Below are 121896 nucleotides of genomic sequence, written 5' to 3' on the forward strand. Positions count from 1 at the left end.
TTACTACATCCAAGATCAAATGAAACATCCAAGACCAAATCATCGCGCTAACTCTGAGCTCGCTATTCCGGTTCCCCGAACACACCTGTTGTTGACGATTAGTATAGCTGGATGAAGCAATGTGAGATCACTGGGTGGCCCAACAGGGGCTACGCATCGATAGTAGAAACATTGATCGGCAACCCTTTGATTGGTCGGCGAAAATGTCGAAGGAGCGCGCTCGGTATTTTTCGGCAGCAGAGCAAGAACTCTTGAGTGAGGGATTTCAGGAGTTTCAGAGTTTAATTAAAACGCAAGGGAACACTGCAAAGGCTGCAAAAGCAAGGAGAGAGGGCTGGCAGAAAGTTGCTGACAAATCAAACTCGTAAGTAATTCAATAATAACAATAATAATGGAGTGGATTTATATAGCGCTTTTCAAGGCACCCAAAGCGCTTTACAATGCCACTATTCAGTCACTCTCACATTCACACACTGGTGGAGGCAGCTACGGTTGTAGCCACAGCTGCCCTGGGGCAGACTGACAGAAGCCAGGCTGCCATATTGCGCCATCGGCCCCTCTGGCCAACACCAGTAGGCGGTAGGGTAGATTTATCATATCACACCATATTATCCAATATTATATTACATTATATTATATTATAATATGTTATATTATATCCCCTTTCACATTAGAGCCACAACAGGACCCACTAGAACATGGGAACAAGTAAAAGTGAAATATAAGAATATTCTACAGAATGGTAATATTTATCACTTATATTGCTTGTCGTCTCTTGGAAAGAGACCCTGGAATACTCTGTTTGTTTGTTCATAACAGCAACCAAGAAAAGGGCAGAGCAAAAAAAAAAGACAGGTGGTGGTCCTGCACCCCCTCGTCAACAAGTTGGTTAAGTGAATAATACCCTCACGGGAAAATCGATATCTCTCTATGAGCACACTGTCGCGCTGAGCTAAAGGATCCTGTCTGTCCCGCAATATACGCTGAATTCTGAGGACTCTCCTTATCAATCTTGCACCTTCCGCAATGGGTGGCTCGCGTAAACGGACAGGATATGACTGCGACAGACTTCCCAAATCCACCTTCGCTTTTATAGCCGTGGTCTCTCATCTTGATTACACGAAGTAATTTACAATTACTACTCTGAAATATGAATTACATCTGTAATAATCACATACATGTAATAGAATGTTAATAGTACATTTCCCTTTTTTAGGGAATGACCTGTATGTATCTGTGTGACATCAATAAAAGGATCAAGTGCTGCATTATCTTCAGTTACATTGATGTTATTTATTTATGGTGAAACAGTGGTGGAATATCGCTGTTGCTTTCGTATGAATGACGCGGACATACCTGCGTGGCCGCGATCTAATCCTGTTTACATAAAGTAAACCTGCTCCCCAGCAGGTTTACGCTTACGGCTCTGTTGCTATGACAGCAAGTCCCGGATGGGCTTCGGGGAACCGAACGATCCAGGATCACGCGAAATCGTCAACAATCTCATCCAGCTAACTCACTTAGCGCGGTACGAAGAACAGGCCCCTGACCTCTATTCTTAGCTGCAATGCAATGTATACAAGGTCCTTTAAGTATTGATTCAATGGACAATTAGATTGGACACACCACAGAATTTCTTAAAGCTAAAGCTGACATGTTGTCAACTTTGATTGATTTAGTTTAACAAAGCCTTAGCTGAGTCTCGTCTGCTACACTAGGGGCTTTTCAGAGAGCGCCATTTTAAAAAATGAACATATCAGATTCTTTAAGTTGGTGGTTAGTGTCTTTTCAAGATTGTCAGGAATGCTGGTTTACTCTGGTAATAATCAGTTTTGTGCTTTTTTCTAGTTTAAATGTTCCTAACGCCAGCTGTATTTGTTAGGAAGGCTTATTCTGCAACAGAGATGAAAAAAGAGACCCTTGGTATATCATTCTGTGCATGAACTGTGGGTGAGTGAATTGTGTACAAGTGCATTCTTTCCTTGTCATTCTTGCAGGGCACATAAAATGTTATCAAGGGCTGCCAGTGGCTCATCGGCCGTACTTTAAAAAACCATGGCACTAGAATGTCATGAGCATGAATTACTGCTACTGTTGCTTTGGTATGTGTGTGTGTGTGTGTGTATGTTATAAAACATCAATATATTTTGTGTTTACGAAGCGCATAGCAGCAAAGGAGGGAGAAAAAAGACAATATTTTTTTCTTTAGGAAAAATGCATAAATGTCACTTTTATTTTTATTGCTCTATTTACATAAGTTGATTCATTTCGTTACGGGAGGCAGCTCATGTGCCGAGCCAGCTGAAGAATGCAAATCCAATAATCAGTCTTCTGCTGCAGTTTACTAACTTCTGATGGAAATATTTGTCTAATTAGCTGGTAGATGTTTTACTGTATTTACTAGGGGAGATATTGGCAAAGCTGAATCAATTAGAGTTATTGGTTGGCATTTGTCCAGTCCTTGCCTGGGTGGCTGGGGACAACGCAATGTACTCAAGAAGAGAAACTGCTCGTAATTATGTTATTAACTATTTTATAATATTCTTATTTTTTCTGAAGTTCTAGCAATCATAAGGGACAGCTGATATTTTTCAACACTGCTGTAATAATAATAGTTTGAGAGGTTTAGATTTATCCTGTTTTTCACTGAAGAAAGCTGCCTGCTATGTCCAGAAACAAGGTTGATGAGTGTAAACTGAATGAAACTAACAAAGTTACAAACCATAAAATCAACACAGCTTAAAGGACACCACATTTCTCCATAAAGGCACGTAAACTAAAGGTCAGGTGTTCCAGTTATCTTACCCGTGAAGTTATCGATATCAAAATAAATGGGTCAGTTGTAACTAGTTAGTTATTTAAACATTTCACACTAATGTGTACAATTTAAAGTTGGTTCTCTCGTGCAGCGACGTGACTGTTGTTTTAATCATTACGCTCCATTTGTCCTTGTTGACAGCCCCAGGATTTCTATCCAACCCAGACTGATTCATGTCCCGCGTCTCCATACCCCACACGTCATCCACAATCATCACGGAGAATCTATTTGTAGATAATACACAGTAAATATAATAAATATGGCACAGCACGCACCTATAAATCTTTGTCATTAGAAGCCTCGGGATTTCATTTTCAGCAAGATAATGATCAGCGCCTGTGAGCAAAAATACAAATGCACAGAGGAGCGAGGCCGTAAATACTAACTTTTATCAGCGGCTGAATTTTTCCCTTTGCGAGACCTCTGCTGCAGTCTGCAGAGTCGAGCGTTTTTACATTCAGACAGAACCGCAGAATCAGATCTGCGGCCCGGTAATTGATTGTAATCAAAATGTAAAGTAAGCCTGAGCTGTCCCACTAATGGATTTTACAGTTTATTTGACTAGAAAGGTGAATCAATCTTAAAATATTGACTACAGGATCCTGAAGGATTACGGATGGGCCGAGAGGTCGCGGGGCAGACCGGTGTGGGTGCTGCGAGAAGACTAGCGCTTGGATAAAGTCCTGGGTTCTAAGCAGTTTAGCATATTGAATGGAAATTAACCTTCCTCCGAGGGAGAGCCCAGGACAGGCAAATCCTCTTTCATTTGTTAATTCATTCATTAGCACAAGGATGACAGGACTGCTAAAGAGGCTGCGATGCTCAGTTTGCAATAGTTTGCCAAAGACAAAATTCTGTCACGGTCCTCAGTCGGATCGAACTGCATTTTGAGTTCTTTATGCTTTGTTTTATTTTTGAATGATGGATTGTTCTTTGTTTCTCTGGTGCTTTGTTGATTTTTATTATGAATCTGTGTTTCAGTTATTCTGGTATGTTTTTGCATTATGACTAAGGTTCAGGTTGTATTTTGTTATTATTGCCGGTTTAGTTCAGCGTCTAGTCTGTCTTACTCTGTCGAGTTTCCTGTTTTACTTTGAAGGTTCATGTTCCTGTCTTTGTCAGTGTTTCTAGCTTTGTTCCCCCTGTCTCGTTAGGGCTTATTCTTCCCAGCTGTGTTCCCCTTCCTTGATGACTCCCTCGGTGTATTTAAGCCCAGTGTGTCTTTGTGTCAGTGTCGCGTTGTTAATGTCTGTTCATCCTCATATCACCCTGTGTGTTCTGTTTGCCTGCCTGCTAGTTTATTTGCATTCCAGTCTAGTTAGTTCTTTGTTCAGTCTGCATTCCCACAATAAAGCCGAGGGTTTTGAGTTCACCTGTGCCTCCGTGAGTCCTGCTCTTTGGTCCACCTTTCCTGCCTGCCTTCACACAGCCATGACAAATTCTTCCATTACATGGACCTATTTGCCACATGGTGCCAGGCAGAAATTGGTTAGATTTCATTTTGAAATGCAAACATGAAAATTAAAACATTTTGTGGTCGCAGTGTGACTGAATAAACGTCTTGTCATTAAAAACTATGTGTGCCATCTCTGTTGCCAGGTTTCCCTGTGAAGATATTCCCCTGTGAGGATAATACAGTATCGAGTGCTCGCGATATTGATTTGGTAAGTATGGCATCAGGAGTACACACATAAACAGCATCCACCATTGCAGCTAGTGTTAGAGCCAATCAGTGGCACGGTAAATTAAAAAAAAAAATAGATTATAAATGCTCTTAGTCTTCATCTCACATCCACGGGTAAATATGCATGCGGCATATTTTCTCAGTAAATGGCGATAAACCACCAACCTATCTATTTACGTGCTGTTGATACTGGCACCCGAGCATGCAATCAACACAGAGCACTCGCTTCAGTTTGCAGAATTAGAAGTGAAATTTTTGATTGTCCCATTAAAGAGGTCCCTCATTATGACTTGGCAAGGACAATTTGCATGCTCTATTCCACAGAATTTGAATGAGGCTCCAATCAATTATACTCATTATCCAAGCAGCTGATTGGTATGTGGTCAGACGTGCACCCTGTCAAGGTAGCGCCGCTGGTAGGCTCACGGCACATGCGCACGCAAAGACAGACAGCAAAAATCGGAACGAAAGCAGCTGGTCATTTTCCTCACGTGTTTGGAAGCATATTTTACAACTAACACACAGTACAAAGAAATAATGCATGTAAGATTCATTCATTTGCTGCTTAAAAGTTTCCCTTACCCCTTACCATTTATTAAAACCTGTGCTCCATTCCAGCTTTTAACTGGTACAGGAAGATTGAAATCAGGGTCTCTGAGGGGACCAAGCCATCTGTTTCAGCAATTCATGTTCTTGTCACCAAAGGTAGTTCTCCACAGAATCAATCCAAGGCCAGTCAGACGCCTCCTCCCTATTAGCTGATGGATGAATCTCTAAACCACAAATGTGCCCAATGCTTGTCTTTTATAGTCTTGGGGTGATTTTTCATGCTAAAAAATCCAACCATTCTCTTTCAAAATAAGGATTTGCTTTTTGTCTTTGTTTTATACTCGGGTCTTGCCATATTTACTACTGATTAGATTTACAAAAACAAAAGAGTAAAGTTGTTGCCTAGGATTGTGGGAAACTGTAATTGACGTTTTGGTTGATAGATGGGTTTACAGATCAGAAAGAGTCGGGAATATATACTGTATTTTTTGGGCTATAAGGCGCACTTAAAATCCTTTTATTTTCTCAAAAATTGTCAGTGCGCCTTATGTATGAATTCTGGTTGTGCTTACCGATCTTGAACTGATTTTATGTGGTACACGGTGCTCAAAAATCTGTCAAAAAATGTTTTAGTACGACTTTGGTAAGCTTGTCAGAGCATTACAATTACCATAGTCAGGAGTCTTGTGGCGTAGTCTGGTTCCAAACTCCGCTTCAGGACCCAAAGTCAAATGAACACTGTGACATCACTGAGAGTTAAAAACTGTCTAAATTCTTTCATCTTTAATAAAATGATCAGTATTGCTGCTTTACCAGGTGTAACAATTAAGTTTAACATGCTGGCATCCATGAAAACAGAATTTATTAAAGGAGTTAGAAGTTAGCAGGAAGTTAGCTCGCTAGTTTCCACCTAAACATGATATAGCATTTTCTGACTGAGAGATTTGTTAAAAAATTTAAACGTACAGCTCTGGTATCACTTCCAACATAAATGAAGACAGAAAACCAAACAGCAGTGACGTTTGCAGGGTAACTAAAGTTTAACTAGCTGCTATATAATGATGTGCTACGTGATCGCTAGCGACACAGCTATGTTAGCATAACATAAGCAGTGACGCTGTAATATGAACGCTAACTTTGTAGGTTACCGATGGTTAGGGACAAATGCAATCGCATGGCAGGATGCTGTAAAAGGACCAAACTTCAGCCAGGAGAACAACTGAGATAATCCATCCACAATACGAGGTTAGTTATTAATATACTGCAACAACATGGGAATAGAGCAGCTGCGAGAGAATTCAACATTAATGAATCAATGGTACAGAAGTGGAGGAAGCAAGAAGAATGAGTTGAGTAAAGTTTGACTTATCTGACTGTTTTGTTTCACTTAATGCGCCTTTTAATCCGGTGCGCCTTATGTATGAAAACAGACCCGTCCATTGACAGTGCGCCTTATGGTCCGAAAAATACGGTAATAGGAGTTCTGAGATTTAACAGTGACACTTTTGCTTTGATAACTACCATCAGTTGAACGTTGCATAAGCCCAACATAGTTTGTGCCACGGTGCCTTTAATTGAAACTAACGGCCTTGTTCAATGCAATATTGAACTTGTCTGGCTGGTATGAAAACACTTTGAAACAGTGAAAGATCTACATGCTGTGCTGGCAAGACAATATAATATCTTTGTAGTTTCAACTATCTACCACATGAGAACAAAAGTTCAGCTGAATGAATGGTAATGTCAATAACAGCTAGCTTAGACAGCTTTAAGTTAGCTGTTGTATAAGTCAATATTATTTTCAGTCGTGGGCTTATCTGGAAATCTCTTACCCAAAGCAAACTCTAGCTGTTGGCAGATGTTAAAAAAGTGACTCCCACCTACACACAGAATCTGTGCTGTGCTGTAGATGAGAGAATCCTCACCTACCACAAAAAAAGTTTAAATATTTATAAGAATATAAGCAACCAGAGTTTTGAAGCTCGAGGGTACTCCCCCGGCGGGCCTCCCCTAACAGCCACGAGAAGTGTTTGCGAACATAGCGGCCACCGACACTTCGCCAACTTGAGGCATGCTTGGCAGTTATTTGATAAGGCTTCCTGCCTGTTGTGGTAGCAACCAGACTGCTTCTCTGCCACCGGCTCAGTTAGACTGTGGGGCAATATTTGCTCTCATGAGTTTTTCCAAGATCAAGCTGCTATTGGCAGGTTAAACGACTGGACAACAGCCAAACGTACGATGGCATGCCGCAAATCAGCTCGCCCCTCTGGCAAATATGCTTGTGAAGTGAGCCACGGTTGAGGATGGAAGCTGCCTTTTGGTGGGGTTTTTTTTTGGGAGGGTAAGAGAAAGAAAGAAAGAAAACACACAGTACCCTCAGTAATCAATGCTGGATTAACCTCTCTCATCAGACAGATATTTGCAGCTGAAATTTAAGCAACCCGATGCTCATGTTTTGTGCATTAAACCACAAATACCATGATTGCTTCGCCCATTTGTGCTCGTCTATAGAGTTCTTCTTGTTGACAGAGCTATTAGTCTGAGCGATACCACAAAATTCATCATAGTCACCCTGCGGTTGTTTCGCAAATTCATCATTTCATTACTTTTCCACAGAGGGTGGCACTGGGGAAGGTGGTGGGGGGTTTGGCGGTGGGGGCGGGGGGAGGCGATCTATCAGAGACACCGTGCTCATGATAACATCAGAGTCCCCGCAGAAAAACAAACACGGCGGTGCTGTTTGGGTGTTGTGTTGGAATATAATCTCCAGTAAGTGCCTAAACAAGAGCAGAAATTAATATGCAAATTTATGAGTGCTTTGGTTAGAGGACCTAAAAAGGTTTTCATTATATCTTGATCAGAAAGTCATTTATCTCAAGGCTCTCAATAAGTCTGGCCCCCTAATCTGTCGGACAGATAATTAATATCTGCTTATTGAGTAAATGAAAGTCATTATCTTGATTTCCTTCAGATAATTTATCTGTCTGTGATTCACACTGAGGACATTTTATGGTGTGGGCCACATCATTACCTCCATAGGTATTGATTATACTCTTAGTGTATGCTCTTGGACTTGTTTTTTGGGGGTTGGAGGGTATAATCAGCTATGAGGTCAAGGTGTTCTTTGACAATGAAAGAAGATCACGCAAACATAATTAAAACTGTACAGTTGAACCTGTTAAGATCTGCAAAGATTAAAGAAAACCCCTAACTCGGGAGCAATTTCTTCTCTTGCCGTGAACAAGCGTCACAATCAAAAGACTTCTCTTTCCTCCCATTACGAAGTCTGTGCATCACTAGAAAGCCCACTCTCAAATGTAGATCACCACTCACAGCACACATCAGGATCAGAAACCATGGCAACCGACATACATACATTGATTGGTACATTCACTACCTATCTATGGCCTGATTTTAAAAAAAAATTATCCTGAACACAAACATGTTAAAGATGCTTAATTTTCAAAATGGGTTTCATAATTTTATGTCGTAATTCTTGGTTTAAATATGATTTACATGATGAATGCAGGTATCACGATCTAGATGTCACACACTCGTTTGATGTTTGCAACAATTCTTTTTCAAGCTGTTTTGAAGCTGATGTTCAAAAGAAACCTCGTCTTATAAATTTATCTGGACAGTTCAGATAGATTTCAATACAATCCCGAAAAACCGAATCGGATGTTTGGAAAATGTGGGAAGGTTTTAAACTTGATCCTTCAAATCAAGCCAGAGAGTTTTCTCAAGTCAGTGGGTTTAATGTAAGGTTTTTTTTTTTAAAGAAAGGAAAAACTGATATCATCTCTAAACAAAAATATATTCAAAGCACAACTGAGGCATTTTGCAGTATTTCAGATGTTCACTGGTCTACTGGTTTAGGCCTAAAAGCAGCTATATTTACACACCAAACATTGCCTGTGATAGTTTGAATATGGAACACTGTATCTCTTTAACATATATTTGTAATTTTATTCCCTCTCCCTCTTGCTTGTGGGATTTGGCTCAACCGAGCAGAACAGCAGCGACTCGGTATCCACATCCTGCTGTGAGCCCTGAAGGGTGAGTGGAGTCTGTGGTGCTTATCACCCAGGTGGACTTCCAGCCAGAGAAGATGCCTCAGCCTGGACCAAGCACCCCCGCTGGCAAGCCTCTGGCCGGGTGCCTTGGCACGGCTGCTCCCTGTCGTCTGGCTCGGTGGGTGGGATGCAGTCAGTGCTCACTGTCAGCGGTTGTCCCTCTGCCCAGCGGAAGAGAGGGTAGAAATAAAAGCGGTGTGACTCCTATTCTAATGGGCCGAGACATTACCATGAGATTGTGCAACTGATGGTGTTGTTCACACTTGTGCGCAAAGCTAAGCAAACATGCAGCTCATGGCTGTCAGGGTTGCGTGGGATGTTCTCGCCTCGGGCTTAATTTTAAATCCACTGTACAGTAGTATTGTAGCTGTCCTCATTTATCTTGCATTAAAGACTCTCAGCTGCCAGACCGGTATGTATAATTTACAACTACTGAAATGAGTGGCAAACTCTGTTTTTTATCTTTGAAATGCATCAGTGTGATTGAGAAGATTAGGCTAAAGGTTAAACCAGTTAAAAACAAAATTCTTCAATTTTTTATATTTTTTTCTAGTTTGCTTTTTTTTTACGTCACTTTTTCTCTGCGTTGATCCTGATTCCAACTGTTTGATTAGACAATAGTATTATCAACGAGGCTGATAAAGCTGCTTTTGGAGGGCGTTCTATTATAGGATCTAATGACAGTATCAATCAGAGAGTTGATGTTGTGTTCTCGTGCATGATTTTTCTTTTTTCTTTCTTTTTATGTTTTTTTTTTCACCTACGAAGCTATGAACACAAAAATCATATCCCATATCAACCCAGAGAAAATAGAATAAGAAAGTAGAATTGGCAGACTGATAGGTGTATTTCTAAACATAGCATCTGTGATCAGTTGAAAATAGCATGCATGTGATATTAAAGGTTTTTTAAAGTATTTAATTGATTGTAAAATTAACAATACATCTCTGTCCACTAGCTGTTTCTGCCAGACTTCACTCTTAAGATATGTTTGCATTTTATGAAGCAGGTGGTATCTAATCTAGCTCATCATAAACAAATTTATTGTTCCAATGTCAAGTAAAAATTAGCAACTTTGCCAATAGACTTGAAACGCCTACCAACAGCTAATTACTCTATATATTTTTATATATTCACATAACACAGAAATTTAAAGCCAAAAAATGTAACATAATAAATATAAAAGTTTAAATATTTTATTTGGTTTATTTAAAGGCGGACTAGCTAGCTGCTAAGTTAAGCTTCAGTTAGCCTAGCTTAGACCCAAGAGACATAAAACTATAAGAACAAAATGTTTCCACAATTTTTAATGCAGTAACCATAGTGCCATATATAAATGGTTACTGGCTGTATAATTTATCAGGATTAACATCATCAACATTAAATGTAATTCAAAAGACCCAGAGTCCAGAAACCTTGCCTAGATCAGGGATATGGAACCACCCTGGAGCCAGACCTGGCTCAAGCCTGGCAGCACAATAGTCTATCCTCCTGTGGGCTCCCCATGTACAGGCATACATGTAGGGGTAGCTTTGTGGACTGGGCAGCAGTCAAACTCTGAGATCTCAGTGGTCCAATCCACATCTTAAACTGGCCACCATACCCAGAACATGCTGGAGAGATTATCACTTGCGGCTGGGTTGTGAGAACCTCAGAGTCCTGCATACTCAGAAGAAATATAACCAAATTAAAAAGAAGAATTTCTTTTTAAAGTGCTGATTTCACCTATGGGTGGGCCTGCCATTAACAGATCATCTCTTCTTTCTCCCCAGAAGAAACTATAGGCCTGCAATTTCCCAAAGTGCCAAATCATTCCTTTAAAAAATGCCCAGACAATAATAGGAACCTTTAGTAAAACTGATCCCTTTGACAAAAATGCTAAATCCTGGGGCATTTTCTGTCAATCTCTGCCCTGTCTGCAGAAGTCAAAAACCTAAAACAAAACGAAATATCCCAGTAATTCCATCTTTTTGTTGAAAAGAATCAGTCAGACTGAAAGAGTAAAAGGGATAAAACAGAGTAAAGATACCCATGGCTTTTTGTAAAGCAGATGTTTGGCTTGTCTAATGTTGAGGAGCTATGATATTTAGGATCTCCACCATCCTGTCTACAAGGCCCCTCAGGGATAAAGGATGGTGGGGGCTGATAGCGATGGTGGGCAACACTTGCTGCAGACTGACAGGAAGCTTTATCTCGACATATCTGTCAGTCACCCGCATTAGACCTTCCCTCTAAGTTCGGAGAGCTGTCATGCCACAGTTTGCCGCTCGGCTCCTCTGTTCCCCCTCTGCCACCCCCCGGTTACATAACCTGCCACCTCTATCACAAAGACCCATCACAAACCCAAGGCCTTACACACACATGCACACACTGCACAGTCAATGAGATCTGACTGGTATGGATGCACGCAGTTAATGCAGCTATAGAATATGTAGCCGAATGAGGTCCATTGCGACGATAATACTGATCATACAGTGCTGGAGTCCAAAGCAATTTCCTGCTCTCTCCCCGGTACCCCCATCTCTGTATCGGACATAACATCCTGAGACAGCGGAGATTGGTGGCCAGGATCCTGAATTTTTCATGAGGCAGGAAAGGTTAGATAAGATCCTCCCACATTCTGGAGATAGTGCACTTAAAGATCTGTCTTTGCAGCCAGATGGTAAAAAATACATTTGCATGGCTCACATTAGTTCAAAAGTAGATTCAGAGATTAAATATGTCTTGAGTTAGAGAGTACGGATATTGAAATGGTACAAATGAGACACGATGGTTTCTACCTTGCTTGCTTAGGTTTGTGACATAATGAAATTGTCTGCATTCACGTCATGGAAATAACCAAACTGACAGCCTGAACGAAGCCAGTCCCAGGCACGCCGAATGTCTCCAAATAAAGCCATAAAGTAAAAAAGGGCACAGATAACCGCCTCTGGTACTTACATTTAAAAGCTTAGATTTTCTCTGCGTACAAATTGCAATTGCCAATTAGAACAATTATATAGCATAAAGGAAACCTGCCTTTTCAGCTTAAAAACACCAGTTGTAGCCATTCACTGTAAAAAGGAGACAGAGATCTAATCTTTGTGATTGTTACACTAATTTCTCATTCTGTACAGAGGAGGTAAGAAAATAAAAACAATTATTATAAAAGGTGTAACAAAAAGAGCTCACTGTGATTGAAAATGGGATTCTTTTGAATAACGAGTAAAAGGCTTCATTCTGAATGTATTTATAGGTTTAGTTTTAGTTTAAAAAGTCGTGCATTTAATTTAACGGAATTAGCGTCCAAGGATTTGATCTTGTGATTCATAACAAAAAGCTTTTTTAACATGTTTCCTGTGGAGCACCTGATAGATCTTCCTTAAAAGCCGAAACATCCCCACGCTGATACTTCTGTCTTACTCAAAATGGTTTGAGGGAGAGAAGATTACAGGCTGAGAAACGACCACAAAGCTAGGAGGAATCCAATACAGAAATGGGAGTTGGATAGAGGGAAGGCTTGATGGTACGCCTCGTAAATGCTCCCCTGGGCTTTCTCCAGGCAGAGACATCTACAAATATTTCCATAATCACTGAAAAGCCCAGTGACTGCCAGGCCTAAAGCCCAGATGTAGCAGACAACGTGTTTGAGCTCTTAGTCGGAAAGGTCAGTAGCTGCTTTTCAAACATGGATAAAAAGCCGAGCTGCCATTTCCAGTCGCATTCTCAACCACAGGTTGCAGTTTTTTCTTGACAAGAACAAGCTTCTTTCTTCCTCCCATGCAAGACAAGATAACATCAGAAGGCCAGAGGGGCTGTAAATCTGTTTTTCACTCAAACTTCCCAGCAGTGTATAGATCTGTTTTTACTTGGCAGTAATTTGATGCAATTTGCAGAGTTTGTTTTGGCCCTCATCAGAGTTTCTGCCTGTGCGTGCATCCAAAATAATTATCTTGTGTGTGTTGAATGTCATATTAAACCACCTCTTTTCCTTGTCGATGTACCGTAGCCCACCTAATAAGCTCAGTCTCAGCTCAATCTCTCAGTGCCTCACCGGAGGCCCTCCAGTTGAGGACATGTTTTGACACACAGGTTAGCACTAAATTAAGCTCGCATGACACTAGCAGTAGTCAAGAAATGGCATTCCATTTGTGTTAAACTCCACTTGTTGAGCTGACCATTAACTGAATATGACTCACCACTTGTTTGGCAGCCACAGTGACGTGTGCCAACTCTATAGCAAATAATGATTAAAGAACTTTTATTGGAGTTGAGCTTTTCATGTTGCGGGATAAAAATGACCTTTGAGTGCTTTTCAGAGTTGAAGAGTTGTCAAAGCATAATGTGGGAGGGCGAGTTGATGGGTATAATTTATGGGAACGCTGTGAATTTGTTTTCACATTGGTGCTGGCAAAAAAAGTGTCTGTAAATCCTTAACTTTATGAAAGCCATTCTTTACATGAAATGTGCTTTCTCAGAGGCTGTCTGAAAGCAGCAACTGTAACATTTTTAATCATTTTGTACAACAATGTATGACTGGTGTCAGTTCAGTGCACAGAGCTTGTTACCTCAGCTCATTATACCATAGTAAGGATCCCTTTGATAATGGCTGGATCTGCCATATCAAGGACTGGTAAATATTCCAGGAGTGCAGGTATTCACCTCATTTGACACTCAAGGACGTATTTGTTATAAGCGGCCAAGGTAGCTGGGTATGAGTCCACGCAATTCACTTGATGACCCCTACAAATGTGCTTTGATAAATATGTATGTGTTGGTAGTGTCTGGTGCAGTGGGACAAGGTTACCTTACAAAGGTGAGCATTTGTAAATGTAGAACGGACACAGGTCATGTTGTTTCATGCAGCGATTAGACAGTTTTTCCCCCACGCTGAATAAAGTGACCTCTGAGAGGCTTAACTCCTTTGTCACAACCAAGGAAGCATGAGGGTATACAGTGGGGCAAAAAAGTATTTAGTCAGCCACCGATTGTGCAAGTTCCCCCACTTAAAATGATGACAGAGGTCAGTAATTTGCACCAGAGGTACACTTCAACTGTGAGAGACAGAATGTGAAAAAAAAAATCCATGAATCCACATGGTAGGATTTGTAAAGAATTTATTCGTAAATTAGGGTGGAAAATAAGTATTTGGTCACCTCAAACAAGGAAAATCTCTGGCTCTCACAGACCTGTAACGTCTTCTGTAAGAAGCTTTTCTGTCCCCCACTCGTTACCTGTATGAATGGCACCTGTTTGAACTCATCATCTGTATAAAAGACACCTGTCCACAGCCTCAAACAGTCAGACTCCAAACTCCGCCATGGCCAAGACCAAAGAGCTTTCGAAGGACACCAGGAAAAGTATTGTAGACCTGCACCAGACTGGGAAGAGTGAATCTACAATAGGCAAGCAGCTTGGTGTGAAAAAATCAACTGTGGGAGCAATCATCAGAAAATGGAAGACATACAAGACCACTGATAATCTCCCTCGATCTGGGGCTCCACGTGAGATCTCATCCCGTGGGGTCAAAATGATCATGAGAACGGTGAGCAAAGATCCCAGAACCACACGGGGGGACCTGGTGAATGACCTGCAGAGAGCTGGGACCAAAGTAACAAAGGTCACCATCAGTAACACACTACAACGGCAGGGAATCAAATCCCGCAGTGCCAGACGTGTTCCGCTGCTGAAGCCAGTGCATGTCCAGGCCCGTCTGAAGTTTGCCAGAGAGCACATGGATGATACAGCAGAGGATTGGGAGAATGTCATGTGGTCAGATGAAACCAAAGTAGAACTTTTGGTATAAACTCAACTCGTCGTGTTTGGAGGAAGAAGAATACTGAGTTGCATCCCAAGAACACCATACCTACTGTGAAGCATGGGGGTGGAAACATCATGCTATGGGGCTGTTTTTCTGCCAAGGGGACAGGACGACTGATCCGTGTTAAGGACAGAATGAATGGGGCCATGTATCGTGAGATTTTGAGCCAAAACCTCCTTCCATCAGTGAGAACTTTGAAGATGAAACGAGGCTGGGTCTTCCAACATGACAATGATCCAAAACACACCGCCCGGGCAACAAAGGAGTGGCTCCGTAAGAAGCATTTGAAAGTCCTGGAGTGGCCTAGCCAGTCTCCAGACCTCAACCCCATAGAAAATCTGTGGCGGGAGTTGAAAGTCCGTGTTGCTCGGCGACAGCCCCAAAACATCACTGCTCTCGAGAAGATCTGCATGGAGGAATGGGCCAAAATACCAGCTGCTGTGTGTGCAAACCTGGTAAAGACCTATAGTAAACGTTTGACCTCTGTTATTGCCAACAAAGGTTATGTTACAAAGTATTGAGTTGTATTTTGTTATTGACCAAATACTTATTTTCCACCCTGATTTACGAATAAATTCTTTACAAATCCTACCATGTGGATTCATGGATTTATTTTTCACATTCTGTCTCTCACAGTTGAAGTGTACCTCTGGTGCAAATTACTGACCTCTGTCATCATTTTAGGTGGGGGAACTTGCACAATCGGTGGCTGACTAAATACTTTTTTGCCCCACTGTAGATGGGCTGCACGTTAAATGAGGCATCATAAATCATTCACTGGTTTGTGGATTTGGAGCAGTTATATGCATTGCTTTTAGCATAGCATAAGACATTGCTGATTACTATTATGATTTTATGAGTGTCTGTTTTTTAACCACTGCATTTATATCTTGGGTTACATATTACTTACCAGACAAACATTTATGTTATATATTTAGAATGCATGAATAAATAAAATAGTAAGTACATTTCAAATACTTCCCGTTTGGCAACCAGTTTGAAGATGGCATAATATCAACTTTACTGAAATGTTTTTCTTTTCTCTATGACTGATGATTGTCCTTTCTATCCACCGATCATAACCCAACTTAGTTAAAAATATATAGGTTTGTAGAAGCCGCCATGTTGCCTTTCTATCTTAAATAAAGTGGCCACGATGGACATTGTAGTTCCGCGTAATTTCTTTTTTTTAATATGTGGCTACCAACCAGCCACATATTTAGGATGCCTTAGAAGTGCAGACAGCTCAAAACGAGTCGGCTAAACAACAATAACAGTTAGTTAGAAGCTAATGTTATGCAAGCTAATACCAGGCTAATATCAGAGTTCAGTGTCTGAGTACAACGATGTTAGCTTGACTTCAAAACTGTTTAACTGTAACAGTAAGAGTGACAAAAACAGCAGCACTTAACAACAGAAAAGTTCAGGATATCTTCAACAAGTCACCTCAGTACTGATATAACTGGACAGAAGTGAGCTTCACGTAATCATCGAGTCATATTGGAGTGCTTTCACAAATTAAGGGGAACAAGTTGAGATGCTAGCAAAAGCATCTTTGGAAGTTACAAGCACTAGCTTATTGTAGCTAGTGTTAGCAAGTTTTGTTTTACTACACAAGCCTGTAAAAATAGAATCACTATCTTATCATCTATTCACATGAAGAGTTAATAAAATTGGCCATTTACTAATGATCATTTGGAAATTACACTAGAAATAAATAAAAATTAATATGTGAGGATCATCTGCAATCCGCTGGTGTTAGCAGAGGAGAAGAGAGAAATAAGGAGTTTGCTGATTACACTTTGCTTGATAGGTGGTAGTGTGATCAATCTGACAGACACCAAACAAAATATGATTCCAGAGTACAACTATTGACAAGCTGACGCTGCCAAATATGCTCTATAAAATGCTAATTTTTCTGAAATAGTAAGCTAATGCTCGTTAATGTCTCATTATGTACATAGCGACATCAACTAATTTAGAAGTTATTAAACATTAAAAAAGTAGACTTATAGCACACAGTTTGCCTGAATCTCTTACTCATCACTGAGCATTGTGTTCACCAGCATCTGTACTCCTGATAGTGAAGCCCAGTAGGAATTGCACCAGCTATCTATATTACATAACCCTGACTTTCATATCCATCCAGAACTCCAACACGTCTCCAGGAATGGTAAGAATTTAGATCTGCAGTAAATCAACAGCTTTGCTTTCTCATTCAGCAGATTCATGAAAACTGGTAGTGCGTCCACATCACTCCAGTCCATATGTCAGCATCTTACTCCCACCTTCCTTTCCCGTGAACAAAACCCCAAGGTGCTTAACCTCCACTTGGGTCGACCCAGAGTGGGCACTCCACCCATTTCCAACTGAGAACCATGGCCTCAGACGTGGAGGTACTAATAATCAATCATAATTGCATGCGAACCACCCCAGTGTAAGCTAAAAGGTACTGCCTGAAGAAGCCAGAAGAACCACATAATCCTCAGAGAGCATAAAGGGGCAGCAGTGAGGGGAGAGGCCCTGTAGGAGGTAATTAACAGTTAGTATATGTTGGGGGAAAAGCATTTTTCATGTGAATTTTATCATTTTACTCTCATGAAAAGTTTAAAATTCTGTATTAACTTTTCAAAGGTTTATTTCTGGGAAATATGAATTTAAAGGATATTTTAACCTGAAATTGCTTGTTAATGGCCGGCCTTATTATGTTCCAACTTACTTTTTTTTTTTTTACACCATTTGCAAAAATCGGAGGCAAAGTGAACTTTTTGGGCACCAATGGTGGTGCAGTGATTAACACTGTTGCCTCACAGCAAGAAGGCCTGGAGTTTGAATCCACCATCCATCTGCCTGGGGACCCGCCGATTTCCTCTCAAAGTCCAAAAACATGCAGTTAGAAGGGTTAGATTAACTAATAATTGCAAATTACCCATAGGTGCGAATGGTTGTCTATCTTTGTGACAGGCTGGCAACCTATCTAGTGTGTGTCCCACCTTTTCCTTTAAGGTAACTGGAGTAGGGTCCAGCCCACCACCCCTCACCCCAACCCCCCTGCGCAACCCTAAATTGGGTAAGCGAAAGAGAATAGCAACAAAAATGCTTTGGATGATGTTATATGTTATGTATTAGATTAGATTAGATAGAACTTTATTAATCCCTCGGGTGGGTTCCTCTGGGAAATTCGATTTCCAAAAAAGCACAGCACCGACAGAAGTTACAGAGTTATACACACACACATATATATAAATACAGAGACAATATAAATAAAATATACGAAGGGGATAAATAGAATAAATAGGAATAAAAATAAAAATACAAGTGAATTGCACATTTCAAGTATTGAGTCTATTGCACCGTTGACTATTTACAAAAGTATTGCACAAAAGTATATATATATATAAACAGATACTGTATATAACACATGTTCTCTAAGCTGTATGCTTTGAGAGGAGTGGAGTAAACTATACTGTTAACTGTCTGTTAACATATGAGTGTTTTTACCAGTGTTAATTAAACACATTTTGTTACTATATTGTTACAAAATGTCATCCAGTAATAATTATGAGACCTCAAAAATTTCAAAAACCAATTTGAATTATTGGTATTATACATAACAGAATAAAATTTCAAGGCTTTTAACTTTATACATTTGGCTCTAAAACTGCAGTGATTGGAATAAGAAGCTTGCCAATAGTAGTTTTTGCAAAAGCAATTAGACTAAACCATATTAGCAATTCTGCTTTCTCAGCTAACAAAGGATGAGTATGCATGTTTTCTCTGACTGCTGCAAAAAGTGTTTGAAACTTTAAGAAACTTATTCCAAAATCTTTAAGAAAACCTGGTCTTAGTGAGTAGCATTTGCATGGTTATCGTAGCAATTCTACAGTACAAAATGCTAAACTAGCCATGTGAAATCTGGCGAGTCATCATTTCAGTGATGAGGATTATTATCTGTGATGTTAACGTTATAGTGTTTGTCACACTTATGACAACACTAGTGGCATTTAACATTAGTATAATATTATTTGTGGCATCGATAGTAATGCTGAGAAACAAGAACATTTCTCACTGCTTCCTATCAAAAATGAAAGAGAAAATACAAGAGGTCATAGATGCGAGGAAGAAACAGGCCAAAATGTGGCTTAAGCTGTGATGTCAGTAAAATAATAATTACAAGATGCATCAGCAATATGTTGAAAGAACATTTAATGTATATTTATAGACCTTTATACACAAGTGCCACGGCTCTCTGGTGTTAAAATGCCATCAGGTTGAAGTGCACTATATGGACAACAGTACAGGTCCAAATACACATTACAGCAGGGGTCAGCCATGCCGACTGCATGGATAGTTGCCTAATTTTATACACCTGTGACAAGGCCAATGAAAACACCTGAATTCAAAGATTCAGCGTGAGGCCCCACTTTTGTCCATATAGGGTATCTTTTTTCTTTTGCTTTGAAAAAACCTAAATGAAACCAAATCCAAATATTCGTTTAATCCTTTTTAAATGATGATCAGAAGTTAGAACCAACTAGAAATGACCTTTTCACCATGCAGTCGCAAAATCTGTAGTGAAAGCCTAACACCTGACTCACTGCTACATCTGCGTCCAGACGCACATAAATAAATTAGTTGTGTTGACGTTAGGCCTTTCACACACCCACCGAAAACCAGTACTAAGTAACTGAATCAATAAGGAATTGGACCAATAAGCAGAATCAATAATGGGACTGGTGTCAATAAAATCTTATCAATTCTCATTATGGTGTGCTTAATTGTTTCTGACCCCGCTTATCATTACTGTGTATCCTCCCTGTGAATTAAATGTGACATCAGTTGCTGTTATATTGCTGGTGTAATTTAATGCACTGTATGTTTTCTGACATAATAAACAACACATGCTATCTATGTAGATAATGTGCTTCTATCAGCTTTACGCTGTGTAAAGAAAATAATAAATGCCATCACCAGGTTAAACTCCCTTAACATGTTATCTCAGAATTAATTAATGTGTATAATATTTATAGTTTCCTGAGGAGTCTAATACATAGTTATTTATTATTTGTGGACGGAAGAGTCGCATTTTCAGTCACGATGACTATACATGGCCTTCTCAAATCCCAAGGGGGTAATCACTACATTTCCCAGTGATGCTTGCTTGGCTAAGCAGTTTTAATACACAAATCAATTTTGCATTACCCCCTTCTGGCTGTGAGTGCTCATAGTGTGAGAGCCATGAAAAATTGATGGGCCTTAGCATGCAGATTGCAACCCTAGTGTATCTTAAATTTGTCCGGGGCCTTTTCTTTCTTTCTTTTCTTTTTTTTTACCCAGACAGTGTCAAAGGGGTGGGGTGGCTGTTTGTTTTGCTGCTTTTTCTTTTCTTTTTCTTTTTTATACTTTAGTTGAAAAGAGAGACAGCTGCTCCAGCGGAGAAACAATGTTGATAGGCACAGTGTGAGAAAGTATGATGTGTGAGGGGATGTGGAGAAAACAGAGACTCAGAAACATTCCAGTAACCCAAGATGACATTCACACAGGACCCAGACAATATTCCTCCCACTTCTCTATTCTAAAATATCATAAATATAATGCCCAACATCTCATCGAGCATTTGTTTTTGCCACGGCGATTAGGTTGTGTCATTTGGTGAGCCGCTCTGTATTTGACCAGCTGATGACTTGACTGCTGAAAGAAATTATAGCTTCCATAATTAGCTTTCGCTATGAAATGAAGCTATCATAGGAGAGAATGAGGAAATTTCACACCTTGTAAATTAGATTTTGCAAGGTGCTGTGTCGATGTCCTTGAGTATAGACACATCAAAAAGCCTTTTTTGTTCAGTCCTTTCTTTGACAAATGCAGACAAAAATCTGCAATGAACTGCAAATTGAACACTGTGAGCCACTTTGAGGATCTAACAGCTAAATTTGTTCATGTCATGATTTCTTTCAGTAATACCACAGATCTCCTCATTTATTTTGTCCCTGTTGGTAATCGCAGTTAACTTTTTTCCAAGGATGACTTTGACATTTTTATTGTGTACAATTTCACGGCATTGCATCAACATTACACTGAAAATGCTTTGCATCTTATAAACACAATAGAGTTCAGTTATGTACATTCCTAACTAAACTTCCTTCTACATTTGTCAGCACAAGTCCATGAATGCTACGCTACATGTGCACTGTGTCACCGCGCTCGTTTCAGTTTGATTCGAAGAGTGCTAAAGCATAACGCGAGTCACTCCATTTGAACGTCGCACAAACAAAATGAAGATGACATCAGCATTTACAATTTGATGCCAGCACATGTCAGAAAGTTGGGACAAGGGGCACGGTTGCCGGTGTCTTGCATCAACTCTGCTTTTAACCACACTCTGTAAGCATTTCATTTCACAATGCGTCAAATGTTTGGCTGACAGGTCTGTCAGGCCAGTTTAGCAGCTGGACATTTTTGAAATATTTGGCTGTAAAGTGAGCAGAATGCAGTCTGGGATTGCCTTGATGAAGTAGGCAAAACCTTAAGACTCTTAAAAATCTCATCTGGATGGCAGAATACGTTGCTGTGTATCGTTCACCTTTAAAGGTGCCTTCACAGATATGCGCTAATGCACCACAGTATATAAAATGCAACAGCCATTATTTCATAAAAATGTTTTGTTTTTTGTTGACTCAGTCAGGCAGACCTTGAGACCAGTTGGTAATGAAGCACCACTTGCTAGGAAGAAATGTGTATTCCCTGATTGGTTGGGGAGTGGTTGCGAGAGATTGCTTGCTATCAGCAGGTGACATTAATTCTAAAAGGGTTAGTGCTGCTCTAAAAAACACACCTTGTGATTGCTTTGGTTGGTTGCAGATTGCAATGGTCACTGTAGCCTGCTCTGCAGATGCTGACTTGTCTGCAAGTGCTTGGCAAGTACTCGCTAAGCAGTAGTGATACAGTGAAGAGGGTGATGCAACCCAAAAATGGAGATCATTTGCCTTCAAAGTAAAAGTTGTGCCTTTTGAAATATGTTAGTTGCCGCAGAAAAGCACAACTTTTTCTGAATTTGGGAGTAGTCATTTCTGAATTGCATCCAACTCAGATAGTTGGATAGTTACCAAGTGTTTGCAGTCAAACGCAGTGTCTTCCATAGAAATTACAGGCGATCATATGGAGGTTTTTGGTATAGTATCCTCTTTATGAAGAATTTCCCCCAGGCAGCCTTCTACAACCACTTGCATTGTTGGGGAATGCAATTTTTTGTCTAGGAACTGGAGTTTGCCAGGTGGTTGCTGACCGGTCTCTAGGTCTGTGCGACTGAGACCTGATTTGAGCTCAGTCCCAGACGAGGTTTTGGACAACAATGAAGTTTGTTCACTGAAAAGGCCGTGCAGCAATTTCCTCTTTGGATTAGTTCAAGCACAGTGCCACCTGAAGACCTGAAGCCATCTGCCATTCAATACTGGTTTTAGTTTCAATGCGATTATTATTCTTAAACTGCCAAGCTAAGTTTCAGTGACATCTCTATTCATTGCTTTCTGTTTCTTTTCTTTGTTTGTTTTTAATTTACATGTTGGAAGAAAAGACGCACACATGTATGTGTGTGTAACATTTAGTATGGTTGATGCTAAGATATTTACCTGTAGAGTTATTTTGTAGTTCTCCAAGTTTGTTTGGTTCCCCTTAAATCCTCAGGAAGTTCTTATGTGGTAAAAGTCATAATCTGGAATAGATCTTTAGCTCTTTAGTCTCTGTATGTCCGCCTGTTGACTTAGATATTGTGCAGATGAATGTTTTAGGGCCACAGTACATTTTTTTGATCTTCTTCTCCATGACGAGCCGTCAAAGATCTCTCAGGTCATCCAGGGTAGTTCTGCTTGTAGTGTCCTCACACGTGAGATCGAGAAGCAGAATTACTTTTTTATTTTCCACATATCTGGAACAAACTTGCAGAAAACTGCCAGGTTTGGTCTGACTCTTTTCTTTTCTTTCAAAACATTCTGTTTACTATTGGATTTTATTAAGTTAACTTTAAGGCCATTCATTAATGTCTTGCACCAATTCTCCTGACAGCGTTCTTCAGTGATTTCATTTTTTTAAACCTTTTAAAATCTAGTCACGTGTGCTTTATTATAGTGTCTCTTTCATGCATTCTCTTAGAGGCTTTTATATGTTATGCAAAGCATTTTGTATTGCTTTGTTGAAAGGTGCTATACAAATAAACTTGCCTTGCCTTACCCTTTCTCTATGGAGAAAGGAGTTTGTTGCCATGACAATCGTAATGTCACTTCAGCGGCAGAGATGGTAAGATGGCGGGTGTGTTGCCTTTCATATGCAGGTGCTATGCACAGAGGAGAAGTGATACAGATAATGGAATCAATTTCCTGTGATTTCTGAAGCAGAGAGGTTGCTGAGAAATAATAAAGGAATTAAATGAGCTCGTGCTAAACATCATCCATCGGTTAGCGATGGCTGTTTGACTTCAGATTGCTACTTACTCGCTAGAATTGAAAAAAGCCAGACTTTATTTGCTGTAATTTCTTATGAGCTCCTTTTTTTGCCATAGGAGCAAAATGCACAAGGGGCTGGAGCCTCTCTTTTCAAATGCTGCAGAAAGTGCAGGTATCAGGGACAAGCAATGATGTGTGCAGGGGTGGGGGGACTGGAAGAATGAGGAGAAAGGCCTTCAAGACAAGAAACAAAACCACCTTAAACCCCCTGAGCCAAAGCAACGATCCATAATTGACTCCACAATAGTGATAATGTTTCCCATTTAATGCACGGCTAAGTCGCAGGTCTTATTATTGCACATACAGTCGCATGTAATCTGATAGGTTCGGTGCTGTATTTGGCTATCTGATAGTTTGTTGCAGGTCAATAACAACGATTTTTTTCTAACCATCTGCCTGCTCAATACTAACATGCTTATCTTGTACTTTTGACCTGCACGGCCTTGTGAGCAGCAATGTCCCCAGTAAAACAAGCATCTGTCACGGGTTTAATTTTCCGGGAAAAAACGGGGGAAAAACTCTCTAAAGGCTCAGTTGTATGCACTTCTTATTGAATCGGCTGTCAAGTCTGGGAGGTCAAAACATGAGGTATAGAAATAATCGTCGAAATCTTTGGGATAGACAAAACTAGACAAAGTACATACTTATCAAACTGATTAGTATGATGGTGGACTTGTTTGTTGGGGGGCTGTGGGAGAGGGGGGGCTGTACTTTCCCATATTTTCCTCTCATGCAGCATCTGTGCTTCACTGCACACCAGCATCCACCTGGATCTGTCTTTAAATGTCAGGCTGCATGCTTGTTGTTGTGGAGAGCTGTCCCAATTGGATTTCTGCGTTCTTGAGCTAAACCAAAGACCATGTCCACCGGATGCTTTCTGTAGTAATATATAGTGAGATAAAACCACTCTTCACTGGCAAAAACAGTTGTACAAAGTTAACAACTTACTGCTTAGCAAAGCGAATATTGAATTTAAATAGATAAAAAGGCTGTTTTTGGTGCTTTTCTTGAAGCTCTATCCTTCTGATAGAAACCCAAGCTGTTGGCATTAGTTTTACTACAGTAGAACAGTCAGTAATAAAACCTCTGTACTTGAATTAATAAGTATTTGTATCGCTGCTTATTCTGACTTCTGGAGTCATGTAAAATGTCATGTATGATACAATGACTTTTACCTTTACTCAACAGATTTTGGTCCCATTCAGGTAGACAGTCTACCTGGAGAACAGCACATCGTAGATCTTAATGCATAGATAGATAGATAGATAGAAAGATAGATCACTTTTCTACAACAACCACGTTACTATTGGTGATTTTCAATTTTAAATCTTTTAATTTCTGAGTTTTGCAGATTGATCACAGTTAATCGCAGGGTTTAAACAGTTTGCATGTAATTGCCAACTCAACTCCATTCAATCCCAGACTAATGGCAGACTGACTCAATTTCATTGCTGTTTTACTGCTGTTTTGATGCACCAAAGTCTTTAGAGACAAGTACATCGGTGCCTGCAAGTGGTTGTCAGTCTGCAATGTACAAATGTTATGTTCACAGCTTCTTAAGCTGCCATCTAATAGCTGAAAATATCAATGAATGCACTTTCAAAAGAAATTTGACAGTTACGGTGATTGCGGGTGATATATGAGGAACAAATGAGACGTTTGCTTTTAATGATCAGCACATTCAGTGTATGTCTTAAAGGATAAGTTATACATATGCAGACATGAGCATTCATCCTCATTGGTTCAGTGAATTGTTTTTGTTAAATGTTTTCTCGTTTTTCTCGTTAATCTAAACCTTTTGTTTCCAGAAAATACTGAATGTTTTAGCATCTTTGTGTTTGCACATTTTCCAGCCTTTTCAGTGAACCTCTCAGTTCTTCATTAGCCCAATATACTTAAATCTGTTGTGTTTTCTCGTTGCCAGCATTTTCAATTGTGCCCGCGCTGTTTGTTTGTAGCTGAGTGAAAGCTATCTGCTTCATCCGTCTCTCAGACTAAAACATGCAAAGACCAAAATCGGGTGCCGTAATACATTTAGCTAACCATTATGAAACACCGACCCAAGGTGGCCCGGTCTCCAATCGCTCGACAATCCCATTGATTGATTCCTCCTCTGAACATAATTTTAGACATGTTGAAAGGGACATTAGCTGTCTGTGCAAGCTGTTCCAGGGAATATTGGCCCCCTCTGCATCAGCTCAAAGAGGCTGGGCAGCTGGGCAATTTTCTCTTCCTGTGCAGTGACAGTGAGCCACATTACAGTAACTTAACGTATGACGGTTGCTATGTTTACTGCATACCCACACATGTCACATCAGTGAGTGACTGGTGTGCCAATTAAGCAGCTGACACTAAATGTCGCCGTTGTATGAAGTGCTTTCTTCATGAATATTTTTACTGTTTGCCGCATGAATTATCTAAATTAAATTTATGAGAGGCAAAGTGGGAGGTTTTCAGTTGGAAAGCTCCTCTTGCCTTTCCTTGATCATCCATCAGATTTTGTGTTTACTGCATCAGTCAAAGAACATGAAATATTTAAAAATCCATGTTGTATCAATTGATTTCTGCATCTGGCCATATCCGCCTGTAGAATCTATAATGGGCTTATAGTGTGCTTCATAACATCGCCTCACTCAGTAAGCCGGGGATTATCTTCTGCGGCGTCATATATAGGCTGCTGAAATGTATATGTGAAGAAGATGTCCATTAGCAACACACTTTTTGGTAATGTTAGTATGACCATAACCCTAAACTAAAACCACAGAAGAAAAATGTACAAAAAATGTAGAAAAATGCAAGTTAGAACAAATTTATACATTTCTAGTAGCAGCAAAAAACTGCTATTGTGCACCGGAATAGTACATTACAGCAGCTGCTGTACTGTAAATTGCACGTAGTTGAAACAAGCTTCTGATTTAGACTAAGTTATCTGCAGCAAAATGACCTTTATGGTATAATCATGTACTCAGACGTTTTTACTGCAAATAGAAAGAGAGAAAAACTAGTGGTTTGTTATTCTCTGCAAAAACTGAATGTGGTGATTCACCCGTCAACCACACCCCAGATTAGAGTTAATATAACATTTTCTCGTGGTTTTTTTCTCATGACATTTCTGTACATGATAGACAACAACAATAGCAATAAAAATAATAATAATAATAATGATCATAATAACAATAATAATAGTAATAATAGGGATGTGGATGAATATCACTGTTTGCTATTAATGGCTTTTTAATGTTTTGTTCTTGCTTGAAAATCCTTGGTATTGTGACATTAGACATATTTTAGGTTTATTCTTTTAAGCTCCTTCTGCATGCTATATCCTATCCTACCACACTTAACTACTTTCACACAGACAAAACCTCAAGCAAACTCGAAGTCAACCAAAATGCATCACATCAGAATATTCTGACCACTTCCATTTCTGGAGCAACAAAAATAAATACAGGAAGACTGTGAAGTGTTTGCTAGTAACATTCATATTTATCTATCTTTCACAGTTTGTGCACATGTGTGGTACACTTTGGCTTCCCATAATGCAAAGCACACCTGGCTACAGTAAGGCATTTAGCCATAATTAAGCCAAAACAAACTAAAAAGTGTCTGATTGTTATATTTGCAACAATATCCACCACATTTATATTTTTTTATAGTTGCCCCACCTGTCGGATCTGCCGTCAGGAAGATGCATTATTTCCCTGCTTTTCATAAACTTTAAGCCTTATTCATTATTTGGATCTGTTTGGATTAGTTTTCACAAAGTGGCTGCTATTCTTCCAAAGGGAATATAAAATGGTAATAAAAATAAACATCACTGTAAAATGATCCAGAACCAATTGGCCCTCGAAGATCTTTTACACATGGAAAACACATTCCTCTCAGTTAGAACAAGGCAGTCAACGCTACAGTGCAGCTGAGCGCCAGGAGGTAGAATGGGTGTCTGACTAATCGGATGAACGCTGGGTATTTGGATCCAATATCAAGTACTTACTTGGCCAGTATTGCCGATACCAATACCAGCAATATTATTAGATATCTTTTATAGTGCATGTTTTAGGTGTATGTTTTCTTTTCCCAAAACGTTATTTGACACAATACAGTGGACTACATCCTGAACTTTGAGGTTAGAAACAAAGTATTGATCCTATCTTGTTAGTATTGATCTGATACCGATACCAGTGTTGGTATCAATACTAACAATGTTGGGCTTGATCCGCCAACCCCTACAAGTAGGCTGACCTCTTGCTCTTCCGGTTTGCATGCTCAAGTATCTTTTGACAAGTTGCCTCCACATTATCCAGTGGAGTATGTGTGAGGATCTTGCACAAAGTATCTTAAAGGCATAGAATAAAAGTGCTGTATGAATGCGTGTGTAAGCGCTTTGAGTGTTCAGCTAGAGTAGAAATGCATTAAATAAGTGCGAGTCTATTTACCATCTCACAAAAATAAACTCAGAGTCAGTCCAATATCAGGGTACCAATGCCACGTCTTTGTCGATGACTATTCTGCTGCTTCTAGCTGGTGTCATTCATGAACTAATGATGTACTTCCCAGCAGAAGCTCAGCAGTTCTTTACTTTTAAGTAATCTTGAGGTAATGAAGCGTTCTCAATAACAACTCACTGAGATGCACTGCTTTAGAAAACGGGACACACACAAGAAAAGAAGCTCGAAACTACTGTGCAGAAGAACTAGTGATAAATCACTTGCAGTTTAGCAGCTGGTTCAAAATAATTGGGGAAAATTCATTACGAGGTTATTCACCATTTACTTGTAAGAAATAATTAGACAAAACATTAGACATTGCTTTGTTAATGTGGTATCTAACAGTCTGTTCTAGGAGTTATTTGCTGTAGTTTTTGATTTAAAAGTTACTTGTTAACCATCCGTCAGTTAGCAGCGAGTTCCCATTCATGCAGATTTTGAATACCTCACTGCAAAAAAAGTTACCTGATCATATCTGACATAAACCATTCCTTGAAATAATCTCAGAACATCTAAGTCAGTGAGAGGGATAACGCCTGCTTGTGCACGCGCTATATTTCCGCGTTTGTGTGCGTTAGCAGGGAAAAGGGGAAGGGAAAAATGGTGAAGGAGAATAGGAGAGATGTGAGTGGCCCATCTATGAAAGCGCCATTAAATTGTCAGTTATGATGGATGTTCCGCCTTTTCTGCATTAACTGGTACATTAGAAGTCATTAATTCTTCAGGATGTGCACTGGAGATCAGAGCCTCCCGGGGGTCTCACTGCCTTGATAAAGCAGGGAGAGGGAAAGAGAGAGAGGGGAATGGAAGTAGAGATAAAGAGGGTGGAGTGCACCAGCTGAAAGAAGAAAGAACGGGAGAGGCACGCTTGCAGTGGCGGTGACCACTTTCTGGTTCTGATGTCTGCTCGGTTTGTTTCTGTGGCCTTGAGCAGAGACACTAGTGCGATGGTGATTCTTTAATGGACATGTGGGAAGCTGCCTTTTGTCTCGTCAAGAGGAGGCAATAAACACAATTAGCACCGTTTACAGCACTTTTCAACCGACGAGAGATAGCTTTCATTTTGCCTCGAAGAGCTGAAGGATGCTTTAAAGATCGCGTTGTATCCTTGCCCTTTGTTTTGTCGGTTGCACCTACAAATTAAACTTCGAAAGATGGTAAATAACAATGCTGCATTTTTCTCATGAAGCAGTCTTCAATTACGCAGCGGTCCTCTCAGGAATTATGTTTTATTATAAAGCAATACGTTTTCAGAAAACAGCAATTAACTCAGAGAGATTTTCATAAGCATTAGAGGTGGATGCAGTGAAATCGGCGGCGGCGGCGGCGGTACTTCCCTCCTGACATCCTTTGTAAATTGTCAAACCAGAAAACAACATTTCACTGCCAATTAAACAACAATTACTGGACACGGCACACTTTGATGGGCGACTCGGAATTGCTCACAACATTGCTAATGTGTGTGTGTGTCTCTGTCTCTCCCACATGCAGGCCACCAGCAAAGACAGCCAAGATCAAACACCACAAAAAGCAATAAGAAGAAGCAAACGAATAGAGATTGAGCATTTCTCTTGCCCACCTCCGTGCACAAACGGAAAGCTAAATAATATAACACCCTCAGGATTCGAAATTGTTCTCTGGCTCCTTGAGACTTTATTTTTGTGACCTGCTTCGAACAAAGGCAACCCTGCCATCTGTTGTGTTTAAATGCAGCAAATATGTTGAATTAGGGGTCAATGGGGACAAATAGGGGAAGTTAGCCAAGAAGACACAAAGCTCCCATCCGTTTCCCACAGTCTCCCAGTTCTGTTCCAGCAGACCAAAAACCACCGTCAGGTATTTATCATGCTGTGACAGGAGGTCACAGGACAGGCAAGTGTCACAACTATTGTTACTATTCTCTGAATGAGGTGTCACACTCTCTGGGCCAAAGCCACACTTGCTTTTTGGATTAATGTACCATCTCATGGGGGAAGAAATGGGGGGGGGGAAGCAGTGCAAAAATTGCTGCAACATTCATAATGATGAAAACTCCAGGAAAAAGTAAAATGCAAAGTATTCTAATGCATTTATTGCCTTAAATAAATCAAACACTCGCTGTACGTTAGGTACACCTTGCTAGTACTTGGCCTGACCCCTTTAGAACAGCCTTAATTCTCTCCTCGAAGGGAGGATGTGATTGGCTTGTTTGTTTTGTTGCCTGGTTGTTAGCAATCTGACAAATCTTTTTTTTTGAAAATCTTTTTATTGAAAAAAGAAAACAGTACTTGCAGTTACCGAAATACAATCAACCTTTCTTAATTTTCCTAAGTAAATTAACATATATATATATATATATATATATATATATATGAAAAAAACAACAAAAAAACAAAACACAACGATGTTAGACGCCAATAACCCCTCGAGTTGATTTTATTTTAGTGAATATCGCTTCAAGGTCACACAAAATGTGAAAATCACTAAAAACTTTACCCACAAATTTTATGGATCATCTTGAAACTTCACAGCAATATACTAGCCCTTGGGGGACCAGGTTGGCTAAACATTAGACTTTAACCTTCACTGTTAGCACCCAAGGTCAAACCCAACCTTGAAAAACAGTTTAGTTTTTCAGTACGACTCCCTATGACATCACAGTGACCCCATAGCACGCTGATGGCATAATAACAACAAGCTGACTTTAGCGTATTGTAATAAAAACATTATAAAACATCAAAGTTTTAGTACAGACTTTACTTTTATTTACACTAAATTCTGATCCTACCATCCAGTTGTTACAGCAGAACTTTGAGACTCTCAGACAGGGGCGGCTCCAGAATTTTTCACAGGGGTGGCCATATGGGGGCCACTAAAAGTATTGGGGTGGAACTCCAAAAACACAATTTCCAGTTTTATTATGCTGCTGTAAAATATAGGTTACTTGAAAAATATGTCAAAAAAGAAAATAATTATATGCCTAGTTAATTTTCTGCTCTTAAAGTTGATATCAGTGAAAATAGGTACAGATGAAAATCAATTATAGATTTTGAAATCCATAATAATCTGTTTTAAGCAAGAATAAATAACAAGTTAATGTTTCAACTCATTGTAGGGGGTCTTCCTCTTCAGTCCTCGTGTTTATCAGAATTATTACCAACATAGGACAAGGGGGGTGGCACCAATGGGGGTGCAAATTTTGGGGGGGTGACCAGTGCCTCCTGGCCCCCCCTTGATGGCGCCCCCACTCTCAGACAAAGCAACATTTTCAAACATTCTTGTCCTTTCTCGCTCCTCTCACCCCAACTGGTCATGTGATGTGGCCGCCCCTCCCTGAACTTGGTTCTGCTGGAGGTTTCTTCCTGTTAAAAGGGAGTTTTTCCTTCCCGCTTTCTTCTGACCATCTGCTTCAAGGTTCAACATGTTATTCAGAGCTGCTCTGAGGTCTAGCTGTTCTTCTCTGAACTCTGGCACCAACAAGGCATATTCACCCACTGCTACTCACTGAATATTTTCTCAAGTCAAGTCAATTAAATCACTTTTCTTTCACACTTTAATGTTCAGTTTGAACTCAAGCAACTTATCTTGACCGTGTCTACATTCATGCTTAAATGCATTTCTGCCATGTCACTGGCTTATTAGATATTTGAAATGAGCAATTAAACAGGGCTACTTAATACAGTCTCAAATGACATACATCATTACTGTATGACCATCCAAAATCTAAAAGATACTATATTTCATTGTTGTCAACAACAACAACAACTCCATATTAAGTAAAAAACACATAAATTCTACATAGAGCAGAATATAAAGTCTAAATTGACATTAACACAAACTTTATTTACCTGAACTTCATCTTGCGTTCTATAAATCTTATCTATGCTCCCTCTTATTAACCACTTCTCCAATCCATCCCAAATCCAGAAAAGGGTTTTGAGCCTAGTTCCTAATTTGACTCCTGTTTTAAACCGTCTTGTATTTAAGTTCTCAATTTAGAACTCCAAACATGACTCGCTGAGAATCGCGTTCTCCACAAATCGTCTGCTCTTTGAAAGCCTATGCTAATTTCCATATTCATCACAGAAGAAACCGCATGATTCAGATCCTTGAAACACGACTGCACGGCTCTCTTTGTAAATCTATTATACTTTTCCCTTTCGTTATCCTTTGTCTGCTTTAGCTTGTTGTTTTTCCAATTTGTAATTCTGTACACCGTTGACACCTTCTCTGTCAGACCTTGGTACGGTGCTATGTTTTCGTCTGTTTTTTCCTCTCTTTACATTTGCTTTTATTCAAATAAGTACTTTGATTGTTGTTGGACTTTTCAAATTGTCAGTCGTGTGGAAAAATGACAGAGTTTAATGAAAAAAATAGCTCAGATGTTTAAAATGTTTCTAATCCAAGTTTGATTTCCATCAGAGGATTGGTTATTATAAAAAAATAAAAATAAACGGAGACCGAACATAAGTCCGTCTCGTTCGCAGTCATTCTCTGATAATGTCAGAGCACGTTCATGCATTCGAGTGCGAGCGCTGCTTTTCTCAACTCATACAAAGTGTGCATGTACAGTGACTCTGCTCCTTTGCCATTCCTGTGGAGGCGACCGTAAAATGTTCCATTTTTATAAACAATGTGACGCGTCAGACAACTACGCCCCATCACGATCGCTCGTCTCCACCAGTCATATCGGCCTCGCTGTGTCACATCTTCCTCTGCTTTCATTGGTAGAAAGCCATATGGTGGAGAGCGAGATGTTCCCACCTATTAAAATGTGTCAGAAACAGTTCTTATCTATTACGCAAGCAGAATGAAAAAGTTATCTGCCGCGCCGACTTCGACTGCTCACCGTATGTGGATTTTCTTTCCTCGTCCTCATCTGACATATTTATTCTGTCATATCTATGATGTAGAAGCAGCGTGCAAAAAATAAGGAAAGCCCTCCCAGTGATCGTGAGTGTGTGTGTATTTTTTTTTCCTTTATGGATCTTGTCTGATGATGATCGTGGTTGACCTCGGGGGGCGTTAAGCATGCCGAACCTTCGCTCCATTACTCCACTTCAATGCAGCCCACACAATCCGAGTGCAGAGTTGAATGGAGAGGGGCTCTCTCGGCGCTGAACCCTCCACTGAGCTGGCTGACCTGTGGCACATTTCTCTCATCTCCCAAGACCTTGCTGGAATAAACACTGGGCTTGACTAATTACTCTTAAAAACAAGTGGGATGTGGGTGGTTTGTAATTGGCAAGTGTCAGCATCCAGTGAAAGATCGCTCGTCTTGAGGGCATACGTGTCTGAGCCTCCCATTCATGCAGTCTCTCCTCAGCCGGCTGATTTCTGTGCTGCTGCTGCTGCTTCGCTCCCCCACTGTTTTATTCTGCACACTTTAAATTTATTTAAAATATACTATTGTTGCAAAATTATCCAGCGATTCTGAGGAGTGCAACTGCAGAAAGAAAAAAAAGCTTTACTTTTTTGGTAATATTTACAACCTGTTTGCACGGTTACTTGAACTTTATAGCTGCAAATTGGCCATCTAGCAGTGTAGAAAACATTAAGCTGCACTGTGATCTCGAAGGAAGTGGGTGGGATGCCACACATTACAAGTGGCATATCCACTGACAGGAGGTATAACAGGGCCACTCTGTTTCCATTTATAATGCAGCAGTGGCCACAAAGCTAGCAATTACATGGACCGTGTTAAGAAAATGTTCTTTTATTATTTTAACTCACAATGACTGTTAAATATTTTGTTATTGACAGTGAGGAATTCACCTGAAGCTATCCGAGCTGTAGCTAGAATTCCACAACACGGCTCCTTTGGGAACGTCTTTGTTTGCTCTGGGTTTGAATTGAAGCTGTTTTACTTGCTATGACAAGAACACGTATTGACGTTCACTGAAGCCTCCTGCCTGAAAAGGCATCCATAGATAATGTGAAATCCGTTTCCTCCTTGCACCACGAGGCAGGAGCCGAGGCCCGCCGCTTAAGTCGGTGTTCATCTGTTAATCATTCTCCAAAGCCGAGCGTCCGATCCCCTTTTTGGGAGGGGGGAGTGTAATTACTGTGAATTCAAGGTTATTATGCGAGGCCTTGGGATGGCAGGCGTATATTAAAGGAGATTTCACTTTGGCTGTGACATGTCATGCTGCTGAATGACAAAGGAAAACATAAAGTATATTTCAATAGACATATATGAGATATGCTGGATACATCAAAAGCGACCTTAAACTTTTAAAGGAAAAGATATTGGAAATGGAATTATGAACTGTCACGGGCAAATCTAGTAAGTCATTTCCTTTCCCCCCCGTGGCCATTCGTGGCCTTTGCAACGGCTCTAATATTAGAAAATATTACTGCAAGAATTATTTTCTGACATTCAAATGTTATTGCTACCTCCAGAACGCGTGCTGGTGCTCCCTCGTTCATTTGGATACTTGACAAGTATGACAGGTAGAAAAAGCGAAGCCTTAGCTGGACTTTTCTGTTGTTGTTGGGGGTTTTTAGCCAGTAACCTCACACTGTCCTACTGGCCTAACTCCCTGAAGGTTCTTGGACAGACCATAAACGTATCAATAATTGAGTGTCTCACTAAAAAGGTGGGGTGTGGGGGCATTAAAAATTTTATGGCTTGTCATTATTCCCCTCCTGTAACACCTGCATCACCACACCAAGGCTCCTACTCCCCCCCACCTTGCTGTGTCTCTCTTCCTTTCCAGCAGGAAGCAGCGTGACATGGGGCCGGCTCTCAGGAGCTAAGTACCACTGCCATGCCCCCAGTCAACTGCATCAGCTTCACGGGAGCTTTTAGGGAAGTACTAGCTAATGAACTCTCGTGGAAAACCAGGAGGAAATGTGGAAGTCGTTTTTGGGGGTTTGGCTTTGCTTGATTTGCATTTCTGTGAAGCACACCTATGAATGGATTAATATTTGATCAGCGTTATTAAAACATGAATGTAATGTGGAAAAACTATGTGGTCGCTCATCTCAGCTGTGAGTGACCGCGGTCGTCTTAGGATACATTTCAGGATACATAAGTAGAATTTTCATGTCTCAGTATTTTAATTGAGTATTTGTTTTTCTGACAACTTTTTGCTTCTACATTTTACTCTATTTTCTACTCCTTACATTTTCAAAACAGACTTAAACCCTTAGGTTAGACACATTTTAGGAAAGTTTCTATTTCCCAGCATCCTGTGCTTCCAAACATCAAACTGATTTGAGCCTAAATGACGGGAACAATGATAGATCAAAGACAATCCTATTGGTGTATCCATCACCAGTGCTTAGACCTCTCTGCATTTATCATGCCTGTTGTTAATCTCTCTTTTATAGCATGTCTTTTATCCTGGCTTCCTTCTCTCACCCCAACCGGTTGCAGCAGATGGCCCCGCCCCTCCCTGAGCCTGGTTCTGCTGCAGGTTTCTTCCTGTTAAAAGGGAGTTTTTCCTTCCCACTGTCGCCAAAGTGCTTGCTCATAGGGGGTCATATGAATGTTGTGTTTTTCTCTGTATGTATTATTGTAGGGTCTACCTTACAATATAAAGCACCTTGAGGCGACTGTTGTTGTGATTTGGCGCTGTATAAATAAAATTGAATTGAATACAAAAAGCAACCACACATGTTTGTAAGCCACTCTGCATTTAATCATTAGTCATTATTAATCTCTGTCTCTCTTCCACAGCGGTCTTCATCTTGTCTCCCTCCCTTTACCGCAAACTGCTTGCTGCAGAAATTATTTCATAATTATGAAATTATGTGAGCTCTGATTCTCTTCAGAAAGTTAGACCTTGCCTAAAACAGTTTGTTAGTCTACCAATGTTTGTATTTTCTAGGGGGGGGGGGGTTATAAGACCAAAGGTAAAACCCGAACATGCCACCAGTTCGATAGTAGTCATACTGTATTTTTTGACTTATGAACTAGTAAAAAAGCTGAATAACTGAGAAAGACATACTAAATATGTCCCTACAAAAACCCTACATAAAATCAGTTGCTTTCTAAGTGTTCACCAAGCTGAGCTAATTATGTAAATACTTGACTGCTGGTGAGCCAACTAGTCAAGCGTAACACAATGTTGTGTCTAGACATGGCATTTTGGTGGTTTTTCTCCCTCTGTTATCTTAGAGGGGGGTTTAGTCGGGCAGACGTTTAATAATTTATAGCTGCTTTCCCATTTCCCCCCGTCTTGCCATTCCTGGCAAAGAATCCGTGCCAAAAGTCCTTTCCGTGTACGTGTTATCTTCAGCTTTTATTGTGCTAGAGAACTGTGTGAAAACACCTTGCTGGTATTAAAAAAAAAAAAAAAAAGCATACAGCTATGACTCACTTCCATGTTGTCCACGCCGCTGAAATTAGGTTGTGAATCGATGTGTTCATCTGCCATAATTGCTAATGGTACTAAATGTTCCACGTGTACTCGGATTACTGAGCTCCATCCTGTTTTCAGTTGTTTGAGGTGGGACAGGAAAGCTTGTGGCCAGTCTCTTCCCACTGACCTGCCTTGACAGGAGGCCATTTTGTTTCCTCTCGGTATGTGTCAAATCTTTCTTTCTTTTTCTTTTTTTTGCGTCTGTGTGTGCGTGGACACTGTGACATGGTGGTCCTTGCATGTTCACCGGAGCGAAACATTCTGTCGTTAGAGACAGCAGGACTTTGGCACAGTACCTGGTGTTTGACAGCCTCTCACACTGTCTCTGCATTTGATGATAGCACTTTCGTGCCAGCCGCTGGTTTTTGGTCTTTCACCGTGCATACAGATTGTGACTGTGTGCCTCTTAGCAGGGGTTAGTAGGACACCCCCTCCCTTCCTGGGAAAACTGTCAAATGTGGAGTTTTGTGAGGTGCGAGGTGCGATTTGCAAACTCCCACCATCTCCGGGACTGTGTGCATATATATATCTACACACATATATACCCATATATATATATGCGGTGGCTCTATGGCTCTATACATATTGGAGGAGGAGGATTCCCGTGTATTCATTCTCTCCAAACTCACACTGGGTTTTGTTGTTCCGAACTGAGGGGGCGATGCCTAGCTGAGCCTGCTCAGCACTTCCAATCCCCTCCAGAAAGAGGCCTGCGAGTGCATCACTTGGGTCAGGGGGGATTCACCCAGCAGCCTGTCATGCCACAGCTTGCAATTACTTGTCTTCACCCAACCAGCCCTGCACTGAAGCTTTGTTTTACCAGGACCTGAAACATAACCGAGCAACACCGAGCCTGTCAGTGGATGGGTTTTCAGGAGCCCACTTTCCTCTTTCTGCTCCTCTCTTGTAACTTTCCTCCCCCTCTGCCTCGTTCCCAGATTCCTCCCCTCTGCCTTCACTGCCTGCGTGTCATCCTTCTGTTCTAATGAGAGGCAGGGATCAGCGACCCCAGAGTTTGACAGAGGTACCTGTTGTGCCCCCATATTTCTTCCTCTATAGCTCCCCCTCTCTGTTTCCTTGTCTCGCTCTCTCCCTCCCTAAACACCAGAGCTGTCGACTCCTGGCAGTTTGATTCTAAACTGTTCCCCCACGTCGGCAGTAGCTGCCATGACAGAGAATAAAACGAGTGAAATGTAGAGTTTGTAGTGAACAACGCGAGCATTGGTTTTCTCTCTACATGGCGTGTGAAAGGCCAGAGTATTCTTTTTTTTTCATTCAGTCTAGGAGGGATTCTTTCCATTTTGTTGATTTCAGAAGAAGAAAATGGTGCATTTTTATTTGCTTTCCTTCTAAGTGTAAGCTGAGAAGATTTTTGTCAAACTTAAACTGATCAGGCATAGCATTGTGACCACCTAATATTGTGTCTTTCCCCCTTTTGCTACCACATAAGCCCTGACTGATGGAGTTATGGACTCCATAGCCTCCATGGATTGGAGTTGTTGGTCCTCGATTGGATTGACATCTGATGAATTCAGAGGCCAAGTCAACAACTCAAACCGTTCCTGAACCCTGCTTTGTGGCATTATCCTGCTGAAAGAGGCCACACCATCGGGGAGCGCTGTTTCCATGAAAGCGTGTACATGGTCTGCAACTTTAGGTTGGTGTTACATGTCAAAGTAACATCCACATGGATGGCAGAGGTAAATGTTTCCCAGCAGAACATTGCCCAAATCATCACACTGCCTCCACCAGCTTGGCTTCTTCCCATAGCGCATCCTGGAAAATGTGATTCAGCAGGTTATTATTGGTACTTTCAGCAGTAGAGGTGGTGATGGTGGTGGTCACCCTGACCCATGTGTGGTTATGCAGTCTCAGTGGTCATAGTGTTATTTTTGATTGAATATCTGTGTATTATGTACAGCGCTAAAGCTATGCTTAGTAAAAGAAAGAGGGAAATAGCTAAACAACTTTTTATCATTGGGATATTCATTATGATACTTTTAGAATCTAGCTCCTGTTTTTATATAATTATGCATGTTTGAGTTTTGTTTCCTCTGCCCGTTTGTTAGTTTGCTTGTCTTTACAGGAGTCTGCTAGTACTGCCAGGGATTAATATGCAATATTTGTTGTCAATAAGCAGATCAGTCTTCAAAGATTTAAACAATATATAACACCCCCAACTGCGTAATTTTCTTTTTCTTTCCAGCTTTCAAGCTACTTTCATAGTTGAGATTGCTTCCTAGTTTGGTTTGTGGTGTTTTCTTGTTTGTTTGTTTGTTTGTTTGTTTGTTTGTTTGTTTGTTTGTTTGTTTGTTTGTTTGTTTGTTTTGGGGGGGGGGTTGTTGTCTTCCTAGTGTACATGAATCCCTTATGTTCATAGTTATATCTTTATGAATGTCCTTTCTGGCCATTATCGTCTTGTTTTTTGGAACTGTATTTAGATGAAAGTAGCTAAGCAAATAGCTACCACTACTGCTGCCTAGCTAGCTTGGTTAGGATTAGTAATCAAAAGCTGAAAAAGCTAAGCTCACAAGTGAAAGCAGCCCTGTTTTTGGCATTTTAATGATTTTAAACCTTAATGTAATTCAAGCAGGAGAGAATGAATTATTGTCTCTCATTTTATGTATATGAATTGAGAGCGACCTTTTATTTACCACAAGCTAACAGTTTCAGCCTGCAGAATTCATGCTAAGCTAGGCTAAACAAACATTTACCTGAAAGATTTCCGTTTGAACTGCTGCCCTTGAGCAGAAATTTTAGGACATGAACAACAAGAAAATAAAAAATAGCTTTTATCAGGAAGGACAATCAAAGGCATTCTGGTTATGTGTTTCTGCTGTCTTGCAGAACAATGGTATATACTGCTATAGCATGGATTGCCATATTCTTGCCTTGGTGTTAAACCTGGCACTTCTTCAGGATGCTTTACTGCATCTATCACCACAAACAAATAAATATAAATACAAGCTGCTTTTAACAAGAGAATGGGTATGGCATGTGAAATTTGTGAGAATGATATTTTTCTTCGTAAAGCCAAAACCAAACAGATACAGTTTTTGAACTTCTCACTGCGTTTATAAAAAACAAAACAAATGATCCCACTGTTCTTTTACCTGCGATACCAAACAGAAATAACAAATTTGTTTTAATTAGAGTGTTGAAAACAGATTAGAGGGAAGAAAAGTTGCAGATTAGCTGCAAAACAAAAGGAAAAGGAAAAAAAATCGGTGTTATGTAAAATTTATCTGTTGGATCTGGCTCGTGTGAAATTCATAAATGTCACCACTGCAGTGAGAGTTCCCAAAGTAGCATGAAACGCAAACAATCTGTAGGATTTAACACCCACTGCCTCGACACTTTTTCGCTCACACATCCCAGAGATCGAGAAATCGCTCTGCAAACTGTGTCACGCGTGTTCATTTGTTCTTCAAGATATCCAGGTATAGGCCGCCTGAAAAACAAAAAACAAAAAGAGAGGCAAAACTTTAACTTTATTCCTTCACATTTTCAGCTGAACTCGTATTTAATGGGGCTTTTAGCCTTACCAGCAGTTACCATGGCAGCCATATATTGAGTGACAGCAAAGACTGGATGCTTCCCCTATTAATGTTGGTCTATCTCAGGTCAAGTCAGATTATCTTTTTTATTTAAAGTGTGACGCCAAAAACTGTGTTAAACTTTCTAGTCTTTATAATCACATGCATATCATTATCGTTTTAACAGTAAAGAGGTTTTTTTCAGTGGTTAACTTTGCTTTCTTTTCCTCGTAGTCAGTGATATTGTCTAATTTGACTCCTAAATGAACAAAACGAGAGCTGTGATATTTAATTAGGCTCGTGAGATTTGATTTCCAGTTAAATTAAAATGCCACTTTGTCCTTTGTGTTCGCCAGCCTCTTTATTCTGCCTTCTTCCTGTTGCTTCAGTGCACGCTGCGATTCGCGCGATGCAAAAACGGCCAAGGGGAGGAAGCGAGGAAGAGGAGACAGCGAGAGGGGAAAGAGACAGACACTGACTTCTCAAGCTCTCACTGTTCGGCTCACCACTGTCAAGTAGGTCAATGCGACAGGCTTGACTGAGTTCTCCTCTGTAGCGTTGTTGTTCAGGCTGGCGCTGAGTAGGTGCCACGCTGGATTCACCTGTTTAAAAAAGCTCGCACAAATGCAGAGTGAACGGCGTGTCTGATCCTGTGTGGCTGGACCTCTGTGGGCGTCCTGTGGCCAAAGAAATAGATCACTCGTTGACCTAAACAAGCGAAAGAAGCAGCAAATAAGAAAAAACAATCATATTTATACAGATATATAAACTTTTTTTTAAAAAAAGACTGTAATGAAGTTCATCGAAAGTTCGTCAAATGCCACTGGTCATGTGATGCTCTTTAAGCTTGGTTGGGTTTTTTTTTTTTTAAAGGGAAGATAATCTCCATGGGGACCAGATGAGCTATTCTCATTGAAGTCATCTTCCCTCACAATTGGAAAATGTTGAGCATAATAACTTGCACCCTCCACTTCACAGGCTCCTCTTCCTGCACACTCAGCTGCTTCAAAAAGACCACATCTGACTCATAATAGACCTCATTAGACTTGTATTGAATAAGCTCTGAGCCGGCGTAACTTAGCTTCACTGTTAGTTGCTTTTTCGCCTCAGTGTGTATTCTCCATTAGAGAATTAAAGATTAATTGCCAAATTTTTTCCAGTTTAAAGCATTGATTAATTGCAGTGAGAATCACTGGTGGATCCAGAAGATTAATGTCGTGAGATTGCCCCCCACCACCACCACCACTACCACCACCCACCCCCCCCTCTTCTTTAGATAGCTATTGATTTTGATTTGCTCAAAAATGCCTGTCTTGTCTTCCCAGGAGGGCAGAAGCTGAATGAAGCACAAGCAGCATGCCGGGCTGCTCTAAATTGCATTTTGTGAGACACGGCCTAAAACACGAGCGGCGTGAACTAACATTCACTTAATTGGGCAGCAAGTGATTGCGCTAAAGAGGTTACCGATTGAGAAGGAGAATCAAACGCGGCAATAAATAAAATTGTCACTTCAAGTTAAGAGATTAGCGAGGCGCTGAAAGATAAATGTACCTTTTAGACGTCGAGGAACTCTTCCTGTTTGTTTGCTGTTTCAAAGCAGCCAAACGTGAGTACAGGGACAGGGTGGAGCAACAGTTTGACAACCCTCGGAGTATGTGGCAGGGACTAAACACGATCACAGACTTTAGAGGGAAAACCAGCACACCGCAGACCACGGCCTCCCTGTGTGAGGATCTAAACGTATTCTACGCTAGATTCGACACAGCGAACACCATGAGACCGGACAGTGTGCGCACCGCGGATGACGTCAGTGCGCACACTGTGTCTGAGGAGGATGTGCGGAAGTGCTTCAGGAAGGTGAACGCACGCAAAGCTACTGGTCCGGACGGGATTCCCGGCCGCGTCCTCAGGTCATGCGCGGCTCAGCTGGCTGGAGTGTTCACGCACATCTTCAACCTTTCCCTCTCTCTGTCTGTAGTCCCAGCCTGCTTCAAAATGGCCACCGTCGTCTCTGTACCCAAATCCTCCACCATCTCCTCATTGAACGACTGGCGACCTGTAGCCCTGACCCCCATCGTAAGCAAATGCTTCGAGAAGCTGGTCAGGGACTTCATCTGCTCTGCACTACCCGACTCACTGGACCCTCTACAGTTCGCATACCGCCACAACAGGTCCACTGATGATGCCATAGCCCTGACACTACACACTGCCCTGTCACACCTGGAGAAGAGAGACACGTATGTGAGGATGCTGTTTGTAGATTACAGCTCAGCATTCAATACCATCGTTCCCTCGAAGCTGGACAGGAAACTGCAGGATCTAGGACTGAGCAGCTCCCTCTGCAGCTGGATCCTTAGCTTCCTGTCTGACAGACGCCAGGTGGTCAGACTGGGCAGCATCACCTCATCCCCCATCACACTGAACACTGGTGCTCCACAGGGGTGTGTACTGAGCCCTCTCCTATACTCACTCTACACCTACGACTGCACAGCCACTAACAACTCCAACATCATTGTGAAGTTTGCGGACGACACTACAGTGGTGGGTCTTATCACCAACAGTGATGAGACGGCTTACAGGGAGGAGGTCAGCGCCCTGACCCACTGGTGTCAAGACAACCATCTCACCCTCAACGTCGCAAAGACAAAGGAGTTGATAGTGGACTTCCGGAGGTGCAGAGAAGTACACACCCCCATCACCATCAACGGCGCTGCTGTGGAGAGAGTGAGCAGCTTCCGGTTCCTTGGAGTACATCTGGCTGAGGATCTTACGTGGTCAGTACACACAAACAAAACAGTGAAGAAGGCGCAGCAGCGCCTCTTCTTTCTCAGGAGACTGAAAAGATTCGGCATGAGCCCCCGCATCCTCAGGACCTTCTATCACTGTGCCATTGAGAGCATCTTCACTGGATGCATCACCACCTGGTATGGCAACAGCACCGCCTACAACCGCAAAGCTCTCCAGCGAGTAGTGCGGTGCTCTGAACGGATAATTGGAGGTGAGCTTCCCTCCCTCCAAGACATCTACAGGAAGCGCTGCCTGAGGAAAGCGGGGAGGATCATCAAGGACTCCAGTCACCCCAGCCATAAACTGTTCAGACTACTTCCATCAGGAAGGAGGTTCTGCAGCATCCGGTCCCGTACCAGCAGACTGAGAGACAGCTTTTTCCACCAGGCCATCAGACTGCTGAACACGTCATAGACACCTCAGCTTCACTACTGGAACTTCAACATTATGCACTCCACACTGTATATAAATGCCACTTGTTTTGCACATATTCAACTCTGTATATTTTATATATTTTATCATTATTATTATTATTATTATTATTATTATTATTATTATTTATTTTTTTATTTTTATTTTTTTTTAACTATTTAATTTGTAAAAATGTGCATACACACACACACCACACACACACACACACGTAGGAAAATATTTAGTATACACATCCAGGAATGCATACACTATTATATATTGTACATATATTTATTAGTTTCAGGTTGGCCATTCTTGTATTTTGCTCGTTTGTGTTGTTGTGTTTGCACATCTCTGTTGCTTGTGGGGCTCGCACACAAGAATTTCACTCGCATGTGCTGTGCCAGTGTGCCTGCACATGTGATGTGACAATAAAAAGTGATTTGATTTGATTTGATTTGTTGTTGTTTTTCTTGTTTTTTTTTAAATCAAGATGCTCTCTAGTCTGTGCAAAATTTCTATTTCAAGACTCCAGTCTGTCCCCTTTCCAACTTCAGCTTATGCTGTCTCCTGTTGCCCACGAGCGATGCACAGTGTACAGTAGCTCAGGCAAAGACGAAAACAATTGTCTTTTTCTGGTTGTCACATTTTTTTTTACAATCTCAGCCTCAGTCACAACAAATCAGAGCGACTCGAGCGTTCGGTTCGTCGCGGACACGGGGCTCTTTATCACTTTGCGCGCCGCTGTGAGGTAGTCTTCTAAACGCAGGATTACGCCCATTGTGATCTGCCTAAGCGCACCATATTAGCGTGGTATTCTCATGAAAACACATGAAAGCCACTTTGAAACGTAGGATGCCTCTGATATGCCCTGCGTCAGGGGGAACGTGCAACCGTATCAGGGAACGCGTGATCTCCGATTCAATTACGGTTCCGTTTTAAATGAGACGCCGACGGTGTAAAACGCCTGATTGTAGCGCTAGGAGAGGGAGTCATTCACGAGACCTCTGTGTATGATCTGCATAGAAAGTGTTGCATCAAATGGATTTTCGATGCCGGTCTCTGCAGAGCATTCATCCTCTTTTCGCTACAAGAGCAGGTGTATTTAACATTGCATGAGAACGGGGGATAGATATGAGAGCATACATGAGACTGTATGAGACCTCAAGTGTAAAATCAGTGGGAAAACCTGTATTTGGAGGCCTCGGATTTGGGTTTTCAGCTGACTGAAGATGGCTACGTGCTTTAAACCTGTAAGAAATATCTCGATTCTCTCAGTTTTATTACTTCAGCGCTTGACTGTAATTCCGCAGTGACAACAAAGCTGTCTTCTCCTTTTCTTCTGCAAGGCCCGCCTTCCCAAACCTGTTGAACTCAATCAGTGGAGCTAAGATGCACCATTGGTTGCAGGTCACGTAAGCTATGTTGGGGAAATGTTTGTCTCTGTGATTGAACTGTCCCCCGCGCCTACGTTAATTGAGCTCCCTGTAATCACACGCAGGCCCATATGATCAGTGTCTGCAGCCCTGCAGAGGGCTGGTTGAGATTATCCACTTGCCTGGATGTTCCATTTTGAGACTGTAATCGAAATGGATTTTTGTCCTCTTCTTCCACATCCTGCCTCAGCGGACAAGCTTGGATATGACATATTTGCATACACTAGCAGCTAAGCTCCTGGGAAGGCTGCATCCGTCAGGAAGTCTGTCATTTTAGTTTTGACTGAAATATCTTAAGAAATAAATGAAACAAATGGATATATGAAATATTGCGCAGATGCTCAGTGTCCCGCTGGAATTAATCGTAACAGCTCTGGTGATTGCTTGCCTTTTTATTTAGAACCTCCTCCACGCCAAAGCTCTCGATCCCTGTTCCCGACATAGTGAATAAATAGATATGAATGTTTTAGAGGACTCACCTTAGCCCATTCCTCTGATTTTTCCTGTAGCGTCACATTAGTTTTAGTGAAATATTGCAAAGGTTGATGTGTGTCGTGATGCATTCTCAATAATCCAGGTAAGGAAATCCAAGAAAGTTGATTCAGTTCACTTTTTCAGTGTGAGAAATGTTTCATGACTCATCCAAGTGACTTCCTCAGCTGATGCATGCGTTACCATCAGCTCCTGGCTGGATGAAATGATGAGGTAATGAGATGAGGAATACTTTATTTATCCCATGTTTAGGGAGATCTTTTGTTAAAACAGTTAAAATGATGATTAAATACTAATAAAACAAATATCAGGCAGATCTCTCTCCAATCAGATAAATTATTCTATATAGGGTAAAAGCATGTGGTATGGCAGCCTGATAGGGAAGGTGATCTACTGCCTGTTCAGTAACTGGTGCTCAGGGTGGTCAGGTGGTCCACGATGAATAACAGTTTGATGACCATCAGCCAATCACAGATCCAGCCTTCCTGATCACTTTATTCAGTGTGTTGGTGTCATCAGCTCTGATGATGCTCCCCCAGCAGATCACAGCAAAGTCACTGTACTCGCCACAACTGACAAAATATCTCCATCATTCTGCTTTTCTATACAGCCTCAGTGTTTGTCTTCCAGTTCAGCCTGTGGTTGATCTGAGGATAGACACAGGTAATGTAGCATTTAGAAACAGATCATTCCTCCTAGACCACTACACAAAATCATCTACTAGTGCTCTGTATTTATCCTCCTGCCCGTCACCTACACAACCATAAATTCAACCAGTGCAAAACTGTTTGACTTTTTTCCCCAACCCATTTTAAATCTGTTCCATTTCTGCCAACTTTGTATGAAGTCGAGGCCAAAGGCTGAACTTTCCACAGGACAGCCTTGGTAGTGCCCCAGGGCCCAAAATATAGGAGGGTCCCTGTGGACATGCCTTCAAACACACCTCTCTCTCACTGTACAGATATTTCCCCTATAGCAGCGGTCGCCAACCTTTTTTGCGCCACGGACCGATTTGTGCCCAACAATATTTTCACGGACCGGCCTTAAAGGTGTCGCGGATAAATGCAACAAAATAAAACTAGTACCGGTACCGAAAAAAAGAAGATTTATTCATAACACACCTGAAAAGACTCAGGAAAACCGAGTTAACGATAAAAACGATAACAAAATAACGCTGAAAACCGATAAAAACCCTGAAAACCATACATTTCACACCTGAGCCTCCATTCTCGCGGACCGGTACCAAACGACTCATGGACCAGTACCGGTCCGAGGCCCGGGGGTTGGGGACCGCTGCTCTATAGTATATGTTTAAGTCATGATTGTGAACCAAAGCCTAACTCTCTTTATGCAGTACACATTTTCCTTATAAATCAAATTCTGGCTGCAAGTACTGTATTTCCTATCATTTTGCACATCCATTGATTAAATATCAATAGGCGTGCAAAACATTAACACAAAATATTAGTTGTACATTCTGACCTTGCTATTAATCATTTCTGATAGATGCTTGCAAACCCGTTGATCCAAACTTAGCACCAATTAGTTCATAATTTATAATATAGCGCAGTGGAATACCACTGTGCTATATTATAAATTATGCTAAGCGAGCCAAAGCACAAAAAAAGGAAATTAAGTAAATGGTGCTCAAAAGAGGACAGAAAGCAGGATGAGTAAACCTCCAGGACTTTGGCAGTGTAAATGACTGTGCTTGTTTCGCACAGTGACCCCATCCAGTCAGTTTGTGAGGGGTAAATGGGCTTTTCTCTTGTTGGTCCACGCTTACAGACATTACAAGATGATGTAGCAAGACTGAACCTGTGCTGGGCTTATGCTAGCCTAGTAGAAGATCATGATGTGAGTTTATAGAACAAGCTTACATAAATGTGCCCGAACCTCAAACTGTAGTTGTTGCCAAAAGTTGGGAGGATGATATGATATTATTGATTAATGTCTATGATTATAGATGTGTGTTTATGTGTGTGTGAGAGAGCGATATCAAGAGAGAGACTATGTCAATGCCATGTTACTGGGATAAAGTTAGTTTTCGTTGTTTTCTATTAAAATAAATACAACTAAACTGGACAAATATGAATTGAGTGAGAAAAGGTTTTTCTTTGAGTTTAATATCTTTCGCAGTCTCCTCTTTCTACCCTACTCTTCTATCGTGATCGTGAATGAATGAATATAAATAAATAGTCCACGCTTCATGAGATCTTTGACCAAAGCAGCACTAGAAAAGAAAGCAAGTCCTCTTTGTCCTCTATGAATGTGTTTCCAATCACATCCCAGTAAATCCCTTTGCAATAATGAATGCGATACACGCTCAATTCATCTTCCCGAAAAAGCCGGGGCTGTCTAATTTGTACAAATATTTCTTTGGGTGGAAGCAATTAACAGCCGTGATGCACTAAGGTGACACTGCTGAGCTGAATCATACCTCAAATGGTGAACCAAAATAAGAACCAACGTGTTTCTCTTTAGTTAAATTCATTAGGGTGGAGAAGCCATTATCTCAGTAAACTGCCCTGGCTGAATAATTAATCATCCCATCACTTGTTTGTTTGGTCTAAATGTATAACATTTATTCCTCGCTCCTTCCAGCCTAATGAAATCCTTACATTGAGATGAGAAAAATGTTGGTTCTTCATGCTCAGCCCAACAAAGTCGTGGTGGAGGCTTGATTTGGTTAATGCATAATAAATTAAAGTTATTATGCACTTTTGATATAGAAGGTCAGAAAAACCTTGAGGCCTTTTGGAAGTAAGAACTAAAAGTACAATTCTTCATCTAAAACACACATATCAGGAGTAACTGTAAGTTTATTGTTAAGTTGTGCTTTTTAGCGTAGTGTAGTTTTAGTGTAGTGTACTATTGACACGATCCTGCTTCTGTCATGTGACTTATTAGTTAAATAAAAGTAGCAACACTGCAATGTTAATGTTGCATTAAAGGTAATATTAAAAGGAAATTTTACGTGGGTAAAAGGCCAGATATGGAAATTGTTGGCAATGTATTTGAAATGAGTACTCATGCTTAGTGACTGTTACACTATGCAGCATACAATGTAACAAAAAGAATCAGATGAATAGACTACTTGCACTAGGGCATGTGACGTATTTCCGTTTCCAAATAGTACCGCTTGTGCGTTTCCGGTACGTTTGCTTATCTATCGGTAGCTATGCTAATGTCGCTTCAGAATGAGTATAAAAAGGAAAGTATTTAAAACAGAACATTTTCAAAAACAGGAGAAGAAATACTCCGAGCATTGCTGTGTCCCACTTTGTTCAGCTTCAGCCAAATTTAACGGCATACTAAGTTTTCATGCCTTTCCGACCCATTCCGACTTGAGAAGACAATGGCTGGTAAATATACGCCGGGATCATTTCACGATTACCTCTCACACCAGGGTCTGCTGCAGACACTTTGCCAGTGATCAACTCATAGAGCCAACAACCCTCGATGGTCGAAGGCGGCTTATTAAAGGTGCTGTACCAACACTTTTTGAGTGGAATGGCTATAAAGTTGAACCACCGCGGCGTAGTGTTTGGGAGAGAACGGAGCGACGCCCTGAACTAGTTCCTCCTGACGATCAAGAAGAGCACAGTCTTACAAGAGATCATGACTACTGCTCAGCCCCTGAGCCATCTGCATTGGACATATCTGCATCAGCTGCAGAAGACCTGTCCGAAGACGTGGAGACTCTGAGGAAGGAAATACAGGAGTTACGTGTCCAGCGAGAATTTGGGTTACAGCGTTTTGCTGGCTCCGACACTGACATCCGATTCTATACCAGGTACATCTAAGTTCTATTCAAGCTAACTGTTTAAAATATACCAAGGTCACCATCAGTTAAATTTCGAAAGTTTTTCCAGTCTTAATGAAAACAAAATAGAAATTTACTTTTTCTCTGCTGATTGTATGTTTTATGTAGATGCTTTAGTATTTAAACAATATCCTAATGCTACAGGTAAAATACAACACCAAATACTCTTAATCAGACTATTTTATACAGCATTCCATTAGCATATTTGTCACAGTTCACATTATTTTTATGTCAGTGTGTAATGTTAATTAATGATTGACATGATGTATGTCTCTCTCGTGAATAGATTTCCAAGCTATGATCATTTGATGGCATTCTGGGTTTTGATTGAGCCTTGCATCTATAAAATGATCCGGGTTTCAAGAGCCAAGTCAGCTGCCAATCGGAACGAAGAAGTGTTGACACCTGCACGCACATCAACAGTAGGTTATGGGTTTGTTGGTAGTTAGAACTAGAGGTGTAATGTTATTGTATTTATGTACAATAACATTACATTATGTACAGTAGCATACATACACAGGTGTATGTATGCTAGACTCAGTATCCTTTACATACATACACCTGTGCACTACAGCACCTCATTGTTTACCCCATGGTACAGTATGGTATGCCTAACCATTACAAAACATTTAGCCAAGAAAAGAATAATTTTACTAGTTCATAGCTTAAGGAGGAACATTTTCCCTTTTGTTTTCACCTTCCAGAGGCAGCTGCTACAGCCAATTGATGAGTTTTTTCTTTTCCTGGTTTTCCTGTCAGTTGGTTTGAAGGAGAGGGACCTGGCACACCGATTTAACATACACCAGTCCACAGTGAGCCGCATTATTGCAACATGGACAAATTTTCTTGCCACTGCACTGGGGTCTCAGTGCATCTGGCTTACACGTGAAGAAGTGCAAGCTTACCTCCCTGAGGAATTCAAAGATTTCTCAGACACCCAGATGATCCTTGACTGTACAGAGCTGAGGTGTCAGACACCATCCTCACCACTTCTCCAAAGTGAAATGTACTCTTCGTACAAATCCCACTGTACGATGAAAGCCCTGGTTGGCATAGCTCCACATGGTCCAGTGACATTCATCTCTAATCTGTATGCTGGTTCGGTTAGTGACAAGGAACTATTCAAACAATCAGGCATTGCTGAGAAGTTGACTGAAGACATGGCAGTGATGGTAGATAAGGGCTTCCTAATCACTGATTGTTGTAAATGCAAAGTGTACTGCCCACCTTTTCTATCTAAGCAGAAGCAGATGCCAGCATACCAGGTTAAGGAGACGCAGGCCATAGCCAGACTCAGGGTACATGTGGAGCGAGTCATTAGGAGGATCAAACAGAACAAACTTTTTGATAGCATCATTACCATGTCACATGTTTATAATATCAACCAACTGTTTGCAGTGGCATGTATGCTGTCAAATTACCAGAACACAGCATTAGTTAAAAAATGGGTTAAGTGAGACAAGATGGATTTTTCCCAAGACACCAGTGCCAGTACAAGTAACTTATGGAAAATGACCTGCAGCTGAGGCCACTACAGTTGAATTTCTTCCTTCTCAGCTGACAATACTTGATTACAGAACTGGTACTTGAGTGCCGATAGTTGAGTTTCAGTTATTGATAATTCAAATTCATTGCAAATGTTTAATGTTAATAATACTGTTTAATTATACTACTATTATTACTATTCAGATTCAACAAAACTATTTATCAAAATTATAAAGTAAATCACTAAATCGTTTTAAAACCATAAGTGACATTGAACTTTTGTAACATCAAAAATACCATTTGTCATTTTCTACAGTTCAGTTATTGTCTAAATGTATATCAGTATGCTAGGCATGGAGTTTTAAATACTTACCATGTAAATAAGTTCTGCACAAATTCAATGTTTTAATGTGTGTTTTTAAAAATCAAATTGATGCCATTGCTTAAATAACAGTTTATTGATGTCACATAAAGGTAACATGTAACAACAAAAGAATTCATGAAATATATTGAAAATAAAACATCAGTTATTTTGTTCCAGCCAGCCTGAAGGATCTGTTTTTCTTTTTGCTGTTTTCACTGTTCATTTTTTCAAACACAGGTATCTTGGCATATATATGTAAAAAAAGAAATAGTCTGCCTTTTCTCTGATTGCATTGTGCACATCTATATCCATGTATATTCTTTGCACTAGGTAGTCCTCTTGTGCCCACACAACAAAGTCACACCACTGCATCCCACTGATGAGCAGTTGTCCTTGCACTTGCCAGTAATATGCGTGGCTCTTTTTTAGTTTAGGGGTACCACATTCCATCTGCACATATTTGCAGTCAATAAAGTTTTGTACATTGGGACATTTGAATTCGACGAAGCCAAACTGGGGGTATTCATTGGGGTCAAAAACAACACCATCAGGAGATGCAGCAAGCCAGGGGGCAATGGGGTGAATGACCAGACCACAGGGTGAGTAGTTAACATTCATTAGCCTACTATACTCTGCTGCTATTGCAGGCTCCATCTCAGTTCCTCTCCTCATGTCTGCTGTCTGCCTTGTTCCCTTCAATATACGCTCTGCTAGTGACTCGGCCGAGCTCTGGCCTCTGACGTGACACACCTCCCGAAACCTAGAGGCAGTCACTCTGGGCCTGCGGAGCTGATGCCACTCAGATGAAGAGCTTTGCTCACGTGTAGCTTCCTCTATTTTGTGAGCCATTTCCAGAGTTACAGACAAGCTTTTCAGATGCAGAAGCTCTTCTTCTGAGCACACAAACACACAATCTGATGGCAAGATGTCATACTCCTCCAGAGGCAAGTGCGGTGTTGGTGGTGCATCGCGGTGTAGTGTGATGTACCGGGTTGTCAAAACCGGCTGCTGATATGACAGAACACTGCCCTCCTGCACCAGCCCAAAGGCACTTTCCACAAGGGGCTTGTCAGGTCTCATGTTCATTGTGGTCACAAGTGGCCTGTCCTCAATATTAAATTTTGCATATGCCTCCGTTATTCTGAACAAGCAGGGATCTGGTAACGGACCCACCATGCCTCTGTAGAAGCCACTCCTAAAGAAAACATCAATGACAATAATGTAAGGAAGAAGGTTATTATACTGAACAACAACTAAACTAAAAACTAAAAGGTGTAAAACAGTGGTGCATAAGTTAGAGACTGGGATGTACATGACTGAGTTAGCCGTCTTCAGAAAGTGTAATGTTGTATGTAAATTAATACCTATTCTGACACATGTATGTATGAAAAAAATAGCAACATACATTTGTAACACATGAAACCAAATTTTACAAATGTAATTACCGTACTCCAGTCTGGGCCATCCTATTTGGTACCGGCTTAGTGAAGATCATGGAGTTGATGGGTCCTGGCCTCACACCCTAACAGAAGACACATTTACTATGGATGGTGTTGCTGTTCATATGTAAACATGGACTAATTCAAAAACTTTAACCTCATTTAAATTACCACTGTCCGTGGCTTGTGCCATTGCTGTTCAGATTCCGTGCAGCTATGCACAGGGGGGACAACCGGCACTCTGAGTTGTGAGTAGTGTGCTGTTTGGAAGAGCAGTGCCACTGTGTGATTGCACATAACAGCGCCTGCCACACAGGAGCACTGGCTATGTGTCAGTATCACCGGCGATGAATCCAGAAGCTTAATCTAAGAAGAAAGAACGAAAATTAAAAATGTAACATCTTCATGGAAGAGCCGAACAGGAACATAGTTCAGTGTTATGGTTACGCACCCTCCTGAATGCTTAGTGTTTCCTTCTCTCCCTATTAAAGCAACTTAACCATGCTTGATAACTGTAATAACTTAGATTGTGTATATTTGCAGTATTAACTTGTTGTCAAATGTTTCTGATCACCCAAACACACGTTGATTTAACTATCTGACTAGTCAAATTAGGAGTGATAAAGCAGGGAGACAAGGAAAACATTCAAGTTGATGGGCCTTTAGGAATGAACTTAACTAATGCTTAAATGAACTGAACCCCACAGAACGGGGATTAACAACTTTACACAGCTTCCTGCCTACACTTAGTCTGTGTGGTGCCTCACTCTTCCTCATCGACCTGTAGCACAGGGCTCTCACACCGACCTCCCCTGACAACCTGTCTTTATTGGACACTGAATAAAGATACAAGTACCATTAGCATTATTTCTGTATTACTCATTTCAGCATGTCTTAAACATATATATTTTACACTTAGCAAGAGTAGCATTAGGTAGTTAACTACCTCCATAGTTAGCCAACTACCTAACGCTAATATAACAGTGTCTAACAACAAAAGTGACATTAGTTAAGAAAACCTCAACTACAGTTTAGGACGACATAAAACACCGTTTAAGAAAACATGTAATGTAGAGAACTGACATCAAATGAAGGACATAGCGGAGTAACGTAGTGTTTGCATTTGACGTTAGCTAGCGTTTCTTTGTCGGTTAATTTACGTTTTCTTACCTTCGTAGTTGTGTATATAAGATGCAGCATATAACTTAAATCCTTTATCTAATTTGCTGGCGGGGGTAGTCGTCACTCTGCAAATCCGATGAACATCGGTGATGTTCAATTTTGGGAGCTCTTGTAGGCATCGAGTGTAGAACGTCGCCATGGTTTAACCGCACCGGAAGCACTGGAGCAGGACTACATAGAACGCGGAAGTGTTAGTGCAAGTAGTCCATTCAAAGTGCTTCATTCTGCAGCTGCTCGGTCGGAATGCGTACCGTTAGAAAACACGGATTCGTGAGTTTGGTTCCAGGTACGTAGCATAAGGACAGCAGTGCTTTCAAAAGTGTGGTTATACTGTGGTGTGGACGTGTACAGTGCGTCTGTTGAGGGACACATTGAGCATTAGTGAAAATTGTACGTTTTGTGTGTAAAACATAATATTCAACCATTTTTAAAGTTTCCATATCCGTTACTTTAAAAAAAAGTATCGCCTCTTGATATTGGATGGTGCTCTTTTCATTATAATTATTCTTACTCATGCAATTTATTGTTGACCTGTTTTGTATTTTTTGATAGAGTGCAAGACATTTATTATTGTCTGATTTTGCTCAGCTAGTAGCGACACAATGGAAAAGTAACTATATACACCAGTTCTTGTAGAGCACCTTTCTACTCAACCTGAGCACTCAAAGCCTTTTATACAGCATGTCTCATTCACCCATTCATAAAAGCACTATTTTTTTCCATGCTTACATGCTCTCTGTCTAGTATTCACCGACAGTCACACTGTGATGGATGCATCAGAGAGCAACTTGGGCTGAGTATGTTGTTCGAGCATATTTGGCGTACGGGCTGGAGCACCCAGGGATCAAACCACCAACCTCCAGATTAGCAGACGAGCTGCTCGCCATCGGCCACCACCAACTAATGTCTCAGTCATAGTAGATTTAAAATACGATGACAACCTCATTGCTATAATCAGTGCTTGCCAAGTGATTACAATGAATCTTTTTCCTCATTCATCAATTGATTCCAAGTAAGGGGAGTGACCAACTAGCTACCTAGAGGTGGAGTATGCAACAACTTATGATCGCAAGGCAATTACAATGGTCACCTGGTGGGAGACAACGTGTCTCCAAACAATCATGGTATCTGGCAACTGCAGTCATTCTCAGTCAGACTGTCCAAGGTTTACAAATAATTGCCACCAAACTTACAACCAGGACAAATTGCCGCCATATTGCAATCAGTCTGAGGCACTCTGCACTGATTGCAATGCAACAGGGGATTTGACTCAACTGGTTACCAAGTAGTGGTATTCCAGAGAAACAAGCAAGGTTGCTCATCACCTGTCATTTTGCAATTAAATTACTGACTATGTCACTATTTGTGGAGGGATTTCTAAATTTCTTTGTGGTGTTTCTGGCTTGACTCTGGATGTAAGTAGTTAATGCGAATGTTTCTTTAATTATATAAATTAACTTGTTTTTATGCAGATGGCAACAGAATTCTGACTTTTGCCAATTTATCACAAACAGCTTGATCCTGTTCAGTAGTAGACCAGCTCCATGTCATTCCCATTTTATTTCCTTCTTGATACACCAAAGTCACTTTGAAGACAGACTGACTGAGTGGCAAGAGATCTGGTCCCTGTCTTTGAAGCAGCTATTTCAAAGGTAACAAGATCGCAAGCTCATTGCTCGAAGATGCAATAATTTTGGTTGTGCCGCAGCCTCCAAACACTGTTTTCCCTCGAGGAACTATAGAAAAGCCTCTGTTACTAGCACAGGATTATCATATTTGTACTTTTAGGCTATTCAGTTTACTGCAATACAATACCAGGACTAGTAGGCTGCCTGCATTTGAAAAACTGGAGCCACGTAACAGCCCACAGTTTTTGCTTGCAAATCAATGAATTGATTACTCACTGACTAATCACTGAATCTCAAATGTCAATTACTGTATGATATAAACGCATGATATCTTTTGCATGTATATATTTGAAGCAGCTGTATTTAGCGACGCACGCCATCTGAAACAAAGTGAAAAAGTACACATTTGGTGAACACACTGAAACGTGTAAGGAAACTAGAAACATCCCGTAATTCTGTCTAAGTGCATTATTTGAGAAACTGTATTTATTCTCCACCTCTGGGTTCTTTCAGAAATACTTGGACTCATTTATTGCATTTGCAGTATTAAAAACAGACCTTTTTTGTATTTGTTTGTTTGTGAAAAGCTGACATTTTGAAGCTGCAGTCCAAGGCTTTCACATGGCAACGGCCAAAAGACCACAACAATAGCACGCGAAGGTTAAAATAGATTTTGGCAAACAACACCCACGACTAATCATGCGTGTGCCTGCACTACAATGGGGGTTTTCATGCTTCTAAGCCCTAATAAAGTCAAAGTGAAACACCCTCTGTGCTCCGATGTGTCCCTCATTTTCCTAGATTGATTTTTCTTCTTATTGTAATTGATTGGTGGGTAAAATGATACAAGCGCTGGCTGTGCAGTATGTGACAAACAAACACGAGTTTTAAAAACGCAGATTGTAAATTGACCTGGGTTTTTGTTAGCCAGGTTGGCAGCTGCGAGCAAATAGCCTTTTAAGGGACTGTGCTATTCATTAGAGTGTTGACCAAGAATTGTTTAAAGAGCTTAAAGAAATGCACTGATCTGAAATATATTTGCTCATAATTAGCTTTCCACCGACCCCTGTGTCTTCAGTGTGAGTGCGCTATGATGCTCTCGATGAAGCAACACAAGCCAGTGTCATCAATTAAGGCAACAATGTGCTAAAGCTTTACTGTTCCACCGGTATTATAATGAGCACGCACTATAGAAAGCTAAATAATTCCTGGGGACACAGAGAGCTCCTCAAAGGGCTTATTTTCACCGAAGTCAGTGTCTGCCTCGTGCAAAGGCCGAGGCTGAAGGCACACACAATTGGCATTCAATCAGACAAGAGCTCAGAAACTCCTTTTTCTTCTCCAACATGTGGATTTAAAGCTCAAATTGCACTTAACGGGAAAAGTGTGAGCAGTCCAGAGTCACTGTTTAATGATGCCCTGTGTTTGTTTTCTGGGAAATTCACTTTTTAATCTCCTGGACTCTGTGAAGGCTTGCCAGGGTAGTGGTGCCACATAAAACCCCCTTGATTTCTTATTTTATCTGTGGACAACCAAATCAATCGTTGTCTCCCCTGCACCTGCTCACCTCCCTCCTCCACAGCCCCCCAAAAGAGATAGGCCCACGCTGCCCGTCCCACTCTCCAATCAGGCTGTTTAGACCAGGCTATTTCAGGCAGAGAATGAGGCACCGGGTGGTCAAGCACTCCTCAGTGTCTCAGAGAGACGAGTGCATGTAAAAAAAAAGAAGAAGAAGAAGAAGAAGAAAAAGCATTGAAATTTCCCAGGATCTTGACATGTCTAATTGAGATTTCATGCCCTATTTTCTCAAAGATCCGAATCCTCGCTCTGTTCTACTGCAAGCAGTATTTCCCTGAGGATTGAGATGAAAGAAATTGTTTTCAGGTTTTATTTGGTTTTTGTTCCTTTAAGGGTTGTTTTTTTTTCATCGTGCTAGAGCAGCTTTTCAATAAAAGTCCGCCCCCCTTCTTTCTTTTTCTTTCTTTCTCTCTTTCTTTTTTAGATAAAGTGACTGCGGTTGATTTGGTTTGTCTGACAGGTAGCGAAAAAATGAAATCCAATAAAGTTTCGGTTTCTTCCATCAGAATAATTCATTTGACTACATGCATAGATTTGTCATGATTTTTGCAAAAAAAGAAAAAGAAAGAATGACAAAAAGAAGTAGTCTTATATTTTGCTTCGACAATGAAAAACAGCTGCAGAGATTTATTATTGACACATGTGCAAACATAGAAACACAAAACATAAGACAAAAATGGAGTTTGTACACACAGCCTGAAATCTCGTAGGCAGGATTGCTGTGATTGCTTTAAGTAGTTCACCACTGGCTGAAATGCAGCCCCAAATCACGACAGAGCCTCCACCGTGTTATACAGGGGTGGCTGTAGCTCAGGTGGCAGAGCAGGTCAGCCACTAATCAGAAGGTCGGTGGTTCGATCCCAGGCTGCATCCTGGCTGCATGCCAAATATCCTTGGGCAAGATACTAACCCCGTGTTTGCCTACTGGTGGTGGTCAGAGGGCCCGGTGGCGCCAGTGTCCGGCAGCCTCGCCTCTGTCAGTGCGCCCCAGGGCAGCTGTGGCTACAATGTAGCTTGCTATCGCCAGTGTGTGAATGTGTGTGTGAATGGGTGGATGACTGAATGTAGTGTAAAGCGCTTTGGGGTCCTATGGACTAGAAAAGCGCTATACAAATGCAGGCCATTTACCATTTACCATACAGATGGCTGTAGATGCTCACTGTGACCTCTCTCTCGATGGTCCTTAACTCATCAGCAGGACCGGTATCTGCTCCTTCGTGTAAGGACGAGCAGGATGAACACTGTGAGGTCACTGTGTGAATGTCCCTGACTAAACAATCAGAAACAGATTTCATGAGGGTGGCCTGAGGGCCCGATGTCCTCTAGTGGGCCCTGCAATCACTGCCCGGCAGCTGGGAGCCCAAATGGCATTTACCTTAGAATACCAGAACTGACAGGTCCACCGCTGATGCCCTGTGCTTTTCACAGATGAGAGCACCCTGAGCATATCTGACAGATGTGAAGGGGTCTGGAGGGGTGAAGGGATGCACAGACTACTACCAGCTAGGCATTGGCACCCTGACTGCCATCAGGCATTAGAGTGAAATCCTTGGAGCCATGTCAGACGTTAAGCTGGTGCAGTGGGTCCTGGGTTCCTCCTGGTGCATAACAATGCTCAGAGTCATGTGGTCAGAGTATGCAGGCAGTTCCTGGAGAATGAAGGAATTGATATCATTGATTGACCCCCATGCTGGCCTGACCTAAATCCAAGAGAACAGCTCTGGGACATTATGTTTTCAACGCTGCCAGGTTGTACCTCAGACTATCCTGGAGCTCAGTGATGCCCTGCTCCAGATCCCCCAGAACACCTTCTGTCATCTCATTAGGAGCATGCAAGCACATCTTCATTTAATATTTTGGCATAAAACCACAGTAACACAATAAGATGCATCAAATAATGCATATTCAATACATCTGTTTTTCCCCCATATCCCATGTCTGTTTATCTTGCTGCTTCATGCACCACTATGTCACTCTACCACTCTGCTCCCTGTGCTCTCACAATGACATCACCCATTCTTACATTACACATCCCTAACAGTCACAGTGGGAGCACCAGCTTCCCAGCAGGCCCCACATTAGATGGTCTACAATCAGTGACATCATGCACAAGCATCAAGCTCAATACCACGGGGAAATACACAAGAAGTGGGAGTGATCTCAGAGCCCCCAGGGCTTTTATTTATTTGTATCTTTTTTCATCTGGTATAAAGCAGGTTACATGACAGAAAGATATTAGCATCACATAAGGGAGTGACATTAAGTGATCTTGAGGATGTAAAAATGCTGTATTTCGTTTTTTTCCATCTGCTGTCACTTCTAACATAAAAATATCAGGTTACATTAAATGAGACATTTCTGTAGCCACGGATGATCAAGGCTATATCAAAGAAGACAATGCCTAAATGTGTCTACTGAAGCTTTTCCATTACATACACCATTCTCAGTGTTGCTTTTGTTAAATATATTTATATTTTGTTTATCAAGATATGCTGTATGTACCTTGATGATCCAAGGCAGCTTGTTGAAGCTTGACCTCTCTTGACACAGATAGTTTTTTTCTTTTTTGGAAAGGTTGCTCCCACTTGAAGGTATTTAAATAGATTCAAAAGCTTGTTTGAAGATCTTCAAAGCAATGCACCAAACCATCGTAAACAAGCGGCTTACACCAAAGCATAAATCTTGGGTTTTTCTGCTCAGAAAAAAAGTGCACTTTACCCAAGCTGGCTAAACAATGTAACCCCCTTTCATGGTCACCAAAAGTTGTTAACGGTTTCTATCAGTTTTGTTTTATCCACGTGATGGAGGTAACACAGTTGCTGCCAGTTTTAAAGGTTATTAAAAAGCTTGCAGCTGCAGTTGGTTTGACGTCTGGAAAGTCCAAACCATGTTTCAGCTTGAGGTTTCCACCTATTTTGTGATCTTTTCCCATCTAAACTGTATTAAACCTATAGGTGGCACAATGCTCCACAGAGTTATTAGAGTCCTCAGCGCTCGTAGTCCTTTGCATGACAGTCTCTTCCCTCTTGGGGTGGCTGTAGCTCAGGTTATAGATCAACTAATAGCCTTTCGCTAATCAGAAGGTTGGTCATTCGACCCTTAGCTGCTCCAGTATCCAGGATGCAAGTCTAAGTATCCTTGGGCAAAATACTAAACCCCAAGTTGCTCTCCAGTGACTTCATCACAGAGCAACTTGGGGTTGTAAATGTTTGAAGCAGTGTTGTAGAAAAAAGTGCTTGTGTGAATGTGGCATGAGTGAGTGCTGAGGTAGAGTAGAAAAGTGCTAGTATTCCTGATATGATATCAGAGCTCTTGTCTGTTACCTGTGTATATGTTTCATTCTTCTTTTATCTGCAGGTTTGGTTTCACACCACATTTCTTCATTCACAAATTGTATTGCTGTATTATTCTGTGGTTGTGCGTGCATCTGAGCTCTGAAGTCCTCTTGTTAGTGATACTATTTTTGGAGATGCATTACTCCATTTATCTAGAATCTACTTTAAAGCTTTTCATTAAAAAAAACTTGTATTATGTATCTGAAAACCTGTCTTTTTAACTTGACCTTTGTGAATTCTCTCTAAAAGCTGGAAATCACATATAGGGAATCTTTGTTGTTTGTAATACCGAGCATGGTGCAGAATTTAAAGCTTCTTTATGCACTAAAGAACTCCTCTAACATATTCAAAGAAATAATTAAGCTGTGGTTTCGCTCCCAAAGGAATCCTCTGCAATAATATTCCTGACATTCCAGTTCATTTAGCGCTTGGCATCTGCACTTCTTTCTGATCATAGCAATCTCTGAGCTCAAGGAAGAAAAGTCGCATTCAAAGAAATCTTTTATGGCAGTTTTGCTTATTACCCTCCTTTACAGCCTTTCAGGAAGCTCGTCTCGACACCTTTTTGTCCACTCCCAGCAGGGAGCATTAATAATCACCTCCATGCAACACTGGGACCATTGTCACAGAAGCAGCTCCAGCAAAGGGACCGTTAATGTCTCAAAGGAACCACTATTGACATCTTAGTGCTTTTGGAAGGATCTATTGGAGAGACAAAAATGCCTGTCTGTGAAAAAAATGCTCATCCTTGCAGGTTGCCAGTAAGTGTGCTGGGATGTCAAGATCCCTCACCTTTGGAGGTGGACCAGTGGATTAGTCAGTGGATTCAAATGGGAAGGAGGCTGAAGTGGGAATATTTGAGCTGAGTAAGTTTCAAATATAAATAACAATCGTGCACTTTTTATCCCCTTAACCATTGAATGGGGGTTTGGTATTATTAAGTATCTGACAGAGGGTGGTAAATTACATGAGGCTGGGGGAAAATACTACATTTCACAAGCGCTGTACTACAGTTTAATAAGGAGAGATTCTTTGGAAGAATTAAACATGATTCATTGATAGAATTCAAAATTCAGTTATTTGGCAATTAGACTCAGATGACCCATCATAGCAGAGCAGAATCCAGCACTAGGCATTAGGACAGGACACCCAGAAGTCTAGATGCTGGTGGTTGGTGGTGAAGATGAAGATGGAGGCTCGGCTGGAGCTTAAGAAATCACAGTCTGGAAAGGAGAATGACGTAAGAGCACTGAAATTTAACATACGCAGAGTGGAGGCTGATTGGCTCAAAGAAGGTGGGCAAGAGGGTGATTGGACTAGAGGAATGATGTCAGCACTGAGTTTGACAGCGTGGCAAACAGGAAGTGATATAAAGCATAAGGTTCATGTAAAAAAAATCACAAAAGTCCAGAACCGGTAAAATTTTAGCCAATGACAACATTTATAGCCCACATTCATTTATTATACCTATCACAGTATAGGCCCTTGAAATACACATGCACCACAGGTCACACTGTGAGACGTACAATACAGACAATCAATAAGAACTGAAAATTCAAACTGATCTCTCTTCACAAACTCATCTGAAGTTTAAAACAACCCCTGTTTGGGTGCTGCAGGTGTAGCAGATGCAGCACACTGGGCTGAATGCACTCCTTAATGAATGAATTTCAATGACTAGCTACAGCCCACAGTGACGCTTTGCAACAGAAAGGGGCGCCCCCTGCTGTAAGGAGTCAGCGCCTCAATTAGCGACCCAGAGGTTTCCTTCTTTACTGTCCAGTTGATGTGGGACCTTATTGCTCCACATTTCAGAGATGGATTAGGTTAATGGACCCCGCATTGACCCGCCTTCCCTCTGAGGGGTGCAGATATTACACAGCTGCTCCTTTTTTGGGGCCCTTAAATATAGATGGCTCCGCTTGCACTTTCTCTCAATTAAAGCTATATTGTTTTACAATAAAGAGTCCCCCGAGAAACCAAATTTGCTAGTTTTCAGCCAAAGGTCATTAAATACTATAATACCTGGCGTAATCATGGCTGCATGAATATTGGGTTCATAATCTCTTGATATTGATTATCCTTCACTGTAACACTTGTGTCAGGCAGGGGACTTTGCATGCAGTTTATTTTTGCTTGGATATTTTTATATCTTTATATTACTTTAAGTTGTTGAGGTTAAGAATTAACATGATGATAAATGGAGCATTTGGAGGTTTTGATTTTTTTTTTCCATCAGTGTCCCTTTATGGCCACGCCCTCTGCACAGTCAGCAAATTGTTTGCCACAGCCACAGGTTTCTCTGTAATATCAGAACAGGAAGTCCAATTTAGACAAGCAATGGTAGACAGCACGAAACTCTTAAAACAGTCTGTAAAAAATATAATGCAAACCAGGGGTAAGAGGTGTGGATGAGTAGTAGTAATCTGAATGTGCCACAGGAAAAGAAGAAGAAGAAGAAGAAGAAGAAGTTGTTAGCCTGTCAAAATACTTTGCTTTCTTGTGTGCTAAGTTCAAATGATTCATTGGTGCTTTTACCCTAAAGCTACAGGTGCAGGTTTTTAGCATCTTTCATGCAGTCCTTAAAAAAGCCAAATGTGTGAAAGAATACATTGTGCTGGGTTTGTCTTCCTGCTCTCTGGGTAAGGTGTAGCTGACCAGAAGCAGGAGGACAGTGCTGGACCAAAGCTACAGGAGTCTGGTAAGATTTGCTAATGATTGTTGCCTCGACTGCCACATGGGAAGCAGGTAATGTTTAAGTTCAGCAAGTATTTATTTGTTCAGCCCCTCAGCCAAAACCAGCAACCGGTGGACTGCAGTAATGGGATATTTAACTTGATGGATTTGAGAGTAAGCTTGGCTGTACCTGAAGTGAAAGAGCTGATTTATTTAGTTTGTTCAAACGACAGGAGAGAGTGTGTGTGTGTGCTTGTGTGTGGGGGTGGGGTCCTAAGCACCCCCTCTTATTAGGTGGTTATTTGCTGCCTTCATGTTCTTACTGTCCAATTCTGTTACTAGCACTAAGATGCTGACAGCCTTATGCCTCCAGCCTGATTTATCCTGATATATTGACCCTTTCTTGTGTCTGATCTTTAAAATATAATCTACCTAGTGGAGAAAGTCTTCCTGACATTCATTTGGGACACACCTTTACAAATCACCATTAAAAACAGGGCCAACGGGTCCATGTTCTCTTTCATTTTACGAATTCGTATGTGCTATCTAAATGCTAATGAGCTAATTGATATTTGAAGGCATGAATGACGTCCCCCTCCCCAAAAAAGCCAGAAACTACAGTCTGCTGTCATCAAGATGTAAAGCCTGGAAACATTGTTGAGAGGATCGATTTGGAAGGGGTCTTTTTTAAAAAAAAAAAAAAAAAAGAAGAAGCTTAAAATGTTGGAGGGGGGGCATCAAAACAAGTCTTTCAAATGTTGTTTCCAGGATTTACACACTGATGACATTGAAGTTATGCTAATTATAAGTAGCCTCAGCCAGAAAACTGGAGCTACATCAAACTAAGCGATTTCCAGTGCTGCACGCCAACGTTACAGCCCAGGAAATGTTGTTTTCCAAAACAAAAAAAATGTATGTTCAGTAGCCCAGTGCTTGTTTAAGCATCATTAAAGGTGCTTTGTTGTTGTAGGTCCACATAAAGGAAAACTGACATTGTTCTGTGCTTGCAGGAAATGAAGCCTGGCGCGCACCGGCGGACGTCATTCACATCCTGACTGCTTACAGCTGTTTCTAATATGGAGTAATCTGCTCTCTAAAATATTTATTTGTTTTCTTTCAGTTCAGAGCCGTCACTGAAGCTGTCAGACCACCGGCGGATATCTCCCAATCTATTTTCCAGCTGTGAGGATTTCTTCCTGGAGCTGTACGCCAAAAGGCAAATTCATTTGCTCTTCCCACTGACACTCTGAGATTTTCTATCATCGGCATCACTCGGGTCACTCATCCATTTTTTTTTTCTTTACAGTCCAGCCATGTTTTGTTTTTTTTGGGCTACACATGTTTCCCAATTTGTGAATTCACCCTGAGAACAGATCATACATTCGACACATAGAAGCAGCAACATGCTGAAATTTGAGCGACCCGACTTCAATTTTTAATTCGTGAAATCCTTTTTATGTGGTTGATTCCCTAGTATGATGCCAAAAATGAAGATGCTGGAAAATGTTCACTAAGCCTCATGACTTTTTTTTTTTTTTTTTAAAGAAAATGTAAAAGCACTTGTGTGGTTGAAGGCTTGCTTGTTTATTTTTTTTATTTTTATAGATTTGAAGACATTAGAAGTGAATCCAGTTTGTTACAGTGGGTCCTCAGTCACAACTGGGGCTGGAGTGGTTGATGCAAAGTTCTCATGTTATTTCCTGTGTCTAACAACAAATAATACAAATTTGGAGAGATGCTATATTCTGAAGGCTGCCTTTTTTTTTCATAGGAGTTTGTGCATCCCTCTTTATTTGTTTTTGAGGTGAGGACAGTGATGTAGGTACCATCAATTATGATAAAATGTCTGTTGTCACAGCTGATGACACACACATGACTAACACTAACATGTGTTTGAGTTTTTTACATCCTATTAAGAGACTACACTAAGCTCCATTTATTATCTGGCATCTACTGGACATACACATAAAGCAAAATGCCCTGGTATGCATGTACATCTGTGTGTCAGGTCCTCTTGTGTTTTGCTAGGAGTTACATTATATACTGTGCCTGTTTGAAACTGTCTGACCGCCTAAAAGAACCGATCTCCCCTCTGATTGCATTTACGTTAGCCTAACTGTTGCTCCACCCTCTGAAAGTCGACAAAGAAGGTATGAGATAACTCCTGCTGTAGAGTGTGCTTCACTAGTGCACATCCAGTAAGGTAAAAATTACGGTAATATCAGTATGTCTTTAAAATAAAATAAAATATGAAAAAGTGCCGGGGGAGCCCCAATTAACGCCCACATCTGTTTCTAACCTGTAGGTCGAGGGTTGAGGGCTGACCGTTGACTGGAGGGCTCCGAGTCAGACGGCATATAGGCTGCCTTTACAGTCACTGTGTTAGAGCAGTGCGCTGTCCGCGGTGCTGAAACCTGCTGATGAACGCGGGGATTCGCTTTCAGCACCAGTGCAAACGGGGAAATGGCGCAGACAGTAGCAGGGTGAGAACGAGTGCGGCTGGCCTGCTAGAGAGTGGAGGGGAAAGGCGTTTCGGAGTAGTTTTATTGTGTCTGCGAGGGCTGGAGTGGAATAAAGAAAAGAGAGAGGAAAAAAAACGAGCCGTTTGCAACACGTGAAAGCAGCACACGTCTCTTACATGACTTCAGTAAGGTCGCTGATTCTTAGATGATGGTGACAGTGTGGTGATCTGCTGTTAAACAAATTTCTCAGGTTTCTTTCTTTGCTTTTTGTTCTTCCTTTTCTTTTTTTTTTGTTAAGGGGGGGCAAAAGAGCGGACTATGCTACTCTCGAGTCGTGGTGTTATTCCCGCCCGCTCCACAGACCCATACCACGGCAAAAAGGCGATGTTTGACTTCAAATGCCATATTTAGGAAAAATGCTCGGTCGCTTTGAGTGACTGGGGCGAGGACGAATGGCGTCTTGTGATCTGGGAAGAGACGCTCGAGCTCAGTGAGGAACGCCTCGGAGCCAATAGCATTGGAGGGCTTGTGCACGCATAAGCGGTGGATGGAGCTTCTCCGGGTATACTTCCGCGTCCAATGCATGTTCATGTGTAGGTTGAATGGATGAAACGGGGAGTGCGGAGAGGTATAGGCATGCTGTGATACGGCCCTATATATTTGCCGGCAGGACTATCTTCCTTTTAAAGAGAACCTCCTCCGTGCATTGGCTTCCACTCAGTGATGTCGCGTATTTGTGTGGCGCACCTGTAAAGAGCGAGACAGGCAGAAGCCGGCTTTTTTAATTATTTGATTCCTTTTCTTTCTTCTGTTATCTTTTTTTCCCTTTTGTTTCATGCATTTGCTGAAAGGAACTCATTTCTGTGTTTTGATTTAATAAATATTTCATTTCCCTCATTTTATCTTGTTTGTGTTGGCTTTTTATGTTCCCAAGTTTGAACTAAAGAGAGCGGAATTCGTCATTTTACACGCTATTGGCCAGGTGTTTTCATTCAGAGATTGTTTGCCTAAGGACGTCCCTAACTTTCATTTGTAGAAACGGTAAGATATTTTTTACACATTTGCTCATTCACCTGAAACATGTGAAATCGATTTCTTCTTCTTTTTTATTATTATTACTAAGCCTGTTTCTGTTCGCTGAGGACAGTGTGTAGAGCAGATCATGCATTCACTGTAGTCTCAGGCTGTCTTATTGCATGCAGACGCGATGGGGAAAGTCGCCGTGATGCATTCATGTTTCCCCACTCAGGGCTGATTTTCAACTCTTGAATCGCGGTGGCTTGGCATATAGGAGAGACTTACAACAGGCTTTCTCCGCACATGTGCTCAATTTTTTTTCTCTCCTTCCCCCCCCCCCCCCCACCCCTCGACATGCATGGACGCACTATTGCTCTAGTGTGCAGAAATACAGGCCTTGTAGAGAGCTGAAACGTGGGATCCGCATAGTAGTCGTTACACTGTATCCAAAGGTAGAAATGTGGGGTGTATTAGACTGATGTTACATATAGAAATTAATATTACTGGATACATGATGGAGCCAGTAAACAAACTAACAAAATTTAAGCTGTTTGATCTTAGACTTGAGCTCTTTCATTAATATAAAAACTTGCGATTTTATTTAAGCTCTAAATTATAAAAGAGAAAAAAGCGGGTCCAAATACAAATGAGATTTAAAATTAATGAGTGGTGGCTTTATTTTTTTTCTGTCTTTCTAATTTAATCGTAAGATGGTCTGTAAGGTTTAAGATGCAGCGTAACTGCAAAAAGACCAATGCTATATAGGTTAAGTGCAGCCGGGTGTTGTGCTACTTAGAGTTGCCGGATGAAGTTCTGCTATCACATGCATATTCCTATGCTATTTTTGAATTTCCATGCAGCGCTTATTTGTGAAGAATACAGGAGCTTAGCTACTCGTCCCAATTTTTTAGAAAAAACAAACACAAAAACCCAAAGCGATCCTAACCTTTGTCAGCATTCCTGTCTTTTGCCCTTTTTTGTCTTTAAATATAGGCCACCTATATATTAATTCCATGCCCATATGTTTGCTCTGCATGGATAACAATGGAGATGCTGAAAACTTAAAATATATATAAAATGTTTATGTTCACGTCATCGCTGGAAAAGGCTATCTGTTAAAATTAGCTGATTACCCTACAAAGAACCCTAGTGGCACAATGTTGTTTTTGTTTATTTGGTTTTATTTTATTTTGGAGCTGTCGCTATTTCTTAGTTGTAATTCTCCTCTGTGCTGAGCGCTGTTTAAAGCAGCAGCCTACACCTGCAGCAAATCAATTAATCGTCTATTTCCGGTATAGAGAGGGTGGGTCTGCGCTGATTGGCCAAAAGTCTGATTAGTTTATTTAGGGTGGCTGGGTTCCCGCCGCTCCTTATTCTGCTGCGCAAAGACTGTGACCAAGTTTGATGTCTGCAGGTTGTACCGCAATAAATTCCCGCGACGCCGATTCAACACATCAAGGTAAGACAAGTCAAAGTGTTAGCGTGCTTAAAAACAAAGAAATACTAACTGTAAAAAGGGGTCAGAGCTGTTAGCTAGGCCAGACATGCTAGCTGAGCGCCATTAGAAGTAGTTTTGACTTGAGTAAACTTTGCCTCTTGTAACCTAACCTTAAAGCTTCTTAAGTTAGTGGGGTAACCTAATTAGTTTGGTCTACAAAATAAAATTGTGTGACCAAAAAAAAAAAAAGACGCTCTAAAGCCCCTCCATCACTGGCAGAGGTTGTGTTAGCTAAACCCGCTCGGCTAAACCACAATTAGCAGAAAATGGAAGTTTCACCCGGATTAAACGCTCCACCTCTAACCGCTTTCTTTCGTAGCGTAATCTGTAAGTAGTCACGGTCTTTAATTGGATGAGCTGGGTTTCAGCACCGCCACAGGTGTCACAAATTAACCTAACATCACTGGGTTGCGTTCACTTGTTCCCGGTGAGATGGCTTCACTTCACTGTAGAAATGCTTTACTAACAGGAATTTAAGTTCAGTTGGTTTTAACAGTGGCTTTTGCCTATAAACACACAAAGCCTAAAAACGTAACCCCCGTCACCCATTGTTTTTGGGATTTTTTTTCCGTATCTAAGTGACTTATAATAATATAAGTATATTTTTTTTACACAGGCAAATTGCTAGCTGTAAGGAGTCCTATGTATTTTCAGAGTGATTAAATTGCCTGATCTCATTGCTAGTAAACCTTGGATTATTTTGGGTGATACGCCGGTCAAAGTAAAGAGCCTGGTAATTTTGTCTTTGTAAGCTTGACCTGTTAAGACTTGGAATTGCGGCAAATGCGTTTTCACTCTACTTTGTACTTTGTGTGGCCTTGAATATTGATTGAGTGAATCTGTCGAAGCCACAGGCATCGTGGTGAGTAACCTTCAGCTGTGAGGTCACGAAAAGATTACATATCATGGAGTCAGCAGCTAAGAGCCTGACCGGGTAATTTACCAGAAATGCAGGACATCTGTGGCTAGGGGAATAGTCAAAAGGAAAGTGACATCTTGAAGCTTTCAGTTTTTTTTTTTTTTTTTTTTTTTTGTTTTCCTTTTTAAAATTTTTTATTTTATTTTATAAAAAGGAGGTCCTTAGTGATTATTAAACCTTATATGCGATTAACAGATGAAAAATCAGTTGTCTATGCTGCTTTTTGTCTGGGCATCCGAATAAATGCAGTACTACAAAATAATGAAACGCTGTGGGGGGGAATTCATAATTTCTCTAACAGAAATGCTTCTCCCCAATCATGCTGCGTTTTATTTTGTTCTTAGTTGTACTGGCTGTAAGAACACTGTTCGCTGCACAGTGATTGCACTTAATTTTTCTGATATCAGTGGTGTTGAACACCGCTCAGGGGATATTAATTCAGATGAAGTGTCACGGCAGATCTAATCATAGGTATGTAAAAGATAGCTGCTGCTTTTAGGCATTTTTCCCCTTCCTCTCTGTTCGTGCAACGTCCACAGCTTCAGCAGCCTTCCTGAGGACAAGAGATAAGAGCGGTTGTCTTTATGTATTATTGAGCCCCCACGTCTGCCTTTCTAAATAAAGGCTGCTGACAGAGTGACTAAAATGCAGGACAGTGAGTGAACTTCCAAAGGCCACATATCACTGTGCTCTGCACGGCGATGTGTGCTGCTGTCAGAACTGGGTTAGTATACAGCGTGTAGCTTTGAGGAGAAAAGCAATTTTGCCCTCTTTGTCCTCCTTAAATGTCCGTCCCATCCCCCTTCCATGACTTCGTTGCCTAACGCCCCCCCATTACAACCCCCCTTGCTGCTGAGACAGGCTAAGGCTCTGTGGCTTTTGCACTTACTGTGTGTTGGCCACAGGGTGGCCCTCCCCAGTATGTGCAGGTCATTACTGGAGATCAGCAATGCATTGTCCTTGAACCCTGTTACTGCTTTGTCAGGCCTGGATACAGTAGGTGGGGTTTTTGTGTGTGTTGAGTGCTTTATGTAATTTAACTGTATTGTCTGCAGGCCTGTTTCTGGTGGTGGAAATATGCCTGGTTTTGTGTTAGACATATGATTTGGATATTGGTGAACTGGATTCATGAAGGATTTTTTTGTTTAATTAAAGTGTTTTGTTTTTTTACTCTTAGTGGTTTTAAGTACCGACTTGGATTTCAGCAGTCTCACTAGTATGTGTGTGGTTTTTCTTTAATTTACAAGTATCATGGTGGATTATTCTTGGAGCACAGGAACAGTTTTTCCTTAATAATGACTTGCACACTTTAAAATATAATGGCAGATAGTCCTATTATAGTACTGTATATTTTGTTACAGGAGGTTAGACTAATTCCACTCGTTCAACAATTATAAAATTGTCAAACTAAATTAAAGAGTCAAATGGTAATCTGTACCTTGTATAAATGTTTTATTGTACTGCTTTTATTGTACGGCTGCACGTCAGCTATCTTTTTTTTTTTCTAATTTCATACCTAAAGATAGTAATAACAGACTGGCAAATATGAAGAATCATAAGCATCGACATATTGATGTTTGTACTCTAGCTCCCAAGCAGCACAGAGCATGAAATATAAAAATGCCTCTGGTTAGGATTTCTGAATAAGTCAATACTGATGAACATGTGTTGCAGTCTCTTGAGCAATATGAACCCAACTGAAATTTATTTCAGCCAAATTCTGCATTTTTCAAATAACGTTTTCTTCTGAGATTGCAGGATTATTGACTTTTTCCAAAAGTGTTGGTGAGAAATTGTGCGCTTGTAATCTTGGAGGCACACTGCCAATTATAACTCAGTTGCGTCACATTTCAGTATTACTGTGACATGCTCTGGCTGGCATGGGGAAAATGCTGCATAAATACCCTTTTCTCAACCTTAGGACAATCATTACAGAAGTAATAAAAGTTCACCTATAAAGATGCTTCCCCTCCTTATCCTTAAGTTAAACTGCATTGAAAGCTGGTTTGCCAGTAAGAACACACACAGCAAAGACATAATGCAGCACTGCAGTTTTTTGAGATGTGGACTACGGAGCAGGACAAGAGGCTGGAGTGATCATGTTGGGCTGTGAGGTGACAGTGTTAATTTATCAGCAAAATTGATTGGATTTCAAGGAAATAAGTAGACCAGGGGCAATATGTCCAAGTAGTAAAATGCATGTATGTGCTTAATTTGGTAGGTGATGTTTTTGGCTATATTCTTTTTGTCAAGGACCATACAGCCTCTGAGTAACAAACCACATGAATAATGCTGCGCATGTGCAAACAGCTGCTTCACCTAACCCAAAACACACAGAGGTGTGTCTCTGGAGGGAGAGCTGGGACTTAGAAGTCGCTGCATGTTTTATTTATTTATTTATTTTTTAAATATAGATGTATGCTGTTGATTATAAGGGAGAAAGTTGCTAGGTTGGCATTGGTGAGGTGAACTGAGACGTGAGGATTACTGCTGCGAGTGAGAGGGATGTCAAACACCCAAGCTGAGATGCAGCGTACAGTATTCCCACATAAGAAAACAAATTACTTGATTTTTATTTTTTTCCAGGTCATCTAATACCTAACCAATAAATAAAAATAGTTGAATAAAACATCTACATTTTCTCATCCAGGTACAAGTAGACTAACCTTTTCCTTTTCTCCAGCATTTTCTTTTATAGCCTTATCCTTTGTACTTCTGGTGTGTGGGTAGACTAGTCTCATCTATGTTTTCAGCTGTGATATTTTGAACCGTTACTTGTGTGCTTTTAGTTTTCAAGGACAGGTTGTGCGTGTCAGTGTGTGCACTCTGGAGTTCTTTACTCTGCAGCTTGTCACGCATACTTGGTCAATTTAATCCTCTGTGGAGTTGGTAGCAGAGATTCGTGCCTCCTCATTTTAAGTGTCACATCAGTACATGCCGATCTAAATGTTGGCTTCATGTTCAAGTTGAAGAAATTCTATGGTCAGCCAGATCTGTACTAAACTGCCTCTTGTCAAAATCACGAGGGTTTATTCGGCTTGTTTTTCCCCAATGAATGTTTTCTCATAGCAGTCTTATTGTATTTGATGTAGTATTTAATGACTGAGATTAAAACTTTGCTAATTTTAGGAAGTTTAATTAATTAAGAGGTTTAATTAAAGAAAAAACACTGGTAAATGTTAAGATTCTTGTTTATGCAGTGAACAAAATGTAGTATGTTCAGTAGTGGCCATTTAAAGTGTAGGTCCTCTCAAAAGCCTGGATATCTTCAAGTTTCCGTTATGACTTGTGTGTGTGATTAATTTAAATTTAGAACTGAAAGCTGTGGTGTTCTTCAGTAGTCTGTCAAGAAAAATCCTACCAAAAATATCAAAATGTAGAGCAGGGCGATATGACCAAAAATATTTATCACGATATATATTTGACAATTTGCGATAACGATATAACTGATGATATAATTGACACGAGACAAAACACTGGCGGTGCGGCTTCGTAGCTTAGCAAAGTCGCACTGAAACATTTAACAGATTTTCGAGCGCCGTGTACCACATAAAATTGTTTCGAGGTCAGTAAACACAACCAGAATTCATACATAAGGCACACGGGATTATAAGGGGCACTGTTGATTTTCAGAAAAATCAAAGGATTGATTTTAAGTGTGCCGTATTTTCCAAAAAACACGGTAATAACGATGGCCCGCTAGCATGCGCTACCAAAAATAGTGCTTTGTTGTGTATCTGACGGATGAAAGCTAAACCAGTTCCACACCACTGAAGTTGCAGCATTTATACAAACCAATTCTGGTTCATCCGTTTCATTCAACGATCCACTTTTGCTCTTCTCATTCTGCGTCGCCGCCATGTGCGTATGTAAACAAAGGCACTGCGCATGCGCGTTTTACCCATATTCTATCGCGATATTTCATTTTCCTATCGTTGCCCAACATTACACCTGTATTATCGTGAACGGTATGATATAGCCCAGCCCTATCAAAATGGTCTTCTTGTAAGGAACAATCTGTTGAATAAAAATTTGGAAAATGGAGGTATAAAAGCTTCACACATATTTCACGAATGTTGCTAACAGCACTTTGCTAATTGTCTGAACTTCACTCCCCAAAAATTTGCTGTGATGTAAAATGGAAACCTGACAGAAAATTGTAATATTGGATCCTAGGAGTGTACAAACGCTTTTCTTTATAAATTTACATCTGTCCATCTTCTTGGGTTTACTCAATTTAAGGTTATGGGAGGGCTGGAGCCCATTCTCAGCTGCTATAGCACAAAAGGCGAGGTACATCCTCGACAGTTTGACGCAGCGCTAGCATGGCGTACCTTGCCTCCTTCCCACAGTCCAAAGACACACAGCTACTTGTGTTAGGTTATTTAACGATTTTAAATTATCAATAGGTGTCAATTGGTTTTAAGATGCAGGTATAACTTCTGTTGTACCCATTGGGGTGAGGTGGGTGGGATGTGAGGATGGGTGTGAGGATGAGCTGCTCCTCCACCCTTTAAAGCTGCAGTAAAGAGGGGAAATGCTGAGATTGATTCAATAGTAGTTGATTTTTCAGCTGTATCTCAGTGGAATTTGATCAGCTGTGAAATCTTGCTGCTGAACACCCACTCAGTCACTTTTCTATGTAATTAATTAGCACAATCAGTGAGCTGCTAAAACAGAGCCAGCACTACCAGCTTCAGAGGTTATAGAATGACAAATGGCTTAGAAACAAAAGTTTACTACCTCAGGTAACTCCCTGCATCTTTATGACAACATTTTGAAAGCCCCTGTACTTTCTACAAGGGATCGAATGACTGCTAAATTCTGGGTTGATACTGATGCTTACAACAGTTTGGCCCATGGATGACACTGATGTTTGAGTTTATTTTATTCATCATTGTCAGGGAAAATGAAGCAAAATCACACAATTAACAGCTTTAAACTGTTTTAGCTCTTCTGTTTAGCCACTTTAAACGCGATCAGTCAGTAAATGTGACTTTTGTCCAAAAGTTAATGGTGGTCAACAAAGCAAGTCTTGCCAGTATTATCCTACTTTTTACATTGTGCCATAGTGACGCTAGTAAAAAAGCGCTCACAGTATTTGAATTGGAAATCTGTATTTTTCTCATAGCAGCGCTGTGCGCAGAGCCTTTTTTTCCCCTTGCGAGAAGGCTGTGGGATCTGAAAGTCCCACTAACTAAACACGCTACACTTTAATGAGTCCTAAAAGGCAGCCTGCTCAGTGGGGTAAAATTGTGGAGGTGAATGGGTTTAGCTTAGCAATGATGGGAAAACAAAAAAGAACCTTGTGGTCTTTATCTGGGCCTGGTTTCTGACGAAAATTGTGAGGCAAAGCCTCTAGGGGAACAAGATGCTCTGCTCTAAGAGGAAGCTGCTGGCTGGCTGCACACAGTGAAAGCCTTGACTGAAATTTTTGGGGAGCGGCATCTTGCCAGGCTTCGTGTTCCAAGTGTTTATCTAATGAAATATTTCTGCCTTGTGGCAGTATCTCAAGTGGGACAGTAGCCAGTGTTTGTGCATTGTACTTAGAATAAAAGGTGAAACATAAAATGAGATTGAAGTAAGTCAATTTCTTTAACAACAATATGTTCTCCTGTGGGCCTGTTTTTCTGTTACTGTGCGTGTGGGGAGCCAGTTTGTAGAGCAGCTAACTAAATTACAAATGCAATTTTTGGTAAATTAAATTAAAGGGCACAAGGATGCTTGTGTGCCCTTTGTCACGTTAACAAAACGGCAAAAGTTTTGCAGTTCCCAACTGGTTTCACTTTTGACAATAACAAAAACAGAACCTTTTAGTCATTGGTTTTTAAGCTGCCGTTGTTCTACAGTAGACAAGTGGAAAAATATTATTTTAGGTGAACACTAATGAAGAGCAGGTAAGCAATAGGTAGCGCTGTATACACTGGCCTGCAGTTTGACTACCTGCAGTGTTTGGCCCTGAAACCTGCCAAGTCCCCACAGTACTGCACACAATGCTAATGCTGTCACTATTTTGTGTATCAATGTTTTACATATCTTTAGTAACACAATAACAGGTTAAAAGGGATTTTAATGATGCAAAAATAGTTTAGATCTCCGGCTAATCAGACTTCCTATTTGAGCGAATGTATAATTATTGAAAATCAGGTATGTGAGTAAGAGTAAAACTTGGACAGTAACATCATGATGCAAAATTATTTTTGCTTCATTAAATGATTGATGATTTGAATCCCTCATGTCAATGACCATTGTGTTTTTGTTTTTTTAAATAAATACGCCCATGTTAAAAATGAGCTGCAGTATGAATAGTACTCTAAAATCTCAGTTTAAGTTGATGTTGTGATGCTCCTAACTCCATCGGAGTGCATTATGTCATATCAGCTCATGCTGCAGAATAACGTGCACACCTGGATGTTAACAAGTAGCAGCTGATTTTGTGCAACAGAACAAAATATAATTTGTAGTAAGCTGTTGTTGTTATTATTGTTATTGTGGGCTCCTTCATAACGCTAATGCAAAAACCACTAATAGGCCACTGTAACCATCTGCAGGTTCCTGGGTTTTGCATCTCTGCCACCATTTTTGGGCTCATTTGGTTCAGCAGCTTCTCTTTTAGTAAAATAACTGTTGTACAGCATTCATTAAATTTACCTCCCACATCATCCCCTCTGTTTCAGTCACAATAGTAGTTTCAGTAACTCTGCCAACTAGCATAATTACAGAGTGATGCGCAAAGTGTTAAAATAGGACATGCTGAATTCCATTTATGATTAAGAGTTTATTAGAACAAAACTAGTAGAGCTCATCAGGAAAGTCGGCACAGCAAACGACACAGGCTGAGAATCCTGGCTGAAAAACAGCTAAGCAATGACGCAGTCGATTACTGGTCGTCTTTAACAAAATCTTCAGTGTTTCTCTGTATTATTTAGGGTCCTTAGAACTGTTGTTTAAACTGAATTTAAACTTTGACTGCAAATGTATATCTCAAAGCTTTAAAAAAATAATTTATTGATCAATATTTGATGATTAAACTGTAAATAAACTTTACACTCATCCAGCAAACCCCTCTCCCTTCTGTGAGGGGCGGTGCCTCTGCTCAGTGCAGTCTCACCCTCTGGGAGAGGTTGGATCTGCACAGTCAGCCAGTGAAATTCGCCACCTTAGTCATCCTGGTGACTTCTATATTTGACCCTGTGTGCTCTGTGATCAATTAACAGTTTGTGAACCTCAGAAGTTTAATCATTTACGAATGTGCTGGAAGTGAGTTTATACATTTGCATCATTGCTGAAGCGCAATAATTAAAACATTCAAGGTAAAAAATTAATGGGAAATATTCTGAGATGGATAACTGGAATGTGCTTTTTGCATGTCAGTCTTAGTTTTGAAACTTTGTGGAGATTAAAAAAAAATCATCATGGACTCTAACTTGGTTTTTCACATGCTGTGCCTGAAATATGCAGTGTCCACAAGAGCAAGCGAAGTTAACCTGTGACGTCTCCGGCAGTAGTTATTATTCATGAAATAAAGTGAAGGCTGATGCCTTTAGTCATGGTTTGGGGTTTCCTCCAGTGTATTGTAAGCTTGCCTGAGTAACCTTAAGCATTGGGGAATAATTTCGTTTTAGACTTACTGCACTCCAGTAAGCTAATGATGTTGGGCTTATTGTCACCTTGACTGTTTTTTAACTTATAAAAACACCTTATATGTAGCGATAAAATAAATAAAAATAAATCATTAACCGGTCCCTTTAATTATCAAACTCTAAAACACAAATCTGCAAAGAGATTTGCAATGGGGTGCATCTTTGTTGGAAACCATATGGCCTATTGTGCACTTCAAAATCACACTGTATAAATGAGTCTCCTCGGCCTTCGGTTCATCGTCTGTCACGGTCTGCTGAGGTTTTTCTCCTAAGTGAAATGCATCTGTGGTAATGGGTCATGTTGGTAAAAGCAATTTGCTGTGTTTTCTATTTTTGCTTGGGTTACGCAGCGAGTGGTTTCGACCTTAGTTTTGGGACATGCCAGCAAATCAAATGACTCATTTATTTGCACTTGTGCAATGAAACGTTAAAATCAACATGAATGCACAAATGTCTTGGCCAAGCTAAAAGCGGTGTTGAACTGAGTGTGTAACTTTCAGTTTAAGATATTAAATCTTTATCATCATCCTCACAAGTCTCTCTAAAAGAGATTTTGCGTTTGTTTAGTGGAGTATAATTGATAATATTTTTTTTTGATAATAAAAATTGATACCCGTTAAGTTAATCACCCAAAATGTTAGACAGTTTTTTTTTTCTTTTGTCCAGCCTGTGGCATAAAATTGAAATATAAACATTTGATGCAGAAATGACAACATCTAATGACAGAGTTATCACTGGCCTGAAGACAGAAAAAGCCAGTCACTGTGCGTGGTTATGAAACTGCAAGTGAGGCTGCGACTGCATTGTATTCATTTGCTCTGAGTAAACTGTGCATCACACCATTTTACACATGGATTATGATCTGCCAAATATCTGGAAACAATGGGATGAGCATATTGTGCGTGACACAGGATCATTTTAAATTCAGCTGATAATGCCCCGTTCTGAGGAGGTGCTCACAGACTTCACTGCTCGAGCACAGCTGACTGTTGTCTAGATTTTACTGTCTTGTCATTCTGACTTTAGTTAGCTGGTAGCAAAGTAATTGCCCAACAACTGAGGGAAAGCAACTGCCTGAAAGTCAAATTAACATGTAGCCGACATATTCAAAGGTCAGGTTGATTTGTATCCTGAATATTGTCACTATAGAAGATCTCTGCTCTGTACACGAAGAGACACAGCGATATACTTAAAACCCCCATAAATAACACTGTCCATGAACATTGTCATTTTTAGTCAAGCAGTCGCACTAATAACACATTCACAGTACACCTCCAGGTTTTCACACTTGGATAGACTGAGGTCATAATTATTTTCTAATTGAGAGTCCACAGCAGTTCTACAGCTGTTTGATGTGACTGACATTGGGCTGTTGCTGCAATTTGTCCATGTGTATTTGTGTACATAATCAGTGTTGTGTATGTATTTTTTTTGTTCTTCCTTTGTTTTGCCTCTTTAGACCCATGTAAGACCTTCCTCTGGTAATAAATCTAGAGACTTGATGGACACACTAACCTCCTTTAAAGAATCTAATTCTCAAAGATCTCAGTGTAAAGTTACTGCCAGGAGGCTTCATGTACAAGCTGTAAATGCTGAACATCTAATACCTGTGACTGCTTTTAGGGTCCCCTCAAATCAGAACCACTGTTTGAGTTGGATTCAGACGATGGACTGAATAGTCTTTCAATTTAGAAAAAAATAAAATTGAATGTAGGAAAATACTGATCTGTCCACCACTTAAGTTTCATGCAGTTTATTCCATGTTTGTTGCTGAATGGTGCACTAGTTCATGCTTACACCGGTTTAAAAAAATAAAAAGTTTGTTTACTATAATCTAGCTCATTAGCTGGTAGGATAATTAATAATATTCAGACCATTTCTACATCAGAAGATGCTGTAATAACCAGACCTTCAAAGTCATTTAGGGCAGTGAACAATAATACACATCATTTGGACAGGTGTTGCATTGTTGCATGGGTATTCTGTCTCTTGTGCAAATAGAAGTACATTGTGGATGATATAAACCCTTCCTAACTACTACTCTTAAACGAATATTTAATTTCCCCCTCCATCATCTCGGCACCCTGTGCATATACCAAACTCTTGTGACACTGATGGATGGCTATCTACATATCAGAAAACCAGAGCAGAAAGGACTAAAGGAGCTGTAATTATAAGCCATAAGCAGTTTTATAGGGTGAATCATCACCTTATTCTACTTCAACACTGATCATGTGACACAGCTATTCCCTTCAGCTCAGTGTCGTGGCAGTGTTGAGGCAAAAAGAAACATTAAAGATGCCAATAGTTCTTAAAAGCAGCTGTTTACATGAATAATATGCATTTTATTATAAAAGGACACATGAAAAAGTAAGATTTAATATATTAACTTTACTACAAAATTTGGACATTAAATTGTAGACTGAGTTCATGCTTAGAAGTATGGTGAAACACTAATGGCATATTGACGTGTGGCTTCACAAGCTCGCCACTAAGAAATTGGATTAGTTTGTACCTGTCCATGTGACAATCGCAGCACTATTTTCATTGCATGAGTGGAGAAAATCAATTGGCATGAGAATGCTCGCAGGCCGATTTTCATTTGACGCAACAAACAAATTCACGAATGAGGAGCTGTCATCTGTTACGTTTACTTAATGTTTTTCAAAATTAGCCAAAAGAATCTGTTGTCTCCAACTTTAATTTCACAATATTTTACCATATTATACACAACATGGAAAAATGTCCTTATGCAGCTTTGTGGCCTGTAAAGTTATCAGAGGTGGCCCCGCTGTAAATGTGTGATCTTTGATGCTAACAGAGGTATTTTTAATGGTGTGAATTAAACTAAAGTCAGTTTACACTGCTATAAATGTCTTGTTGGATTGTTGTATTATGCACATTATTATTGGAGCTTTTGTTTGTGTCTAAATATTGTGTGTGTGTGTGTGTGTGTGTGTGTGTGTGTGTGTGTGTGTGTATATAGGAATGTAGACATGGGTCACATGGCCACATGTGTTGCTGATATTTGGCATACTGCGTCTTGATGGACTTTAAAATGTAACTTCTGTGGCTTGGATTGTTTTTGCCTCATTTGTCTTTAATTTTTAGTTGTAAGTGTCTTTGCCGCACTGTTAGTCAGTCTTTTGAATGCGCTACTACGCATTTGGGCTCTGCATGTCACCATGATGAACTACTTTTTAAGAACAGGTATGTTAAGACAAAGTAAACATGTAGATTATTTCACCCTGGATGTTTCCACTTTTATTACTTATGTGCGCCTGGAGTTTTTAAAAAAAATGCAGGAATGTGTTGGCTTAGCAGTCTTAGACAAATTAACTTGTGCTTTGCGGTCTTGGTGAGCATCTTTGTATAGCGCACTCATCCATTATACAAATTCCCATTCCTCATGCTTATTGTCCCCGTTGTGGCCAGGTTGCTCTGTAGACTGAACACTCTACACTTCTCGGTTTTGCTTTTCTCTCCTTACTGTAGATGAATTGTGACCAAGTGAAACATTGCCTTTTGCTTCTTCTTGGTTTTCACCAATCTGCATGGACAGCCAGTTCGAAAAAAGGGGAGGGAGAAAAATGGCCTCCTTTTTACCCCCCCCAAACGCTGACATGTGATCATCTCTGACTGTTGCTTTTGTTGTTGTTGATCTAACATGAAGTACTTTTTGTGTCCACATTTTCAGACGGCAACTCCAAACTAACATGGCAGTCAGACTGTGCGATGTGGCTTCTCTGCTTAGAAGTGGTTCGTGGGCGCCTGAGCCTTGGACTGGGGTCTGTGGCACTTTTATTTTTATTTTTGGAAATTATTTGTCCAGAAGGGCTCTTTGTCTCAGTGCTCAGGCCATACCAATGATAGTTCTTGTATTATAACATTGAATCTAAATCAATTTACGTATTAAATGTAGGCACCTTTTTGCAGTTTGTATGAAAAGCTCCCATGTTTAATGTCTCACTGTATTGGTATGGTCTAAAACTCTCTACTGCCCCTGTCTACTCTGTATTTAACTTATAGCATCACTGCTTTTAAAATTATAGCCTTGTACTCTGTGTGACGATAATTTAAAGTGAGAATAATAGTGGTGTGACTACATTGCTCTGCTTTCTGGTGAATCTGTTAATTAAGGATGACTCTTCATACATTAACGTGCTGCTGGTTGCCTTAACTGATTACGCATCGTTTCGGCCTGTTCCCCGATGCTAGCGTACTGATGGCTGCAGGTTTTGGGCTTCTGTAGGCTTGGCATTTTCTAATTTTGGTGAATGAAATGTTGCTACTGCAGTAGGAAGTTTAAAATCCTGGAAAGATAATTTTTAATATTCTCACCTCAGTTGTTGTGCATATGGCAGATTAATAGATTGTCTTATTGCACAGGGCGTCTCCTGTTTTCTCATAAAAGCAACAATAACAAATATCAGAGTAATTAAACAAATATGGAGGGGTCCAATCTCAACTTCCAGTATTTTTGGTGGTTATATTGCTAAAATCTAACATTTGTCCTCATACCTGAGCTAAAGTTAAATTGACATGATTAAAACCTGTACTCAGTTTCTTCTGTGGTGGCAAACTCTTGACATTGACAGCTTGCAGTGTGGGGTTTCTTTATTTTATTTTTGTTGGGTTAATTACCTGTAATGCTGTGCTGCATTAAATGATTACCACTGTTTTTTTCTTTAATCTTTAAATTTCACCAGTGGTTGTTATTCCACTGAAACAGTGTTTACTGTGTGAAGAGCGTCCTTTTTTAACTGCTGGTTTTATGATGCTTTTTGTTTCATTTGCATTTTAGTTTTGATTTTTTTTTTTTTTCTGTCTCTTTAGCAGGTAATTGCTGCCATGGAAACACAGCTATCCAATGGGCCCACTTGCAACAACACAAGCAACGGTCCTTCAACTATCACAAACAACTGCTCTTCACCTGTAGAGTCAGGGAGCGTAGAGGACAGTAAAACTAACTTGATAGTCAACTATCTGCCTCAGAACATGACCCAGGAGGAACTGAAGAGTTTGTTTGGGAGCATCGGAGAAATTGAGTCCTGTAAACTAGTTCGAGACAAAATCACAGGTAACAACTGTTTGCATTGCTTACGCTGGTTAATGATTGCAGAACCACCTATGTGTGCATTATTATTTTGTTGTTTTTTTGCATTGGTGCATTTTTTCTATTTAGACTATTTAGATTTTCTTTTCAGGTTAATATAGATTTTGAACAAATGGTCGGCCTGTTTGTGCCGTAGGCTTTTGTGTTGCATGCACAGTGAGTTTTTCCCCTTCTTTTTAAAATAGACACCAACAAAGAAAGACCTTAATTCTGAAAATCATTGAGCATACATACTGTTTGATTATACAGTCGGCAAAAAGGGAACATTTGAGCAATATTAACATTCATTTTTGAATCCGGTGCTCAAAGGGTTGTTTTTTGCGTTCCACTGACAGTTGTGTCATTTAAAAAAATTGCACAGTGTCATTAAAGATTTTCAACCTCGCTGTCATTCATCGAGGCCTGAAGTACAGTTAAAGTGTTCCTGTAACTGCTTTGATGTGTTGGTTTCTACTAGAGCCAGTAGGGAAATGGCATTTTCAGAAAACTCCCTGTGGGAACATCCTGTTCAGTGTACAGTATTTGGGTAGGTGGGCAATTTGCAAATGATTTCAGGTTTTTAATGGGAGGAATGCAGCTGGCAGAGACACAGTGACACGGTCTATGTGACATGAGCGGCTAGATAATGGTCGAGGCTGCAGGATTCTCACTACTAGCTGTTTGTGGTTAAGGTTATGGAGACCTTTCAGCCTGTCTCTCTGCCTGAGATGAAAATCCATTTGTTTTGTTTGCATTTTCTTCTGAATCAACAGTCAGCGGAGAGAGCGAGCAGAGCTTTTCCTTGAAATGATGCTTGAGGCTGAGAGAGGGGTGGCTGAGGGATGCAGTGACTTTAGATCCTGTGACTCTGACCTACATTAAATTAACATGTCAACTGTACACCCACCCACTTTGAAATATTCATGTTAATATTTCAGTTCCTGTGTATACCTGATCATTATTCACAGGTCTGTCTTTGCAGGGTTGCTACTATTCCCAAAAGTTACTGCTTCATTTTTAAAAATGCTGTTAAATCCTCAAACTATGTCGAGCTAAATTGTCTCTCGCTGCCTCCAACTACACCAGCTGCATTCTCTTATGCTTTCTCTAAAAAGCATTTCTGTTATAGCTGTATTTGTAGAGCTGATTCTTTGGACTGCCACAACAGATGTTTAAATCAGAGAGGTTATATTTCATTGGTGTAAACAAATGATAGCAAAGAGTAGACCACAAACCCAGGATGGTACTTGTGGGCATAGAAGACGGGGGGGGGGGTCTTATTATTTATTTATTGAATTTAAACTATTTACATGCAGTGATGATGAAAAATTATTAGTCTTGCCTGGGATAAATGCCCTCGTGTAGCCATGCATAAAATAAATGTATTTAATAATGTGTGAAATGGGTTGCGTTGACTTGACAAGTGATCCCTGTTTAAAATCAGTGTACAGCACAGCCTACTTGGGTGATTGAACATAAACAACGTTTGATAGGTTGCATATTTAGGCGAGCTAGTGTGAACGCAACACTCAAACTAATTTTCCGAGCGAGGCACTAAATGAAACGTGTTGTTTGAAATCAGCCTGCCCCTGTGTGAAAACGATTTAAGTACTACGAGGTCCTGATTCATGCATGCCGCAGCTGAAATGTAGGCTTTGATTCAGGAAACGATAGAAGCGCTCTGTGGACGAGTTTTGTTTTGGGTGACAAGACATGAACCTGTATGTTGCCTCGTCTTTTCTTTTAGTATGGGTAATTTTCACTTCAAACAAGACGTAAATAGACGTTAGTCTTGATCCAGGTGCTTTGAGCTTGATGATTTGCGCTCTTAAATGTTGGTTTTATATCTTTTCCACTAGGGGTGTGTGTGTGTGTGTGTGTGTGTGTGTGTGTGTGTGTGTGAGAAATATTTTGTACAAATAGACGTTCTGTGTCCATTAAGTACACTGAATCCTTGCATATAGTTTGAATTTTGACGTTAAAAGATAACAGAACTTGATTTCTCTGAACAGACTAAAGTGCCTCTTCCAAACTTTTGACATGCTTATTAGACTCTGTTCAAAGAAGTCTTGCCATTAGCTAATGCTGTGGTTTTTAAATATGGTCAGTTTACCTTTAAAACACTAATTAGCACAGCCTTTTCAGGTAGCTGTAATTAAACAATTAAAACCCTTGCTTGATCCAGCTAACTATAGACTGATCTCCAGCCTTGCTTCGTTTTTAAACACGTAAAACAGCTGAGTGATCATCTGCAGAGCAATGATTTCGAGTCAGAGTGCAAAGCAGCACAGATGGATGATTGTCTGATGGTGTTCTAGTCTTTGTCCTCCTTCGACCTCAGTGTAATATTCAGTACAGTTCACAACATTTACTACAGAGATTTAAAAACATGTTATTAAAGGAAATGTGTTGCACCGGCTTGAGTTGTATTTATGGATTTAGGTTGCTGAGGGAGTTCAACACGGTACTGTGCCGGGACAGGACTTTTTTACATGTTTACCAATATAACCTGAAGTAAACACTACATGCATTTAACCATAGCATGTACAGGTGTATCTTGGAGAGATTTATTTTTCTTCTTCTATGGTGGGACTCGACTGAGATGGAAGCACGGTGACTCACTTGTGGTTCTCAGTTTTCCTCAAGTACAATGGGAGGCAGAGCCTGTATATGGAACCAGCTCCCATTTGGATTCAGGAGACACGCTCCCTCTCTCTGCTTTTAAGATTGGGCTTCAAACTTTCCTTTTTCATAAAACTTTCAGTTAAGGATGTTTCATTTGACCCTGAACCATTGCATCCATAGTTAAGCTGCTATAGGTTCAGGCTGCTGGGGGATTTCTCACGATGCACTCAGTGTTTCTCCTTCACCCGCCTCTCTTCACTCCCTCTGCGTTTACATGACACTACTTTGTCTTCCTTCTCCAGTGCTTGTTGTGCTCGTCTCTCTGTGCTGTGTGGTTCTCTCCTCTCCTCTCCTTTCCAATCTCCCTTAAACTGGTTTCTCCAGCTTTTTCACCCTACCATCATCAGGTTTTGGCTCATGGGGAACTTGTTAGGATTCTCACTCTTTAACATTGCAGGGTTTTTACCTTGAAACACAAAGTGTTTTGAGGCGACCGTTGTGATTGTCACTATGAATAAAACTGAGTGACAGTTGCAGCAGGCTCTTTAGTGAATCAGTGCTTAGATGAAGTCTGTTGCTGCAAACTCTAAAAGATCAGTGTGGCTATTTTGTAATTATATTTATTTTTGTTGAAGTAGAAATGCAGCCAGCTGGAGACGGTGAATTCTTGGCTCTCCAGCTGGCAGAAGATGCATGTCAAAGAGCATGCTTAAGGAAGGTAAATTATAGGTAACTGTGTGCATTTGCATAAACAGCCCTGCCTTAAGCAAATTAAAGCTCTGAAAAGGGCATTAATCCCCACTGTTGAGCTCTAGTTTCTATCAATGTACAAGTTAAATTTAATATAGAAGCTGCACTTTTGATTTGAAAATAAGCTTTTAAAGTAGTGCTTTTTACCCCTTTAAGGGAGCTTGAATTGGTGCTTAATAAAATACCCTTAATGTTATTCAGAACCTCGGTTGTTTCTCAGGAATGATTCTCGTATCCCCTCCAGACTCTGTTGCTTTTGTCTCTCCCTTGGCCCTTTGGCAATGGATTTAAGCCAGCCTACATCTGTGCGCTGCTGCTACATCAGATGTTGAGTAATCACCAGAGAGAGATGCATGCTTCCTCTTTGCTTTAAATGTTCACGCTTTGGCTGCTGCTGCAGAAAGCAGCTTAGTCTGTGTCATTTTCCTCCCACTATGGATAGCAGTAGGTCTGTACTGGAAGCTGGGTGCAGCTCTCTGAAAGTGCTTCTCAGCATGTCTCTGCTGCTCCTTTAATGACAGCTGAAAGCCAACAAGTTGTTTGTTAAAGGGCCTCTTGTCTTTACAGTGGATGCGATGGATGTTAGACACTCCATAGGAAGGTGTCACAAAAGCTTTGCATGCTCGTATAGAGCGTCTGTAGGGGAACATTGTACAGCAAGCATTTTGCCCTCAGGGCTCAAGTAGATGTTTCATTTCACCAGCTCATTTCAAAGACTTGGCATATTTCTCCTGGCGATAATGTTCCCTGACCTGGAGGTGAAATTAAGTTTATGAACTTGGTGAGTCACTGCTTGTTCTGCTGTGATCAAGCAGTGAGATGGATTAAAAGCGGTATGGGAGTATATAGGGAGTTCAGCTGCGTAGAAAAGCAGTCTCGAGATATTTCATAGTTGGATGTTTAATTATTGTAAACAAAATTTAGTGTGCTCTGAGTTACAGTTCAGCCTGTTTAGGTGCAACACAGAAACCCAAAGATCAGGGACATTTATCAGTTGAAAATGCATTTATTATTAAATTGTTATGCTTGATTATATGACTAAATATCTTAATATCATAACAGTAATAATCCTATAACTAACCAGCAGTGGGATTTCAGTCTTTGAACCGTGCAGAGTAGTAAGGAATGGGTTCATACAGCTATTCACTGTAGCGATGCATCAACAAGGACAACTTACTGGTGCAAGAAAGCATCACCAGATAAATGCTGAGATAAATGTGTCCATTCTCATTACAAAATACTTGCATGAATGGGGACAGTCATTTAATATCTAAAATTTAAATTGACAGATTACTTTAAATTCCGCTTATCACCTGTGCAGTGGTGCACAGATGTGACGGTGTCTGTTACAGTATTGTGTACTAGACATGAATGTCTCAATGAGAGCTTTTTTGGGCGGTAGGAAAAAATGTATATATTTTTGGCAGTTTGAAGCATGGAGTGAGTTAATATATCACTGAAAGAATAGAAAGTCTAGTTTTACGTGCATTTAATTAGGGGCACCCGAGAGATGGAGAAAAGTCTATATTGAAGAGAAAAAATCTGCTACTGCAGGAAGAACTTCTGCCGCAATCATTGCTTTAATATAACTAATCAAAGTGCAGGTTAATGGTGTCATGAGCCTCACTGTCAGAGATTTAAATTATTTTTAATTTCCCAAAACTTTCCGATACTATTCAGCTTGTTTATATATGTGCTGCATTAATATGGTGAAACTGCTCGAGATGGTGAACTTGACCGGCAGTGAAATTGCAGAGAAACCCAGGATGTGGGTGGAGGAAATTGAATTGCCTCTGTGCACATAGTGAGTGGGTGTCAATCTATTGTACATTTTAGAGATAAACTGCAGCGGGAGGGGAAGACATTGAGCCTCGGCTACTTCGCTCTGTCGTAGATGAGTTGGTGTGAAAGCAGAGCAATTGCTTGTCATTTTTAATTTAAAACCTGTTTGTCAAAGAGCGTGTTTAGTTTGTTTACAACCTGTGGTAAATTTCCTGAGATTTGTAGGAAATGGTTTGACCTCTGTGCTGTGCCAGATATGAGATTGTTTGGGGAGGGGGTAAAACCACATTTATGCTAATTCTGCTGATTCTAAAAAGACCTGTTTTTGCACATTTGTCTTAAATTTCATGTCACATTAATTTTATTTATATTGTGATTGCAGGGCAGAGCCTAGGCTATGGATTTGTGAATTATGTGGACCCAAAGGATGCAGAAAAGGCCATCAATACCTTAAATGGCTTGAGACTTCAGACCAAAACCATCAAGGTAAGACATCATATGTTATCCTTTTTGACAGGTTTGAAAAAATAAATAAAAATGTCTTACCGGTTATGTCTGGCTCTGTAGGTTGGAGTCGAGACATAATGAGGCTGGAGCAGTGTGGGGTGTAAAGGGAGCCTATTGTTAATCTGGGCACAGGCGGCTTTGCTTGGGCCTCTAGTAGAGCAGAACTGTTTCTATGGTTGCATGTGCTGTAGCACTGCTGTATGTCTTTACAGGGAGGTGGCTGCCATTAGCATTCATCAGGCAATGTAGCACTCAATGTGCTGGTGGAGAAACTCATTTGCTTCATATAGTGCTGCAGGATTTGTGGATGGTGGAGTCAGATTATTAGATGTGATACTTTTTTTTTCTTGTGCTGGCCTTACGAGGAGCTAGCCTTCTCATATCAGGCAGAAAGCTATTAGAGAATTTCTGTGGGCAAAAACATATTTTGTAATAGAAAATTGATGTTTGAATAGCACCAAATTTGTAAGCTGTACGCTTGATTATTTCTGTTTTTAACACTTCAATATTGTGCAGATGTGGCATGTCATGACAGCGGAAGATGTAGTGTTGTGAGCCATACCGCTTCAATTCCACAAATCGGAGCCCATCTTTCTCATGTCGCTGCCTGTCTCAGTTCATACCCCTGAAAGTAGAACATGGTAACATTGCCTTATGCATCACACATCCGAAACTCTCTAGCTGCCCTGTCAGAAGTGCAAATAAACCCAGTGAAGTGGGGGAATATACTTTGCAAATATTAGCATTAAATAAAGTGTGAAGGTTAGACTATGGAGGAGGCTGGGCAGGGGGCTTTAGCTTTTACTGTTATCACTCTACTCTTCACCGGTGGTACACGGCAGATTTTGAGGTGTGGTCACTTGACCTTTATTTATTCCCATAAAATGATGGCAGAGGAATAAAGATGAGTGTGACGCTAGGGGGAACACACTCACACACTCTGTTCTTTCTTTGTCTGATTCTCTCAATTCTCTTCCACAAAACCATCCTCCAACACTTCTTATCACATCAGCTCTGAAAATTTCGGCTGCTTTGGTTCCTGCAGATTATCAGACAAATCTCGACATAACCGAAAATGAGATGGTGCATGGAGAAAAATGAATTTGACTGCTGAGGGGTGTAATGATGTATTGATCCACATGACCTGGTAGAGGATTGAGTCTACCTCTCTTTGCTATTACTTGTCTGGGTTTCTGGATGGATGTTTGTTTGCGCCCCATATTTATTCTAGCCTGTTGCTGGAGATTTTTCTGATGTAATCTGAATTCAGAGGCAACAAAACCTCTAGAGTAGTTCAGATGAAGGTAAAGAGGCAGCCACGTTGCTGTGTAGAGCGATTTTTAACACTTTGGGGTTTTTTAAAATTTTGTTTTATTTTGAAAGATGAGCTTTCTTGATGGGCCTGACGTTTAAATTGTCAGGGAGTTGAGGGACAAAATGTGACAGGTTAAACTCTTTGTGGACAGGCTGGTTTGTCAGTGTCCAATTAATAATAATAAAAATGTTTTAGTGTTTAGGTTTGCACTGAGGAAGACAGCAGCAGAAACCGGCAATGCACCACCCTAATGTTGCTAAAACCCAGCTGCTAACACTTACATCCTTTATATTAACTAATATGTTACAAACACATCGAGTCACTGCAGTTTGTGTACACCACTTCTTTTTTTCCTTTTTCTTTTTTTTTTGCAAAGCCCTGATTTCCTTTCACCTGCATTAATGGGGTCCCTCGGGTTAAGGATGGGAAAAGTTGAGCTCATTTTGGGACATTTTCAAACGTAGCCGACGGTCTGTATTGAATGTCTGGTTTGTGGTCTCACTGTGTTATCACGTGATGGTTAAAGTTGGAATACAGATGGTTTTACAAACACTGGCAGGCTTGATGTCTGCTGGCTATGATGTTAGGAGATGCCCTACACAGTAATGTAGTCTACAGAAGACGGTGTATTTAGTTTATCATGTGATGCAGTTCTGTGTGTGGCCTGCAAGTTCACTCACACGTGAGTTAGTTTATATTCTCTCCGCTATGACTCCGTTACAGCCTCTGTTCGGAGATAAGAATCAAAGGTGATGGATGGTCTAACCTGCTTGTGCGTAAACTGGCTGTAATATACTGAGGTCAACAACTGTTTCCACTTGTAGGTTTCCTATGCGCGTCCAAGCTCTGCCTCCATCAGAGATGCAAATTTATACGTCAGTGGCCTGCCAAAAACTATGACTCAGAAGGAACTGGAGCAGCTCTTCTCTCAGTACGGACGCATTATTACCTCACGCATTCTGGTGGACCAGGTGACTGGTGAGTACAGCATGACAGCTTCCCCTCGTCTTTGTTCCATCTTCACTCTGTCACGCCCATCCTCCCATTTCCCTCCTGACTGCCAGCAAAATGACACAACCAGGACTGAGAAATGCATCAGAGGTGTTGCTACGAGGTTCCCAAAAATGCAATTTTCCACCAGACGTGCTCATAAATATGCATAGATGGAATATAAAATTGAGTATAAAGCAGCAGGACTCGATGCGTCATAATTTCTCCCTCCTGCCTGCACTTACTCCCTTTTCTCTTTCCATCCCCAAGGTGTACATGCGATACCTGTTTTATGGCAAGAAATGAAATGCATTTAGAGCAGTTATATTCTCCTTTCCTCAGCTGTCAAGCAGAAGCCTTATGAAACACTGATAAACAGAATCTTTCACTGGGACATTTCCCAGTGGTTCTGTCCCACTGCTGAAGCTTATTCCTTCTGGCGTGTGTTATGGGAATGGCTGTTTTCATAGTTTTCAAACATAAAACCACTTGTTCCTTGAGGATTCAATGGTCTTACCTTAGTATTAATAACCCAGCTCAGTCTTTCTGCAACCTGCAACTTTTTTATGTATAGAAATAACAGAAATGTGTTAATGAGCTAAAAATGTAAAAGTAGCAAAATGTGCAGCAAAAACTTCTTACACAAATGACATGGGAGGCTGGCCTGATTGACCAATACTGGCAAAGACTGCGCTCATTGGCAGGCAGCAGTCACATATGTGACCGAGGGGAATGACATGCACTGGTGTCCCAACAGGGCATTAAGAGGGTAAATAAGTCGAAGCAGCAAGTCAAGAGTGATGCAGCCCACTTAAAAGCCATTAAATCACATGGAGCCCACCTCAACTTAAATCCTCTCAAATCAATGTACAGGAGAAAGTGTTATTAAACCAATTAAATGTGCTGTCGCCTATAAATTGCTAATCAACCATATGTAAGATTAAGGCTGATGTGTGACTCACCTGCCACTGTGACACAAACTTCAGTATAAGTGCAGTAAGTTTAGGTCAGACTGTCACAAACTAACAGCTTATATTACCAGTTTTTATTCATTTTTATTTAAATTTATTTATGTAAATACATAACTGTACATACTTGAGTGATTTCAAACTGCATTTTATTACTATGGCCCACCTGCAGCACATTTGCAACCCAACAGGGGGCCCCGACCCACACTTTGGGAATCACTGAGTTAAACGAATAACTAAATATGAATAATTAGCTTGTGTCTCTAGAGTGTGTCAAAGACCAAGTACCTGCGTCATCAGTTTTTCTACATCTGTGCTAACATAATGTAGCTTTTTCCTAATGTTCAGCTGCTAATAACAGGCAGTAAAATGTCACTTTACAGAGAAATTACAGCTGTTAAACTGCTACCAGCCTAGTTATATATAAAGTTTACTTCATAGATGTCCATAAATACATGTCACTGCTGATGTATGTCCTCCTCCTGTGTGTGTATGTTGTGTTATTTAATGAATTTCCAGACGTGGAACGCACTTCACTGTTAATACATACAAATATAAAAAAGCACATGTTTGTGGTCACGCATGCTGTAAGGTCATGCTTTTAAAACTGGAGTAAGAAATTACTTTACAGTGTAGTGACAGACCTTGAAAGCAGTTCACTGTACTACTGGGTAAAATGGTAAAGTCATATTGGAGGGGAATAAAAAGGCATATTGGCATTAAACGAGTCTACTTAAAAGGCTGATCATTAGGTCATGTTTTGACAGTCGGGTGAAGCTCAGTATGACTAATCTGGAGTTACTGGGCTCTCTCAGGTGTTTCCAGAGGAGTTGGCTTCATTCGTTTTGACCGGCGAGTTGAGGCTGAGGAGGCCATCAAGGGTCTGAACTGTCAGAAGCCGCCTGGTGCCACCGAACCCATTACAGTCAAGTTTGCAAACAACCCGAGCCAAAAGACCAGCCAGGCGCTGCTGTCCCAGCTCTATCAGTCACCCAATCGAAGGTACCCAGGACCCCTCGCACAGCAGGCACAACGCTTCAGGTAAAAGGGGCACACCAAAAAAGTATAATGCTGCTAGTGAAGCTGATTTTGTTGACCCTCTGAGGTTTTTGGATATTAGCATTTAAATTGTCTCACTGGCAGTATCGTGAAAATATTCTGTGTCGGAGCTCGTCGGTACTCTGGGCAGAATATATCATCCCCATTATTACATTCTTGACTTTGCGGCATGTTGCAGACGTAGGCCTACCACACAATCGGGTTTAAACAGATGTTTGGCAAATGTGGAAATGAGATGAGCAATGAATGAACAAATTGTGCAAGTTAGTCCAAAAAATGTGTTAATTTTCAGTGTGCTGATTGATGTCAGTGGTTGTTAAAGCTGCCACCCTGTCAGCCTAATTGACCCTTTTTCTGTATGAACTGCAAGTCTCCTGTTGGCTGTGTTGTGAAGGATGACTGGGAAAATTTAAGTGGAACAGCAGACTTTAATCGTGGTATCAGACCCATTACTCATCTTTGTCATCCTGTCAAAACTCATCAGCTTCCTGAAAAGTTTCTTTCTTATAAAATTAATTTGTCTGTTGGTGTTTTGCTTTTTTTAAGGTTGGACAATCTGCTGAACATGGCCTACGGAGTCAAAAGGTAAATTGACTTTCTGTTTTAGATTCTGTAGTCTGCCTTAATTGATCCTTGAGGGAAATTCCGAGCTAACGTGAGGGAGCTGATGGGATACATTTTGTTGTTTATTTCCTATGAGCTCTATGGCAGCATTGTGTAGGTAGTTAACACTGCATAAAGTGGCACTGATTCAATATGAGACTGCTGCTCAAAGCAAATGCTTTTCTGTGCATCCACAACAAATATACACACAATTCAGTTGGTGTGGGTGAATCAGGCTGTTTGTCTTCACAGTAAGTCATGATGTAAATATTGAACAGCTGCTGCAGATGCCTAAAGGCAGACCTGTGTATGCTGAGAGCATAGGCTGGAGGGGCAGGGAGACCAGCGGAGGATGTCAAAAACTACCTGCTAAATTTATCTGATTTAAGTCGCTCTTACTGCCTGATGTGGCATCGTTTCTGGTTTGGTTTACAATTTCTAAAGCATAAATAACATGACTGCGTTGTCTGTAGGTTGCTAACCGGGTCGATATCCTTTAATCTAATTGAGTATTTAGTGCGTTAATACTAAAGCGCAGCATGTGGTCTGCTCAGCTGCCATGTTGGAGAATCTGAAGTGCAGTTTGTGGCAAAATGTGGTGACTCTTTATGGTTTGAACAAAGCAGAGTCTCTGTATCTTTGGGGACACGGAGGTGACTGCTTTAGTGGCCATGCTCAGTGTTTAACATAAACGGGTTTAGGTATTTGTCCTTTAAACGTGTTCTCTGAAATAAGGAAACTGTATAAAATCAGCTGCTGGTGATGCAGTGGAGCGCTTTAATCTAGAGCTAATGTCACAACATGTGATAGATTAAAGCACTGTCTACGCCGCTTGTCTACATAACAAAGGGCAGACTCTTACAATCTTACTCGCTATTGCACAAAATTGCACGTTTGTATTGAGCTTTGCACTCTTACCTTGATCTATTATGGACAGCCCTGTCCTGTTTTAAACTTTGTTGCGTCAGACGTCTTTCAGGATTCGCCGGGATACCAGTTTGTCTCAGTTCAGTTTTATAAGAATGTCTTCCTCGTGTGTGATTGAAGTCCAGTTCCCTGAAAGCTCAAAGAGCCGTCACCAGCAGCAATAGACGTGCGATTTCTCCTCTGCCGTGCTCGTTGGCTGACGTCTTGGTTGCCAAATTTCTCCGTGGGTCCTTGATGCTGGGAGCACACCTGTCATAGTGGATGTTCCCTGAGAGGCCAAGTGGAGCAGCTAATCTTGTGTGACACCTGCTGCAATAATTCATAGGCTTTTCATGCACTTTGAATTTTGTTTCTTAAATCTGCAAAAGCACACTTACCGAAGGCCAGAGCCTTTCTGTGCCTCGTTATTATGCTCTTGGCAACTGCCGCATTTATATAGAATTTATTTCCCTTTATGATTTGCCAGTTTTTGATTTGGAGGAAATAATTTCCTTTGCAGTTGTGAAGCTACAAACTAAATGTGTGGGGAGTAGCTCGAGGACTGAATCTGTGCATTTATTCTGAGGGTTGCTGCTCAGGTGACTTGCTGCAGAAGATGAAGGAAGTGTGTTTTGTGAAAAATCTGATTATGTAATTCCTGAAATGAAAGAATGGCACTAGCACCATATGGCCATAGAAGCATCCATGGCTCACGATGTGTGGGTAGAGCTGATCCCTGCAGAGACTTGTCACACTCTGTTAGGCTTGTTGGTACGATCTCCTGTCTTATAAAATGGCCCGTTTTGTGCTCATTTTGGCTCTTGCCTTGAACCATGTTACTTTTTGTGTTTTAACAGCAGGTTCTCCCCGATGGCCATTGACGGGGTGACCAGCTTGGCTGGCATCAACATCCCGGGGCACGCGGGCACTGGCTGGTGCATCTTCGTCTACAACCTGGCTCCGGACGCAGATGAAAGCATCCTTTGGCAGATGTTCGGGCCGTTTGGTGCTGTCACAAACGTCAAGGTTATCCGCGACTTTAACACAAACAAGTGCAAAGGATTTGGTTTTGTCACCATGACTAATTACGACGAGGCAGCTGTGGCCATCGCCAGCTTGAATGGATACCGCCTTGGGGACAGAGTTCTGCAAGTGTCATTCAAAACCAACAAAACACACAAAGCCTGAAACTCAGATTGTTTCTAGAAAACTCACCAGAAAATGGAAACAGAAAATGGAAGCGTATTGACCGTAACTTTCTACATTAGTAACAAGAGCTTTGTAAATCAGTGTTGCGAAGAAAAACGATATTTAGCGTCCAACAATGTGATCTCTTTTTTTTCCTTCTCTTTTTTCCCATTGCTACACTTTGAATCTTCTCTATACTTTAAAACAGAAAAATACCTGCAGGTCTTGATGCCTGTCATGTTGACTTCTCTTGCTGTCTTTACAGATGGACCATCTAAAATGTTACTCTAGGTTTTGTCATTTTGTTGCACATCTGCTTTGAAACAGTAAGTCTTGTAAGGTTATGTGTAGTGATTTTTCTTTGTACTTCTGTGTCCTGATTTGCCACACGTGCGTTTATGCCTTCGGTGGTTAGCAAGTACTTGCGTTGAACTATTTGTGGTTCTGTTAATTTTGTAAGTATTCTGTTTCCTGTAATATCAGTTGGTTATTGGTTGGCTGCATAATGTTGCTTATTGTACAATTAACAGATAAAAAGACAAAAAAGATTCTTAAAGCAGTACCTTGCCAAAGAGCTAAGAACCTCTTTGATGTGGGTTTAAAAGCATCTATTTTTATAAAAAGAAAAATTTGGAGAAACTTTTTACTGGACCTGGAACAAAATATTTTGACTTGGATACTTTGAGAAATATCTTCATATGACACCTTGTGAGCTTTTGAACTTTACAAGAAAGTTTGCAGTGGTTGAAATTTCTGGAGAGATTTATGATGTAAAAGATACCTTTTGAGATCTTTGTATTACCTTTAGATTATAGAATCAGTGGCAGTGCTGGTTTCATTTGTAAAATCATCTGTGGGTCCCCCCCCCCCCCCCCCTCCCCTCGGTCGTCTGGTCGTTACGGCTAGCGACTCGCTTTCCGGTCTGATTTGGAAACGGACAAAACTTCAAAGGTTGATCTGCAAAAAGTGCATGAAAAATTAAAAACATGGAGATATCATAAAGGTAAATGGGGGATTTAAAAAAAGGGAAAAAAGAAAAATCAGTTCTTCCTCTAAGATTCCCTTCAGATGGAGCTCATGGTGTTTTGTGGTGTATCTACAATATCATTAGACTGATTTTTGTCTTAATATCAACCAATGAGGGGTTTTACATACTTTGTATGAAAGATTGAAGACAAGCCAGTGAAGGCAGCAGCATCAAAAAACAACTAGCGTGACAAATAGAAGGGTTCCTCCTGAGCTTTGAGCTGTGTAAATAAGTCCTTTTTTATGTTGAGTACTTGGCAGACTTTGGTTTTTGTTTGGACTTCATTGAAAAGTGTTATTATATACAACTTTCTTTTCAGGACTGTGTAAGGTCTTTTTTTTGTTTTTGGGTCTTTATTTTCAGTTTCTCTTCAGTTGAAATACTTGAGTTGTCGTCCTATGGACTAGCATTAGTGCATCAGATTTGTTGGTTGTTAGGTCTGTAGATAGTCTTGCTTCGTTAAAAAAAAAAAGGTATTAAGAAACTATAGACATTTGTTTTGGTTTTTTTTTATATATAAACATTATAGATATATATTTATGTGGTAAAGAATGGATATAAACCACAGTTTTGAACTATTTGATTACTTTTTTCATACTCATATCTCTATATATAAATATATACGTAATGCATATAACCTGTCTTTAAAATCGTAAAAAGGTGTATATTGCTTTATTCACTTTGGGGAAGGGCGGTGAAGCAGTTCCATTAACAATAGCAAAGTTGGTTGCAGAAGTTTGTCAACATCTAGCTCATCTCAAACACATGAATGGAGGCTGGTTGAGCCTTAGATGCACTGAATACTGCACCTGCATCCTGCTTGGTATTTCAACCGATTATTAGTCATGCTTCCCCTTAAACGAGCAGTGTGCTATGCATTATATAATTATCTTTGCAACTGCTTTTTCTTGTTTATCTATTCCTTCTTTGTGTTACTTGTACAAGTTAAACTTTAAGTCTAGATGAGTTGTGATACTTGCTGCTGTAGGGAAGAGACAACATTTGTCATGCCTGACCTGCCACTGCTGAGAATAAGTTTTGTTTTTCCTTTATGTAACCGCTTGATGTTTTTTTTTTTTTTTTTTTCTCTATTTATTTTATTTTTTTCTCTATTTATTTTATTTTTTTATTTTTTTTTGGTTTTGGTTTTGGGAAACTGTGCTGCAGGTCTGGCATGAGGAAATGTTTCCTCCCATCCCTCTTTTCTCAATTCTTAATATGAGAGTGATTATTTATTTGAAGTTGTATAGTCTGACTTGGTTCACAGCATTTTTGGAATAGAATCTTTTTGTTAAGTATTTAAAAGGATGTACATGTTCTTTACTTTGTGTTTGGATACTTTTGGATTTATTTTTTTTTTCCATGTTCAGTACATCAATAAATAAGTTGAAGGGCAATGAAGCTTTGTGATTGGATCATTCCTGTTTCCTGTCTGACAGGAAACTGAGTTTTATTAACTACATGCCGAAATGTTTAGTTTTAAACTGTTGTGCTTTAAGCTGGAAACGACCCCCCATTAACTAGCCAGTCTAATTGCTTTGCTTTTCACTTGACAGTTGCTCAAATGTTTCAGTACTTAGGCTTCCTTAAAAAAAGCAATATGCAGTTTTTAACTTTGTTTAAATGATATGATGCACTTCCCTGCTGATGGGCAGATTTCCGGGCTTTTAATGCTCTCTGCTTCTGTAGTAATTCTCTCCACGTACACGAGAAAGCCAAATAGATTTGCAGAATGTTTAAATGCCCGGTGACTCAAACTTTACTGGCAGTGAAATGGTAGGGTTCATCTTTTCTAAATTAAATTGGACAGGATTTATTTTGGAATGAAGTAGCCTTAAAGTGGACCTGTTATTAACGGCTCAGTCTTCCCTATTTAGTACTCGTCCTTGGTGCAGCGCCTCAGTTCATCCACCGTCTCAAACAAGCTCGACTGGTACAAAGGGCTGTGCCACGAAAATGTCCAGCAGCAGCCTGAACTGCTCATGCAAGCCCGGATGGATCCATGCTTTCATGTTCAAGTCTGACCCCGACTCGCGCATTTACAATCTTCTATCATCCAACTGTATAAGCTTGTGTGAGTTGTAGCCCCAGTTTCCTGTTCTGGGATGACAGTGTCCTGCTACTGTAGTAATCTGCTCCAAGATTCAACATGTTCATTCACAGATGCTCTTCTGCAGAACTTGGTTGTAACGAGCGGTTATTCGATGTAGTTGCCCTCCTATTAGTGCAAAGCAGTCTTGCTGTTTTCTTCTGGTCTCCACTACAATATTTTCCTTTTTGGACATTTCTCTAAACCTTAGATGGCGGTGTTGGGAAACCAGTAGAGCAGTTTCTGAAATATCCAGACCAACCTGTCTGGCATCAAACTTTAGCAGGCTGTGTTAACGTGTGCATTTTAAAGCAATTGAAAGTGAACCTAATAAAGTGGCCACCTTTTACTGAAACCTTACGATCATGAGACGACACTTTTAACCCACCCAACTGCTTCACTTTGGAAATTTTGGGGTGTGAGGAGGGGTTGCCACTGTAGCTGTACCTTCTTAGCTTTTCACTGCACTGTAGTACTGAGGTTGGAGTAGTTTAGATACAATATTTGAAAGTGCTGAACTTCAAATGTGTTTAAAAAAAAAAAAAATGCTAATCTATTTTCAGGTTTCTTCTGCAGGAGGTTGAGGTATAATTGGGGCACAGTTCAGGTGCTGACTTGAATGTTCCAACACAAAGAGCAGCGCAAGGCTTGAAGGAAGAAGCCTGGTCTAGAGTATTGATTTCTTTTTCTTTCTCCTTCCTTTTTATTTTTTATCTCATGCTCCACTTGAGGCTGACGGTCGCTGATGAAATGGCCTGCTTTGAAGTGCGCTTCCCTACAGAGCAGCCACCTCACACTGCCCGACTGTCATTTTAGGGGCACTGCAAGGACGTAGATGGGAGCTGCTTTATAAGCCAGTTGCTTTTTTTTTTCTTCTCTCTTCCCCCTTTTGTAAAGAAAGCATTTCTGAAGTATCCACTGTTTTTTGGGGGGAGTGGGGTTTCAGCACACTGCTCAGTTTAATGAAAACAATATTTATGGCATGCTCAATCATGTAGTCATTCTAGCTCTCTGTTTGGCTCCAGCAGATAAGAAGGCTGCTCTTTGAGCTCCTTATAAAGCTTCCCCTCCGATATTTACGGTTCCATTAGCCTGCGTGCGCGAGCAGAAATGTCTTTCCCTGAAAGGAGTCGTGTTTTTTTTTTTTTTTTTTTTTTTTAAATATATAAAGCAGTGTCAATATTAAGATTTCATGACACTTCTCTGGTTTGTGGATCTTTGCTGGAAACGGATGATGTGTGAGGGAGCTTTGGCTGAGCGACGGCGTGCTTGGTTTTTATCTGACATGTTAGCGGCTCTTCTCGCAGCTGAAACTGGTCTTATCGTGGCACTACAAATGATTTTGAACTGTGTGCAGTGATTACATGCTGCTAGTGAAAACAGGATTAGGCTTCAGCAGTTAACGGGCGTCACAGACGAGTTGGTGTGAGTTTATAGCACGTTGTGCTTTTAGTTGTTTGACATAAAGAAATGCATTTTCAGTGGGTTTCCTCCAGCTGTGCACTGAATCAGCAGTGTTTTGGCAGGTGCAGAAAATTGCATCGACTTCTCTTTGAATGCTCATTCAAAGATTTCATTCAGATCGCAAGATGAAGCACAAAGGACTAAAAATTAGCTTTTTGACTTTGACGGGGATACCGTGTTATCCTCTGACGGTCCTTGCAATCTTCTAATCATGCTGTGTATAAAACATGAACATGATCAATGTGTTTTTGACTCCTCCTCCTGAAGCCTTCAGGTTAGCAGTTAGCACCTTTAGCTTACACAACTAGATTGCTTGACTGATGCACTGAAGCTTGTGAGTTTCATGGTTTTAATGGACGGTTCACTGCAAAATTAAAAACTACTCAAGACTATAAAGAGATAAACGAACTTGAGCTGCTGATGTTTCCTCTGCTGTTAAACTCTTTCTTGGATAACTTGAGTTTTCCCGAGTTGGAAAGATGATTTTTCACTTTGCGTTCGTGTGTGCAAAAATCAGCTGCTTGTAGCCATGTTTTGTGTACGACATCAACATCGCTGCATCTCTTACCAAAAGTAGTTTAGTCTACTTGAGAAAATTCATGGGAATATTCCAGTGCCACATGAATGCACAATGAAGCTATTATTCATGGACTTTCATTAGATGTACTTCCATAGGCCAGCCTGAATAAAGTGCAGTGAAAGAATTTCACTAAGTCCTACTTTATTACAGAAAAACAAAATGTACAAACTGGACCAGCGTGCAGGGTTTTGTTTACCGAAGCATTTCAAAAAACAAAAGCTGTAGTTTGTTGGAGCACGGCGATGTCTCAGTTGTTTTTATAGATCTGTAGTATTTGAACGCAATTTGGACCTCACGGATATTTTTATGAACCTTGTGATGCGTTCTTCCAATCAGCTTTGGAAGAACATTGCAAATGAAGGTAATGCATTTGAACACAACTGCAAGAATGATTTGATATTTTTAATATCATTTATTAAAAATAATAGTATTGGGTTAAATATTCCATGTAGGAGCCACATTTGAGCTGAAATAACCTTTTGTAGCCGTTTTGTCTCAATTCTTCAATTCTCCATGTAAATTAAATTCAAAAAGATTCCAGAGTTGTGATTTTAAAGTTTTCTGCATCCATATGTAATCAAATCAAATCTGGGCTTTGATTGGCCCACTCCATATAACTATTTCCTCTTTCTGAGCCAATCTTTGGTGCTTGGCATCATTATCCCACTAAAAGCTTCCACTTCAGGTTCAATTGAACTTTGCGGCAGGTGGCTTGATCATCAAGCGTCTGATGACATGCAGATGTTAGTCAGTGGATACTAGTCTCTGTGGCTGTCACACACACTCTTTGTACAGCTTTATCTTTGATTTGTCTGTTCAGGGACAAATATTCCAAGATCCCCGGTCTTTGTACGTTCATAATTTTTGGAATGCAAAGTTGTTCCACTGGTATGAATCCCATTCCAGTTAAATTTCTCTGATTGTAGATGCATGCATCGAGATTACCTGCAGATGCTGTAAGGCTATTTTGTTATTATTTTATTTATTGGAGACAATTTTTATCTTTAAAGTCATTAGCAGTGATTTTCCTTACATTGGAAACATTTATTTCAAATAATTTCAGGTTTTCTCTAAATCGTGGCTCTTTTAGCTCCTGGCAAACTGATACCACACAGTTGAGCTGCAAAGAGAACAGCACAGCCTCCAAGGTTTAAATAACACAATACTCATTTTATAGATTTAAAGGTGTGATAAATGTAGGAGTGTATTTAATTCTCTTATCAGCTTTTCAAAATTTAGGGCTCTGAATATTGCTGCATGATGTCAGTTCTGTCTTCTTCAAGAATATTGTAATAGTATTTCATTAAGGTTCAAATATTTGACACTTGATCAGACAGCTGAGTCTGTAATTATTGGATACAGTTTCTATTTTTCCAAATGAATTAAGCCTTTCCCTCACAAAAAACCCAAACTGCAGTAGTGCCCTGTGGGATGCCCAGGGTTAGCCCATCATCAGGGGTAATTAGCCTAAGGAGAAATGTGCTTGATGCTGTGTGTGCCTGGTCTTTGCTTTCTAGGGTATAAAAAACCCCTTTATCCTCTTTACCCTTGATGTCCAGCTCTAATGTGGTGCAGCTTTGACCTGCAGTCCCACAAGTCTAGTGCATAAAGAGTAGAGCTCCAGCGATGTGTCCCCTATACTTCAGCCTACATTTCAGACGGTGTTGATGAAGAAAATAGTCACACACATGCTCTCTCTCAGCGTCTCGACACCTGGTTACTGCTCGTACCCTTGCAACTGCTCACCTTGGACTTGTGAAGCCTAGCCTGGTATGTAATGAAACGAGAGAAGTAAAACTCTGCTTTTGGGTTTTGGCCAGAGCTGCTGCTGATGTCAGCAAGCTGCACATAAACACATTTGCATGTGGTCTGTCTGCCCGTCTGATTTATGGCTCACCAGGTTTTTAGTTGTGCTCATTTATAAGTTGCTTTTTCACACATGCTTTTCTCCCTTGGTTTTATGGTGGGAGTTACTTTTTCATACAGATAAATTTGGAAAATTGGAAGTTAAAACCAGCGTTGGTCAAGTTACTTGAAAAAAGTAATCAGTAACTAATTACTGATTACTTCCCCCAAAAGGTAATCCTTTTCAAAAGTAATTAATTGGCCATTCTTGTATTTTGCTCGTTTGTGTTGTTGTGTTTGCACATCTCTGTTGCTTGTGGGGCTCGCACACAAGAATTTCACTCGCATGTGCTGTGCCAGTGTGCCTGCACATGTGATGTGACAATAAAAAGTGATTTGATTTGATTTAATTAATTAGTTACTTTTTAAAAACACGATTTACAACCTGAATAGGTGATAAAGTGATAGATCTTTCAGCCCAATTCGACTTTTTCTGCATAATCCATCATACAAAATGTAATCAAATGGAAAAGTCTCTTTTTTTAACTTGTTTTATTAGTTTTAATCTTTTAACTTTATGCATCAAGCAAAAATTTAATTATATGCAACATTCTCTGACTGGAATAAATTAGTTTAACATTTAAACCTATTTTCTGCACATTCCAGCACATAAAATAAAAATATTTTTTCTGTTTACACTCAGTCTTTCAAATAGATGCAAGTAAAACACAGCAGAAAAATAAAGTCAAAGACTAGAGGTCCTGTTGCTCTATTTTCACCTGTAAAGCAGGAGTTGGGTAGGCGGAGGTTTACCCTGGTGCAGGTGTGCCGCGGTCAGTGGAAGAATCCGCGAGTTTCCCTGAGTTTCCCATTACGTCGTAGCGCACTCGGTGCTTGCTTGGAAGTTTAGGGGTTTTTTCGCTGTAAAAAGAAGTTTTCTTCCCACGCACAACGGACGCTAATGTTTTTGTCACTTTTTATGGAATCAAACTCAAAGTAAGGTCAGTACTTCCACGCTTTAAACGCTGCACACTCATACTCTCTCCCACAATCGATATGTGATCCACTGTTGATCTGCACACAGCTGTTGTCACGAACGTCGCACTCGCTTACGTCACTGTCGTGAGACATTCTCGCAAAAAAAATCACGGTTTTAGTAACGCAGCGTTCCTACGGGAAAGTAACGGTAATCTACCGTTTTTGCGATAGTAATCCCTTACTTTACTCGTTACCTGGAAAAAGTAATCGGTAATCGTTACAAGTAACGCGTTACTGCCCATCTCTGGTTATAAGTGACAAAATATTCTGGATAACTGCAAAATCATTGCAGTAACTAATAAAATTTGAAAGCTTAATAATCTCTGGACATGTAAAATTGAGATGCTGTCCAGTTAAGAGGAGAAGAGAAGCAATCAAAACTATTCTGGTTCTGATTATCGAAAACCAACCGGTTGCCTTCAGTTGCAAATGTTTAGTTCCACTCTCTCTTTGGGGCTCCAATCACGCAGGCCTATGTGATCCCCTGGCAAGTGCAGGTTGCTGGGGGAAAGTGTATTCCCTGACTAGATGGCGAGTGGTTTCTGAAGGTTGCTGGTAGACGCTACTGTAGCTGAAGAGAGGTGCATGATGCTAGCAGATTGCCACAGTCAACTGTAGTTTGCATAGAAGATGCTGACTTGTCCACAAACTCACAGCTACACTGCGCAGAGGTGAAACTGAAAAGTGTCACGCAAACCATAAATGGAGACTCTTTGCTTTCAAAGAATAAGTTATGCCTGTTTAAATATGTTCTCTGCAGCAGTGAGGCAGAATATAAACTTTGAAGACAGTCCCCAGTTCTGGTCTGTGCCACTCTTTGAAATTTTCTCTTGACTGTTGGGTCAGCAAGTGTTTGCAGACAGGTTGGCAATCTTTTAGTGACCACAGCGATCATAAGGTGGTTTTAGTGCACCATCCTCTTTGCAAGCTGCTAGCAGCTGCGGACTTCCTGACGAACTACTCGTCTACCAGTTAGGGACACATTTTTCCCCAGTGGCTGGTGGTTGCCCCGCACCCCCGCCTAAGGATCTCTATGCCTGTGAATGACGCCTTACTTTTAAACCAGTTCGATTTATTGTAGTCTCTCAACATCATGTCACCACAGCAAATCATCTTATACTTTTAACACATGGTCTCTGCTGTATTTAAATGAGGAAAGGGAGCAAAAGGCAATGCATCAATGTATCCTAAATCACCTGTTTTTGTGAGAGGCCACAAATAATTTGCTGCCAATCCTGGTAGTTGGAAGCAAATCATTTGTCGGCATCTGATTCAGGTCCTGGCAACCACTGATCTTGTTGTGCCATCCTTGACATTACACACGCACAAACCTCACTGCTCGACCCTCCCGGCTAAAAAGAATTTCTCATCCGTCTCATTTCCTCCGATCCACTTGTTCCCTCAATTTTTTATTTTTTATTTATTTTTTTGTCATCGTCTTTCTTCCGTGGATGAAATGCTCTTGAACATGTTAACTGAAAAGGCCTTTAATCTGATTGGGGTGGAGTGGTTGAATAGTGGTGCTTTATGTGGCTTGTATATGATCCTTAATGGCCCCGTGTCACAGATAATTACGAGTACCTTCTCTGCGCGTGAGGTTCCTCCATTAAGCACTTCCTGAAATATTCTTGTTAACAAATGGTTAGGAAGGGTTAGGCATGTTGCAGCTGCCTGTTTAAGAGGATAAGTGGTGATCAGCGGTGCTTGTTTGTGCACAAATTCAAATGAGTCAACTGCAAAGTTGAAAACAGTGAAATGGAGTTGGAGTAGCATTTTTGTCTGGCTTGAAATTAATTAAATGTTGAAGGTCAGAGGAAATAAGACCCTTTTTTCCAGTACACTACACTCAGAAATGCCCCATTCTAGCTGCCACAAACTGTAATGCAGTGTGGTTTTCATTGTATAATATACAGTGTTGGATATTTCTTTTTCATCATATTTCCATTTGTCAGACTTCAAAGGCATTTGACTCAGTATAGGATCTTGTTCTGCTGTCTCCATATTTCTTGCAGTCCACGGTCAAACATGTTCAGTGATTGGATTTAAGTTCTTACATCACAAATGGTTGGAGCTTGGCTTCCCTGCAGCCTCGTCAGATCAGCAGCGACTTCCATCAAGAAGACATCATCTATCTTCCATAACGACTCGTAACAGGGCTCCATGTTATTCTCCCTATGAGTCCTTGGCACCTCTGTTCCATAATGAGGCAGCAAAGAAAGGGGGTGCAGATTAGAATAACAGCCTTAACTAATCCATAAGAGGCCGATGAGGCGCCACGTTTGGGGAAACCGTGTCATTTCTCATTTCGCAGCGCCGTGGTAAAATCTCTTCTCTCTCTCTCTCTCTCTCTCTCAACCCCCACGCAAAACAAGCCCCAAGAATAGCGGCTGTGGCAAGCCGCCGCCGCAAGAACGGCAATCGACAAGCCATAGCTTCTTCTCCTGTCTGCCTTTTCTTTCTTTCTCAGCTCTCGCCAATAGTCTGAGGAGAACACAGAGGAAATCCATGCCTCTCACTGTTGACTCTGGAAATCAAAGATGAGTTTCAGCTCGAAAGGAACTGTGGACTCCAACCCCTCTGTCAGGGACGGAGGCTGTTCTGTCGCTGCTTGGTATTGACGAGTGGTTTTCTACAGTGATGGAAAAAAGGGGTTTGTTACTCATATGCTACAGTTACGGTGGTGGATATTAAATGTTGCCAAAGCTTCAAATGATGTTGGTGTATGTAAAAGTCACGCCTGTGAGTCAAAAGCTTAATCTGCCATAAATGTTTGGTTTCTAACATTTTATTTTCTACTCGAGTCTCTGTATGAGCCCTGCGACAGACTGGCGACCTGTCCAGGAAGTACCCTGCCTGTCGCCCATACACCTATCTAGGAGACAGAAGCTCCGACTTCCTGTTATTTAAATGTTACATTAGGGCTGGGCGATATGGCCTAAAATCCATATCACGGTATAATTTGAAGCATGTGCGGTAATGATATATATCACAATATATTCTTCTGTGTAAAGTATTTTACACACTATAAGGCACACTTAAAATCCTTTAATTTTCTCAAAAATCGACAGTGCGCCTTATGTATGAATTCTGGTTGTGCTTACTGACCTCAAACCGATTTTATGTAGTACACGGCGCACAGAAATCTGTCAAATAATGATTTTGTATGACTTTGGTAAGCTATGAACGTGCACCGCTGGAGCATTGCAGCTGCTGTAGTCAGGAGCCTTGCAGAGTAATATGGGTCCAAAACGCCGTCTGCTTCAGGTCCCAAAGTCAAACAAACACTGCGGCATCACTGAGAGTTGAAAAACTGTCTAAAGACTTTCATCTTTAATAAAATGATCAGAGTTCCTGCTCTACCAGGTGTAACAATTAAGTTTAACATCCAGGCATCCATGAAAACAGAATTTATTAAATTCATCGGAGTTAGAAGTTAGCAGGAAGTTAGCTCGCTAGCTTCCACCTAAACATGATATAGCATGTTCTGACTGAGAGATTTCTGAAAAAATTAAAACGTACAGCTCTGCTATCACTTCCAACATAAATGAAGACAGAAAACTAAACAGCAGTGACGTTTGTAGGGTTACTGAAGTTGGACTAGCGGGTATATAATGATGTACTAGGTGATTGCTAGCAAAACAGCTACATTAGCATAACATCAGCATAGTGAAGCTGAAGGATGAACGCTAACCTTTTTCCACTGGATAAAAGTTAACGTGAGGGTTTCTGGTGGTTAGGGACAAATGCAATTGCATGGAAGGATGCTATAAACGGACCAAACTTCAGTCAGGAGAACAACTGAGATAATCCATCCACAATACGAGGTTAGTCATTCATATACTGCAACAACATGGGAATAGAGCAGCTGTGAGAGAATTCAGCATTAATAAATCAATGGTTCGGAAGTGGGGGAAGCGCCGTTTTTGGCTTTCCCCATATTCCAAAAGTGTTTAGTCTCGTAGCCATTATTGTTGCCCGGCATTATTTGCAGATGATACTGTCGGCAGCCGCTGCAATGCTTTCAACCAAAACAGGCGCCGCTTGATGACAACATCAACATGCGCTATCGCGGTATAGTCAAAAGCTCTACCGTTGGCCAGATTTATATAGTTTCTACCGTATACCGTTTATACCGCCCGCCCCTATGTTACATTAAAGTAAAAATAGCACAACAACCTTGCAACTACGAAAAACAGGCAGTTGGCTGGTGATTGCAATGAATTTTGTTTGCAAGTCAACCTGTCTCCAGTTGCAACCTGACTCCAATTGCTCTCAGACTGATTGGTGAGGGGTTTGCAAATAATTGTGGACTTATTTATAAACACAATTTACCAACGAGTTGCAATCAATAGTATGCCCTGATGAGTGCATCTCGTCTGCAACATGTCTCTTGGTGACTTGATGTGACTTGGTCACTAGTTGATAACTAGTCGGTTCTGGTTATCAAAGAAGAGCTATGTTACTGAGTATCTGTCATTTTGCAGTTAAATCACGGTCCTGGAGCAACTGCGTCACTATTTGTGGAGGAATTTGTTTCAGACTTGTGAGGTTCTGGTTGAATGTAAGCAGTTGGTGTGAATTTTTGACCATAAAGACAAACCCAATCTGTCTATTAGGGAGGATGGAGGGTGCTTATCCAGGATATGCACACTCATTTTGGAATGTGAATCTTGGAAAATTGCTGCTCTAGTCCAAGAACAGAAACCTTTTTAATCATGTTTTGTAACTGCTGCCAACGGAGTTACAACCAGTGATGGCATCATCTCCTTTAATCAGCCACTAAACCCGTCGGTGTGTTGCAGGCTAACGCTCTCCGGCCGCGGCTGGATTCAACATGAGTGTCAGTTTCTCTCATCGCAGCAAAGCAGAGTGAAAAGCTGCTGCAGTTTTTGCTATTTTCTACCACTTGCACAGCAACTGCAGGCAATAAAGCGAATGACAGTTTTGGGCAATGCATAGCCCCTTCTGTTGCATGCGAGTGTCAGGTTTCCTCATTTCATTTTGTCTTTCACTTGTGCAGTGCTCAATTTATTTCCCCATAAACCATGTTAAAAAGGCAATTTTCAAGGTCAAGGATGGGGTTTTGGAAACTCAACAACACTGTGGGTGTGTTGCAATGAGGGCTTGATGAAAGCTCAATGTGTTTGCGTTTATCGCAGAGGTCACTTTGTGCACTGCCCATCTGGATGCTTTTTGCGTGTTTACAATGTGTCCATACATTTATACGATGCCAGGTTTGCATCATTTTGTTTACATGTGGTAGGCAGAGGGCGAATTAGCTGCTTCACCAGTGTCTGTTCTGCTGTAATAAGGCCTGATTTAGGGTTGACCAGAGCACACCAGGAATAGCGCCTCGTCCCTCATTTCCTCTGCAGCCAGTGGAGATGAGATCTCTTCACAATATTTACCCAGAGAATAATGATGTTTGATTTGACTCGCTTCTGGGTGTGTCTCTCTGAGGGTTATTTTCGCCCACTGCTGCCACTAAGAGAGAAAACAGGCAGAAGCAGCTACGTCCACAGAAAAAGGGAAAACAAAAAAAAGAAGAAAAAAACTCGAATCATTGTTTATGGATGATGCTAGGTTGGTGTATTTCTGTGCTTGGCCTTCACAATGAAGTGCTGCCGTTTCGCTGTGCTGATAGCGTGAGTCACTCTCGGTTTCTTCGCTTATTGCATTTCACTAAGATGCTCCTGACCAACTAATTTCATGTCTCCTCATAGTCCTTTTTATATCTGCCGTGTATTTAGTTACTTTGTGTTTGTTGCATAAGTGCAGCTTAACTTCAGTATATGGAGATAAAGAGACAGCCACAGCAGACACGTCCACTCAGTCTGTATTAAACAGTTACTATTTATAATGTATACTCAGGCAAACATATTTTCTAGGCAAAACATAAGCAAAGAGGTGAATTCTTTATGCTGGTAAGCTGTGCTAGCAACCAGAAAAATAAAACAAATACCTTATTAAACGTAGACTGTATCATGTATTCAAATCTAGAGTAAGGCTGGGAATCTTCTGGGTTTGTAGGTTGTATTTCTCACCTTGAGTTTCCTCAGCAGTTTGGCTCAAACGCTGCTGACATCCCAGCTACAGTAACCCACTGTAGTCGTTACCTCATTACAGCCTGCATCCTCTCTGCGGAGCAGAGTCATTTGCATGGCTGCTTGTCAAAGCATGTTAATATTGACAAAGATTTGCTCCCATTTTAATCATGCCACATAAAAGGTATACAAAGTTGTTTATGACTGCTCTACCGCTGAGCAATAGGCACATCTCCGTACTGCTGTGCACATTAAAAAAGATTGCACTTTGTTCCGAGCAGCGATTGCAAATCACAGACGTCAGAGAGGTGGAGGAAAAATAGATGACTGCGATGGCAGTTTGAGTCTAACGAAAATGCATTTACATATTAAACCACACAGCAGCGCGCGGAGCGGGGCTCTGTTTGAATTGCACGCTTCATGCTGCCCCGCCACCCCCACCCGAACTGTAAGGAGTAGCAGGAGCCTCGGCGCTGTGACTGCAGTACCGTAAATTTGAAGTTGTTTACGGATGGTGCCATCTTGGTGCGCTCCGGGAGGGAAACTTGGAGCGGGGCCTATTACCGGCAGCTTGATGAGAGTGCAGTGAGGCGAGTTAATTAATACAACATCTCTGGGCCCACAGGCTAGGCTGCAAAGCTAACCCAGGAGGGAGGAAGCGATGTAGAGTGACAGACAAAAGGACAAATCATGAGAAGGATTTATCGCTTTATAGAGGGAAAATAAAACGGTGAAAGGGAGGAAGCTGCAGTACCTGCTGGCAAAACAAAAATCAAGTACAGATACGGCTGATTTAGCTGTCTTGAAGCTGGAGTCTGATTAAATGTAATTGTTTTTAGCTCTGAGGTGCTGCTTTTAGAGGAAAAATATCATATTGCTGCAACTTGACCAAAGCGGGGATGCTGGACCGAACTAATCATAACTGAACCAGTTGGGGATCAACCTGACCGCTCCAGCTGACGGCCCAAACACTCAGTGACTCCCAACCTTTCTGAAGCACTCACCATTTAATCATTAGTCATTACTGATCTGCGGCTCGCTTCCACAGTGTCTTTGTCCTGTCTTCATCCCTTCACCCCAACAGATGGGGCCGCCTCTCTCCCTGAGCCTGGTTCTGCTGGAGGTTTCCACCCTGTTAGGAGATTTTCCTTCCCACTGTCGCTGAAGACCTTGTTCATAGGGGGCTGTCTACTTGTTGTGGATGGTGCAAAAGTGCAGGGAAACATTTTTGCTCCTTGCAAGCAAAAATATAAAGAAATGTTTGCTTTCAAGGAGACTGTTTTTCAGGCTAGTTTTCCAGGTTTTCTGAAGATTTTTCTTTGAGTGCTTGTTCACTAATTTTCAGGATCCCCACTCCCTCCCTTCCTATTTGTTAAGCCACTGAAGACTGACATATGTATCACTGAAGTATAAAAAGGCACCTCACTCAAGGCATGAGCTGGTATTATATCCATACATAACAGACATTGCCCAAAGAGAGATTAGCCAAAAACCTAGCATGACTTAATCATGGTGTGCAGTGTGTCCCTAAGAAAAATGAGGAGACTGAACAAGAGGAGGAGAAAAGAAGTGGCAGTCCTAAAAAGTATTTGCACTAGAGATGGACCGATCCGATATTACGTATCGGTATCGGTCCGATACTGACCTAAATTACTGGATCGGATATCGGAGAAAAATAAAAAATGTAATCCGATCCATTAAATATCACGAAAGCACCTCACAAAACTTGCAACACGCCGTAACTCACCTCAGAACGTTAGCACTCGGAGCAGTATGCATCACTGATAGAGCGGCTGTGGCATGCGGGACCTGTTGGTGGTCTGGATAGCATGTGGAGCTTCGCTAGCAACCCGGCATTTCATCTCCGACAAAGTTATCCCGAGAGAAGTAAAGCAAGTGTGTAAGTCCATCTCTGAATGTTTGTAAAGCATTCCTGCGTTAAGTTTAACAAACGACTGCCTCTTCTTGCTGCTACTTCAATCATGAAACTGCTTAACGATCAGCTGATCGGCTTTTCTGTCGGGAGTCCGTCTCTCTTGTTTGCTTTTGGCCCACTTTGCACCAGAAAGAGGAAACCAGCGGCTGAACAACAGCAGAACGTTTAAGCTTGATCAGCTGTTGTTAGAATGTATTTAATATTACTTTCTACTCCAGAATCTTTTTCTACGTAGCTGACGCTGGTAACTGTGCAGGGGCGGATCTAGCAAAGTTTAGCCAGGGGGGCCGATAGGGCATGAACAGGGAAAAGGGGGCACAAAGACATACTTTTCTTTCTTATTCTCATTTAAAATGTCGAGCTTTTAATAAATAATTATCTGACACCCAAAGTTTTAATTTGATGCAAAATGAATAGAAGTCCATTACTGTATATAGTAACTATTAAGTCTAATATATATACCCTAGTAAGCTATAGTACTTTTTCCTTTGGGAAGGTACCATCTGTGCCGTCTGCAATTTTGTTGAAGAAAGATGTTGAATCTATTTAATATTTCTTGAAAAATAATTGATTTCTATGCATTTTTTTTCACACTGCATCAAATTAAGGTTGATTACGTCGATTAAGCATCATGAGGTGGAGCGTGAGGGGTGGTTCCCTATTTTTTATTTATTTATTTTTGTTGTTGCTGGGAGTTGGAACCCTATTAGTTAGGTTGCTTAATATTTATGCTAAGTACTCTTTAAAATACCAGAATAGGGAGGATGGTGTAGGTCTAAGTTTATTAGATTGATCAGTATTGCTGAACTATGAAATATTTTTTTTGGATACAGGTATAACAGAATAGCTTTAGTGTAGTTGTTGTTTTAAACTTGAGTATGAACTTATACAAAATGCAGCAAGATATTTAAAAAACAGTTTTGTTGATTAAAAAACACTATATCAGATTCATATCGGCATCGGCAGATATCCAAATTTATGATATCGGTATCGGTATCGGACATAAAAAAGTGGTATCGTGCCATCTCTAATTTGCACAGGACCTGTGAAGATGCATCTGACCCTTCAGTTGATCCATCTACTATTACTGAAGCCTCATCAGAAATGGTCTCAGTGGAAGAGTGGCTGTCAAGAAGCCTTTCTTAAGAAAGGGAAACGGGGAGAAAAGGCAGAGGTACGCCAAATCACACAAGAATTGGACTAAAAATCAATAACTGGGGGTTTTCAGTAAGTACGGAGGCAAGTGATTGTCTGCAGTCATCTGTAAAACACACAGGAGGGTCTGTCCTGGTTCAGGATTGCATTTCAGCCAGTAGGGTTGGAGATCTTATCAAAATTATGAACAAAGAAAAGTGCTTTCAGTTTTTTAATCCACAATGAAATACATCTAGAAATCGTCTGACTGGCAGTAGCTTCATTTTTCAGCATGACAATGATCCCAAACACCGCCAAGGCAGTAAAGTCATACCTGGATAGAAAAGCATGTCACGGCCACGTCAGAGCCCGGACCTCGACATTATTGAAGCAGTGTGGGATCATCTCAATAGAAAAAAAGGTAGAAACATCCATAGAAGAGCTTTGAATGTCCTCCAAGAAGCCTGGAGAACTATTCCTGAAGACTATTAAAAGAAATGTCAAGAAAGCTGCCTCAGAGTTCAGGCTGTGTTGAAGATTAATGGCCGTCATACCAAATATTGACTTTCAAGTTTGTCGAAATTGTAAAAACAGTTTTAGTCTTATATGCTGTATTTCTATGTATGTTTGCACTTTCCAATAAAACACTTTCCCCATTTCCCATTTTCCTAACAAAATCTAAAGAAATGAGGGGTGACTCAAAAACATTAAAGTACTTTTTGTCTGGAGGCATATCGCAGATGAAGTCCTGTAAGAGAAATGTGGATGCTAATGGAAAAAAGAAAATGAATTTCTATAATGAAATGATAGCGTCTGAGGTGAATGCCAGAAATGTCTTTCTGAAAATGCTTTCCTTGGAGTGATGATGGTTTAAAATAAAAACAGAAACATTAAAGGATCTTGGGTTTGTCTGCAGGGTTTAAATCCGATTTGTGATTGGAAGCTGTTTTCGAAGAGGCTCATTGTAAGCTCTCCCGGGTGGATTGGATGCTGTCAGGTAGTGAAACGCGTTACATGGCAAAAGCAGCAACATTCACACTCTACGTCTGCAAGTTCAGGCAACTATTGGGCTGATATTATGTAAGTAAGTGAGTCGATGTCAGAGTTGGCTCCTATTCTTGGAGAGGCACGCTCACATTTGACATCGATTTGACACATGGCACATACCTCACTGTCTTTTCTCAGTCACACCTCAGAGGTTTCAACACTGACTTGAATTCTGAGGGTGATGCAGGACGACACCGGCGTTTACTCACCAAACCTGCAAGCTAGACTCCGGTACAATGTGTTGTGTCTTACCATTTGACTTTTTAACCACCCAATACACAACCACCGTCGTCCTCCTCCAGGTTTCTCCTCTTGGAATAACTGGATACAAATGCAGAAGATGGAGTGAGACCGCGGCTGACAGCAAACCCATGTCACTCCATCACGAACCTTAAAAGTACTAGCACACCTCTCAGATGAAGTGGGAAAAAAACTTCAGTTTCCCTCCCCCCTACAATCGAGTTTTGGTAAACTGCGAGCTAAGATGTTGTCACCCAGGGCAACGTAGTTGTTGCTTCCCCTTAACTTTGCCTCCATGAGAACACCCGTGTATGTTGAGCTCCATCAAACCGGAGAAAAACTTGCCTGGGGACAGACGGGTCCGCTGGGAGGTTCTCGCCTCCCCCAACTCTCACTCTTTCTCTCTCCTTCTGTAGCCATTTATTTTAGCTGGCAAAAAAACAACTTTGGGACCAAGGATGTCAAACATTTTTTTTTTTTTTTTTTTTTGTTCCCCAGCAGATGCGGTACATGGGAATAAAAAAAGAAACAGAAAAGCAAATAACAATCTGCAAACTCAGCTTTCCAAGAGTATTCTTTACTGTAACAACATTTAGTCTCCATTGTGTAAGGTGGCCTGTGCTTTTAAGGCTTAAACTATATCATTTTTAAATAATAAATCTCTCTTATTCGTTGAGTAACTTTATAGCATTTGCGAATCAGCCAAGTGACGCCAGCAGAAATACTGTAAATAGCACACAAAAGACATGGGGAGCTAAAAATACCCCGAATAAATCCTCCTAATCAGGAAGTGAGAGAAGCATGTGTTGTGTCGATATAGGAAACTGGTGGCTGAATCCCATTTTAAATGCTTTCGCCAGCTTTTCCTTTTGGTTAGTGTTTAGAACTTCGCCTGATAATTACCATATTAAAATGCATGTAGGAGTCTGTGCAGTTGTGGTGGAAAAAGATAAGCTAGCGAGAGTGGAGAGGAGTGAAAGGGGGGGGAAGTCAACCCGAGGTCTATCAGTCAGCGCTGAATTGCTTTATAATTACAAAGATGCACAGACATAATTTCCCTTCTAAAAATAATGCAAAGTTTCATTTCCCTCCCCTCTCTTAATACTGTTTGTGAGCGCGTGTTTTGTAAGGTTGGGGTGACTCTTTTTCTCTCCCTCTCTCTCGCGTCTGAATGCATTAACTTAACCTCTTCCTGTATTAGTCAATGTGGTGCCATGCTAAGCACAATGTAGCCTAGTTTCTGCACAGCGTGAATGTTGCCGCCTGCCTGTTTTGGGATTGGAGAGGAATCCTAATTCTGACTCATGAATACGACACACCGTCTAGCTGAAGTTGAACTTGTCGGAGTTGTATTTGCATAGATTTCTCATAAGTTTAATTTTTTGTGTGTGTACACAGCGAAGCTACGATGAATAGCGTGCACGGTTTCCCCCCCCCCATTTGGAGCTGTTGGCTCAGATGTTTGGCCTTAATGAGTCTGAACCTGGAGACTTTAGTGGGCTTTATAATGGAGGTTTGGTTAATCAACTTTGGGCAAGTTCTTGGATTTTTCAGGTCAAGGGGCTGGGTTTGCCTTGTTTGTAATTACCACTTTGTCAAGAGCTTACACACAAAGGTCATTTAAAACCTTTTCTCGGCTTAGAAATTATTTTTTTTGCAACATACTGCAGAAACGATGTTTGCAGCCTTTAATAATAGCTCTAAATATAACAACCTTTGGGATGTTTCCAGTGTCACATAATTAAAATGGCAGTTCACCTACTTTGCACAACTATTTCTTCTTAGTGGTGTACATCTGAACATATCTGTAACTGTAAGAGGCTTCTTGGTCATCTGGGAGGATGGAGTAAGGAAGACGTTTAAGCAGGCAGCAAAAATCAAAGACAAGATATTGTAGGATCCACACCAGAGCTTTAGAGTTGGGATATCACAGCCTCTGCTGCTTCAGTACTGTCCACTCTCTCCTTATTATCTATTTTTGCACATCCATGTCCGATGACCAGTGTCACCATTCACCTGCGATTGAATCCTATATCACGTTTTCCACTGATAATGTGAAATATCTCAACTTCTATAAAAATACATTCAGTTCCCAGATGATGGATCTTACCATCTTTTTTAAATTGGTCGTCTCGGTATGGTGCGCATTATAAGAGCAACCATGGGTGTAGATTTAAGAGGGAACACGGGGGACACTGTGAACATGCACATTTAACGAAGCTGATATCAAAGAGAACCAGGCACAAAAAAAGACAGAATCATGCCTGTACGTGAGCTCGGAGATAATATTAAATACGAAAGTTGAGAAAATCACAATCCTGACTCTCTAAGAACTTTGTTGCATTTTATTTCTGTACATTTGAGGTTTTCATTTTTCCATTACAAGTCTGGGCAAAAATGGAGGCAACATGAATTCTCCAAAACCTGAGAAATCAAATCCTCAAAATTTCCCGTGTTCAAGCAAAATCTATGCCTGAGATACCAAATGAAATTCACTTATAAAATGTGTCCAGTTTAGGTTAGCTTATTGCTAAAATACTGACTTTTCCCATCAGCTGCATTACACTACATAGCTTTGTTCATTTCTCCATTGATGGCTCGTTAAAGGTACAGTAAGCGCTGCTGTGAGCAGAGGACGGCGAGACTTCCTTTGAAGTGTCCCATTGTTGGACTTTTAGTGGACATTTAGTGAAAACATATAATGTGAGAATGTAATCAAACTGTTTATTGGAGGGAAAGTGTTATTTTTAGGACACCTGAGTCTGAACATTAGCTGGCATAATGTTAGCTTTTAACCAGCTGTTGTTGTTTAGCTGGCTCATTATCAGCTGTCTGGAGACGAGAGGGCCGCACGTCCACTCTGCTGACAAGAAGTGCGAAATTGGAGACAAATAAGCATGTTTATGCATGTTTTCGTGCGTTAGAGCCCTGAGTTCAACTCAGGAGATGAGACGTGATGTGAGGAGGAAGAGGATGAGGTGGTAATGAGGGAGGCATAACCGAGAAATGATGAAGATATTCATGTACAAATAGTCATATAGCTTGAAAGTGATACTGTATTTTCTGCACTATAGGTGCGTTCAAAATCCTTTTTCTCAAAAATCGAGAGTGCGCCTTATAATCTGGTGCGCCTTATGTATGACTTCTGGTTGTGCTTACTGATCTTGAACCGATTTTGTGGTACACGGCGCTCAAAAATCTGTCAAATCTTTTAGTCCGCTTCAGGACCCAAAGTCAAACAAACACTGCAGCACCACTGAGAGTTAAAAACTGTCTAAATTCTTTCATCTTTAATAAAATGAGCAGCCTTGCTGCTTTACCAGGTGTAACAATTAAGTTTAACATCCAGGCATCCATGAAAACAGAATTTATTACATTTATCGGAGTTAGAAGTTAGCTCGCTAGTTCCCACTTAAACATGATATAGCATGTTCTGACTGAGAGATTTCTGAAAAAAATTCAAACATTCAGCTCTGCTATCACTTCCAACATAATTGAAGACAGAAAACTAAACAGCAGTGACGTTTGTAGGGTTACTGAAGTTGGACTAGCTGGTGTATAATGTGCTACGTGATCGCTAGCGACACAGCTATGTTAGCATAATATAAACACAGTGAAGCAGGGACAAATTCAATTGCATGGCAGGGGACTGTAAACGGACCAAACTTCAGTCAGGAGAACAACTGAGATAATCCGTCCCCAATACGAGGTTAGTCATTAATATACTGCAACAACATGGGAATAGAGCAGCTATGAGAGAATTCAACATTAATGAATCAATGGTATGGAAGTGGAGGAAGCAAGAAGAATGAGTAAAGTTTGACTTATCTGACTGTTTTGTTTTTCTTAATGCGCCTTATGGTCCGCAAAATCCGGTATTTGTGGTCTCTACACATGTGGCCGATCTCTAGCCACATGCATAAAACGCGATTAGGCGATGTCCATCTCGACCAATGTATGGTGGAGCAACATGGCGGCTTCTCATAAATGCGTTTTCATAAACTTAGAATCAATTCATCTTTGTGTATTTATGAATACAATATTCTTTCATTTTCTATGAAATAACCTCAAAAAATAACTTACTTTACCCTTTTAAAGCACAACATGAAGAATAATTGAAGAACTTGAAATCTCACTGTCAGCACGCGAAACGAAGCATGATGTAGTGTTTATAATGCAGGTAAAGGCAAAATCTGGGAAAATATGACTTCTTAAGGGTCTCCTGTATCCTACAGTAAGAGCAGCAGAGCAGCGATAAGGACAGAGGGGGAAAACACTGGGAAGGTAAGGTTGCACAACGACCGGCGGGTTCTCCTATGATGAAATATTGATGGCGCTGACTTTGATTCTGCAATAGGTACTTTTGATCCAGATCTGTCACGGCAGAGGAGACACCCCCCTTTTCCATTCTTCCTCAGGTGTATCGTTGGTCTTTGCGCTTTCGAAAAATGCCATCCACCCTCCGCTACCTTTGATCAAACGTGTAGACTTTGAAGAAGAACTTATAGAGATCAATGACATGTGTACACAGGCAGGCGGATACTGTAAGGTCTGTAACTCAATATGTTGCACTGGTTGCTGGATGAGTGCCAACGTAGGGGCTTTGCAGTTAGTCAGTTGTTGACTTTTATTTATCGCGACTGCTGCCGCTGTAATTGATGACTGAATCAACACAGTCTGGAACAGCAGCCGCTGAATTCTTTGCCTTTTCAGCTCAACAGCTATCGTGTCTCCTTTCCCCCTCAGCACTCATTTGAAATTTAAATTCAGCACTTCCAAAGAAAGGAAAGAGTGGGGGGGGAGCTAGCTCTATTATTTAAAGACACCAATTTCATTAACAAAAACTCAGGGTGTTGTTCAGGCTATAAATCCCGAGGCTACACAGTCAGTGTGTTCACGTCTCTTGATTTGTAGACTGCACCCCCAATGCAACGCTGTGCTGCTTTCTGACTCTTTTATACTCTCTTTAAAAGAGTCAAGTGCCCTTTTCTTCCTACTTCCTACAATCCAGAGCGCGTGAGCAGTGGAAAGCATGGTGTCCGGGGCAGAGCTGCGTCCCTGGGTAATGGAGTGGAGAGCCATCTGTCTTTCTGGCCAGCCATCCGTCCGCTTCCCCAAATCCTATTGGTGTGTCTCACCTGCTAATGAGAAGCTAGCAGGTACTCTGCTGCAGCCCTTAAAATGAATGACTTTCCTCCACAGCAAAGACTGCTGTGCACACTCGGCTCCCGACCTGGACTTTTCTTCTATGTCCCCTTTCCTTTGAAGCCCTGCCTGCAGCATGCTAACATCCAGCGCTGACCGTTGCTCCGACGCAAACTCAAAAGCGCCCGCAGAAGTTTCCTTCCTAAAGACTTTGTTTTTAAAACTTAAGCTGGCTCCTCGTGGAGCGCAGAGGAATGCATTTACACTTTCCCCGGTCACCTGTGTTACGCAGCATTAAAAAAATCAATGGTCACACTATATGTATGAAATGCAAAGTAGCGCACGGATGTAGCTTTGTTAATAATTGCCATAATTGTATAAGTATGTGGAAGCTGCAACACAAAATGGAGCAATGACTGTTATCAGGTTGATAACCAATAATTACTTACAAACTCTGTGCTCATTAAGCTGCTCCTGTGGAGAAACTGAGCTCAATATAGCCCTCCAGAATCCCCTCCCCTCGCCCACCAGGATGCTCTCCGTCTCCCTACATCCCAGTTTCTCTCTTCTCGCTCCCTCCATCCCTGATTCTGCTTTTCATTCACGTCGGTCTGCTTCAGCCACTTTCTTACCTCTTCATTTAGGCCTCCTCCCATCTTTGCCTTTTCCCTCTCGTCTCGGCCTTCCGTCCTTTATCTGCTGTAATTTTTCTTCCCTCCACACGTTTTCCTGCTTACATCCTGTTTATTTATGTACAGGGCACACCGGTCTCTACCTCCCTCCTCTCACTGGTGTTTCTCCCCCTGAAAGATTAACCATCCCCTCTGCAGCTCTTCTCATCTGTCATCCTAATGGGGGTACAAGAGGGGAAAAACAACAATTTGCAGAGGGAGAAGCAGCCGCAGAAGGGCAAGGGAAAGTGTCTGGATTGTCACCGTCGATCAAGTTCCAGGCTGTCACCAGTTTAATTTATGCGGCGCTGTTGGCGCAGGACCAGAACTCATTCTAACCATCATCTGCGACAGGTCCATCTCGCACTGTCTGTGCGCGTGCAAATACCTCACTGACATTTCTTTAATTATTGTACGGTCCAATAAAGAACGGTTGCACTGCAAACAGCACTGATATCACACTGCTGTATATCAGTGTAGTAGCTGAAGTGGAGACACATGATGGCCGTGTGCTGAGAAAGTGATGCAGTATTCACTGGAACACTGGAGACAAAATCAACAAAACCGGACGTGGTAATTTCCAGAAAAGCAACATTAAAATTCCAGGGGGAAAACCCCCCCGCTGCTTTTTCAACATAGTCAAAAAGCACATGATCTGTGGTCTACGTTGTGCCAGATTGGGTATAAATAAGTAAAAAGGAACTTTGTAATGTATGGAGTACCTGTGCTTTAAATTGCCTGCATTAGCAAACTTAAATCATAGAGTGCAGCAGTGAGAGTGGCAACCAGAGCGCGATGAGCGGCTGTGTTGTCTGACAAAGTGGAGCAATGACAGGCGAAATAAGTATTAAATAATTCAAAGTGGGCAGGTGCTGCGTGAGACTCGTCTTAAGTTTGAGGCAAATGATTGATGCGATCGAACATGTGGCGTAGTGAGGAATAAATATGAGAGTGTGACTGTCGCACAACCCACAATCTCAACCTGCAACCAGCTACAACATGAAAGAAGGTGGGATAACTGACAACCAGTGTTGGGTAAGTTACTTTAAATTAGTAACTTAGTTACATTACTAGTTCTATCAAAAGTAACTCAGTTACTTCAAATTACTTTCAGAGTAACTAGCAGAGGTGGGAAGAGTACTCAAAATTTGTACTCAAGTGCAAGTACTGTTACACTGGTTAAATTGTACTCAATTACAAGTAAAAGTACTGGTGTTAAAAAATACTTGAGTAAAAGTACAAAGTACTCTTCTCAAAAACTACTCAGAGTGTTAATTACTTTTTTTTAATGCCGTCAATAGCAGGCATTCAACTCGATTCACAAGTATAAATATTTATGTTCAAAGCACATTTCTCAGATGAACATGGTATAGAAAGGTAACTTTTGTAAATAAATGTAGATATAAAAGAAGGAATTTTGTTTGTTAAAACAATGACAAAAATGTTTCTGAACATGCGTAGAACCGTTTAAACTTTTCCCCATACACTGAACAACAGGCAGGTAAGTGTCTTAAACTCTTAGCATTTCTGTCACACTTTACTTTCTGAACCTTTTGTTCAGTTTCAGCAAGAGCTGGTTTTCTAAATTAACAGAGGCAATCCGACTTTGTTTGGCTGTGAAGAGTAGACCAGCACAGCTAAAAAGTCGTTCACACGCAGCAGAAGCAGGCAGAGCTGTGTTCAGTTTAAGAGAGAGGTTTTTGATGGCTGAGAAGGAGTGCAGCAGCTCCATGGTGTCTGTGGCACAAGCAAGATAACCATCAAGCTCAACTGCACTTTGCAGCCTTCTGGAGATTGGTCTGGAGAACAGGGCCGTGCAGAGAGGTTTAAAGGGGCGGGTGCTCAAAGTTAAAAAGGGGCACATTGAAACAGGGTGAATAACAACAACACACATTCACCAAGAATCTAATATGGGCAACAAGGCAAAGCAAACGTAGCTGATGTTTTACCTGATGGGTACAATGTTGCTGTTGAGGGGTTGCTGTGGATAGTGCTGGAGGGCAGGGCTGTGTTGATCTGAGACTGTAGACAGTAAAAAGTCCATAGGAGAGATGGTAGCTGATTAAACAAGTGTCATGAGATAATAACAAAATGCAAAGATTGGTGACAGCGCTTGGAACCATAAGGCAGCAAAAAACTGTGAGAAATAATTTAGGCTCTGCCTGTGAATCACTCTTTGCTTCTCTTCTTCCTTCCATCCCATCATTTCATATATCACTCTCCCACTTGCTGTCTATGTGAGAACAAGGCACAACTTGCTATTGCAATAAACTATAATCTAATTATCCACACCTAACAACTCTTGCACTTAATCTATAATAAAATGATGACAGAAAAATGTTATAGCACTGCCTTTAGTAGCCTCACACAGCTCCTGCTGTTTCCTCCTCATGTCCTTACCAGGCATGTCTGGACAATGTTATATCATGAGTAATAATTAAAAAAAATCCATTTACATAAAACAAACACATGCACGCACACACAGTGACATTTTAAGACCTTCTTCAGAATACTGTACTATGGGCATCCATGGTGCTGATCCAGAATCCTTACATTATTATTCATTACTAGAGCTACAATAATAAAGCAATGAGGAGGGGGAAGTAATAAATATGAAGTAATGTCATTATGATGATTCCATTTGTTTCACTATCCACTCTGTGCAGGGGCAAAGCTTATTACATTTTTAAACTGTAGAGATGCAATCATTTTACTGCTGTAAAATCCAACTTTTGTCTTATTTAAAATATAAATCTAATATAATCTGCTTCTTGGGGCGATCGTGGCTCAAGAGTTGGAAGTTTGCCTTATAATCGGAAGGTTGCCGGTTCGAGCCCCGGCTCGGACAGTCTTGGTCGTTGTGTCCTTGGGCAAGACACTTCACCCGTTGCCTACTGGTGGTGGTCAGAGGGCCCGGTGGCGCCAGTGTCCGGCAGCCTTGCCTCTGTCAGTGCGCCCCAGGGCGGCTGAGGCTACAATGTAGCTGCTACCACCAGTGTATGAATGGGTGGATGACTGGATGTGTAAAGCGCTTTAGTAAAATACAAATACAGGCCATTTACCACTTAATGTATGTTCTTTAAAATACAGCGTGTGTTTTTAAAAATATTATAATTATAATAATGCATAATTATGTGGACATGCATATTAGATCGTTTTTTAGTGAAATATAATCCCTCCAGAAAGGCAGGAAAAGCTCTGTAACTTACTTTAAAACTAAATATGTTCCCTAAAACGGTGACAGAGCTACAGACCCATGACAGCCTTACACAGGTAGCCAGCAGCTATGACCAGCACTACTTGTGCAGTTAATAAAAGGACAGGTAATGTTTGTCGCGCTGTTGCACACACAGCACGCTCGTTTGTTTCAGTTCGTCAGTTGCAACAAGACAGCTTACCAACGTGTACGTAATAAGCTGATACTCCTGGGTGCTACACACTACAGTGTGCGCTGTACACCTACTTACTGGTTTTGTCGCATCAGTCTGTGTCTCTGAGTTAATTTGTGTTTCTCCTACAGCTCCGGACCGCTAAAAATGCGCGTGCTCTTTGTGAGCTCGTTCCCAGCTCGTAACCAGCGCGTTCTGCCGTCGAGGGCGATCATTGGTTAAATGTGATCATGTGACTGATGCAAGCCAGATCCTTTTATTTAGCAAAACTGTGATTAATAGTTAAATATTATTGTTGAGGGGCACAGACAGGACTCCGCACGCACACACACATTAAAAATAATAATAATAATTTTTTTTAAAAAGTTGCCTCAACAAAAGGGCACTTTGGGCACCCATCAGGAAAGGGGCGGGTGCTCAAGCCCCTCTAGCCCCCCCCTCTGCACATGCCTGCTGGAGAAGAATTCATCTTCATCAGATGACTC

General features: G+C 40.8%; 3 protein-coding genes and 1 long non-coding RNA gene across 7 annotated transcripts; 2 read left to right on the top strand and 2 right to left on the bottom strand.

Annotated features, from left to right (window-relative positions):
• Positions 1 to 45436: 45436 nt before the first annotated feature.
• On the bottom strand, positions 45437 to 121582 carry LOC308392767. Its single transcript, XR_013970865.1, has 3 exons — positions 121490 to 121582; positions 119972 to 120044; positions 45437 to 45569 (listed from the first exon to the last, which is right to left on the bottom strand). It is a non-coding gene; the product is annotated as an uncharacterized lncRNA (long non-coding RNA).
• Positions 48017 to 50618, top strand: LOC308399737 (uncharacterized protein). The gene is made up of 3 exons (XM_080887170.1): positions 48017 to 48718; positions 49035 to 49170; positions 49453 to 50618. Exons 1-3 carry the CDS (start codon positions 48123 to 48125, stop codon positions 50203 to 50205), a joined length of 1485 nt encoding a protein of 494 aa, XP_080743296.1. The 5' UTR covers positions 48017 to 48122; the 3' UTR covers positions 50206 to 50618.
• LOC308392758 (uncharacterized protein) lies at positions 50766 to 53408 on the bottom strand. Its single transcript, XM_080875959.1, has 4 exons — positions 53207 to 53408; positions 52208 to 52402; positions 52043 to 52119; positions 50766 to 51792 (listed from the first exon to the last, which is right to left on the bottom strand). The coding sequence occupies exons 1-4, from the start codon at positions 53234 to 53236 to the stop codon at positions 50817 to 50819; spliced, it is 1278 nt and encodes a 425-aa protein (XP_080732085.1). The 5' UTR covers positions 53237 to 53408; the 3' UTR covers positions 50766 to 50816.
• LOC308402471 (ELAV-like protein 2) lies at positions 65487 to 98031 on the top strand. 4 transcript variants are annotated; one of them, XM_080891358.1, is made up of 9 exons: positions 65487 to 65938; positions 67329 to 67373; positions 79672 to 79762; positions 80814 to 81054; positions 86609 to 86712; positions 88873 to 89026; positions 90822 to 91047; positions 91612 to 91650; positions 93432 to 98031. In XM_080891358.1, exons 3-9 carry the CDS (start codon positions 79691 to 79693, stop codon positions 93760 to 93762), a joined length of 1167 nt encoding a protein of 388 aa, XP_080747484.1. In that variant the 5' UTR covers positions 65487 to 65938; positions 67329 to 67373; positions 79672 to 79690; the 3' UTR covers positions 93763 to 98031. The 4 variants fall into 4 exon arrangements, with proteins under 4 accessions (XP_080747484.1, XP_080747482.1, XP_080747481.1 ...); XM_080891356.1 differs by having other exon boundaries at positions 65488 to 65938; positions 80811 to 81054; XM_080891355.1 differs by lacking the exon at positions 67329 to 67373 and having other exon boundaries at positions 65488 to 65938; positions 80811 to 81054.
• Positions 121583 to 121896: the final 314 nt, after the last annotated feature.

This window comes from Rhamphochromis sp. 'chilingali', assembly GCF_963969265.1.
Source record: "Rhamphochromis sp. 'chilingali' genome assembly, chromosome: 1".
In the NCBI taxonomy this organism is placed as follows: Eukaryota; Metazoa; Chordata; class Actinopteri; order Cichliformes; family Cichlidae; genus Rhamphochromis; species Rhamphochromis sp. 'chilingali'.

Excerpts from the sequence above, each read along its gene's own strand:
- LOC308399737 (XM_080887170.1), top strand. The coding sequence starts at position 48,123 with ATGAGTATAAAAAGGAAAGTATTTAAAACAGAACATTTTCAAAAACAG. Across the intron at positions 48,719-49,034 it reads GACATCCGATTCTATACCAG|ATTTCCAAGCTATGATCATT; the intron begins GTACATCTAAGT and ends TCTCGTGAATAG. Across the intron at positions 49,171-49,452 it reads CACCTGCACGCACATCAACA|AGGCAGCTGCTACAGCCAAT; the intron begins GTAGGTTATGGG and ends TTCACCTTCCAG.
- LOC308392758 (XM_080875959.1), bottom strand. The coding sequence starts at position 53,236 with ATGCTGCATCTTATATACACAACTACGAAG. Across the intron at positions 52,403-53,206 it reads TTATATACACAACTACGAAG|ATTAAGCTTCTGGATTCATC; the intron begins GTAAGAAAACGT and ends CTTTCTTCTTAG. Across the intron at positions 51,793-52,042 it reads ATGGCCCAGACTGGAGTACG|GAGTGGCTTCTACAGAGGCA; the intron begins GTAATTACATTT and ends TGTTTTCTTTAG.
- LOC308402471 (XM_080891356.1), top strand. The coding sequence starts at position 79,691 with ATGGCAGTCAGACTGTGCGATGTGGCTTCTCTGCTTAGAAGTGGTTCG. Across the intron at positions 86,713-88,872 it reads TTCAGACCAAAACCATCAAG|GTTTCCTATGCGCGTCCAAG; the intron begins GTAAGACATCAT and ends TTCCACTTGTAG. Across the intron at positions 91,651-93,431 it reads ATGGCCTACGGAGTCAAAAG|CAGGTTCTCCCCGATGGCCA; the intron begins GTAAATTGACTT and ends GTGTTTTAACAG.